This window comes from Acartia tonsa, chromosome 10 (genome assembly GCF_053477335.1).
Source record: "Acartia tonsa isolate MP-2025a chromosome 10, ASM5347733v1, whole genome shotgun sequence".
Classification (NCBI taxonomy): Eukaryota; Metazoa; Arthropoda; class Copepoda; order Calanoida; family Acartiidae; genus Acartia; species Acartia tonsa.
In genome coordinates, this window is record NC_137269.1 from 38,637,981 (window position 1) to 38,782,159 (window position 144,179).

Consider the following 144,179-nt stretch of genomic DNA (forward strand, 5'->3'; position numbering starts at 1 on the left):
CCTTACATCTCCTCCATTATTTTCCCTATCTGTCCGTCCTTTTGTCCATCCATCTGTCTGCCTGTCTGAAAAATGTCCTTGTTGTAAGAAGGCCCCAAAACACCGCTTTTCCATTACATATTGTTAATTTTTATGTAACATAATCGTCTGTTTCATAACTGGAGTTCCTTTAGACTTTATCCCTAAATTATGGGGGGGAGGAGGAGGGAATAGATGAACAATTTATATCAATTAACTACTTTTCTTTCATCTTCAGGAAATGTAACAAAAAAAAGTGTATAGCAATTTTTTTCTTTATCTTTTTTTATTTCTTTTAATTATATCATTTTTAAATCAGCTAAATATATTTATGCGCGACATTAACAATTATAGATAGGTGGAATACCTTGGCCCTGAACAGTCGCAACTTATTATCATACACAGTTAGGACTTTCAGACAAATGTCGTGCAATCCAAAACTTTGAGCGCGTTACACTGCATTTCACACGCAGAGTATGCTAAAAGTGGAGTGTAGAGGACCTTTAACCGAAGCGTCACCTTGCCCCTGAGAAATCAACTAATTCTTAAATCAAAAGCTTCAATTTACCTATTAATTTGTCGCTTTGTTACAACTATACTTGTTATCGCTATCATGTAATTTCGTGTTTTTGTTCGGAAGTCTTTTCCTAACTTTTCTTAACATTTTCTGTAGAAAAATATAAATATGCTTGCTTTTGATCAAGATACAAAAGTATTACAGTATGTAAAGACTAGCGGTAAGCCCCTAGCATCTAGGGGAGGGGGGGGGGGTTGGTAATAAAATAGACTTAAACCCATCCCAAGTATTAAATTTAGCAAAATTAAACGAGATCTTAATGGACAAACCAAATGGCAGACTGTGTCAATAGACAGACGGACAGACAAAATAATATATAGAGTAGATACTCATTGTATATTTCTAAAGAAATTTATATAACAGCAAAATTTAAGCTTTGCTGCTAAAAAGGCAAATATTTAATTACAGAGAAAGAAACAGACAGACAAACAGACACAACGCCTGTCTACTACATTTCCCCCCTTTGAAACATAGAAAACATGTATATGGAGGATAATTTGAATTTTGATCTTATATTCTTATCACATACTCAACATAAGGTAGAAAATGTCTGTATAAGATGAAATTTATTTGTAGGACAATTTCCAGTAAAAAATTATCCTCTCCAAGTCACAGTTTTTTAAAGCAACATTTATTTTCATTAAATAATGTAGATTTTATGGATTAAAAAAGATATTTAAAGAAAAGTTGTTTATTTTGGTTACTTCTAATAGGATTTTGTCCGATAAGGTTATTTTCTTGAAATTTTTGTAATTTTATGTATGGGATTTGTCCATGAGATTATTTGTATAAATATAATAGCATATTTCTACAAGCATCTTGTCCCTTAAGGTTTTTTTTTATATTTAAAATATTTTTTTTTCTGTAAGGAAACTGGCCATGAGATTATTTTAATAAATATAATGTGGGTTTTTAGTTTTGTCTAATAAATATTGTTTAGTTTTTCAGTTTTTCATCAAAATTTTCTGTATTTTTCTGTATGGGATTTTTCCATGAAACTATCTATATAAATATAATGTGGGTTTTGTCGGATTCGATTTTTTTTCTCACAAAATTATTTGTATTTTTCTATATGGGATTTTTCCACAAATCTATTTAAACTTATATAGTATGATTATTTTTGTAAAAGTGTTTTGTTTGATATTTTTATCAAGTTTTTTTTTGTATTTTTCTGTATGGGATTTGTCCATGAAACTATGTATATAAATATAATATGGATAACATGTATATATGCATAAAAACTTCTGGCCAAAATTTTATTTTCGGATATAATCCCCTTATCTTTCTGATTCCCCTGTACCTTTAAAGGTATTACTAAAGTAGCTTTTGCAGGGAGGAATAGTATAATTGCGCCGAATCTAAACTTTTCTTGGGACATCAGTATATCTGTAATGCTCTGGAGGATATTAAAAAGGATGATTTTGGTCTGAAGATTCTGCTTACCAGTGAACTCAGTAACCATTAAACCGATTGGACTCTACTCTTTAGGGAATATATCTACTGGTCCTGTGATTTTTTAAAGCCCTTCTCAATAAAAAATAACCCTCCCACAATTTTTTTACTTTTTTTGAAAATCTTAAATACAAAATATGTAATGTCAAAATCAACCAACCCTCCCCTCAAGTTCTCCTAGAGGCATCTAGGGGGGAGGGGGGTGTTATTAATATATTGTGTAAATTCTTATCGGGGTTTCCTTCTTATGGATGTTGTCATCCTTATTTTTTGTCCACCCTATCTAAAACAAATAGTGATTTAATACTCTGATATTGAAATACAAATGGTTATTTACCCCGAAGTGCCTGTCAAGCACTAATCTCCCCCTCCTTCCCTCTTATGTAGGGGGTGGTATATGGCCTATTCCTGTGGTTCCCTAATACAAAACCTAAAGTAATACAAACAACAGAAAAACTACCCCCCACCTCTTTTCAATTTCTTTCAAATTAATAGGGATGTGTTGGTCAGTGTTCGACTAGAAACCTTTTTTCATGGAAACCACCCTATATCTCTCCTTTACCCCCTTCCTCTACGGCAATGCTTCTAATAATTAATGTATAATAATAGATATTAATTATCTTATTTATTAGATTATTCTATTTCATATAGCACGAGAGGATATAATTACAAGAAATACATATAAGATACCACTATCGCAGGGATCTTAAAGGATAAGACAATGGACTTTAGGAAAATTACCCCTGCTGAAAGTTAAAATTATTGGTTGACTAACTAATCAAAATTTACCAAAATATAAACCCTTCTCTCATTCTCTCTCTCTCTCTCTCTCTCTCTCTCTCTCTCTCTCTCTCTCTCTCTCTCTCTCTCTCTCTCTCTCTCTCTCTCTCTATCACTCTCTTTCTATCTCTATTTCTCTCTCTTATATTTTGTTATCTTTTTATTGTACCAAAACATTAAGAAGGAATCAATCAATAAAGTTTTAAATGAATGTTTATTTCTTTACCAGTATGGATCAGAGTGGCTCTTCATTTCAAAATCATAATCTTACATTCAATAAGGAATTGTTTTGGGAATTAAATAGATAGATAGATGTTTAGATAGTTATAGATAGATAGATAGTTAGTTAGATGGATAGAAAGACAGCTAAAAGATAGATAGAAACTACAGATAGATAGAGAGAAAGACATGGACATGGATAGAAATACAAATAGATAAATAGAAAGCAAAATAGATAGATAAAAAGACAGATGGATAAATCGAAAGACAGACAGATGGATAGATAGATAGAAAGGCAGATATATAAAAAAGAAAGACAGATAGATAGATAGAAAGCCAGATAGATGGATAGAAAGACAGAGAGATGAATAGAAAGAGAGAAAGTTATATAGAAAGACGGATAGATAGATAGAAACTACAGATAGATAGATAGAAAGACAGATAGATAGATAGAAACTACAGATAGATTGATAGAAAGACAGATAGATTGATAGAACGAAAGATAGATAGATAGATAGAACGAAAGACAGATAGATAGATATATAGATAGTAAGTGCAATTTATGACAAATCCCCAGGTAGAAAGAGAGACAGATATATAGATAGAACGGAAGATAGATAGATAAAAAGACAGATAGATAGATAGAACGAAAGACAGATAGATAGATAGAATGAAAGATAGATAGATAGATAGATAGAACGAAAGATAGATAGATAGATAGAACGAAAGATAGATAGATAGATATTTAGAAAGCCAGATAGATGGATAGAAAGACAGATAGATGGATAGAAAGACAGAGAGATGAATAGAACGATAGATATTTAGATATAAAGACAGATAGATAGATAGATAGAAAGACAGAGATGTCGATAGAAATTCAGGTATATAAATAGAAAGACAGATAGATAGATAGAAAGCCAGAAAGATGGATATATAAACAGATATTTAGATAGATAAAAAGACAGAAAGATAGGTAGATAGAAACTACAGATAGATAGATAGAAATCCAGATAGATGGATAGAAAAACAGAGAGATGGATAGATAGATAGAAAGACAGATATATAAAAAAGAAAAACAGATAGATAGATAGAAACCCAGATAGATGAATAGAAAGAAAGAGAGAAAGTTATATTTAAAGACGGATAAATAGATAGAAACTACAGATAGATAGATAGAAACTACAGATAGATAGATAGAAAGACAGATAGATAGATAGAACGAAAGATAGATAGATAGAACGAAAGATAGATAGATAAAAAGACAGATAGATAGATAGAACGAAAGATAGATAGATGGATCGAACGTAAGATAGACAGATAGATAAAAAAGATAGTATGTGCAATTTATGACAAATCCCCAGGGAGATGGAGAGACAGATATATAGATAGAACGGAAGAGAGATAGATAGAAAGACAGATATATAGATAGAACGGAAGATAGATAGATAGATATAGAGACAGATAGATAGAACGGAGGATAGATAGATAGATAGAAAGACAGAGATGTCGATAGACATTCAGGTATATAAATAGAAAGACAGATAGATAGTGCAATTTATGACAAATTTCCAGGGATGAAAGGGATAGTCATTAAAAAAAACAATTAACACTTACTTTTTTTTTCAAATGACAGAAACCAATTCTACACACGAAATTGGATAGGGGCATTTCTTTTCTCGTACATTCTCTTATCCCTGTATCCGTGGATCCAATTGTGCACTATACTTTTGATTAGTTGGCAACAAAAACACACTATTCACGTTTTCTGCCATTTTTTTACCTTTTTTCTTTTTATATACTGTCTTTTCCTTATTAGTTTTTTTGTAATAATAAGAGGTGGGTAAAAAAATAAAAAATCAGCATGTTTTAGATGGACTTACGTACTTTCTGGTAACGATTATAGAGCTGCTACGCTTATAAATAGTACCTAACTGTTATACGAATCATCTTGCAAAGTTTGAAATCGATAGGACAATTCTGACATGTCTAAATTAAATAGAAGATCTAACCGTTCCGGACGGACCGACCCTATTTATAGTAAGGCTACGCTTTTAAAAATGTTTCCCAAGACTAAAAAAAAATAATAGTTGAACCCAAATCCTGCCTTCGTTATGACAGCAAACGCTGTTACCGGTTCACCACAGCAACAGAAAACAGCTGCCGCCTTTTTTGCCAAGAAAAAGAAGACAAGCGGCAGCCTACAGCTGCCACCAGCAGTTCAAACCGCCGCAGGAGCCAGCCTACAATCACCACAATCTGGTTTGGATATCGGCGGCTTGACTGCTGGCACCCAGCCGCCCACTGGCTATGGGAGTATTTTATCCCACTGCCCCCCTGTGCCCCCACCCCCAATACTGAAGAAGATGCTAGAAGGAATTTATTTATTCATTGTGTGTCTTCGTGTGTGTGTGTTGAGTCGCTCAACATTGTAGGAAATTTATTTCTCGTATTCATTCGAATCCGGTGGATAGGAACCGGTTCTCATCCATACGAAAAAACTATGTCTAGCATCGTATTATATCCAGCTTTCTACGAATATAGAAATGTACAATCATAAGATTGAAACCATTTTTTTAAGCCGGTGCCTCGGAGCTTAAAAACTAGTTTTAATCTCATAATTGTACATTCTAAATCCGCGGAAAGCCGTTTATAATACGATGCGAGAAATAACTATTCTCTTTCTTATTCCACAGTGGAAAACCTTTTTATAAGTAATTAACATCAATCCTAAGTATTTCCTAATTAAAAAAATTAAAATGAATTTTTATTTTAATAAATATTATGCATAACTTCAATAATAATAACAGCAAGACTAACTGTTAATATTTGCAATATTAAATGTCTTAATAGTTTTCTTCGGAAGAAAAATCCGTTAATATTTAAATTATGTGTTCCACATTCTCATGAGAGTTGCAGACCGACAAACATACTGACCAAAACGTGTGTATTGTGGAGTAGTGTTACAAAATAATGAATAATACTAATCGTACCAGGAGTTGGGACTAGTCAAATAACTGGAAACTCTATGGGGAAAGTCAGAGTGTATCTTAGAGTCATAACTAAAGGTAAGAACCTAATCAAAGCTTCCCTGGAAAGAAATATGCAGAAATTTACCAAACATATTTTATTTTCTTCAATATGAAGGGGGGGGGGGGTAGGTTGTGCTAAAATTCCGTAAATGTGTGAGTTTTAATACTTAAAAGTAGTAGAATGATAATATTCACTAAATATGTCTATTACTTATTGAAATAACAATAACTATAGACAATTTTTCAAAAAGTTAACATAAATTTTCTCGTATTCATTCGAATCCGGTGGATAGGAACCGGTTCTCATCCATACGAAAAAACTATGTCTAGCATCGTTTTATATCCAGCTTTCTACGAATATAGAAATGTACAATCATAAGATTAAAACCAGTTTTTTTAGCCGGTGCCTCCGGCACCTCGGGGCTAAAAAAGGTAGTTTTAATCTCATAATTGTACTTTCTATATCCGCGGAAAGCCGTTTATAATACGATGCGAGAAATAACTATTATCGTTCTACTACTCTGTTTTTAGCCTTAAAAATCTCACCTTTACGGAATTTAGCGTAACCTACCTTCCCCATTTGTAGAATTTTGAAATTTGTAAAATGGATGATAAGGTCAATAAAATAAATACCATATGTTCCAATGGCATTGCAACTATAAGCTGGACCCATGCATACATTCCTTAGGAATCCTATTCTTAGAATAGAATAACTAATCTGCAGGGTTATCCTTACCCCAGTATAATAAAATTTTAAAACCTACACTTACCTAACCTAGCAAAAACTAGATTTGGATTTATATGATAATAAGTACTAAAATTTAGCTCTAAAAGAAAAATTATTTTTATTTTATCGTATCAGAAATCATAATTTTATTTATTAGGTGAAAACATTGAAAGTATTACAAATCCCCAATTCCAAATGGACAAAAAGAAGAAACAGGTGACGCTGCTGGGACCTGGATCCGCCGCCAGCCAACAGGAAGTCAGCAATCCAGCTGATCTGCAGGCAGGCAAAGCAGGCAAGGAGCTGGATTCTGGTGCAGGTCCCCTGGATGTTTTGGCGCCCAGGATGTTTGCATTTGATGGAGTTTTTACAGGTATTTATTTATTTTGTTGGTATTAAAGATGGTTTGTCTGAAAAAATGAATAATTAATTTATGCTTTAAAAGCATTTTTTTCAATCCGTCTGATTTGCTTGCTACTTCAGTAGATAATTATTTTTGTTAGTTGTCTTTTAGCGCTTTGTATTTATGGACTGACTGATAGAATGGCAGACAAAATGACTTATAGAGCAGCTACGCTATTAAATATTTAAATTGAGATAGACTTTAAATCTATGTTTGTTTTTAAAGACTAAATCGAGCAGTTAGTCTTTAGCACTTTTTCTTTAAGAAGTAAATTAGCGTAAAAACAGTAATATTTTTACATTAAAACAAGGACAATCATGTCTATAAGAAGAGCAGCTAGAACAAACTCTTAGATAACTATTGTAATCGTTGTCTTTTCTGTTCTATTAATAAAACATTTACTTTTTTTCACAGAAAAAAATTAAACAATAAATTAAGTTTTTTTTTGACAGAAAATTATGTCGAAAATGTCCTAGATTAATTTGCAGAAAAAGGCGTTTTTGCAATATACCATAAAAAAGATTATGTATATATGTAGTGTAGAAATTGGCTAATCTATAATGTCTGTCTGTCTGTCTGCCTGTAACGCTAGTTTTTATTAAATATATCTATTTACTTCTCTCGCTTCCTTCCTTTTCTTCTTCTCCCCTTTCTTTTACCCTCCCCTTATTAATTTTCTCCAATCTTTTATTTCCTCTTCCCTTCTTCACTTTTTTTTTCTCTTCCTTACTCCCCTGTTCTTTTTTTCTTCTCTTCCCTTCTCCTTTTTCTTTTCTTCTTCTTGTCTCCACAATTCTTCTTCTCTTCTTTCTTTTTCTTGTCCTCTTCCCTTTTGCCCCGTTTTTCTTCTCTTACCTTCTCCCCTTTTTCTTCTATTCTTCTTCCTTTTTCGTTCCTTCTCTCCTTTTTTTCACCCTTTTCTACAACTTTTCTCTAATTTTCTTTTTCACTTAAATCAATTGCTACTTATGTATTTTCTTCGATGTTGTAAAAACGTCATTTTAACATGTTGAAGTACTCTATCTCACGTAATCACAATTACCCTAATTTTTTAGTAGCATGGCTACTTCTCAATTAATTCGTGTCTGTCCGTCCGTCAGCCTGTCTGTAATGAAAGAATGAATGTTTGAAATAAAAGACACATTTATTGAATAATTAACAATGATCAAAAATAATATATTTCTTGCAAACTTTATAAATTTTTATTTTGCTTAATTTAATCTTTTTAATTTTTTATGGAATTTTTATAACTTTTTGCGCTGATGCCTTTGCGCTACTTATTGTCCTTGTTTTGTCGTAAATTATGTGTTGACTAAATCTATTTGCATCCTAATTTTTTAAAATCGTAGTTTTTCTACAATTAGGGCGAGTCTGTCCGTCAATCCAAACATCTGTAACTTGGAGTTTAATATATATCCTAGAAATATCCTATACATTTTTTGCAAATTCATTATATGTTCATATTGAATTTATCAAACTTTCTGGGGATTAAAATTATTTGTTAAAATGTTGGGAATTGCTAGATTTAGAAACGAATCAACATTTAAATAAAGTACCCAAAGTGTTTCAGACAACAAATGATAGAATGTGTTTAAAACAAGAAAAATTTAGAGTACAATGTCCTGACGAAGCCCATTTTGTTCCGAATTTGTATCACTTTTGAAAAGTGCGACTCCAGTTACGTCATATTTTTCTTTCCCGAAAAAGGGAAGGGGGGAAGAAAATCTCTTCAAAAGAGATGGGGAAAACCCCCTTTTCTCTCATCTCTTTTTTCTTCCCCTCTTCCCTTTTTTTTCTTTCCCCCTTCCCCTTTTCGGAAAAGAAAAATATGACGCAACTGGAGTCGCACTTTTCAAAAGTGATACAAATTCGGAACAAAATGGGCTTCGTCCAATGTCCTCTCTCTCCATAATGTCTTATTCGTTTATTCTGAATTTTTAGATATATTCATTTAGAAACTTTTGGACTTACTCACTTTTTAGGGAAGATTTTATATCACTTTTTTAGCCTCTAGGGGAGGCCGGGGGAGGTAAAACAATTACCTTAACTACCATAAGACGTTTGTGTAGCTTGCCTGACCAATTAAGACCAGACTATTTTTAAGACTTTTAGCTACAGACAAAAACAAACCTTATTACCTAATAGTATAATGGCTTCGCCCCTAGCTTCAAATATGAATATGGAAGTTTGGGGTTTTGTTTAAAATTCTAATTTGTCCATCCCAACCTTCCCCAATCGTGTAAAAAAACAGCCATTTAGAATATCTGACATACATACAGTCATCTAGCTACTTTAGTATAAAAGATATCAATAGAATAAAATTGATGGATTTTTATTTCCCTCTTTCTATTTATTTATATTTTAGGAGGTCTAAAAGAAGATTTAAAGGATATTTTGAAATGTTTAGTATTAGTTTAGTTCAGGATTTTACATTAGGGAAGAATTTTAAAGTCCTGGTATACAAATAATATAACAACACACTATCAGTATGCTTTTACTCGTATTCTGGTGTAATTTTATTAAATTCAAATCCCTAGAAACGAATTTAGTTTAGATTTTCCCATGAAAAGTTTTACTTTTAATTTGATGGACGCTCAGACGGATGGATGTTTATGCAAAACACTAAAAATCAAGTTTTGGAGTAGCTACACTCGTGGGTTTTTACAGCAAGATCTCAAAAATGGCACATTCAAGGATAAGACTATGGACGAAAAATTAGTGTTTAGCTCTATAATGTTGACAGAATAATTGGTCACAGCAAATTTTAACCAACAATTCAAGATTTAGTCAACGAATGAGAGGCACAACTTTAAAAACTTTGGGTACCACTATAATTTTTCAGTCCAAAGTCCTATCCCTCTATTGAAAACTCTTAAAAACAAAAAAAATAAAAACAGAGAAATTAAATTTTATTACATGAACATATATTTGATAGAGTTAATTTAAAGAATAAATAGAAATTCAAATAAACTTAAAATTTAATTGCTGAATTTTTTTACCCAATGACTTTCAGACAACCAGCTCTGAATTAAACTAAATGACAAAGCTAAAATCAAATTATGGATTATACATCCGTCCATTAGTTTGTCACAATGTAAAAGCTTACATGGTTTTTTGATTTTTAAAAGTACTTATAAGTACTTATAAATAATTACTATTTTCTCTTCTTTAACAAAGAATTTATACAAGGTGTGGGGGTATTTACCCCCCTTAAATGCGTGTTTGTGTGTGCGAGGGGGGGGGGGGGATTTCCCCTCCTAAATGTTATAACTTAAAATAACAGGTGCCCTAGATGTTATTACTTAAAATAATAAAAGCTTCTCAACAAAGATATTTTCGGATGTAATTGTACACACACTGGAAAAACCCTTAACCACGTTGTTATCGTGTTATTGTTGCGATACTAATGGACATGATTATCCTTGGTGAACTAATTTACTAACCCCTATCATCCCAGGATATTGCTACTATGCCAAATCTGTTAAAGATTGATTTTACTCAGTTTTAAAATTTATTTTATTGAGAGGCAAAAATGTTAAATTCAATTTTAAATTATTATCTTTTAATAGAAATTTCATACTTATCAATCTATCAATATTTTCGTTTTTATTTTGAGAAATCAATATCCATCTATCAATCTATTCATCTATCCGTTAATTTATCTATCTATCTATCTCTATCTATCAATTCATAAATCTATTTATGTATCTATACATCTATTTATCCTATCAATACATCTAAATTAACAAATAAAGATAAATATGTTAATTTAATAATCTAACTATCAATTCATTCATCTATGCATGCATCTATCTATATATCTATCCAATAATTCATCTATTAGCCCTCTATTTTTTTCTTTATCTATTTATCTATCTATCTATCCATGTTTTTGATGATGAACATATTTAGATAATGTTTACATAAACAACTCTTTTATCTTTCACAATTAGGATAAAAGCAGATTTTCAAAATTCAAAATAATTTAATATCCAAAAACCTTTAAAACTATTTTACACAAAAATAGAATCTAGGTTACAAAAAATAGACTTATATATTTACTGAATCGCATTGAAATTAAAGTTTACAGTATTAGAAACAGTTTTGTAAGCCTCGAGGGGTCTAAGTCCAGGCTAAGAAAACTGGAATTAATTTTATGATTTTGATTTTTGTGAAAAATTGTGTATCTCATACGATGGTATACATGATTTTAAGTATGACGGAGAACCGGTTCTAATCCAGCGGATATTAATTGGTTTTGAAGCCATAATGAAATTTTTTTTATTAATTTCTGGCATGATCAACAACTAACTCTAAGAGTAATTTAGTCATTCTATTACTCTGGCATTTAATTTCACTGCTTACCGCTAGTAGTACTAAACTAAATCATATTCTATAGATAAACACCCAATATTAAGATTTTAATATGAACACAGTAATAGTGTCTGACTGATTATGACGTAACAAAAAAAATTAGCCAATGAGAGGCCACTATAAATTTTACCATTGGTCAATAACGGCCTCTCATTGGCTAATTTTTTTTTGTTAAGTCATAATCAGTCAGACACTATTACTGTGTTCTTTTAATATTGAATACTTTTTATTAAAATTACAGTTCAAAATTAATAAAAAGGATCATTTAATTATAACTTTAGCTCAGTTTCACATCATTTTGATTCAAAATTGTACCGCTAGGAGTCTCTAACTATATATTATATTTTCTAGATGAAGACCCTCAGTTAGAGATGTGCACAGCAAGTCTTCCTGAATGTATACAAGCCTTATTGTCGGGGACTGATTCTACACTGTTTAGGTATTAAAATCATTAATAGTTATTGTATAAACAGCTTTCCGCGGATATAAGAATATAGAGTTATAATCTTAAAATCAGTTATGTTATCCCTGTGATGCCGAAGAAACGACCTTATAAAACTGGTTTTAATATGATTGTACATTTTTATACTCGTAGAAAACTTGATATAAATTGGTGCTACACATTATTTTTTATTGTGGCTTAGAACCGGTTCTAATCCAGCAGATATTAATCAGTTTCGAAGCCATACTGCAAAAACTACTAAAATATGTCTTTCTGACCTTTCATTTTATAAATATCAGTCAGTCTAAAGTTTAAATTATTACTTAATATGGTACTAAAAGAAAAATAATTATTAATTTAGAAAAAATTAAAAATAAACATAATTTTTCTTCTGTAATTTTTTGGTTTTAATTATATGTTAATTCTAGTTTTGGTCACTGCAGCCTTGGAAAGAGATACACAATGATAGGAGAGGATGCATCAAATCTTTCTGTGGGAATTATTCCAACTGCTATTGGTTGGATTTTTAGGTAAATTGTAACCCTTTTTAAGGATCCAACTTCAAAAGTTTATTTTTATGTATCGAACCCATGTAAACTAATGTTTATATTGTGCTTGTGTATAAGGTAGATAAAGGATAAGCCTGCAACCCGACTCATAGTGAAAACATGATTTGGAAATCACTTTTTAAGGATACAACTTAAAATAGCTTATTTCAAGTATCGAACCCATGCAAACTAATGTTTATATTCTATAGGTGTATAAGGCAGATAAAGGATAAGCCTGCAACCCGACTCATAGTGAAAATGTCTGCCCTGGAAATCAGCGGACAGAGAGAGGAGCCTCGGGATTTACTCGTCAACCTCAGAGAGGAGAGTCAAGGTTACATTTTACAAGGTTATTTAGTGAGGATGGCAAATTAGAAACTTTTAGAGTATAGCTACTCTATGTTAGACATGTTCTCAAATTTCTAACTATCTTTTTATCAATCTATCTATCTATTCATTCATTCATTTATCAATCAATCTATCTATCTAATCATACAATCTTCTATTAATTCATTCATCAATCCATAAATCTATTAATTTAACCATCTATCCACCTATCCATCTTTCCATCTGTTAATCTATCTATCTATTCATTAATAATCTATCTATCCATCTATACATCTGTCAATCTACCTATCTATCTATCTATTTACTCATCTATCAAACCATCTATCTATCTATCCAGCTATCAGTATCCATCCATCCATCTATCCATCTATTTATCTATCTATATATATATATCTAACTATCCTATATATATCCATCTATCCCTATATTTAGAAGTAAAGTTAACAAGTGCCTCAACGTCAGTATGCCAGTCACTGACACAACTCCGAGCTGGAAGTGTGGAGAAGGCTGGTCAGATACTGGACTATATAATTGCCAACAGACAACCTGAAGACCAGGTAACATCTTTGCATAGGGATAGGACAATGGAAGTAAAGTAATATTTCCCATCTATTTTACATATTGAGTTTTTGAGGATTTTTAAAAATCAGGGCTCGACAGCCAATTTACCTTTTATAACTTTTTATAATCTGGCAATCCAACTGTAAAATTTTATTAAATTTGTCGGTTTGTGCTCGGCTGTTGGCCTCTTATGATAATTTTCAAACTGTACTTTTATATAGATTTCATTTATGTATCAACAACCCTCCCCACTTTCAATTTGAGTTTTAAAAAGAAAAGTATTTTTCTAAAAACCTTAAAGTTCTGTGTATACATTCAAACCAGCTATAAATATATTTGTCTATCCATATATCCATCTGACTATCTATCTATGAGTTTCTTCTATCTATCTGACTATCTACCTATCTATTGAACATTATTATATACAGATACGTATACTTATTCATTTCAAAATTTCTAAGGCTCAAGACCTTTTGCCCTTTAAATAATACATTTGTAAATTACTTAAAAAAACAAGGATAACAACATTCATTGCAAGATAGGGAGTGACTTTTTAAAATTTATGATATAAAAACACATTTAATACTTTTGTAGACTAGTCTACTATATCGATTATTTGATATTATGTGGTCTCAACTGACATATTATCAACCTGAAGTTTTTAAAGTTAGATATATTGAATTGATTGTATGATATTAAATAAAGTGTTAATAACTGATTTACTATCGACTTGACATTGGTAATTTAGACTTAAATGTGTTAAATAATTGTAATCTAAACACTGACATAATAACGATCAACTACATATTTATGATGATAACTCTAAAATATATTAAGAAACATACAGACCCTGATTATAGAAAGCTCTCGCATCTAATAATTGTTATCATTAAATGCCAAATAAATATGTTATTATATTTATATTATTGAGGCTAATGTCAAGTTTAAATAAAAATTTGATATTATAATAGCGTGGTCGCATTTTTTACTTTTAAAACAGATATACTTTTTCTAGTAAGAGGGAGAAAGAGTGATTGCAATTTAAACTGATACCCAATTGTTAAATCAAATACTTTGGATATTTTTATTCTATTTTTAATCTTTTATTGTCTTATCTCTATCTTTAGTTCTATGTGATATTTTATATAAATAAAGAACGTGTTACCTTGTCGTTAACTTACTTTACGTCTAAGCATGTTATTTAATAACATTTAATCGTTTTATTGACATTGATATTAATTCAATCATGAAGATTCCTCTAACAATTAGGTGTAATTTAGAAAAAGTTAAAAAAAATATACCAATTTATTCTATGAAATTATCCTATTATATTGATCTTTGAATTGGCGTTTGAAATGACGATAAGGCACGATAACTGTTCAAATGTTAGAAATCTGACGTTTATATGACATTTCTACTACTTTTTTTTATTTTTTGGCCAGGCTAAGCTGTATCAATGAATGGGTCTAATATTGATGTGTCTTCATTTCCGCTCAATTTTGGATAGTCTTATAAAATCTTGATTGGCCTGTTCAAACTATCTTTTTAACCAACTATTTTAATCAACAGGCGGGATTAGGGATGTACATCAAACTATATTTCATTGTCTAATCCCTCAAGATGCAAGTGTGTGTTTATTGCGTATGTTATACTATACGTTTGTGAATGCACATAGATCATTTCTCCATATGTAATCATATTCAAATCAGAGACGAACGGACGGATGGAAGGGCGAACGGAAGCGCAGCTCAGGGAGTAAGGGAGGGGACAATGGGCAATTAATCCAATTTAAGAGGGTTCGCTGAAAAGCAATGAAAACCAGATTTATCAAGAAGATTTTACCAAAATTGTAAAGGGATTATGGTAACCTAATTTAGAACAAAATTAGTTCTAAGAAAAAAATCATTTACTTGAAAACTAAATTATTAACACATCACAATGTAGTAAACATTCTGTAATTAATCACTAGAAAAATCTTGTTTAGAACTACCTCAACCCTATATATTTATAACTGACCCTTAAATTCAAGCGGTTCTTAGATTATTTAATACATAAATATCACAGTAGAGTTTCTATACATGAAAAGACATTTTCTTGGGAAAAAATATTTGTTAAAACCAGCGATAAATAACAATCTTTTCTGTCTGCATATTCAAAACTAGCTCAGCTAGTTAGCGGGGCATTGATGCGCAAGTCCCCAAAATCAGTAAGAATCCGCTGTATTCGTGCACATTCCCTTTAAGCCAGTCCCCAAAGTCTGAGACTCCTTAAAAAATGAATATTCGATCCATTGTCCCCTCCCTTACTCCCTGAGCGCAGCTACTCCATAATTATTGTCATTTATCTGTGTGTCTCTTTCTAAGGATAAGGTCTCTCTAATATTGTTGAAAATATGACAAAAAATATTTTCTTAATGTGCCCTATCCCAGCACCCATTATCAATGTATCTATTTATGCTAAAGATATAAAACAGACATCCATATGAGTACATCACGCCCCCTCCCCCAATGAATAATTACTCCGCCTCCCCTAGAATAAAAATTAAATAAGTCATCTGAAGTCAAAATATTTTATTGTTTATACATTGTTCATTAGAATTTCTTAAATGGCTAGGACTTTTTTGCTTTAATTATTAGCAGGGTTTTAACTATTTTAAATGAAGAGTAATCCCTTCCACTTGATAAGTTCCTGGTTCCACACCCCCTTTGACCTTTAACCCCCTAATGACAGGGCAAGGGTAGGAAAAGGGTGGGGTTTAATTTTAAGGGACCGGACGATAAAAGATCAAATGCTATATTCTACCCTTGATTTACCTCTTTCTTGTAGCGAAGCTACTCTATAACTTCAATTTCCGTCCGTCTGCTGAACTTTTATGAGGAATTTTGATTTTCTCAGCTACTATCAAAGATAGACGGCTGATTTTTTTTTGTAAACATCCCTAATAACAACATAATACATCCTGTATATAACTTACTTGGACCGTCAGTGTGTAGGTTCTATGAAATACATTAATCCCTCATAGAAAATACCTGTTACATGGCTTCTATTAGAGATAGAAAGCATAAGTTTAACCCTAACCAATTATCTTATCTTCTATAATGCATTTGATCTGTTTATTGACATTATCTGTTAACAATAATCAGTTTCGTTTGCTACAAATGTATATTTATCTAAAGGTATTATTTAAAAGATAGTTATTGTTGCGCTATTCTTACAAATTTTGTCATATTTTGATTTCTTCCATTTATCCCATTTTCCTAGCCCTATCAACCCCTAGTTATTATAATTTGACGGCTGATTGACATTCGTATATACACACAGACACAACCAATTATACAGAAAAACAAATTTCCTCTAATTTTGACTCCTTGGGACTATTCTAGACAACCAACCCTTTGATTGCACGAGCATTGTATAAAAGTCCAAAGTTTATGTTATAGGGATAAGACATTTGAGGATAAATAGATATACAGTACTCTCAATTATGTTGAACAAAATTGCCTTTTGCAAGATACAGTAATCAGTGGAAACGTTTACCAAGCCATAAGATTCACTGGTACCCAAACTTTTATAAGTGCGTTTTATTATTTGTTGTCCTTAAATCTTTGGGTACATTTATTGAATCTTGATTGGTTGATTCAAACTAAGTAACCAATATTTTAATCTACATAAGGTAAAGTTTATTTATCATATTTAGGGTTGGGCCGGATACTTTTTGGCCGGATATCGGATATCCGGCTAATTTCTAATGCCAGATATCCGGTTCCGGTCGGATATATTGCCAACGTTCGATATCCGGCAAATTACTAGATATCCGGCCGGATAACCGGATATTCGGGGTCAAAAATCAGCCGGATACCCTGTAACTGGATAGTTTTAATATCCTGTATCCGGCCGGATAACCGGCCATACCGGATATCCGGCTTAACCCTAATCATAATTTTGGGTATAACTATAATTCATTTTATCATCCATTGTCTTATCTCTTAAGATCACTGCAACTTATGAATGATTCGATCTATTGAAACTTTTTTTGAAGAATATATGTCCTTTAGTTTTGTATATGCTGCTACAATAAACTATATATCCACTAGTTAGGACTTTGAAAAACTTTTTGATCAGGAAAATTTTACTAAATTGAATCATTTTGTATTAGTGTTATCTTTAAACGAATCCTAATTTCCTATCAAAAAGAACTCATTTTTTTCCTATTATTCCCTATGCTTAGTGGGGCAAAATTGTTTTCGTGAAAAATCCACCAAAACCACATAAAATCTACAAAAATTAAACAAAATCATAGAAGGGTTATTTATATATGATTTTGTTTAATTTTTGTAGATTTTTAATGTGATTTTGGTGGATTTTTCACGAAAACAATTTTCCCAATTTTAAAAAAAGAATCCACCTCTGTACCTTCCCAACGTGTCTTCAAAAATCCTAACTTTAGTTTGATTGACTTGTCAAAATTTAAAGTTTGTATGAACTGAAATCTTCCTATAGTTTCTCCATTTAATATTGGGTACAAATATCAAGGCTAGCAGGCATATAAAGAGATAAGACAATGGCCGATAAATTGATGTTCATCCCTTATGAATACCCCTTCAGAAGATTATAATTAGTGGTTAAAACGTTTACACACTCAACTTAATAAACCAACTTATCTAAATTAAGTCTCCAAAGTTGTTAAGTCAACGAATAAGAAAACGTTATTATAAAACTTTGGGGACTAGTGTAATAAACAGATTATAGTCATCTCTCTCTCTGCAAGGCAAACCTATCTATCTATTTATTCTTATTTTTAAAAATGCATTCATATCAGGGAGAAATGTGACATTAAGCTGTTTATTACAATAGTCCACAAAGTTTTAATAATGACATTTTTTTATTAATTAACTGGACAACTTTGGGAATTTTTATTGGTTGGTTCATTTAGTTGAGTGTCCAAACGTTTCAACCACTAATTTTAATCATTGGGGATGTACATCAATTTATCGGCCATTGTCTTATACAGAAATACAGTGAAAGAACATTTCGACCATATTTTTGGATAAAAGTTTACAATATTATGACATTAATAAAACTTATTTGACTAAATAGAACTCTTCATTTGCTTAAAATTTTCCTTATTAAGGTGGACGGATAATAGCCTTAAAATTTTATATGGTTTTACCTTTGAACAAACTTTTCAATCATAATGAAGTCTAGAAGGTCAGGAAAATATCCTAAAACCATTCAAAGACATAGCTTCTGTGAAAAGTACTACAAATTCGTACCAGCATTTTAGAGATATTTAGCTTAAGACAGAAAAACTATACTACTTTATATTATTCACTAGCAGGGGGGGAGAAGGTGGACCCCACCCCCTATTTTCAATGTTAAAGAGAAAAAATTCCAATTTTCTAGGGGCGATTTATCCTTGGAAGGTGAGTGTAACTTCTCCAAAAATAGTTAAAAACCCTACCTTTACTGTAAAGGAGATCCATATATGTTTAGCTGTTAGCGAGATCCTTTGCTACAATAAAAAAATCTTAATACTTTATATAATACTAGCGGCTTCGCCCCTAGCCTCTAGGGGCTGTGCCCCAAGAGGTTTGATCAACCTAATTTTTCGTATTTTAGATTTAAAAAGAAAAAGTAAAAAATTTTTTTTTTTTTTTTGGGGGGGGTATTTTTCATTTTTTAGGGGGGTTGGGGGTGTCCCACCCCCCAAGAAAATAGCTTAAAACCACCACAGGACCAATAGGTAGATACCCTGAAGAGTAGAATCCGATCGGTTCAGTGGTTACCGAGACCTTAAGGGACAGACAGACAGACAGACGGACAGACAGACATCGTTCTACTTTGTATTATAGATATTTATTTATGCATGTGTGTGAGCCTATCAAGCAATTTAAATCAAAACCACGACGCATTTGCATAAAAATTTCTAGAACTCACTTTTTACTTTATAAAAACAGAGCTTTAAGGATGATTAAATTGTTTTAAAGTTGGAAATTTTACTGTATCCTCAAATGGACCAACAGCAAAAACAATTTTAGTTCAATGTTAATTCATATTAAAGTAGGGGCTACGCTCCTAACATCTAGGTAGTCTGTATTCGAATATTTTTTTAAAAATAGCCTGACACCATCCCATTACTAAAATCTTACAATTAAATAGCCTGAAGTCAATTATGGTCAAAAATGAATTAAACTAACACGGGATTTTAACGATTCCAATATTACCTAGCATTATTATACCCTTGGGCATTTCTCATTTTTATTTTCACACATCTGACAAAGCAGCGGTATGAGCCATTTTTTACGTTTATTTGTTTTTCCCCTGATTTCTAATATAATATTTGAATTGTCCTTCTGGCCCTTGGACCAAAAATCACGACTCAAAATAATTTTCTTTCGGATACTTTAATATTAAAATTTTCTTTGTATCTATTTATCTGTCTATCTATATATTGATCTATCTATATATTGATCTATCTATCTATTTATCTATGTATCTAACTATCTGTCTATTGATCTATCTATACATTGATCTATCTATCTATTTATCTATGTATCTAACTATCTGTCTATTTATCTATCTATCTATTTATCTATCTATCTATATTACTGCGCTGGCTCCAAAGTTCCTGTTTAATATTTGACATGGTAAATATTCAGACCACGTAATCTTATATATCGTCATAGAGTAAATAGTACATAGATAGAAAGGTAATCTTAAATATCTTCATAGAGTAAATAGAACATAGATAGTCAGGTAATCTTATATATCTACATGGAGTAAATAGTACATAGATAGAAAGGTAATCTTATATATCTTCATAGAGTAAATAGAACATAGATAGAGAGGTAATCTTATATATCTTCATAGAGTAAATAGTACATAGATAGACAGGTAATCTTAAATATCTTCATAGAGTAAATAGGACATAGATAGAGAGGTAATCTTAAATATCAACTTAGATTAAATAGAACATAGATAGAGAGGTAATCTTATATATCTTCATAGAGTAAATAGAACATAGATAGACAGGTAATCTTATATATCTTCATATAGTAAATAGAACATAGATAGAGAGGTAATCTTATATATCTTCATAGAGTAAATAGAACATAGATAGAGAGGTAATCTTATATATCTTCATAGAGTAAATAGAACATAGATAGACAGGTAATCTTAACTATCTTCATAGAGTAAATAATACATAGATAGAGAGGTAACCTTATATATCTTCATATAGTAAATAGTACATAGATAGACAGGTAATCTTAAATATCTTCATAGAGTAAATAGTACATAGATAGAAAGGTAATCTTATATATCTTCATAGAGTAAATAGTACATAGATAGAAGGGTAATCTTATATATCCTCATAGAGTAAATAGTACATAGATAGAGAGGTAATCTTATATATCTTCATAGAGTAAATAGAACATAGATAAACATGTAAGCTTATATATCTCCATTGAGTAAAGAGAACGTAGATAGAGGTGTAATTTTGTATAACATAGAGTAAAAATTACATATAGTATACAGTAATAATTTTTTATCCCTAATGACAGAAATCACAAGAATAAAGCATTTGATCTATCTGTGTTGATTAATAGTCAATGTAAAACAAAAATCAATTGATTATTTGCCTATTACAAAGCCCACAATTCTAAAGCGTAGTATGCATGGTCTATCTATGTTAATTATTTGTCCATTGATAACATATATCTATTTTATTCTTTGTCTATGACTAGTTTTCATTCCTTATGATAGAGCACACCTTATTATAGCATTAGCATAGTATGTATGGTCTATCTATGTTAGTTATTAGTCTATGAAAAACATAAATCTATGTTATTCTTTGTCTATGACTAGTTTTCATCCCTAATGACAGAGCACACAAGTACAGAGCTTTCATCTAGTGGTAGGAACTTAAAACTAATGTATAACAGCAGTCTTACAGTGTAATCTACCTAAATTTTGGTGTGATACAGCAATATTATACACTCTAAATCCCTTCCATTGGATTATCTGCATAAGGAGTGCGAAAAAATTTGCGAAAAAAATATTGGTTTTAGCAGATATATCCAATGTCCATCCATCTAAATGCTACTTAAAATATAAGCATGCATTTCTGGAATTATTTTCTATAACTCACCTTCTCTGTCAGTCTGTCAATAGCGCAATAACGCGATTATATTTCTCGACTATAATCAAAGGATTAAGTTATTTTTAAAGATTAACCGTTAACCATTTTCTTTTGGGTATACTTTAAACTAAAACGGAAATTTTTGAATTAATTAGCTGCTGTATATGAAAGGATTTCTATAACAAAATGCTTATATCTTTAATTGGCATTGTGGTTTTCTTTAAAATTGGCTTGATTTGAAAAGCATCAATGCATTCAATAAGAAATAGATTTTTAAAGTAATACCCTATAGACAACCAACTCAAGCGTTTATATACGACCTTGTCTGATTTTTTTAAAAATATGCAGGGTGGTGTTTTCCCACCATGTTCCTTAATAAAAGGGGGAGTAATATTTTTTTTCTCTCCTATGAGTCACCCCCTAAGGAGGTCCTAATCCTGCTGGGTCCATATTTGTAGTGCCCTAAACCCCAAGGGCTACCCAGGAAGTGGAATATAACCCAATCTAACCTAACCTGACACAAAAGAATCAACAAAGAAACATAACACTCATTCTCAACAAGGCACTTTGAGGAAAAAAGACTAATAAGTTTTAAAGTTTAAAGGGCCAAATTATAATATTAATGTCATTTTAAGAATATTCTACAAAGTTTTAAAAATTTTTTGAAGAAAGCTTTAATAACGTCAATATTATGACAGCCATGGGCAAGGGCATTTTTATATACAATAAATAATTTTTAAATAGTCAACATAGACTACTTAAATCTATTGTCATCTAGCAGTAGGTTTTTGTTTTTCAAAACACTTTTCCTGTTTATATGTTTGAATGTAATGAAAATGACTGCAATTTAAAATTGCATGTCTAGATGTCATTTGGTGTCTTTCCACACTTGTTTTCTATCTTTCTTGCTATCTTACTATCTATCTATATATTTATCTAGCTATATGTATAAATTAAGTAGCTATCTTCTTCATTTATTATTTGGTTATTAAGCTTTTTAAGTTATCTTTTAATCTAGCTATCTATCTAATATATATATCTTGCAATATAAACGTTGCATGTCTGTTTGTCACCTTAAATGTCCTTCTTATTTTTTTCTGTCTATCTATCTATCTATTTTACAAGATCTTTAACAAGCAGTGTTCTTAAGAGATAAGACAATAGACGATAAATTAATGTACTTCTCCAATTATAATAAACACAATTACCCTTTTTAAGACAAAACTGTTGGTCAAAAATTATAATTCAACCAATTAAACATCATTAAAAGTACCTAAAGTTTTGAGCCAACTAATGAAAGTGTTATATTACGTATGTGAACATATAATTTACAATCCGATTTCCCCTCTATTTGGTAATTATTGTTGAATTGGAGATACGTTAAGTATTTAAGTATTTTTTTAAATGTTTTTTTTATAGAAAATTGAATAAAACGTCGATGTTTCAAAATCAGTCAAATTTGGTGTTATTGCTTCGCAATTTTAGGGCACATTTATGACTAGATTATTTATCTTTTATTGCTATAGATAACGACTCATAAATGGCTGGTATTTATAAAGTCAGGAATATAAATGATCATTATTTTATCCAAATGTTGCATGCTTTAATTGTTATCAACAAAGAAAAAAAAATACAATTTAATATTACTAGTGGTTACGTCCCTGCATCTAGGGGCTCTGCATTCGAAAAGCCAAAGCTTTAAACCATCCCAAGACTCAAATCTGAAAATAAAAAGCCTTAGACCATTATAGAACCTACATGAAACTTATCCAAAATAGAGAACCCAATCGGTTCAGCAGTTATTGAGATCGTAAGCTTCAGACATGAAACCCTTACTACATTATATTAAAGAATGTATATTCTTCATTAGGTAACCATGAAATTAACCATGTGGGGCTCCCATTTTCTTAAAAGAAGTATTTTAAATACTATTTAAAAATTTCACAGACTGTTTTTATTATTTATTTATTTACACTGGAATTTTTATTATATACCATTAACCATGGCTCGGCAGCAGCACGTCAGCAAATTTTAAATAAACATTGAAAGTCCAGGTGAAAAAGAAAGTTATAAACAGTTAAAAATTTTGAATATTTTATATTAGTTAATGTTCGTTCGTTTGCCTAAATGTCTAATTCGTTGAGCTTTGCTTTTATGGGTGTTATAACACTTTTTTATTAGGGGGTACAATTTGGTTTCTTAAGCGCGGTTGCCGAGCCCTTCTGTTAACATTAGTATGTTATTAGTGCTTATAAAACAAAGAGGACGTTTTGTATATGCGTAGCGCAGCTACAATCAATCAATTTCTCTAAGTAGCGCAGCCATAGCGAGTTTAAAAATTCATAATCTATTAATATACCGGCCAAAAACTAAACCCTTGTTATTAATTTTTTTTTGGTTATTGCTCCTCTACATATGAACATAATTGTCCTAGTCTAAAGAAGGCCAGCTTCCTTTTTTTCTCAGATTATTTAAAATTTTTAAATTTATGTACATAGCCCATAGACTTCTAGATTTATTGGTTTCAAAAGAGAATTTCTCAGAAAGCTGAAAACTTGTGAATTTTGTTTTTACACTCTTTTAAAGGAATAATTAAACATTCAACAGCCCACCTCACAGTGAATTCCAAGGATAAGGGTAAAGGTGTTTACCCCCTCCCACACCCCAACAGATTAAAAGTTGCCGTAGCAACCCCCAAAATGTTTGTTTATACCTTAAGTAACATGAATCTTTAATCTTTATACAATATTTCAAACTAATAGGTCAATTCAATTTACACCTACATATATCCGTTAAGACCTATTAATCTTGAAATGTACAAAAGGTTGGCTTTCGCTTAAAATTTTGAATTAAAACATGTTTTTATTATTAAAGAAAAAGATCTCGCAGATTTAACCATTCTAATGTAAATCTATTTATTTATGGTTTAGAACATAAATTATAATTTGCCAAATTTACTGTTCATAAATACATGGACAAGAAATCATCTATCTATCTTTCTATCTATCTATCTATCTATCTATCTATCTATCTATCTATCTATCTATCTATCTATCTATCTATCTATCTATCTATCTATCTATCTATCTATCTATCTATCTATCTATCTATCTATCTATCTATCTATCTATCTATCTATCTATCTATCTATCTATCTATCTATCTATCTATCTATCTATCTATCTATCTATCTATCTATCTATCTATCTATCTATCTATCTATCTATCTATCTATCTATCTATCTATCTATCTATCTATCTATCTATCTATCTATCTATCTATCTATCTATCTATCTATCTATCTATCTATCTATCTATCTATCTATCTATCTATCTATCTATCTATCTATCTATCTATCTATCTATCTATCTATCTATCTATCTATCTATCTATCTATCTATCTATCTATCTATCTATCTATCTATCTATCTATCTATCTATCTATCTATCTATCTATCTATCTATCTATCTATCTATCTATCTATCTATCTATCTATCTATCTATCTATCTATCTATCTATCTATCTATCTATCTATCTATCTATCTATCTATCTATCTATCTATCTATCTATCTATCTATCTATCTATCTATCTATCTATCTATCTATCTATCTATCTATCTATCTATCTATCTATCTATCTATCTATCTATCTATCTATCTAACTATCTATCTATCTATCTATCTATCTATCTATCTATCTATCTATCTATCTATCTATCTATCTATCTATCTATCTATCTATCTATCTATCTATCTATCTATCTATCTATATATCTATCTATCTATCTATCTATCTATCTATCTATCTATCTATCTATCTATCTATCTATCTATCTATCTATCTATCTATCTATCTAGGGAGGCTCCCACCTGCTGGTAACTGTCCACATGTATCAACTACATCCAAGCACTGATCAGGTTTTAGGTAAGTCATTTTTTTCTAAACCAGTTAGTAGATACTCTATAACCATGGTATGTTGGTATGTTCGTCTATTCTTAAGCAATGACTTACTTTCTGCTTTAAATAATTGTATAATCTAAATGATGTAACCCGTCAACAGAACTAAGTAACTTTTTTTTCTCTTAATCGATTGTGAAATCATTGAATTAAATGTTAATAAAAAAATATAAACCTTTAATAAAGATTATTTTTTTCTTTACTCTTTTATATTCATTACTTTATTATATAACATATGTTTTTTGTCTAAATCTTTCTTTTGCTTATTTTTTAAAAGAAATAATTAGCTAATTATTAAGAAAAGAGTAAAGTTTTTAAATTAGTCATAATGTTCACTCTATGAACCAAAATTTAACAAAAAAATATTAGCATCACTATTATAAACTAGAATATGTCTAGGTCTTACTTGTAATTAGAATTCTAAAGAACCTATTTAAAAAAATATTCTGGCTCTTTTTTCAATTTGTTATTGATGCCCTTTTTATGGATATACTTATAAGATATTTATGTATATTTATTGTAAATAAGTTATTAGATTAAATTTTTAAATTTATTTTGCTAAATTTTATAATAAGGAACTTTGTCTAAATACTATTTAGCAACAATTTTGAATAAAAGGAATGTTATGAGCTTTTTCTTGAACAACTTTTATGTTAATTTTATCATTATCATTATTTTTTGGGGAGAGTGTGCCTTTTCTAGGGAATTTTTTATCCTGTGAGTGTGTAGACATACCCTTCCTTAAAATAGACAGCTTTTTCTTTGACGTATAAGTCTAGAGGTTTGCGATATCATTTGGTTCGCATAGAAAAACGCACATACGCCCTCACAAAATCCTCCTTTTTGGAACGAATTTAGAATTTACGTGGATATTATGACAGGGGAAAAATTGTCAATTTATGTTGCCATCATAGAATTCATTTATTGGGCAGTTCGTTCATACAGTGCAGTGATTGAGGGGATGGAGTGGAGGGTGTTGATTGGGTGTTTGGTTATTTTAGCACGCTACGAGTTTCAATTTCTTAGAGAACATGAAAATATGGTGTAACATCCAAGTAATAATAAATCCCTTTTTTTGACAAACTTATTTTTCTATTTTCCCTCAAAAAAATGTGCATTTCCTAATGAGTATTTATCAAAAAACTTTTCTCTGCATTTTAATTTGTTTCGTCTTTTCTTTGAAATTCCTTTACAAAAACAAATTGCTCTAGTTTTTTTTTAGTGCAAAGCATCTCTATAGAATTATTACATTGTCTGTCAGTCAATATTCAGTCAATCCCCTGTCAAAAATATTGTTAATATGCCTTTGATAAAATGCAGTCTTAACTTTCTTGATTTTACCATGTAATTTTTTGGATAAAATATTAAATTACTAGCGGCTACGCCCCTAGAGGCCTCTAGTGGCACTTTGAATAGTTTTTTTAAAAAATAATACGGCACCTTGCAATGTTACGTAGGAGTCTCTATTCGAGAAAACAAATTTCGATTTATTGTGATTTCTCTTGGAAGGGTGGTGGTACCCTCCCCCAAAATAGTTATAAACCTTCCCGGGACCTATGAGAAAATACCCTGTTAAGGAGAACCCGATCGGTTTAGAGGTTTGCAAGATACTTCGGTAAAAACACACAAACACACAGACATACAAATAGACAAACAGTCATCCTGGTACTTTAGTATAAGGATATTAAATGTTGAATGAAATAATAGTGGCTACGGCTGACATAATATCAATTTAACGCCATTGTGAAGATATTATGCCTTCATTCTTATGTTGAAACTAAACAAATTTTGATAGGGTCCTTATTTTAAATGGCAGTATGTTTGTCTGTCATTTTTGTACTGAGATATCTCGCTTACTACTAAAGACGCTTCTTAAAATCCAGGGGTAGTTTTTGTTGGAGGTTATTCAGCAAATAAAGAAAATTCGAACGTACCCTTGAGCATATCATTGAACCATAAAATCCCTCTGCCCTCCCCTGCAATAATATTCACATAAAAAAAAACTTTTTTTATTTGATATAGATGTTTTTTATTTATGTCTATATGTGTGTGTGTGTGTGTGTTCTATAAACTAATAAAGTTATTTCAGTCCAAACTGAGTTTATTTCAAAATAGCAAATTTTTAAAAGGTTTTCTTTAATCTTAGGGTTTTTTTTGTGTATCCTTCCAATTTTCTGATACTTGTAACAAAACTTTTTTTCACACATAAAACCGTTACATAACTTTTTTTCCCCATTCATTTAAAGTGATGTCAATTTGAGATAAAATAAAACAATTTGTTGAAAATTGAATAATTTTGTTGTTTTGTGGGGACACGAAAGTAAATCTAATGCCAATTTTGTTTTCAGGCAAGAGTCAGCTTAATCTAATAGACTTTGGCAGCTGCCAGCGAAATTTGACTAGGGGAGGATGTATAACTCAGGTAAATATTATCTACAGGGTGGGTCAGTCTAGAAATTTGACAAGGAGAGGATGTATAACCCATGTAAATATTATCTACAGGGTGGCTCAGTCTAGAAATTTGACTAGGGGAGGATGTATAACTCAGGTAAATATTATCTACAGGGTGGGTCAGTCTAGAAATTTGACTAGGGGAGGATGTATAACTCAGGTAAATATTATCTACAGGGTGGGTCAGTCTAGAAATTTGACTAGGAGAGGATGTATACCTCAGGTAAATATTATCTACAGGGTGGGTCAGTCTAGAAATTTGACTAGGGGAGGATGTATAACCCAGGTAAATATTATCTACAGGTTGGGTCATTTTTTAGACATACAGGGTGTTTCATAAAATTTCCATTATAAAAAGGATGAATTTTTAGGAAAATTTTAAAGAAAGCTCTATATTAATTACAGGGTGACTTGCATTATAAAACTTGCATAATACAGGGTGCTCTAAAAATCCTTTAAAAAGATCATTTAGGCACTGCACTGGATTGAATTAAGTAAGTAAATTTGACTACAAAAGGTAGTATAAAGGTATTTAGGAATAAGTACAAAACTATACAGGGTGACTCAATTTGATGGACGGACGAAATAATTATAGACATTGCTTCACTATTTGGATTAAAACATGATTCTTATGGATGCATTTTAGAATCTTAAGAAATAAGACAATGATAAATAAATTGAAGTACACTCCCCATTAGGATAAGTAAAATTACTGCAGTAGATTAAAATTATTAATAAAGAAGTTCCCAAAGTTTTTAATAAAACCTACCATTAAAACTTTGGGGACTAATATAATCTAAAGTCCAAAGTCTTTTCTGTATTTTAACACTACTGTTTCTATAATTTTAATAAAAACAGTAAAAGAAAATTTAAACAACCTTAATTTAGTAATAAACAGTGTTGTAAAGCAGAGTACTTGAAACACCAACTCAAATTTGCTAGAAAATGTCTAAAACTTGGAAAGCAAAATCATAGATAAACGGATAAATAATAATTAGAGCAAAATGTAACTTTGTTACTGTATGATGAACGGAAAATCTAAATGACTTTTAGAGGAGCTAAAAGCTTTAAACTCTACAGGTTAAAAAATTAATTTATTGACCCCTCAAAAATCAATTATGCTTTATTTGTCGCATCGTATTATAGATCGCTTTCAGCGCATAGAAAAGGATATATTATGATTTTTCATTTAACTATTCATAGAAAATTTACTGTAATACGATTAATGCTTTTTCAGTACGGCTGAAAACCTGTTCTAACCCAGCGGATATTAATCGGTTTAAAAATCATACTTGAGAATAATTAAATCCTGTTATTTTAAATTTTGTCCACAGTTTTTTTAAGCAATATTATTTAGTAGGATATTTACATAACCAGAAAATCTATATTTTGAAAAGTTATATCAAACTGAATAAAAAGCGATTCTAGAAAATTTATATTTTTCTATCTATATATAAATCTTAAAATTTCTGATTAAAATAAACCAAAACATTGCATTTACAACGAAGGTTTTATGTTTATACAAAAAAGCTAAACTTAGACGTCACATCCATTAGACAAAGCTACCCATGAAGAAGAGTGATTTTTTTCTATCCATCAACCAGAGGTGGATTCTCAAAAAAAATTTGCCCCACTAATCGCTTAGTGGGGCAAAATTTTTTCGTGAAAAATCCACCAAATCACATTAAAAATCTACAAAAATTAAACAAAATCATAGAAGGGTTATTAACATAAGATTTTATTCAATTTTTGTAGATTTTTTATGTGATTTTGGAGGATTTTTCACGAAAACAATTTTGCCCCACTAAGCGATTAGTGGGGCAAATGTTTTTTAAGAATCCACCTCAGGTCATTTATTTTAGAAATCACCAACAGACAACAAACATTTTGATTCCCTTGCCTTGAATCAATAACTGTGCATGATATCTATGTGCTTGTTTTTGGGCCAAGGCATTCTCCTAACTCTTAGAATATGAGTCATAGGTGGACATATAAAAGTACTAGAATGTATGTTTTCATTTTATGTTTTATTTCGTTAGTTGAAATGAAGACTTTAAGTTTAACAAATTTAGAATATTCCCTTATTTTGGTTAATTTCTTTTCCAGTCTGGCCTTAAAACCGATTATTATCTGTTGTGTTAGAACCGGTTCTGTCATGTATAGCATCGCATTACGGACAATTTTCCACGATTATTATAAGAAAAATCATAATTCTAATACGAGTGTTGTTACCCCTGGCCTTCGGCCCCTCGGGGGTAATAAAATAGGAATAGATCTTTTAATTTTTCTTTTTAATATCCGCGGAAATCTGTCTATAATACGATGCGATAAACAACTTTTCTGTTTCTCTTTACAAAACATAGCTTTATACTGATTTATACAAGTACAATACCTTCAAAAAAATAGTATCGTAGCTTCTCTATAACTAGGGTAGGTTTTTTTTACCTTTATGTCTGGGAAAATTAAGGAAAAGAAAAATTACTTTTTCTTTTTAGTTTATAACATCTTTTAAAAATAAATAAAATGCTTAATTTTGAAGGTACAAGTTACAATCAACAGACAATTAACTATTTACGCTCCTAACCAAAAGTATATCTAGCCTACTAGCCTAAATTCTATTCTTTTAAGGAGGGGGACATTCAATTGTAGATTTTAGTAGTATTTACATTAAAAATCGTTGCATATATCGATGGTTTGACTTTTAAAATCTATTTATGAAGTCTTGGTTGGTTTTAACCTGCAGTGTCTTCAGTTCCCTAATTTTTAATCAAATTTTTTTTGAGAAAACAATAAGAGTCACTTTGACCTAAAATAGGCATTTGATGTAATATTTATATAAAGTAAAAAATTTTTAAACCATCCCAGGACCTAAATAAAGCTTCCTTAAATTTGAGAAATCAATCAGTTCATTGGTTAGCAAGATCGGAAATACAAATGAAAAACCTAACCAACTATATGTCTATTATCTTCTATTTTATTTTTCTGTATATGATAACTAATGTTAAACGATTGGTCATTCTTTTTGGGGAAGGTTTAAGAGCAGGTTTAATGCTTTTTATAGCCAGGACGTATTTTCTTAAAACAGAATGCAATAAGTCGATATTGTTTGTTGTCGATTATATTTTATTTTATTTATAAATAAAGTTATTGTGTAGATATAATATCAACATAAAAATTATCTTTTTTGTTTATCACTAAATAATAAATTATGAGTCTATGACAATTTAGTTGGTCAAAAATTTTGTCAGATTTAAAAGGGAGATAAAAGTTAATGTTCTACAAGTAAAGTTTTATTTTATGTTTCTACAATAAGGTATTTTATTTATCAGCTATTTTTATTTTTTATATTATTACTGGAATGAGAGGGATTTATATCCACTATTTTTTTTTTTTTTTTGGGGGGGGGGAATTCTAATATTGGTAGTTGAAAAATACTTGTTTAGTTGAGATCCTAAGGATAAGATAAAAAAAACTAAATTACGCCTTTCTTAGAGTAATAATTTTGGAGGCGAGTGTAGAGACTGTTACTTTATGCAATCCAATCATAATAGTTTTTGTAGCAGACAAACAAGCCAACTTATAAATCTTTGGGGACCGGCATAATTTACAGTCAAATATCTCATCCCTCCCAGCATTAGTTAAGTGTAGTATTTGTCGGTATGAAGGAACACTTTCATCTAAGTCAGCAAATCAAAACTGAGATTTAAGGTATGCCAATGCATCCACAAAAATACTACTTCGAATATTTGAATTAGGGTATGGTTTTAAAGATTTATTGTTTTGTACATTTTAGTACATAAACCTTTTTTAAATCTTTTAAATTCTCGACAAAATCCCATATATACTAAATGTATACTGTACAAAATCAGATCCTTAATTAGCCACCCACCAAGCCTTGGTTAGGGTGCTTCATTTAATAATTTGCAGTTCAAATGTTTTATTACTTGATACATTTAGCGGTAGTGATAGGTAACTGAGATTGAAGTTAGCAAGCCAGTAATAAATTTTTCTTTAAAAAGGACAATTATGTCCATATATACCACATCAGAGAAGTTTTATAATAGCCCTTGCTTTCAATTTTTTGATCTATAATAAAATTATTACTACTTTGGATTTTAAAAATTTTGTTGTTACCCAAAGTTTTATAAACATATTTCCTTATTTGTTACCTGCGAACTTTGGTTACTTTCATAAAAATCTTTATTAGTTGGTCTTATCCATTAAGATCCGCGACTTTCACTTTTTTAAGGTTTTTGGGTGATATTTTGTCCAACATTGTGAATATTCTATTCTATAATTTATTTTTCAAAAAACTTATCCCTACCGGGTTTTTGATGAATTGAATTAGTGGGATTAGAAAAAATGTGACCCAAGCACTTTTTCCTTATTTTAACCCTCTTTTTTTTAGTATCGCAGCTACTCTAAAACAGGGGTAAGTTTGTAAAAAATCAGTCGGACAGACAAAGTGAGATGCTTAAAAGTCATGGAAAACTATACAAGAGATTTTAAAGATTGTTAATGTTTCTAAATAGTAACTTCGTACCTATCCTATTATATAAAGTTGTAAGTTTTTTTTGTCTTGAAATTAAGATTTTAATAACTACTGACTTAGAGGTGCCTCTAGAGCCTCAAGATGTTAGGGGCGCAACCACTAGTAGCCTATGAAACATTGAATATTAAACAACCTAATAACAAACATGTTGATTGTAAAACCTTTGTATGGAAGTCTTGACTGTGCATAATTAAAAGTTTTGGAAGCGCTGGAAAGTGTCTTGTGTGACGTCATAAAAATACGTCTAAATCCATCTCTATTTTAGGGATTTCTTCTCCCACTTTTCCTTTCATCTCACATTTTTTAAAGACTATTTTTATGATGTCACAAATGACACGTTCCAGAGCTTCAGAGTTTAGCCATTTATTTACATGTTACCTATTATCTTATTATTGATATCAAGCGCCTGACATAGAGACAGCACGCTTTTTAACTTCTTTATAGTATGTTTAAAATACTTTAATTATATATTTTTAGGCTGGTTTGGGACATGTGATACTTGGTATACTGAACGGACAAAAACATCTTCCATTTAGGGTAAGAATATTTTTATTACGCCTCTAAGAATTGTCCTATCGTTATTAAACTTTGAATGATGATTCCTGCAACAATTAGGTACGATTTGGAAAACTCTATAACCGATGCAGGAAAGTCTGTATGTCCAATTAAAACTTGATTATATCTTACTTTTTTGACAACAAATCTTTTTCATGTGAATTTTGGAACAATGATTCCTAGGAAAACAAGAGAAGCATCTCTATAATCAAGTTTAAGATATATGTATGTCCTGTATTTACTTAACTTTGCAACAAGGAAACAATTTGTCATCTTACAAGTGTTCTTGTTCGTTTGTTCTACCGTTTGATTTGTCATCCTTGTTTTCATATATGTTTCTATTTTTATAAGGTTCATGCGATTATGGAAAATTATAGAAAACAAATCTCCGACCCTTTTGTATATAATCCCAAAAATACAGTTTTTTTGAATCATTTATTTGTGTAAAGACCTCAAAATGTAGCAACTACGAAATTGGACTATAGCAGAATATATCTAATTATTTAGAGGCTTCTATAAGAAGATTTTGCGCATAATAATGGGGAAGGATTAATTTATAGTCCATCCTACTAAAAAACTGGAAGAATAATGTATACTTGACATTAAGTAAGGAAGCTAAGATATATATTTTCATCATTCTATCTCATTGTTTCTTAGATGGACAATCAATAATGTAGGACAATAGCCCACAAGTGAATTTCATACATGTTAAGCTAAATATATTAGTAGGTAAACCATTGTCTCTTAGATGGACAATCAATAATGTAGGACAATAGCCCACAAGTAACTATCATACATATCAAGCCATATTATAAATAGGTTCACCATTGTTTCTTGGATGGACAATCAATATTGTAGGAAAATAGCCTTCGAGTAAATTTCATACATATCAAGCTATATTAATTGGTGTACCATTGTCTCTTAGATGGACAATCAATATTGTAGGACAATAGCCAACAAGTTAATATCATACATATCAAGCTATATTAATTGGTATACCATTGTCTCTTAGATGGACAATCAATAATGTAGGTCAATAGCCCACAAGTTAATATCATATATATCAAGCCATATTAATAGGTTTACCATTGTTTCTTAGATGGACAATCAATAATGTAGGTCAATAGCCCACAAGTTAATATCTTATATATCAAGCCATATTAATAGGTTTACCATTGTTTCTTAGATGGACAATCAATATTGTAGGAAAATAGCCTACGAGTAAATTTCAGACATATGAAGCTATATTAATTGGTATACCATTATCTCTTAGATGGACAATCAATATTGTAGGACAATAGCCCACAAGTTAATATCATACAGATGCAGTGAGTATTGGTGCAAAAAATATGACGTAACAAAAAAATTAGCCAATGAGAGGCCACTATAAATTTTACCATTGGTCAATAACGACCTCTCATTGGCTAATTTTTTTTGTTACGTCATATTTTTTGCACCAATACTCACAGCATCTATCATACATATCAAGCTATATTAATGGGTATACCATTGTTTCTTAGATGGACAATCAATATTGTAGGACAATGGCCCTCAAGTGAATTTCATACATATCAAGGCATATTAGTATGTATACCATTGTTTCTTAGATGGACAATTAATAATGTATGACAAAAGCCCTCAAGTGAATTTCATGCATATTAAGTCATATTAATAGATTTACCATTGTCTCTTAGATAGAGAAGCAATAATGGAGGACAATTATCATCAAACAAATCATATATTTATAATTCTGTGAGATAAAAACTCACAAAACATTATTTCATAACTGTCTATTGTCTCAAAGAAATATGACACATTTATTATGACAAAATCCATAACAAACTATTCAGTTTTGGAGTGGTCATTTTCTTGTGGGTTTTATCCAAGAAGAGAATAACTTTGTCTAAATTGTATTAGTGATGTAATTAAATTATTGGGCGGAGAGGGAGAAAGGGAAGTGGGGAGATGTAAACATAATAATATGTAGTTAGAGTGTTTATGTAAAGTGGAAAAAGCTGTTCTCATATTGGTGGGTTTTTAAAAGTACCTCTAGAGGCTAGGGGTAAATATATATATATTTTTTTGGAGGGGGGATGGGATATATTTTTTTCAGAGGCCATTTTTCTTGGGAGCTTCACACAAAATAGGTTGCTTTACTGTAAAGGAGAACTATACCGGTCCTGAGGTTAGCTACAGACAAAAAATTATTAATGTTAAGCTACATATTTATATAATTGTTGTTTCTTTACTCAAACGTATATAATTACTGTATATATTTTTTGTTTTGTTTTAATGAAGAAACGTACAATAAGATACTGCATTATGGAAGATAAGATTTATCAATCAAATTTGTACAGTTGTACTGTGAACATTAAGGAAGAAGGGAGGGTACTTTTGATACCGACATATGTACAGTGTACTTTCTCATTACCAAATATTGTACAGTGTACTATAATAGTTTTGCTTTATCAATATCGAAATTTGTACAGTGTACTTAAATGAGGATTACTTAATCAATACCGGAATTTGTACAGTGTACTTTTTATTTAAAACAATTTAAAGTCGATGTCTGATTCTTGAAAGCATTAAGTGATACAATACTTACTTAGGATTACACATCCTTTGTCGAAAAGTACTTGTTGGGCCTGATTATGGGCCAAGGAATTCCTTTTCTTTATCACGTGCCAGACTTTGTAGCAGTTGCAAGGACAAAAGGCACAATTTCAAGAATGTATTTATCTTTTGTTGTCTCTGCCCTGATAAATTATACACAATCTTGTGTGCATTTTCTTTCGCATATTTTCACATCTGGAAAAGGTCATATTTGCGAGAAAAAAAAAGATATAATCATACGAAAGTTAGAGAGGTATGCAAAAAATACATACAAACATATTAAAAATTTCTCTAGATACAGGATACTGAATATGAATTAACTTACATTTATGAAGATGTCATGTTTAACATTGTACCAAATCGACCTGAGAATCAATGTTCCAAAAATCAGGGAAAAATACTATCGTATAATGAACTGATCATAAAGGTTGCAATGCTTTATAAATCGTACATAACTGTTCAGAGTTATCCTTTTAAGTTTGAAATCGCAAAGACGATTTTAACATGCCTAAGTATATACATATATGCCTAAAATAATAGATTAATTGACGTCTAATGATGAAAATAAGGCAGAACGCGAAAGGAATAGTTTGTGAGTTTATAATTTACTGAAGTGAATACGCACCTCTCTATAATCTAAATTAAGTATACCTGTGTATTACAGGGAGGCAGAGGATAGTAGACTGTTAATCTTTCTTTAGTACCCAAAGTTTAATAAACATGATCCTTCATTGGTTTCCTGAAAAACTTTGGGTACTTTTACAAAATCATTAAAGGACAGTTCAAACCTTCAATAAGAAGCGTATTGATAATAAGCTAAACGCATTTTCGATGATTCAGTCAGTTATCTGACAGTCTCGTTTGGACGGACGAACGGACCCTAGTTATAGAGTAGCTACGCTACTTATACCAATATATAATAAAAACAGCAGGTCAAGTATATTAATATTATATTATAATGTTATTTTTACATTTATACTTAAACAGTAGCAATAATCATGGACCTAAAGGGATAAGACAATGGCCAATGCTGATGCACACAATAACCCCTTCTGTAGCTTAAACTGTTTGGTTGAAACGTTTAAACACTCAGCTTAATGAATTAACCAATCAAAATTGTTAAGACAAGAAATAAGACAACGTTAATATAAAACTTCGAGGCTAGTGTAATAAACAGTCTATTGTCCCCTCTCTCTCTCTCTCTCTCTCTCTCTCAGCAATAATAATACTAGTGGCTGTGGCTTCCACCTTAGCTTCTAAGAGATTATGAAAATAGCTTCAAGCTATCTAAAACCTAACATTTTTTTAAAGCTTTTGACCGCTAACAATTCTAATTTAGAGGTCCTTTCAACTTGAAGGAACCGTAAAACGGTCATTAAGGCGGGTTAACCCTAATTATAGAATAGTAGCGTTTCTTTTAAAAGGGTCTATCTCCCTAGAGATAAAAAAAACTATATTGGCTAATTTATAAATTGAATAATTACGTAAAGAAGGAAAAAGCAAATTACTGTTTTTTAGTAGTGAAACTACTCTATAATCTTTTGTAATTGACCGTCCAAATTCGCTTATATATATTTTTTTTAAATTAAACCAAGAAAATCAAGTTTATAGTAGCTGATACATTAAAACTTAAGGGATAAGATAATGGCCGACAATCTATGCTATATCTAACAATGATTGTCAAAATTAGACTATTGGTGAAACGTTTGTAATAATAATGGCCGACAATCTATGCTATATCTAACAATGATTGTCAAAATTAGACTATTGGTGAAACGTTTGGACACTCAACCTAATAAACCAACCAATTCAGCCAACAAGTAAGAAAACATTTGGCAAAAACAAAATCCTGTTGCATTTCTACTAGTTGTAAATATCACAGTTCAACAAGTATCGACGGACACATTGAAACACTTTAGTTACAGAGTAGCTTTGCAGTTAAAATTCGCTGCTACTGGATGTACATGTTTGTGTTTTTTCTTAAAAGGAAAAGGATAAAAACAGCTTTTTGTGTGTTTTTATGCATAGAATACTTTGTTTTAGAATAGAAAGGGTTTTATTATTCAAATATTATTATTTTTACCCAAATTATATTCCTGCCTGTGGTACGATATGCATTGTCCCAAAGTCATTATTAGAAACAATAAAAATAAGGTTCCTCAAGAACCTTATATTAATCCCCATATTTTGAAATGCAAAGCTTTTAAAAATACTTTATACAGGATTAAAGTGAATGATCCCTCTGAAGATAATAAGGCGAGGTACAATGCATATCGTAACGAATATTTTAGATCTATAAGACGTGCTAAGAAAATCTACTATCAAAATCAAATTAAGGCGGCGGGAAAGGATGGGCGCAAATTATGGGAAGTTTTCAGGGAGGTATTGGGGGTTAAAAAGCACACCAAGGAAATGGACTATCTTGAAGTTGACAATAATGTTCGTATTACTGATAAGCAAGAAATTGCTAATCATTTTAATACTTTTTTTAGCAACCTTGGTGTCAATTTAACCCCTAATATCCCCACAACTAATAAAAGTTTTCGTGAATTCCTCCCCCCCCGCATAGAAGATAGCATTTTCATTGGTCCACTATCTTTACAAAAAACATTTGAACTTATTACAAGTATTAATCCAAAAAGCAGCAAAGATTATTATGATATTAGTATGAAATTACTTTGTAGAACAGTGGGGCCGATTACGGCCCCGCTGCGGCATATTTATAATTTAAGTATTAGCAGGGGCATCTTTCCTGATCTTATGAAGATCAGTAAAGTTGTCCTTGTTTATAAGAATGGCCCTATCTCACTGGCTGAAGCCTATAGAGGCGTCTCCATGATAGCGTCGTTCTCTAAACCATTGGAACGGTATATTTACAGTTCCATTTATGATTTTCTTGATGAAAGAAATTTTTTCAGCAGCCGCCAATTCGGCTTCCGTAGGAAGTTTAATACTAGTCATAATATCTTAAATTTAATGAATCTTGTTGCGAAGGCCTTCATTGATAATCAAGTGTGCAGTATTGTATTACTTGATATCAAGAAGGCCTTCGACTTAGTGGACCGTGACATCTTACTGGCTAAACTTTATCATTATGGGATAAGGGGAAATATATTAGATTGGTTTCGCAGCTACTTTAGTGGGCGTAAGCAGAAAGTTTTTTTTGGAGGGGTGTACTCCTCCAGCCTGGCTGAGATATTGATTGGCATCTTGCAGGGCAGCTGCCTCGGGGTGTTGATGTTCTTAGTGTTCATCAACGACCTCGAGAGCAGCTGCCGCGATGCCATCTTTAATCTCTTCTGCGACGATACCCTATTATTTTTGCAAAGCGATAATTTTACAAATTTAATACACAAAATAAATGAGGTGCTGCCCAAAGCTAATGACTGGTATGCTGCTAATAGATTAATCATTAATTCTTTAAAAACTAAAATTATTTTATTTAAAACTCCAAGGCAAAACATCTCTGAAAATGAGCTTAATTTAATAAATGAGTTTCCAGTATTCATAAATTCCAACAACTATGGTGAGGATGTGGCTGATAAGATCATTAAGCTAGATAGGGTTGATGAGGATAGTGAGAATGATAATGATAGGTGGGCAAAACACTTAGGCATAAGATTGGATCCTAAACTGAAATTTAATCACCACTGGGGGGAATTACACAAAAGATTACAGCGGGCTATCTTTTCTTTACGTGTCATGAAGCATATTTTAGACATGCAACATCTTAAGATGTTGTATTTTGCTTATATACATAGTTTGATAGAGTATAGTATTATAATTTTTACCGGTGTAACTGACAGTCAATGTAATATCATAAAAAGACTCCAAAAGAAGTGTGTTAGGATAATCACTAGTAGCTCCAGCACTGCTAGCAGTAGCCCTCTTTTTAAACAACTAAGAATTTTACCTTTTAAGGAGCTTAGGGATTATCAAATCATGCTTTTTATGCACAAATATCTGAATGGTCAACAACCAGATATTTTTAATGATACATGGCAGTACAGACACCAGTTACACCGGTACAATACCCGTAATCGGGATGAACTTAATGTAGACAGTACAACAAAAAATTATATTTTTAAGTTACCTTTAATTCAATTTCCCTTAATTTTCAACTCTTTACCTGAAAATCTCAAATCTATTCAAGATTTCAAATTATTTAAAAAAAGAATATTTAACTATCTGTTGAATAGAATTGAATAACTTTTTTTTGTTGTATTAATCTATGGTCTATTGATCTATTAGTATATTTTAATGATTGGCACGTACAGACTGGATTCTTGCTTATATTAATTGTGTTTACTGGCTAAGTTTTTGTGAGTTTTTGTGAGTTTTTGTAAGTTTTTATTAACTATTTTCTATTTTGTAGGATTGCTGGGACTGGATACTTAGCGGGCCGAGGATGAGATGAAGAATTGTTGGTAGGTGGTTCTGCCCCGTCTAGCCCATTGTATATGTTTTCCTTGGAAGGATAAAAAAATAACCTTTTCTGATGAAATTGCATCATTACCTTAATCTTAATCCATCCAGAGAGGATAGTTGCGGGGCACGACGGGGTGGAGCTGCTGCCAAAATTTTTCAACTCATTTATGTCGATATTTTTCTCTTATTAGTCTCAAAATGCTTACTATTCTTAAAGATTTTTACGTACCTAGGTACTTAAGTTATTTTTACTTTTATACTTCTACAAGTTTATTTTTACATACTTAGGTACTATTAAACTTAATTTAATTAGTTTGGCAAGCAATATTAATGCACTAATACGCATTTACGAGAAATTTTGAGAACTTTTGTTGGTTATATTAAGTTTTATTAACTATACCTTCTCCTCGCACGCAAGAATTCTCCTCGAAAATCTTTTTTTCTCCTCGAAAAACTTCTTTATCCTCGAGAATTTCTTCTCCTCGCAATTCTTAATACTCTTAATGTTTTAATATTCTTAATAAGACTTGCGCTAGTTTATTATTCTTATTGGGCTCCTCGGAAAATTGAAAATTGATTGTAAGTTTTCGGAATGAATTATTCTTATGTAGAAGTTTTATTCTTAGAATTTTTTATCCGGAACTACGCTTGTAATATCATAAAAAACGGTTTCGTTCGGCCTGGTGATCGTTCTTTCTCCTGATAACTTTTTTTATTGGTCTTAGGACCAATAAATTGTATTAACCTGTTTTTTTAGTATGCATCTGGTGACGTTTCACGGCGGTAGGGGGATATCCGAAGACGGCGGTTGACCGGGAAAGCTGGGGGTGTAGGGATCTTGCTAAAGGCACAACAGCGGATTTTTTTATTGATTGATAACAGCGAACAATCAAATCAAGTAATAGTTGAGATAATTGGCCAGCGATAGCGCCCTAGCACCATCAAGGGCGTGCACCAGCCTTAGGGCTAAGTTTCTGTACCTGGTTATCTTGACAGGGCATTATTCGCAAAATTGATTATTTAACAATGTTTTTAACAATTATAATGATATATGGATGGGTAATAAAAATAAACCATCATGTTTTTTAAACAATTGTAATTATAAATATATAATATATATGATATTTATTTATTTATGCCCTGATGGCGGAAAATTGTCCAAGATCAGTGGAATGTTGTGGATCTGCGGTTAATAATAAATTTGATTTGATTTGAACTAGTATGCATTGGAGTTTAAGTGGGAGTGAGAGGGGATAGTCGACACTCCATTTTAAATTTTAGTTTTTTTAAAGGACAAAGCAATTTTTCTTAAGTTGATGGAGGTACTCTCCTCCCATAATAAGGAGAAACATGTCGGTACAGCGGTAAACGAGATTCTTTGCCATACATAAACATTCTTTACTTTCATATATGTTGATTAATAAACCTGTAGTGGAATTTTAAAATAATGGTAGAAGAAGAAATATTTTATCAGATATGCATACGAATATTAACAAACTTATTTCAATATTTTATATGTAGAAGTCCCAACGAAAATTAATATATATTTATTCTAAAAAGAACTTAAATACAGGATGTTTCTAAATTGTTCTAATAATTTTCATGCAAAATTCTAACATGACTAAATTAACAATAAGAGCTAGTATGCTAATTCTACACTAGTCTATGTTTCTTCCCTCGTATTTTTTTCCTTTTTTGCTCTTTCTAAAATTGTTGTACAAATAAATAAATTTGTTTTTATTTGATATTGGCTCTACTATACTATTAGATGTATAAGAATAGATATAGAATATATGTAGAAAACAAAATAGATAAAACTGCAATGTCCTGTGACAAATTGGAATTGCATAAATGCTAAAACCTGTTTATGCAATTCCTAATTTCCTTCATTCTTTTATTTATTTTCTGTAGGTACTTAAAAACCGACGAACGACATTAAAGTTTTTTTAATTAGGACTATTTTAAATGTATTTTAATCAGAGATAATGGGTGTTTATTACACTAGTCCCCAAAGTTTTAAAATAACGTTTTCTTATTCGTTAGCTTAACAACTTTGGGGACTTTAACGAATTTTAAATGGTATGTTCATTTATATGGGTGTTAAAACGTTTTGATTACTAATTTTAATATACAGAAGGGGATATTTTGTGTATCATCCTTGGAGATCAATTTATAGGCCATTGTCTTAGCCCTTAAGATCCTATCCATACATTTTTCAAAAATCAAGATTTTCATTCTTAATCTTCCTGAAACTTTGCAATTGCAGGGTTGTTGTTATTTGGGATTATGCATACAGCTCATAGTGACTCTAGCATTAAACTTTATTTAGTAGCGACGATACTTTATGATTTTTGTTGTATGTATGTCGGTCCATCCGTCATTCAGTTTGCCCTTTGTACGTAATTTTCCTGGCCATAATTCATTAGAAAGATTAACTGGCTTTTTTAAAAAAATACTCCTTAATAAGATAATCCAGTATATATACAATTTACTTAATCCGTCCGTATGTCAGTAGTGCTATTAAAATATTTTGTGATTTTCTATTACTTCTCTCTCTTTCTTTTTACTTCTCATTTTTGATAATCACAGAACATCTGCTTTATAACTCACTTTGTCCATTTCCCAATCCAATATTTCTAAGCGCTTTTGTACTTATGGATGGAATCACCCTTGTTTATACTAGCAGAAGGGTTAATAAATCACATACTCGCAGTTTTCAGTTACACAGCTAAGTAAAGTTAGACATTTTTATTCTTTTGTTAGGCCATCTTTTAAACAAACACCAGTTCATCATAATGTTAGGAATAATTTGATCTTGTGCATTTTTAGGCATAACAGAATTGTCCAATCATTATGAAACTTGGTATATTTTCTGATACTTTGATTATCTACAACTTGCAATTTCTACATTTTTTATTTCTCTTCTTTACTTGATCTTTTTCTGCTTCTATCTTTCTTTCTCTGAAGAAACTTAATTTCTTTTTTCTTAGATAAACAAGAACCAACATATTTTCCTTTCTGTGTGTGTGTGTGTTTGAGGGTGTGTGTGAATGTGTTATGTGCACAAAAAATTTTTTATAAATTCACACAAAACTATCTGGTTTTACAAAAATATTTTGACAGGTGTTGTAAGTACCTAATTAAATGGGATATTTAACATGGAAATTTGCTGCCTTTTTGAGCAAATATTGTTTTTAAATCTTTTGAATCGATTAATTAATAATGGCGGTTTCCTATTGATCGTATCTGGACCACAAATATATTTTTGATTCCTACAATTAAAGGTTAGGCGAACCCTGCTGGGGTAGGGCCCAACGGGGGCTTTACTGATCAACCAACCATTATTCAACAGCAAAAACCTGTTAAGTAGCGAAACAACCAAAAATTTGGTGCAAATGTTTGAACAACTATGTGTTTTACCTCTAGTCACTATAAATCTGGATTTAGAAAATTTTTCGGAAACATCATAAATCCTAAAACAGCAAAAATATTCAAAAACAACAACTTATTCCCTCCCCGTCCCTCATATGTTAATCCCAATTAAATAGCGTATTACAAGCCCCTTACTTAGGGTTTGTCTAGCTTTATTTATAACCCAGTATGATGAAACATTTTTAAAGATTGCAATTTTTTTTTCTTTTGCTTAATTGTATAAACATACAGTATAATAAAACTTTCTGGAATTTAAAATTCAACATTTTTACACTATTCCCATTATTTCAAACAAGAATGGTAACATCCAGAAAAGTATTAAATATAGGGATGGAGAAAATTTTAAATATAAATTTACTTGTCCCAAGAGTTTTATAATCTTGCTTTTTCATTCGTTGACTTAAAATCTTTTAGTGCCTCTAAGAAAAATCATCAGTGTCCAAACTTTTTCATCAATAATTTTACCTACGCATGATCCTTTGTTGATATACAAATAAAACCCTCTCACTATTAAAGTTATGTGCCAGATATGTTATGTAGTAGGTACTATTTTTCGGTAATATTTTGGCTCTTTGTGAAAAAGTCTCAAACCCTGATTGCAAGATTTTATGATATTGTTAATACAGACGGACATACTGAATGTAGAAAAACTTCGCTATTAAAATTATAACCTTACACTAAAGTTCGCTTTTCAATTTTGTGAAGGTGAAAAGAATTATTGGGTGTCTTATGGATCAAAACATGTTGAAAGTAAGGACTTTTTCTTGCTCTTATAGGTTGCCCCCCCCCCCCTAGTCCTCTAGGGATACCTGAGGGAGAGGGGAGGGATAATTTTTTTTGGAGAGTTGAAGTAATCTTCCCCAAAATAGCTAAACAATTTTCCAGGACCTATGAAAAGCAACATAGTAAAGGATAACCATATCGGTTCAGTGGTAAGCGAGATCCTACTTTACAGAAACAAAGACAGACAGACATCCTGTTACTTTTATATAAGGATTTCTAAGCTACATAATTTGTCTAATAATATTCATAATGGACTTTATTTTACCAAAATGGATAACTTTATAGACAAATAAGTTTCGAAAATAAAAATAACTATATAATAATAACATAACTTTTTTTCCCAATCCAAAAAGGGAAAATGAAAAAATTACTTGATAAAGTGATATTAAAGATATATAGATAAAAATGGCATTTTTAGCTATAATATTGTTATGTTTTAAAGTATTTTTTATGTTTTGATAACTTAATTTGTGTAATAAGCAACCCAATAATCAATACAATAGTTTTTCCTTTCCAGTCGTTTAAAGATCCTAAATAACATACAACCTTATACTTTATAATATGTAAGTAACTAGATGTATGTAAGTTCATTAAGATCTTCTAAAACCCGCATGTAAATCCCAAAAAGAGCCTAATAAACTAGCTCAAAAATATTTTTTTCCTTTCATTTAACATTTGGTTAATGTTGGGTTCAATCTCTCCCAACCCCTTTAATCAAGCCCCATTCTAGTGTTGAAGCCCCTAGATGCTAGGGACACAGCCTTTAGCACTCATACTGAAGTAATAAAAACATTTAGGCTATAGAAAACTGAAAGTCATTTATTAGTTACTTATTTATTTTTTTCTCTTTTCCGTAAATCACAACTACTCTATATCTAAGATTTGTTCGTACGGCCGTACATCTTTATTTGATTCTTTATACAGAGTTGCTAGGGACCATAAAAATATGCCTATTCGTCAAGTGAATCGCAGTACCCTGTAGAGTAAGCAGCTTATAGGGTCTCAAAAAGTATACAAATTTTACAACGCTTGGCCGAAGTATTCCTATTGACGACATAGTAGTAGAGAATATGACGTCAATTGGCATAGTTTGACCAAATATGTATTGGATCCTTTGTCCACTTTTTTTTGGATCGAGACAGTATTAGCTGCTTCAATTAAATTTTCGCCATTATTTTTACTACGATTCTTTGAAACTTTTTGTTCTTATTTTTTGTTCCGTCTATACGACAACGGTGTGTCTTGAATACCGCATAACACATTAACAAATCATCAGAACTGCATTTTATTACAAAAGCAAAAACGGCTCTTACCCTTTTCTTTTTGCTTTCATTATTTTACACATCCATTTATTTTAATGGCTTTGGCCGTAGCATCTTAGCAGTAGCCGTAGCATCAAGGGGGTAGAAAAATAGCCTTATACCGTCACCTGACTTAAATGTAAAATTACAGTAGCCCAAAACCATCATTGAACATAATTAAAACTTCACTAACATGAAGAGGTTAGCGAGATCTTAATTGACACACTAACCAAGATCTGCTACTTTATATAAGGGCCAGTGGCTGCACTCCTAGCATCTAGAAGCTCTGTATTTGAACGAATAAGGAAAGTAGAAAAATTGCTTTAAAACAAACTTAGATATAAAAATTTAAAAGCCTAAAACGGCCCATGGACCTATAAGAAGCTTCAATAAAATAGAGAACTCAATCGGTACAATAGTTATCGAAATCTAAAGATACAGACAAAAAGACTTTACTATTTTATATTATAAGATGGTGAAACAATATACGTGAATGAAGGCCCACCCACATCCATAAATCCGGTGCTCTGCGACAGTTTTCCATTATTTTCTTAAGTGTCCATACGTTCTACCAATCAATTTTTTTCAAATGGGGGAGGGGGGAGGAGGGTTAATATCTTCATTTACATTATAATCCTATTATGGTTGGGGGGAAAAATTAAATCTTTTAAGTAAAAATTAGATACGTGTCATGTCTAAAGACGTTGAAATATTTACCCCTTGCTACTATGTCAGGTGCATGGTGTTTAGCGTAAAAGTTAGAGAAGAGGAATGCCCTGGACCATCAACAGGTGTAACGCATTACAATAAACTTTTAGCCATAAAATTGACTTAAATAAAAAATAAGACAAATTCTAGTTTTGGTAAGATTTTGCTAAATAATTTTTTGGCTGTACTATGATAAATCTTTTGATACTTTCATTTATAAGGTCTGAATGAAGTCTATACCCATGTATTTACAAGAATAAATATAAACTTTTTATTTATTAAACATCATTACCGCATTAAAAACGCAAAAAACATTTCATAAATTGTAATCATCATTGCAAAACTTTGCTAATGTAAATTAATGGAACGCCTGTTTTGAATGACATAACTCTAGGATATAAAGGGATAGGACAATGGACGATACATTAATGTACATCCCCAATAATGATACACAAAATTGTCTCTCTGTAGATTAAAATAGTGGATAAAAAGTTTGAAAACTCATCTTAATAAGCCTACCAATGAAAATTCAAGTCCCAACAGTTGTTAGCCAATGAATAAAATAACGTTATTATAACACTTTGGGGACTAGTGTAATAAACAGTCCAATGCCCCCGTCCTCCCTGGAAATAATTACATAATGATTAGCATAAAAAGCCTATAATAATGTATAACACATATGTAATGACAGTATTAAATATGGATTTTATAGTATTCCGCATTGTAAAGAGATAAACAAGATGACAATAACCCATTAGTTGAAAAAAAAGAGCACAGTCTCAATTAAGCCTTTTGTAGATTATAGTTTTCGTTTGGACTCTGAAAAGATAATTGGACATAAGATTATATAAAAAGTTTCCTAAGGTTACAAGTTAGCAAATGAGAGAATTTTGTTTAATTTAAAGCCATATGTCCCCCCAGGAATAAGGTATAACCAACAAGCGAAATAAATCTAAAATAATATTTGGGGGGCAAATGGAGAGGTCGTTAATTTTACGATGTGTTGCCCACCCAACGACAGCTGAAAAACACGCATAAGTTTCATGATTTTTTTCCGAATTAATTTCGTTATTGGTATAAGCTGATGTCCCCCCTCTCTAGGTTTAGGCTTATTAAAACCCTTTTGCAGAGGCCTTTTAAATCCTTCTCAAACTTTATAGATCATATCTTTTTTGTATTATTGTGTCTACTTCAATGTAATATTTCAGGAGTCCAAGGTGACGAGCCTATTGCGGGAATGCCTTGGCCCAGTGCGCAGCATAGTGTGTATGGTGGCCCACGTGACCCCCTCCCCAGCACACTACAGCGAGACACTGCATACTGTACAGCTGGCATCCAGGATTCATAGGATACGCAGGAAGAAAAAGGTGGGTGATTGATCGATTGAGAAATTGATTAATTGATACATTGATAAATTTAATGATTTATAAATTGATAGATTGTTTAATAGATAGATTGATATTTATGGAATGATTGATGTATTGATAAATTTAGAAATAGATTGATAGATTGTTAGATAGTTGATTTATTGGAGAGATTGATGGATATATTTTTGGACTAACGGGTAGTAACATTTATATATTTTTGAACAGTTAGATATATAGATTTATAACTGATAGATAGATGGATAGATATCTAAAAACCATACATAATGGCAAATTACAAAACCGCACGGAACAAAATAAAAAAATGACCAAATACACAAATTCATGTTTTATATATTTCAAGACAATTTAGAATAAAATAACATTGATAATTTTGTTTATACAGCGCGAAGCAATATTATTAGTAGCAGAATGTATGTGTGTGCGTGTGTGTCAAGTAAGATTTCATCAAATTCTAGTTGTGATTTTAGACATATTCATCACTTAGATATTTATACTGAGCTGGATCTTTAAATCACTCCAATGGTGCGCTAAATCACCCCGCGCAGAATTTCAGCCAATCACAGCGGCGAATTTTACGAAATGGGATGCTGTTATTGGCTGAAATTCTGCGCGGGGCGATTTAGCGCACCATTGAAATGATTTAAAGATCCAGCTCTGTTATATATCAAAGTAGTAAGGTTTTTGTTTACTTACTTACACTTGGGATGGGTTTGGGCTATTTTTCTGCCACCTCCTAAATCTCTGAATACAAAGCCACTAGATTTCAGCCGTGATCATCACTTTTATCGGATGACAAAATACTAATCCTTATCATTCTCCTTTGAGAAACTTGGTAAACACAGACATATACAACTGTATAATAGGCTCGCTACTGCTGGCTAAAACAGTAATGTGGTATCCTGTATTACAACAATCAAAACTGTCATACGATTACTCATACCCAGTAGACCGACACTGTACACAAATTTAACAAGTACAGGGGTAAATAACCAGTAAAATACTGCTTCTAAAATTTTAATTAATATTTCTTTTTATGAATCTCTTTGTTTTGTAATTTTTATTAAATAATTATTTTATAATTATAAGTAAATATCGAAAAAAATCATGTGTACACTGAAATAACCACTGAAATACTGCTTCTAAAAGTTGAATTAATATTTCTTTTTTATGAATCTCATACATTTTAGTAAATAATTGATTTAGAAATATATTTAAATTTCGAAAAAAATCATATGTACAAATTAAGTACTGTACAAAATTAGACCCTAAATATACCTCCCACCCTTTCATACATACGAACACAGTGGAAAAATATCATAGCAGCTTGATTCATGAATACATTATTGTGAATTAGGGTACCAAATTTGCTGTTAGATTTGTATTTTTTAGTAGCGAAGGTATTAATTTATTTGTTCGTCCACCCATCCGCCAGTACGTCTGTCAGTTTGTCTGTCTGTCTGTGCTGCCATACTCACGTCCGTCTGTCTATTTGGCCTAAATTTTCTTGTGAAGCTTAAAGTCGATTCCCTTTACATAATAAAGATCTACCAATTCTAATATATTCTATTAATGACTTTATGACTAAAGTCTTTAAGTAAAATACATAGTAAAATAACCCTCCCAATACATAATGATCCATTTATTTATCTATCTTTATTCTTTATATTGATGCGGTCAAATTTGAATTTTTAGGTGCGTAGCAACTATATAAGTTCTTATATCCCATTCTTTAACTAAATTCAAAGTAGCACAACTGGCTACAATATAATTAGGAAATGTTCGTACGTCTTTCAAGTTGCCTCATTGAGGGAATGTATGAATTTTAAAGTATGGCATGCTTGATATTTAACGAAAATTGTAATATCCATCCATTCAGTGGCGTACCCAGGGTTGTTGATGTAAAACTTTTAAAAGGGAAGGAAGGCCTTCCCTATTAAATTTTAAGAAGGGATGTTGACCCTTCTTCAACCAACCTTTTGCAGGCCCAAGTGACCATGGTATAATTTACAATAATAGCCAAACTATTAAAAAGTTAGCTTGTTATTTCTGCGAGGTAGTTATTGATATAATTGTCCTTGTTATTATCTAAATTTGTGGGAAAATGAACCATTTCATCCTTGTTGATATTTTACAAATTGGCATACACTCAAAATATTGTTCAATATTGATGTAAAAAGTAACTAGGACAATTCTTTCAACAAGTACCGCAGCAATCTCGTAAAGTATTTCATATAATTTTATTTTATAACGTCTTTACCAAGTGATTTTAAAAACTAGCACCTGGTACCTAAAAGTTATACATTTCAAGTGGGAGGGAGGGGGGCACCCTAAGATTTTTAATAGAATTTTTTTTGGGGTGGGGGAATTGAAACTTTAACTTCTCCAAGATAAATTGTCTTTTAGAAAACAATTCCTTCCAATAGAATTTACTTTTGATATGTAAAATAAAATTTAGTGTTTATGAACTGCTCTCCCCCACACTTTTGTTAGTAATCCTCAAGTGTTTTCTAGGGGCGTGACCGCTACTAATTTATAACTGAATAATTCTTAGATAACAGAAAAGTGGTTTTAAAAACAAGGATGACATCATCTTTTTTAAAAAGATAAATAATAATAGTCTTTACTTCCAAAATAAACATCTATAGTATAGCTACGCTTTCTTTCTTATATCGATTCAAATTGCAATAAAAACACAGATTAACAAGAATAATTATCGGTTATGGACAAACGGACAGACCATAAATGTATAAAATTATGAACTTACATTGACAATACAACTAAAAATGTCAAACTATAACTTCCTGATTTATACCATAAGTTAAACATTTCAAATAATTTTTGCCATAATAGGTATAGCAAGACTAGATAATCAATCTCTTAAATGGACCAATAGGAGCACAGTGTAGAGACAGTTAGTCTATTATTGGTTGGAAAAGGCACACGTTTTAGTACAACAGGGCGGATAAATTTATATAAAAAATAATGGTATAATTATAAGTAATCTTTTTTAGGGTAAAGTTTTTTTTGTAGGACTTATGTTGCAATATTTGTTGATTCAATATTACAAGAGCTTTTAAGGAAGTTGCCATCCTTGTTTTATTCAAAGTTACTTTATTGTATTTTTGAAGGGGTGAACAGCAGTTGACTCTATTATATAAGCGTGCGGTAGGGGTTTTTCCACCCCCTAACAATTTAGTTTTTCAGGAAAGCTTTAAATTTTTCTATCTCCTGAATGTTCACATCCTATTTGCAAAAGGCTGTGCATACCCCTGTTTAAATAATTTTTATTTTTTTCGATACTCATTTACTTACTTTGTCCGTCAGTCTGTCTGTCCATACATATCGGCACAAGATCTTTTGGCTGCCATATCTGATAGATGTCTCAATTTGTTGACTTTTTTTTGTCCATTTCATCCTAAACATTAACAACTAGAAAATGGAATGAAATAAAATTGTCATAGACGACATTTCGTTATTTTATCGATATGATTTTTGCCGGACAATCAATATTAAATAAAATGTACAGAAAATAGGATCTATTATTGGTCATATCTAAATATATTCAATGTTAACACAATAAAAGAGGTACTAGAGTTTAAAAATACTAGTGGATAGGTTGTAGTTTCTATGGCTTGTGACCCCCCCCCCCCCCCCTAGATATACCACACTTTTCTGGGATCTTGCTGCGTCAAGTATCAACTGTTGGGAATATCAAAGGATGACTCCATGCAAAATTTGAGCCGGATCCGGCCAAAACCGGCCGTGAATTTTATAAAAAACCGGTTTTTTCCGGTTTTTAGGGGGTATCTGTAAATCGATTTAGCTGGAGCAAAACCGGTTAGAGGTACAAAAAATTTTACTTCACATGAAATTTAGCCAATGCAATTGCCTACAAAAATGTACTTCATCATCAACTTGATTGGACAACTCTTTCCCCTCCTAAATGTCCATTAAAACCTCGGAAACGGCAAAAATCGCCAAAAATCACGCCTTCGGCGGCGAATAACGGCTAAACGGTCAGCCGGAGGCGAATAAAACATAAATAAAGAAATGTGCGGCTCAAAAAGTTGTTCAACATCAAAGAGATGCTTGAAGTCTCTAAAACGACTCCTTCCCCTCCTTTAAGGGGAAAAACTGAAAAAACGTGATTTTCAAAAGTATGCCCACTTCGTGGGTGTGGGGGGCACTGAACCCGTCACCCCAGGGTCACCAAATATAAAGTCTAGGCGGCCCACAATGCTGAATTTTCACCAAGTGAAAGTCTTGTGTCATTATCTCTTATGAGAAAAAAGTTATTAATTAATTAAAATTTCAAATTGTGATTTTTTGATGGATTTCTTTGATGAAATGACAGGCTGGTCAATTTTTAGGCCATTTTTTGCGGTTTTTGGGCCATCACGCCCAAACGGTTTGAGATAATCTCACAGGACCTTTTGCCCAACCTAAGTCTGGTTATTTGTGAGGTCTAGGAAAAAAATCAGACTTACGCAAAAGATTATAATTATAATCTTTACACAGAAAAATGGCACGAGGTGAGGGTTTGAGGGGGCAAAATGAGCCGACCAGTGATTTTTGACGACGCGCAGCGACGTCGTGCTTCATCCAATCCAGGATTTTTTTTTCTTAGAGCTCACAAATAACCAGACTTAGGTCGGGCAAAAGGTCCCTTGAGATTATCTCAAACCGTTTGGGCGTGACAGCCCAAAAACCGCAAAAAATGGCCTAAAAATTGACCAGCCTGTCATTTCATCAAAGAAATCCATCAAAAAATCACAATTTGAAATTTTAATTAATTAATAACTTTTTTCTCATAAGAGATAATGACACAAGACTTTCACTTGGTGAAAATTCAGCATTGTGGGCCGCCTTGACTTTATATTTGGTGACCCTGGGGTGACAGGTTCAGTGACCCCACACCCACGAAGTGGGCATACTTTTGAAAATCACGTTTTTTCAGTTTTTCCTCTTAAAGGAGGGGAAGGAGTCGTTTTAGAGACTTCAAGCATCTCTTTGATGTTGAACAACTTTTTGAGGCGCACATTTCTTTATTTATGTTTTATTCGCCTCCGGCTGACCGTTTAGCCGTTATTCGCCGCCGAAGGCGTGATTTTTGGCGATTTTTGCCGTTTCCGAGGTTTTAATGGACATTTAGGAGGGGAAAGAGTTGTCGGTATATTCCTCTTAGTATTATTTTTAGCGATTTCGAAAATTTGAGTACCCCCCCCCCCCCCCCCCAACAAAATAATAATTTAAGTAAACTATTATTAGGTTGGACAGGAGGAAGGGAGGGAGGGTATATAAGGCGAGACACGAGCCTTGCCTTGCCTCCTTAGTCAACCATGCCAACCAGTTTAGGATCTCAGTCCCTCGCTACAAGGCAATCTATAGTCGACTAACAAACAGCTTCAAGCTTTCAGTCTATTTATATACAGAATTCTTACTGTATTGTTTACCCCTTTCCCCTCCCATCTGACCAACAACCCCCTTATCCCCGCCCCCTTTATGTTCTCCCTCTCGTCCGCTCCGTGTCCGCGTTTTTTAACTGTATTGTTTACCCCTTTCGCTTCGCTTCGCTCGGCTTCCCCACACAGCACGGACACGTTATTGAATTAAATTGAAGCTTGCCTTTTTCCCGTGTCCAAATCTTTTCCTCCTCCCGCAGACTATCCAGACTGTCGGGGGGGGGGGGGGGGGGGGTACTCAAATTTTCAAATTGATAAAAAATTTTGTAACAGGATAACGCCGAGTTGTCCAATCAAGTTGATGATGAAGTACATTTTTGTAGGCAATTGCATTAGCTAAATTTCATGTGAAGTAAAATTTTTTGTACCTCTAACCGGTTTTGCTCCAGCTAAATCGATTTACAGATACCCCCTAAAAACCGGAAAAAAACGGTTTTTTATAAAATTCACGGCCGGTTTTGGCCGGATCCGGCTCAAATTTTGCATGGAGTCATCCTTTGATATTCCCAACAGTTGATACTTGACGCAGCAAGATCCCAGAAAAGTGTGGTATATCTACCCCCCCCCCCCTACCAAAAAAAGTACAAGAGGGAATTTTGGAGAGTCAGGTATGTATTATCTTATGGCCAAAAACCTTGAGTCAAAATAAATATAACCCATGAAAAATATTGTAAAACTTAACTATAACCAATGTGAAGATTTCCTTAAAATTGTAGACTTATCGTTTGCGAGATATTTCTGGACATGAGAAAAAAAATTTTAAATCAACCCTCTATTTTTGACACCCTTATTTTACTACCCCTTTAACAAAGAAGTAAAATTTAACAAAGACGACAACATCCATTTTTTGTAAGTAAATTGTTTCTTCAATTATTTATATGGTATTAATCTTTTGAGGGCAAAAGGTTGTTTTGGTTTACCTGAAACTTGGTAATCTCAAGAGGACAGGTACTCAACAAGTCTATATAAGGGTTGGGGTAAGGGTGGTTTACCTCCTACAAATCTTCAAAACCCTCATTTTACCTCCATAAAAAATCTTGGACGTACCGTATTCGGCCTTATTACTACCCAATTGATCCACTGGTTAGAGAGATTTGCCAAACAGACAAACAGACAGATAGACATATTGTACCATGTATTGTGGAAATGAAGTTCTACAAGTTGAATTATGGAGTAGCTACGCTCATAAAAATGTAAAAAGCATATTGTATAAGATTGCAGAGATAAAGGTATTTTTAAAAAAGCGACTAATATTTGTGTTGAGTAGATACTTGATCATTTTTGCACATAAAAAAAAGTTGTGGGTCTCCCGTTTTTTAATAAAAAGAAATATGGGAGGGGCATACAAATTTATATTGTCCATTTATTTTAGATTGGGTTAATCTACCATTCATCAATATAGACAAAAAAAAAAACCTTCAATTATTCACTCAAAAAAAGAACCTGTTCGGTCCAGTGGTTAGCAAGATCTTGTTGGTACAGACACACTCTCATCCATTCTCTTTTATATAGATACTAGCCTACAGCTCACGTTGTTCATTGTTCTGTAATGTTCTTGAGAATATTAAATATCCGTACTGGAAAGATAGAAGGCTGATGCAAATATTAAGCTATAAAATCCGTTGTATTGAGAATTTGTAGGGGGCCCGATCTTTCAGGGTTAAGACAGAAGGCTTATTTTATGTTTGCTGACCAATGCAAGTATACTCTAAGAATGATATTGTCTGTTGGTCTATCGGTATATCAAATACCACTAAGTAACATTACTCAGTATGTCTGTCTTTTGTGCACCCTTTTTGCTTTCATTTGCTTTGCCTTTTATTTTTTTAATTCAAGAGCTTATATAGTTATGGATTTTGTCATCCTTATTTATCTGGTAAATGTTAGTAGCGAAGTTTTACTTTCTGTCTTAAGTGCTCTGAAATAAATAAAATTACTGTAGAAGAAATGTTTATTGTCCATCCGAATATCCCTAACAGATAGTTCTGATTGTTAAGTTAGGCATATTAGAATTGTCCTATTGAATTCAAACTCGACGATAAGATTTTTGAAACTGTTATGTCCTTCAATGAAGTCAAAGTCAAAATCTTTATTTTTTACCATTGCTTTACATAGCTGCTCTATCACGTTAGTATGTCCAAATAAAATATCTTGTATTTAAGCTATTTAATGATATATTTACACAAATTTTATTTTATACAAAAAATCAATATGTACTCCCCCCCCTTTCTCTCTCTCTATCCCCCCATTCTCTCTCTCTCTCTCTCTTTCACACTCACACATACTCTCTATCCCCTAATTCGTTCTCTCTCTTTCTTTCTCTCTCTATCCCCCCGTTCTCTCTCTCTCTCTATGTCTACCCCCCTGTTCTCTCTCTATATATATATCCCCCGTTCTCTCTCTCTTTTTTTTTCTCTATCCCCTTGTTCTCTCTCTCTCTCTCCCTTTCTCTCTATCGACCCGTTCTCTCTCTTTCTTTTAAAAATATTAAGTTGCACATAAAGATTACGACTTTAACGTCTTATTTTATAATATCTGTTTAACTGATTTATTCAGTAATTTTTTGTTTTATCTATATCTAATGTAACAATACACGATATAACGTTTTGCTTCATTTTTTAAAACATTTTTAAAGAATATACACCTAATATTTTTCATTTCAAATTTTCGGCCTGAAAGGGTTAAAATGTTTAGTTTAATATCAGACCACATTACGGGAGTGTCGCACGAATCAATTTATATTAAAACTAAGTTTTCTTAGATTTACTATATTATAAATTTAAATTTTCTGTGTTATGAATAGAAATCAAATACTTCAATGTTATTCAAATAGCAACATAATTCAAAAAAACTGAATTAATGATGCTAAAAGTAGAATAATAGGTCTTATTGTTCTGGTCAATGAGAATTTAATAGGGATTATTGGAGCACTATGAGTTTTTAACATTCTTTCTTTGGAGAATTCGAGCTCGATTATAGACGTTTATTTCCTATATAGATCTGTCATGGATCTTGATGCATTATAGCAGGCCGTTGTGTACATGTTAAAAATTAGAAGATTTCATTAAATAAAAGTAATCGCAAATATACTTAGTAAATGATGTAATTTATTTGGTACTTTGTTAATATAGTCAATACTATGATTTTAAAAAGCATGTCGATATTATAACAGGTATGAACTTTTACATGTACGTTTTTCCCATCGAAATCATAGACACGAAGGTCATTTTCATTTGGCCAAATTTTAGGGGCATAGTTAGATAGATAGATAAAATAATTAATGCATAGATAGATACAAGTTTTAAAAATAGATATATTATTATTTTTCTAAAATTTTAGGCGATATGTAGTTAGATAAATAGCTAAAAAAAATGATATTTAGATAGATAGAATTTGATAGATTAGATAGAAAATTAGATTTGTTCTATTTAGAAAAATTCTAGTGGCATAAATAGAGCGTTAGAAAGATAGGCTATTCGATTGTTATACACATAGATAGTTAACGAGAAGGATTAAAATACATAGATAGATAGATAGATTTGATTAATTCTTTTTGCCAAATTTTAGGGGAATAGAGGTAGATAGATAGAAAGAATACATAAAAACATGGAATCAAATTTTGACCAAATTGTAGTCCTTTGTTTTATTTACATTTTTAATTTCAACATTTATTATATAAACAAGTCTGTATGGTTGTCTGTTTGTCCGCTGTTTTCCAGGAAATATACCAATAAATAATACAATGGTTTCAGTCTATTTCTTTGCCCAAAAGTATTTTAGTAAAAGGATAATTTCGTTAATCAGAGCTTGATCTTTAAATCGTTTTTATGCCGCGCTGAATCGGGGCGATTCAGAGGTGAAATGTAGGCGCGCTGGTGGTAAGCCACAGCGCACCTGATTTTTAAAAGATTTTCGGTGCGGTGTTGTTAAATCGCTTGCGCACTCACTAAAATATCGATCCGCGCCAGTACAACTTTATTACTTAAGCAGTGTCAGTAAGGTATTTTATATAAAATACCGTGTCAGTATAGTATTTTATATAAAACATTAATATATAATTTATTTTAAAAATAACTATAAAAATGTTTTCACGATAGTTTTGCAATAAAATATTAAAGTAATTAAAAAAAATATTTATTTATTAAATAAATCACCCCGATTTAAACCGCCAATGCCACTCGGTGAGTGGCATTGGCGCGCCGGGCCCGCGCCACTGCCCGATTCAAATCACCCATGCAAATTCGATTTAAAGATTGATATTAATAATTTGATGGTGCGCCAAATGAATCGCCCCGGTTTAAATCACCTATAAACGATTTAAAGATCGAGCTCAGGATGCTGTACGTATTGCTGCAAAAAATGGGGATAAATTTCAAATTGTTTTGGCGTGTGACGTCATACCCCCATCTCTTTTCTAGGGGGTTTCTTTCCTCCTTCCCTTTTCTTTCCCCTCACTTGTGACGTAAATAAACAGCCCCGTCAAATCAATTTAAAAATTGTCCCCATTTTTTGCACCAATACGTACAGCATCGTTAATCAGCATTGGGGATGAACATCATTTATTGTCCATTGTCTTATCCCTCAAGATACCTGGTCTTATTTACAGTTCCTTGCAAACACCACTATCTATTAAAAGTTAAACTATATCATTGCCTAAAAATTGAAAACAGTAAAAAGTGGTGCATGATATAGAATCAGTTTATCTGCTTTTTAATAACTAGTGGCTTTGTTACTAAATACCTCTAAATTGAGAGAGGTGACAGAAAAAAAGCTTGGGGCAAATTTTCTCTGAAGATGGTTAAAGTACACAACCCCAAAATGAATAAATCCTTCCCAGAACTTATAAGAAGCTTCACTGAAAAGAAGAACTATATCGGTTGGAGAGACATTTCCTCACAGACAGACAGAGAGGTAGAGAAAAAATAATGATTCCAATTACAGACAGTATGAACATCCAACAAAAGTATCATTGCTGCAATTGAAAAATAACTGTTAAACTATCTATCTACTCATACTACATAATAATTATTTTATTATTATGTGGTTTTTCGGTTATTTAGTGCAGTTCCAAGTTTACAGTTTTTGGGTTTCCTTGTTTTCAAAAGCGCAGCAACTAAATAACTCAATAGTGTGTGCTCTAATTTACATAGACAGTTTCTTATATATTTACTGGTGGCTGTTTCCCTAGCATAAGAAGGCTCTAGGTTCAAAAGGGGATTATTTTTCAATTGTTATCTCGTCAATTGAATGGCCCTAATGCTCGCTACAACAATGTTTTCATAAATGTTCGTCTAATTTAGCATATTCGACAATTTTCTTAAGTTAAAAATGAGTTTTAAAGAGGTTTTTGTTTCAGACTGGTGGTAGTTCTGGCGGTTCTGGGTCTGGCAGTTCTGAGGAGAACAGGAAGCTCAGCAGGCTGGCGAGATTACCTGGTATAACTATCTATCTATCGATATTTCTCTCTCTCCATCTGGCAGTTCTTAGAAGAACAGCTCAGCAGGCTTGCTACACCTTCATAAGTTTTAATTGAGACGGCCCACATTTTTAAAAGCGAAGCTTTTCTATAATTAGGGTCGGTCCGTCCGTCCGTCCGTTATCTCTATATAGAGGGGATAATGCATTGCTCATAAACAGGCCCATACTTATAGACAAAGATTGTGTAACCAAATGTTTCTGTCTATTGGGTACAGTAAAGCGTTTAATAAAAGTCCTAAGTTACTTTACATGACGGACAAATGAACATACATACATCCGCTGACAAAGGAGAAGTTGTGCAGCTAATGAGCGAGCAAGCAGTTACGCTTATTTTTTAAAAGCGAAGCTTTTCTATAATTAGGGTCGGTCCGTCCGTCCGTACGTCCGTCCGTCCGTCCGTCCGAGATAGATAGCTTTTATTCGTTAATTTAGGCATGTTAGAATTGTCCTATCGATTTCAAACTTTGCATGATGATTCCAGTAGTAGTTGGGTACGATTTAGAAAGCGTAGCAACTCTATAATCATTACCAGAATGTCCGTACGTCCATTTTAAACATGTTGATTTTTCTACTTTTTTAACAACAAATTTTCAAGTGTTTTAATTATCCGTTTGATCTGATTTTTGGTATATTGATTCCTGGGACAACAAAGAACAATATTATAAGCAAAGCAACTCTATAATCAAGTCCAAAAATTTAAGTATGTCCATAAACATTATCCTGTTTTTAAGCAGTTTTTCAACAAATTTACCTACAATTTTGATTCGACATTTATACATTTATGTTCCGATTTTTCAGTTCAGATACTATACAAGTGTTAATGTCCGTTTGTCCTACCGTTTCAGTGCTTCGCTTTAATGGATGTTGTCATCCTTGTTTTGGTAAATTTTAGGTTGATATCTACACACTAGAATTGAAATTTTGTAAAAATCTTTAAAATTGAGATTGCACAAAAGCTTTAAAACAGATCTTTTACAGATTTTAAAAACTTTGAAGTTTCAAAGAAAAAGGGATGGACAGTAAATAGCCTATAAACACTCAAATAAATGGAGCTTATCTAAAATGGCGAACTTATCAGTAGTTATTGAAATCTTAAGCTACATACAAAAAATCTTATAACCATTACAATAGGAAATTTATAACTCTCTGTCTTACTCTAACTATTATCTCTTATCTAACTATCTGTCTATCTCTTTACATATCTATCATCTATCTATCTATCTAGGATACACAAGTTCTGACCTGACCACCTCCACTGACCCCTCCAGCAGTGAACAGTCAACGGATACAGTTATCTACCTGGGACCTCGGGACGACGATGGAACGGATATGGAATCACCGCCCGTCTATCTGCCCACACTCAATTCTGGCGATCATAGAGGTATTTAGAAATTGGTGTAATACTACTTGGATCTTACGCCAGATTTTCATGTTTCTAATAAAGTAAAACATTCAGCGGGCTAAACTAACGATTCCACTAAGAAATTTTATAGGATCGATCTATCAATATCCAATGCCCAAGTACAGATCTTTGTACAGAAAATATTCACATATTCTATCTATCTAGGCTTGATGTCTTGTGTGTTGAGGGGAAGTAGCGCAGAGCTACCCCTGTCCAAGTACAGATCTTTCTATAGAAAATATTCACATATTCTATCTATCTATCTATCTAGGTTTGATGTCCTGTGTATTGAGGGGGAGTAGCGCAGAGCTACCCCTGTCCAAGTACAGATCTTTGGATAGAAAATCTTCGCCCCGCTATTCTAGTCTAGGCTCGTCTCAGTCTCCAGGTTAATATAAATTTTATATTCTTCTAGATACTTAACAATTTACCTCAAAGTTCCTTGTCGAGCATTAAACAGCCTTCTTTATTTTCGGTAAAAATATTATGATAAGGGGAGGGGGGAGGTGGTTCGTTTAGTTGTTTGCTACTTTTGGTCAGTTTAGTAAATTTAGGTTATATAGGGTAATGGGTAGCCCCAAAGAGTTAGGGCCTCGAAGGTATAGATCCCACCGTGGTTAGGTAAAAACTTCGTCAGGCAATTTGTGGAAAAGCAACATTAAGAAATCCTCCCCCAAAACAAAAGATAAAAAAATTTTGTGACCTATGATAAGCTTGACAGTAAGTCAGAACAATACCGTTAGCAAGACACATAGACAAACATTCTGTTACTGTATTATATGGTGTTATGTATTATATTATTATGTTGAAAATAAGAGTTATAATATTTAATTTTATTAGGATCAAGCCAGGCGCATACACCCGTCCCACCGCCTTTGACCGCCAACGGCGGCGGCAACAGTCAATTATCCACGCCAGTCCGCCGACCGCCGTCAAGTGGCTCCGGCGGACGGCGGTGCGGGTCTCTTCCACGGAATACAACCGGCAAAATGCCGCTGTACGGCAAAGTGGCGGGATATAAGCAACCGTCGACCAACTCGTCTGGGAAATCTGACAATTCAGGTTGGGCTTTTGTCATTAATACAGTAGCGTCGCTACTCGATAATGTATTTTTACGTAAATAACAATTGACAATAATTTGATATAATATCCCGAGATACGGAAAGTGTATTATGTAACCTCATAAAAATACGTCTAAATCCATCTACTACTTAGGAATTTTCTTTCCCACTTCTCTCATTCTTTCTTTTTAGTAGCGAAGCTACTCTATAATTCACTATGTCCGTCCGTCCGTCCGTCAGTCCGTAACGCTATGGGGGAAATGGGATTTACTCAGCTCCTATAAAAGATAGAATGCTGAAATTTTTTGACAACATTCCCATCATTAAGGAGCACAATTGACTATAAAACATCATTGGCGGTCGGACCTGTTTTTAGCAGGTTTTAGGCTATTTTTAAATTTTTCACTTTTTTCTCTATATCTTCAGTGTTTATGGTCCGATTTTCAAAAATTTTTTAGTTATAGATATCAAAATTAAATTTCCCGTCTTTTAAAGAAAACAACGATGAAGGCCAGACTGTCTTTTTAGCAGGTTTTAGGCTATTTTTATATTTTTCACATTTTTCTCCATATTTTCAGTGTTTATGGTCCGATTTTCAAAATTTTTTCAATTATTGATATCAAAATTAATATTCCCGCCTTTTAAAGAAAACAACCATGACGGCCAGACTGCCTTTTTAGCAGGTTTTAGGCTATTTTTATATTTTTCACATTTTTCTCCATATCTTCAGTGTATATGGTCCGATTTTCCAAATTTTTAAAGTTAAGGATATAAAAATTTAATTTTCTGTCGTTTTAAGAAAACAACTATAGCAGCCAGATTGCCTTTTATCAGGTTTTTGGCTATTTTTATATGTTTTACATATTTCCTCATATCTTTGTTTTTTTTTATCCAACTTTTTTGGGATATCAGGATCAAAATAATTTTTCTTATTGTTATTTGCATCTTTAATGTAATTTACTTTGACCATCGTCATCATATAAAATAAAGCAAGGTTTCGTGTTTATTTTATCCAATAAATCTATTCTTGATTTTAATAAATACCCTTTAAATCTACTTGTACGTATTCCCATCTTTGATTTTTGTGCTTCGCTACTTATGGATGTTGTCATCCTTGTTTGTATTGACGTTTTTCAATGACGTCACGCATGACTTTTTCCGTATCTCCATAATATCCATTGAGGATAAACAAAATTTCTGACAATGCTTTTTTTGAAAGTTTGCTGTGTGTAGTTATGTAAGAACTTGGTACTTGTTACTAATTTGTTTTCACTCCTCTTCTAAATATATGTTTCTACAATAATTTGATAGAACTCTATAATATTAAGTAGGGGGATGTCTGTGCATCTTATTTGTGTTCAAGGTTTTATTCCCACTGAAATTTAAAATATCCATATAAGTTTAAGGCTATTTTTCACGGGGTTAAATTTCGTTTAATTGACTAATAATGCCCCACTCCCTCCCCCCAAAAAAGTGTTGGTCATAGAGGGAAGGGTAGGCACAATTTTTTTTACATATTATGTTTGGAGAATAATAAACAAAATCGTTAAATATTAATAACAGACAAACATTCAGTAAAACTAAACTTGCAGAATGCTATTGTACAATAATTAGTTGGTTTATATGACCTTTTTGTCCTGGTCCTCCCCCCTCCCCCCCCCTCCCTCGTCTTTTGTTTCTGGTAAAAGTTTTAAATAGGTAATTAGTCAGTTCCAAGTATTCCCAACAAACTATGTCATACCTTACTCAATTAGATATCTATCTATCTGTTTATCTATCTAACCATTTATCTATCTATCTGTCTATCTATTTATCTATCTATCTATCTATCTATCTATCTATCTATCTATCTATCTATATATCTATCTATCTATCTATCTATCTATCTATCTATCTATCTATCTATCTATCTATCTATCTATCTATCTATCTATCTATCTATCTATTTTTCTTTCGTTATCTCAAGAATAACAAGAATGACCTTTATGTAAAGTAAATATAAGGATAATCATAATTTTCAAGATTTATGTTCTTTTGTCTGTAAAAAAAAAAACTGCTTGCTTGCTCATTAGCTGCACAACTTTTCTTTTATCAGCGGATGTATGTTTGTTCATTTGTCCGTCTTGTTAAGTTACTTAGGACTTTTATTAAATGCTCTACTGTATTTTTAAAAGCGTAGCTTTTCTATAATTAGGGTCGGTCCGTACGTCCGTCCGTCCGTACGTCCGTCCGAGATAGATAGCTTTTATTCGTTAATTTAGGCATGTTAGAATTGTCCTATCGATTTCAAACTTTGCATGAAGATTCCTGTTGTAGTTGGGTACGATTTAGAAAGCGTAGCAACTCTATAATCATAACCAGAATGTCCGTATGTCCATTTTAAACATGTTGATTTTTCTACTTTTTTAACAACAAATTTTCAAGTGTTTTAATTATCCGTTTGATCTGATTTTTGTTATATTGATTCCTGGGACAACAAAGAATAATATTATAAGCGAAGCAACTCTATAATCAAGTCCAAAAATGTAAGTATGTCCATAAACATTATCCTGTTTTTAAGCAGTTTTTCAACAAATTTACCTACAATTTTGATTCGACATTTATACATTTATGTTCCGATTTTTCAGTTCAGATACTATACAAGTGTTAATGTCCGTTTGTCCTACCGTTTCAGTGCTTCGCTTTTATGGATGTTGTCATCCTTGTTTACTTATCAAATGAAGGCACTATACCATGTTATTTTGCTTTTATATATGTGTATCTATCTATCTCTGAATTAAGTGCTCTAGTTAAAATACATTTTTGTCATAAGCCTTTAATTTTGACTTCATACTGGTTTTCAGCACAATTGATTATTAACCGAAAGTAAGGACAAAAATTTTAAAAATTTTCATATTCTTATATTAAAGAATCATAATGTCTGTATGGTTATCTATCCAAATAAGGTTTATAACTCCTTAAAAAGAAAAAAAAATGTTTTTTTCTTTTTAAACTAGAGGTAAAAGTGTAGGGTGCTATTCCACCCCCCCCCCCCCCCATTTACTTTGGAAAGTAAGCTATACTATTATAACCACGTTATCTTATTCGTTGGCTCAAAAATGATGGGTACTTTTATTTAAATTTAATTGGTTGGTTCCAAACAAGTAGTATAAATACTTTTCACCCTATACTTTTATTCTACAAAATGTGTAATTTTGGTTTACCATTATTCGGGATGTACATCAATTTATAGTCCATAATCCTTTAAAAAATTCAAATTCAAAATTTTAAATCCACCAATAAACAAGTATCTTGCACACTCATTATATGTATAGGGAATTCTTTTGATAAATAATTTTTGCACAAAAAATGTTGCACCATCCCATTGTGTTTGATGTGTCACTATTTTTTTTCTCTTTTTTCATGATTTCATTGTCAAGTTCTAAATTATGTCCTTATTACAATTGTCTTACAACTATAAGGTGTTCCTTTGGTTATGCAAAAACCAAAAAACAAGTCTAAAACTCCTATTTGATATGTCATAAAAGAATCTTTACATAATTCCCAAAGGGGTTCTGAGCTTTTTTATTATAAGACTTAAGTAATGTGATGATTTTACGCTGTTTTTTCAATCTTCGAATAAAGAGCCTCTAGGTGCAGCCTCTATTAATTCGCAAAAGGAGTCCTTGATCACAGCACAAAATATATTTATCGTTTTACTTTTGCCAAAATCATGCATTACAAGTATGTGTAAATTAAATACTTGCGACTCACTGAAATGCGGGTGTAAAATTTTCTGCAGTTTTGCTAAAGCACCTACAACTTCATACTGACTAGGTAATTTAGTGTTCCTATTTTGCTGCAAGAATTTGTAGTCAATTCTTATTAGTACAAGGACGATTAAATTCATTAGGAGTGTAACAATAACAGTCGGTTTAAAGGATTTGTCCCTACAAGGTTATAGAGGTATATATAACACCCACCCTCGATAGTAATTTAATTTAGTTATAAGAAAAGAAAAAAAATATTGGAGGGGTAAAGGTTTCTTTTCTCGGGGTCATATTTCTAGAAACTACTAAATCCAGCCGTTTACAAGTTCTTACTGTACATACAAGAAGAGTTTTTTGGCTAAAATAATCTTTAAAAATTGCTAGAAATTAAGAACAACTAATTTTCTAAAGTCATTTTATACACAGTGATTTAAAAAGAAGTTTGTAGGACAAAATTGTTCTTATTTGTTGGGTAAGTAATACCAAAAATCGGAATATATCAACAACTAAATGCTTTATGTATACTTATTTAATTAGATAAGAGTGGTCATCGCTGACATATTAATAACTTTAAGATAATTTAACTCAAAACATGTCGACAATATGACATTAAATAAAAGTGATAATAACTGACAAATTATCAATCTAAATTATTAATTCAATTTTCCATACAATCGTTTTTTGTTTAACTACAACCTTTTTATTTTTTAATTTTATTGTGGAAATGTATAGAGAAAAAGGACTTCTATTTCATTTGCTTAAAAATGAATAAAAATTGACTGTAACCGCAAAAAATAACCATACTGTAGATTTATGTGTTTCGTAACAATTTTTATTCTTTGTAAATTATGCACATAAAAGCTCACTGTGCTATGCGGCTTTTGCAAGAACTTACCAAGAGCCATTACATATTTTTTTATACTTAAGACATAAGGATAATAAATACAGTAGAGACTTTGAAGATGTTGAGGTTTAATAGAGCGGAGGGGGAGGTGCGCTTTCACATAAAGAACCTTGTTGAGCACTGAAACCTATCTCCTTATTTTAGAAAAATTAGGGGGGGGGGGAATTATCAGTGCTTTACTATATCTAATTATAATAAGGTTTTATATCTAAGAGAGGTGATTTAACTGAATATAAGTTAGGACAGTTTTGCTTGATTTCATACCCTCTTTTAGAGAAGCTGTGCTATAAAAGTCGGGTTGATCAAACTTTAATCAAATGAAAGTCCTAACTGGGATACAATAGCTAATTTAGGGTGATGTATGTCTAGCTTTATGTCAGGGGGTTTGAAAAATATTATTTTTTTTCTAAAATGTATGGAAAAAAAGGTAAATGAGTTGTACCTATAATGAAAGGTTGAGGTGTTTAATTAACCCCCAAATGGCCTAAAACCTGCCCAGGACAAAGGCTAATCTTAATAGAATCATAAAACGATCGAATTAACTGTTTAGGAGATATTAGAGAACAAAAATACATACAACTTGATACTTTAGTAAATGCGATTGAAATGGAGAAAAAAATTTCCCATAAAATTTTATCTTTTTGAACGAACATAATGTAAAATTTTGCTCATTAAGGAAACGTAAAAAAAATGTTCGTGCGTATTTTTCAACATTCAACGAATATAATATAAAGTTTAGGTTTCCATACTCTATTTTTAAAATACATTTCCCATTAGGAATTTTTAATTTTTTTGACATTCTTATTATTTTGTAGCTGCGCCATTTATGGTTAATCATTCTGAAAATGTTTTATGAAATTGTCTACAAAATGAAAAAAAAAGGATACGATTAATTAGTTTTTTGTTGGACCCTAAGGGCTTTTAATTCTTAATTTTTAACTTTTCTTTGATTTAATACAATAAACAAATTCTTTGGTTTTTATTCACTTTGAACATATTTTTTCTTGTTTTTTAGTATAATTATGATTATGTAATAAGAACAAGGACAATTTGAAAAACGTGAAAAAAAACTTTTTTTGAATAGAACATAAAAAGAAACTATCCATTTTATCATTTTTAAGTTAGAATATTAATAGATATTATATTATCTGTTTGTTGTCAATTTAGATCTCTAAAAATGCTTGAAAAGCTTCCTAATGATTTATTTAAAATAGACGGTAAAAGAAGTCTGTTAATTAAGTCCTTATTAATTTTATATCATCTCATAAAAGTGGCCTTAGCTTACAATAATCGACTTGATGTTATGTAAATTGAATTAGTAATGTCGTTTATATGTCATCAAAAAAGTTATTACTGACATAATATTGACTAAGCATTATTTTGTATTTAAATTAATAAAACAAAAACTCGAAGTGTCCTTTGCCTATAATAACAAGTCTACCTAGAACAACTAGGCGTTTTTCTTTTGTTTTTTTTAAGCATGTTCATTGAATGAGTTACTGTTAGTTTAATGGCAAAGCTACTCTATGATGTATGTCCGTCCGTTCTTTCTGCTGTACGTCATAGCATCCAAATAAGTTCTTTTTCACTTTGATGACTTTTGGCAGAATTAAAATGGAAAATTTAGCCGTGAATATTATTGTTTACATCTTTAACTTGACACAATCCAATCGAATGTCGCCTTCTTACCAATTTGATTGATTGATGATATGTTTTTTTGATAAATTGATTGGTATTATATTGATTGATTGATTTATTGATTTATTTTCAGGTGGAACAGCCAAACAGGAGATCTGGATAGATTCTGTACCTGACGGTCAACAGGATGTCATACAAGTTCAGTATAATGATACTCAGGTAAAAAGATAGATAGAGGATCTTGGACAAAGTAGCTTCGGACAAAGTAGCTTCAGACAAAGTAGCTTCAGGACAAAGTAGCTTCCTAAAGAAGTAGCCTTCACTGTTATTAAGGTCATGGCCGCAGCGCTCGGCCCACTGGCCTGCCTAGCCGCGGGCGCTCGGCACCTTAGCCTATAACCTAACCTAACCAAAAATTGTAAAAACATTATTAAAACTTGTAAAAACAATATTAGAAATTGTAAAAACCTATCAACCCCTTTTTGCAAAATCCACGAAATTCTAAACCACCTATGTATTATCATTTGATGATATTTTTCCTAAATAAATGTTCCGAGGATAACATAGGTTAGGTTAGGTTAGGTTATAGGCTAGGGGGCCGAGCGCCCGTGGCTAGGCAGACAAGGGGGCCGAGCGCAGCGGCCATATTGGAGACTATTTTTCTTAGGAAGCTACTTTGTCCTGAAGCTACTTTGTCCTGAAGCTACTTTGTCCGAAGCTACTTTGTCCGAAGCTACTTTGTCTGAATCTACTTTGTCCAAGATCCATAGATAGATACACATATATCCAGACAGACAAACAAACAAATGACATATAGATAGACTTATAATTAAAAAAACAGATAAACAAACAGATAAACAGACATATAGACTGTTAGACATACATACTGATACAGACTGACAAACAGACATACAGACAAGCAGCCAGACAGACAAACAACACGGGCAGTTAAACTGACTAACAAACAGAGCGTATGATAGTGATAATTTTACAGACAGAGAGACAGAAAATTAGATAAATGAACTATAATATTAATATTTTAGGGTATCTATGGTTATGGATACATGGATGAACATAAGAAACGAATGATTCAACAATGGGTAGAGGGACAAACACATACACTAGAAATGGGTAAGTCTGTGGTCTTTTTAATTGTCATTTTAAACGTCGATCAAATAATCTTATAGTTAAGAGAGTCATATTTGTTAATTGAAATAGCTCGCATGAATGTCTGTCTTTCTGTCGCATTAAATATCTTGGTAGGATAGGACATTGAACTATAATTTGTATTGGTCCCCAAAGTTCTTTTAAATGGGATCCAACATTGGAACTAGCAGTGTGCAAACTTTTTCTCCTATGAATTAATTTAATTGAATTTTCACTTTTACTGTTTCATATATAAGGATAAAAGTACTCAGTATCCAGAGGCGTCCAAGCTTTTTTTATTTTTTTGGGGGGGGAGGTAATCTTTATTTCATAGAGGCATTTTTTTTATTTGGGGGGGGGGGGGTAAAAATTGAAAATCCAAAGTTATGGGGGTTCCTACGGCACCCCCAAATTCTTTTGGGGGGATAATTACCCCTTTACCCCTCCCTTGGACGTCTATGTCAGTATCTGTATGTAGATTGCGAGATAGATAAAAAGAAAGATGATGAATCACGTTCCAATATTGACAGAGAGATAGAAAGATAGATAATTAGATAGCTGGATAACTAAAGATAAAAGGATGGATATTAATCAATCATTTCTTATGGATAAGTATGGGTATTGATGAGTTTTAGCAGGAAATAGGTTTAAACCAGTCATTAAAGGAAAAGTAATAATACACATGTAGTCCTTATATTTTATTACTTTCATTATTCATAATATTTTAGCATGCTACTATTTATAATAATCAACTGCTGTTTAAAACAAAATATGAGTAGATTTTGTTTACCTTATTTTAACATTCATGATTCAGCATTTCATTTAATAGCAAGTTTTTATTTGATATTATAAATTTATAATTATTTTTCCATCTTGATTTTTGGAATATTGATTCTTAGGACATTTAGGCCCAATGTTTTAATCGAAGAATTTCTATAATCAAGTCTTTAATGTATTGTCTCTTACCTATAAAGCGGCCTTTATTTAATTGTTTGATAGATTCATGCAGAATTTATGTTTTATATAATAAATATTGTTAAATATCATATTTATATTGTTACTTCCATAATTGTCAACTAGTTGCTTCGCCCCTAGCCTTCATGAAAGGCCGGGAGAAGATGTCAAGAAAATTGCCAAAAACCGCCCCAAGACATTTTCAAAGATATCCTGAAAAGAAAAACTTATTAAGACCAGTATTTTTAGAGATCTTAAACTTCAGACAAAACATTACTGTTTTATATCATAGGATGATTGTTAGTCTGACCGTTTTATATGTTAAGCTTGGATGTTACTAATGTTGTCATCCTTGTTGTTCAACCCTGTTAGCACAAGGCGTCTCTAAATGACTTTATATCCTCATCACCATAATCGCTGGAGGGTTATATTCAGGGATCTCAGGGGATAAGACAATGCATATTAAAATTGGTTAAAAAGTTAGAACACTATCAGTTTGGAACAAACCAATCCACCGAATTAGATACGTTGTTATGCAATTTTTGGGTATCAGTGTAATTTACAGTCTACTGTCCCCCTCCTCCCTGGTTATATTAATGAACTTTTTGGCTCACAACTTAAAACCACTAAAAATCTGTGGTTGGGGGGTGTTTCATTTAGAAAACCAGGACAATTATCTACATAAGTAGCGCAGTAACATTATGCTGAAAACATTTCAATGGAATAAAACAGTAAAGTTTAATACAGCATACCTTAAACTTAATTAGTAATTAGATTCTTAATTGTATTTACATATATGCGTGCTAAAGTCTCTTAACGGTTAGTAGGAAGGAGAATTGTAACGCCCTCCCTAAGAAATATACTCCCACCCCCCAAAAGAAAATTAAATTTCATGACGAAATAAAGGAAGGTTGGGGGGGGGGGGGGTGCAATCAACCACCTCTTGGGGCGAATCCACTAGTAAAATAAAAAGGAAGGTTTAATGATAGTAAAAAAGGATGTAAGATAGTCGATGATTTGAAAATAATGGGGTTACTCCAACAGATTTCCTTAGAATTATGAAACCCAGGAAGGGAGGGGATATTGGACAGTACACTGTTATGTTACCCAAAGTTTTTAAACGTTCTCTGTTATTCGCTGGTATAAAACTTGATAGGTTAGTTCAAAGTGGCAGTGTCCAAACTTTTCTGCCAATATTTTAATCTACAGCAGGGGTAATTTATTTATAGTTTTGATAGACTAGCGGCTTGGGGGTATAAAAATGTAGAACTTCCCTAAAATATAGAACGCAATGGGGTCGGTGGTTATTAATATCTTAAAGAACAAATATATATACAATCCTTACTACTTTATATAAGAGGATAAATATATAAATACAACATTGATGGATAGAAAAGGAAGTTGATTTAAATCTAGATGGATAGATAAAGGAAGTAATACATATAAGTAGGTTAAGACCTAATAATGATTACAAAAACCATCCAGAAAATAAGTTAAGAAAAGATGTATGTAGAAAGATAGATAGATAATAAAATATTCAGTTTTTGTGAAAGCTGAGCGCGGTTACTCTATTCGCTTAGCATGTTTGGCTGGTATTAACTATAGAAGTTAGAATTTAAAGAGGAGATTTTTTTCCAATAAGAAAATGTAATTTTTATGACTGATGTATGCAAAATTAACCCTCCTGTACACCTGAATATGATGAATATTGGTTTAAAAGTTTAAAGTCTACTTCTACAAAAAGAAAAAATTACAGTCCAATGTTCTCTCCATCTCGCTGTATAAAAAAGCTTTAAAATGATGGATTAGACCCTTTGAAGGGTTTTATGTGGAAACAATGTTACATTTCTATTTGCAGACAAAATTTGCAGATTATCAGTTAATCACTTTGTATGACTTTTTCATTTTGTTATTTAATTTTAAGTAATGTTATTTGTAACTTTTAAAAATTCGTCTTTAAGTTGCTCAAGGCCTTTTAGTTTTACCAATGGGCTGTCGGAATAGCTAGATATAGAGTAGCTGCGCTTTTAATGATATGCTAAATATTGAACTTGAGATTTGTTGCAATTATGGCTTTTATTATGCTTTGCTAAATTAGGATCTTTTTGGTTTTACAAAAACATCATAAATTGGCCATTTATAAACCAATAATAATACTTATAGATAAAGTAATCATTATTTACAATAGTTGTTATATAGCTATTAGCGTTATAATTTCGTACTACGTGTTCTTACAATTAAAAAGCCTATACATTCGTTTTGGCATTTGTTAGCTTTAAACTTTTAAGGGGGTTATGATGAATAATGATTGAAGCGTACAAAATAACAGTGTTGAAACTTTTCATCAAATAAGAGTTAGTACTTTTTAAAATTGCGTACATTCTCGGACAACAAGGTATCTAGAAAAGTTATAATAAAAATACAAATTTGCAAAACTAAGAAGCCTTATAATTGTATTATAAAGTCTTGTTGTTATTTCACAGTAGGACCAATCTGGATATTTTTTTATATTATAAAGTCTAGCAGATATTTCAAAGTTGGACCCCATTGAATATTTCTATTACTCTACAAATTCTTGTAGATATTAAAATTAGTGTTAAAAGCCATGTAGTTTTAAACCAGGGAGGAAGGGAGGGGACAATGGGCAATTAATTCAATTTTATAGTTGTGACACTTTAAGGTTGAAAAACCAGATAATTCCAGATAAAACGAGTATTTCTGATAGTGCAACTTTTATTGGAAATTTATTCATTTTTTAATTAATTTTAATTCAAAATGCACCATCCCCCAAATTCTACTTTACTATTAGCCTCTGATTATCAAGATAAAGAACTTGGTAGCAATTCATTTACTAAAGAATATTAGTTTTAGAATTTAGCGTAGAAAAATAGCATAAAACCATCTTAAGATTTTAATGATAAAAACAGTCTAAAAGGATTTCAGGACCTTTATGCATCTTCCCTAAAATGTAGAACTTAATCGGATCGGTAACCAAATTCTTAAGCTATAAATAAACAAAACTTACTACTTTTTATTGGATATTAGCGCAGCTAACTATATGTGTATGAGCATGTTATAAATGGACGTACGGATTTTCTAGTAACAATTGAGTTTTTATGGTTTCTAAATCGTAATAAATAATAAACAAGAATCAGTTAAAACAATTGTATTAAAAATTATTAAAATAACAACAAAATCTACTTAAATAATACATATATGTATATATCATATCACAATAGAATTGTTAGGTAAATATAAAACAATTGAATCAAAAATGATTTATGGGTATAGTCCATTTCGTGGCAACACCCCTTAACCCTTTACAGTCGGGCCCCTTGCCGCACCTTAATCGGTCGGGGGGGGGAGGGGGGCGTTCAACGCCCCCCCTAATTATCTCAGTTCCTATTAAAGCTAGAGGGCTAAATTTTTTTGTGCAAGTCCCCTGTTTGATAATGAATTTCCGACCTTTTATAAGTCTAAGTCAATTTTCGCTTCCTTTACCCTTTTATTTAACAACCTTTGTTTTTAGGTCTTTTTTTGTTTAAAAAATTCAAACAGCTGTAATTTTCTTATTTTTGAAGCTAGAAGAAAAATTTTTTCCCAGAAAATGTTTATTTTTATGTAAATTTTACATTAGAAATATCAAAATATAAATTTCAGCGGCCGCAGCTGTACTTGGCAGCTGCCAGCCGCCGCAGTCGGCGGTCGGCGGGAAAACGGCGGCGGATCTTCATGAAATTTAAATACGTTATGTAGACATGTAAGAAAAGCTTAAGTTTAAAATTTGAAGTCTCTAAGTCAAAAATTGCGGCCACAGGAGCCTTTTAAAGATTTCTGGAGACCTGGAGGATCAGGACCTGCAGGATCATACCTGGAACCTGAAAGTGACTTGAACACCTGTATTTCATATAAGGATGTACTACTAGAGGATTTTTTAGTATTTTGGTATGATAAAATGCTTTGTTTTAGTCAAAAAAATATTTTTGCTCTTTACCTGGATGACCCTGCCAGGTTTGCTGGCATCCTGTGCCCGCCAGGATGGAGATATTCAAAAAATTCCAACTCTCAGTTGTGTGTCATACCCATACTTAAAAAGTCAAGCAGTTTGGGCTCTTTATCTTTCACACACAGAAAATGAGATAGAAAAAACCGGATGGGGGGGCGTTCAACGCCCCCCCCCCCCCGACCGTTAAGGGTTAAGGGGCGATTCGTCGTATTTTCAAAATTGCTTGGGGCTGGAAATAGGAGAAAAGCTACTGTGAAAATACAAAGAAACTCCCCTTAAGGGGTGTTGTCACGAAAGGGGCTACCCTGATTTAATTACAACAAAATAATAAATAAAAATAAAATAAATTAGATTAACTTTTTAAAATCTAAAAAAATTGTCAGTTTAAGACGTACCTACACAGTTACACACACTAGGTATAAACAAAATAACTTGATTAAAAATGTTTATGAATAAAAAAGGTTGCAGAATAGAATGTCTCAAGGATATTTTTAGTTTTGTATTTAGATTTATGGTTCTAATTCTTAATTATATTTGGTCTAGTTACAAAAAATTTACTTTTTATTGATAAAGTATTAATAAAACATATTTTGGAAAGTATCAGATAAAACAAATTGATAAAAGTAAAATAAACTTCTAAATGACCCCCTTTTAAATAAAATTAAACAAGGATGACAACATCCATAAAAGCAAAGCTCTGAAATGGAAGGACAAACGAATATTAACACTTGTAGATTGTCAGAACTGAATTAGCAGAATATTAATGCTTCAGTACAAACAATATTGTAAGTAAATTTGTTGCAAAACTGCATAAATAGATAATACTGTTTAAGGACATACTTAAATTTTTAGGACTTGTTTATAGAGATGCTTTGCTTATAACATTGTATAATAGGAATCAGTTTTCAAAAAATCTGAAGAATCGGATAATTTGTTATCAAAAAAGTTAAAAATCAACATGTTTCAAATGGATGTACGGACATTCTGGTATTGATTGTAGGGTTGCTACGCTTTCTAAATTGTACCTAACTATTACAGGAATCATCATGCAAAGTTTGGAATCGATAGGACAATTCTAACCTGTTTGAAATAACAAAAAGAGCTAACTCTCTGTGACTGAGGTACGGACGGACGTACGGACGGACCGACCGTAATCATAGAAAAGCTTCGCTTTAAAAAAAAATAAAATTATGTAAATGTCAAACTACGGACCACCCCTACACGCTGCAGATACCCTCCGTGATGTAACTTAAATTCTTTCTCGCATGTTCGCACCATATCAATAACATCTTCTTTCAGGAAAGTTAATTTTCTCTTTGTTAGTCATCTGAAATAAATATTTTTTTTAGTATTTATAGGCTTAACTGAAAGGCAAAAATATTAATTCATAACTAATATAAATACCAATGAAATTATTACCTACTGCTACCTAGTTAAACAAGGATGACAACATCCATAAAAGCGAAGCACTGAAACGGTAGGACAAACGGACATTAACACTTGTATAGTGTCTGAACTGAATAATCAGAATATAGAAGTATAAGATTCGAAGCAAAATTGTAAGTAAATTTGTTGATAAACTGCTTGATACAGCATAATGTTTATGGACATACTTACACTTTTAGGACTTGATTATAGAGTTGCTTTGCTTATAATATTGTTCTTTGTTGTTCCAGGAATCAATATACCAAAAATCAGATCAAACGGATAATTAGATCACATAAAAATTTGTGGTTAAAAAAGTAGAAAAATCAACATGTTTAAAATGGACGTACGGACATTCTGGTAATGATTATAGAGTTGCTACGCTTTCTAAATCGTACCTTACATCATGCAAAGTTTGAAATCGATAGGACAATTCTAACATGCCTAAATTAACGAATAAAAGCTATCTATCTCGGACGGACGGACGGACGTACGGACCGACCCTAATTATAGAAAGCTTCGCTTTTAAAAACCATAACTGGACATTACTTTTGGATATAGTCCCTTTCGTGACATCGCATTATATGGGGCGATTCTTCGTATTTTTCACAGTAGCTTTTTTCCTATCTATAGCCCCTGCGGGAGGCTCTAACCCAACGGGCCATTACCTAACCCTGTGGGGCAATCATCTAACCCAATATAACCTAACCTAACCTAAAATAACCTATAAAAAGCCATTTTAAAATATGAAGAATAGCCCCATATGGGGCGATGTTACGTAAGGGACTATTCACTATTCCCTTACTTTTCTCAAAATTAGGTACCTAATAAGAATGAAATGATAACCGAAAAGCAATCTTCTAACTGTTAATAATTAGTTGCAAAGGTACAGTATGATTAAAAATGTCAATCTGTATGTCTTTCCCTTCCTAACATTCTATTAATTACAACATATTTTCTTAATATTTAAATTTCTATGCTTTGGTAGTTGTCAACTTTGTTTTGATAAAAAATGTATATATACCGTAACCATTTTGTTGTTCTCCTGGAAACCTAGGCAGTATCACATTTTCTGCTTGTTAGCATTTTATACAAGATTTCATCTGAAAAATATTAAAGATTCTTTTAGAGTTGCTTCGTTTTCCAAGTCATACCTAATTGTTATAGAAATCATCATGTAAAGTTTGAAATTGATAGGACAATTCTAATCTGTTTAATTTAACAAAATGAGCTAACCGTAATGGACAGACGTACGGACAGACCGACCCTTAAATTATAAAAAGCTTCGCTTTTAAAATTTTTATAAAATCATCACTAGACTAAATTTTATCTTGCAATGTAATGCCCACTAAAATGGAGAACTATATCAACATACATAAAAGCGAAGCACTGAAACGGTAGGACAAACGGACATTAACACTTGTATAGTATCTGAACTAGAAAATCGGAACACAAATGTATAAATGTCGAATCAAAATTGTAAGTAAATTTGTTGAAAAACTGCTTAAAAACAGGATAATGCTTATGGACATACTTACATTTTAAACTTGATTATAGAGTTGCTTCGCTTATAATATTGTTCTTTGTTGTCCTAGGAATCAATATACCAAAAATCAGATCAAACGGATAAATAGAACACTTGAAAATTTGTTGTTAAAAAAGTAAAAAAATCAACATGTTTAAAATGGACGTACGGACATTCTGGTAATGATTATAGAGTTGCTACGCTTTCTAAATCGTACCCAACTACTACAGGAATCATCATGCAAAGTTTGAAATCGATAGGACAATTCTAACATGCCTAAATTAACGAATAAAAGCTATCTATCTCGGACGGACGGACGTACGGACGGACCGACCCTAATTATAGAAAAGCTTCGCTTTTAAAAAGGAATTACTATATATAAAAGGATACAAATATTATATTATATCTTGTCAATAAAACATTTGAAAAAGGAAACCAAAAATCGCCACGTGTCACTAAATTTTTATTCAAAAATGTGTGTGTATATTGAGACGCTTGTTTGTGTATGTAAATTTGATTAATGAAAGATATCTAAAAGCAATTTAATTATTAATTTTAAAAAAATAAATACAATAATTTCTATAATCATAACTGCAAACAAATATTCCATAATTATTTTTTCATTAAAGTAAAAATTTTCTGTCTGTTTGTTTATTGTTTACATTTTTATTATTGCGCTAGTTAGCATAAGAATGCCCCGTCATGTTGCATGATTTCTCGTGACGTCATTCATATTTTAGTCCCCAAAGTCAGTCAGAAACTGCTAAATTCATGCACATTCCCTTTAAGCCAGTCCCCAAAGTCTGAGACTCCTAAAATATGAATATTCGATCCATTGTCCCCTCCCTTCCTCCCTGGTTTTAAACAGTGTTACTGCTATTGTTATTCTTATAAAAATTTACAATTTTTTGTACACTTGACTGACACCAGACTTAATGTTTCTTTATATTTAATTCTAAGTTTATTACCCTCATTGACCGACTCTGTAAAAACAAGTGGAAGACCGTCCTAAGAACTTAAGTTGTAAAATTAAATTTTTTTGTTCTGTATTCCAATCTTGACCCATTGTGGATGGAACTCGTATAAAAGATAATATTTTTGTTTGATTATGTTCTAAAAACAAATACACAAGAAAGAAAAGATGCAAACGAAAATATTGTTTTGAATGAAATTATAAAACAAAAGTAAAATTTGCTTAGGCAATATATCTAACTATCTATATTTCTATCTAGGCACACTATCTATCTATTTATCTATACCTGTGTAAGACCACCCTCACATCTGACTAGCAAGGACTCTCTAGCCTGGCTGGAGGCACACTATCTATCTATCTATCTATCTATTTATACCTGTATAGGACCACCCTCCCACCTTACTGGCAAGGACTCTCTGGCCTGGCTGAAGGCACACTATCTATCTATCTATCTATACCTGTATAGGACCACCCTCCCACCTGACTGGCAAAGACTTTTTGGCCTGGCTGGAGGCACACTATCTATTTATACCTGTATAGGACCACCCTCCCACCTGACTGGCAAGGACTCTCTGGCCTGGCTGGAAGCACACTATCTAACTATCTATCTATCTTTACCTGTATAGGACCACCCTCCCATCTTACTGTCAAGGACTCTCTAGCCTGGCTGGAGGCACACTATCTATCTATCTATCTATCTATCTATACCTGTATAGGACCACCCTCCCACCTTACTGTCAAGGACTCTCTAGCCTGGCTGGAGGCACACTATCTATCTATACCTGTATAGGACCACCCTCCCACCTGACTGGCAAGGACTCTCTGGCCTGGCTGGAGGCACACTATCTAACTATCTATGTATCTTTACCTGTATAGGACCACCCTCCCATCTTACTGTCAAGGACTCTCTAGCCTGGCTGGAGGCACACTATCTATCTATCTTTACCTGTATATGACCACCCTCCCACCTGACTGGCAAGGACTCTCTGGCCTGGCTGGAGGCACACTATCTATCTATTTATACCTGCATAGGACCACCCTTCCACCTGACTGGCAAAGACTCTCTGGCCTAGCTGGAGACACACTATATATCTATACCTGTATAGGACCAACCTCCCACCTGACTGGCAAGGACTCTCTTGCCTGACTGGAGGCACACTATCTATCTATTTATACCTGTATAGGACCACCCTCCCACCTGACTGGCAAAGACTTTATGGCCTGGCTGGAGGCACACTATCTATCTATACCTGTATAGGACCACCATCCCACCAGACTAGCAAGGACTCTCTGGCCTGGCTGGAAGCACACTATCTATCTATGTATCTATACCTGTATAGGACCACCCTCCCACCTGACTGGCAAGGACTCTCTGGCCTGGATGGAAGCACACTATCTATCTATACCTGTATAGGACCACCCTTCCACCTGACTGACAAGGACTCTCTGGCCTGGCTGGAAGCACACTATCTATCTATTTATACCTGTATAGGACCACCCTCCCACCTGACTGGCAAAGACTTTCTGGCCTGGCTGGAGGCACACTATCTATCTATACCTGTATAGAACCACCATCCCACCTGACTAGCAAGGACTCTCTGGCCTGGCTGGAAGCACACTATCTATCTATGTATCTATACCTGTATAGGACCACCCTCCCACCTTACTGGCAAAGACTCTCTAGTCTGGCTGGAGGCACACTGTCTATCTATTTATCTATACGATACCTGTATAGGACCACCCTCCCACCTGACCGGCAAGGACTCTCTGGCCTGGCTGGGACACTATCTATCTATACCTGTATAGGACCACCCTCTCATCTTACTGGCAAGGACTCTCTAGTCTGGCTGGAGGCACACTATCTATCTATCTATACCTGTATAGGACCACCCTCCCACCTGACTGGCAAGGACTCTCTGGCCTGGCTGGAAGCACACTCCAAAGAACAGAAGGCGCTCAGAGAACAAAATGAATATAAGGTAAACTATACAAATTGTGTTTATGTTGGTCGTTTCTAATCAAATTTACATTTTTGGAATCATTTTAAATTAATTTATAACATTTTATGGGGTTGTAAGTAATCTTTGATAGTATTTTTTTCTTGAAAGGGCATACGTTTTTATGAAAACTAATCTTGTTTTTATTTAGATTTTGACACAGTTTAAAGTGGCAGAATCTTCCACCTCCTCTACACCCTCAATTTCACAGGTATTGTCAACAAATCACACTAAAAAATGGTAGAATGTATTTGTGTCTGTCATTTTTAAATTTTACTTTTATAAGCATTAAATAGAAATAAAGTAATAAATCAAAATGAAAGCAAAGAGAATAAATTAGTTATAAATTTTTTTCTTTATGTTATATAATTTAAATCATTAAACATAGTGTAAATTTTATGTTATTCGCAAATATTATGTTTTTTTCTGGTTCCATTATCAGCTCAACCGTTTAGTAGAGTTTCTACTGTTGCTATGTCAGAATCTTGGTTTTAAAGTATAGGTGCCAAGACAACCTGATTCTAGTGGTGGGGACCTTTTTCGTCAGCTAGAAAGTTACATTCTGCTCTTTGTAGTAACTTTGTTGTGTTAATATTTTTGACGATATAGGCTGATAATCAAAGACACAATTTAAAGTCGGCACAGGGTCCCCACCCCATAAACAAACAGTTATTTAGCCCATACTCCCTCTATTATTTTACTTTACTATTGATTTATTATCCATTGTTCTTTCCCCATATCCCTGATTAAACCCTTTGTTGATGGGTATAAACCAAATTGTGGTCGCATTAGCTCATAATAGATTCATAATTATTTAGAATGTCGACAAACTAGCTAGCAGAATGTCATAGTTACCACGAATATTCATTCGTTGGCGTAAAAATTTGAATACTTTATTAAACCCTGATTGGTTGGTGTAAAATACCTGTGTCCAAACTTTTTAACCATTATTTCTAAATTACAGGAATATTGACTTACATTTTGAGATCCTTGACTTTTAACAGTGTTAATAGTTACATATACTTTATAACCCCTTAGCTTTTATGTCAGCATTCTATGTTTTTTTTTAAATTTCCTTATAAAACAATTTATAAATTATGTAACAGCTAATATATGAAGCCTGGTGCAAAATATTTTAGAAATGGCTGCAGTTCAATTCGTTTTAGAATAGCTTCATTTATGTATTGTATTGGTTTAATCCTATTTTCTCCTTCCTTTTAGGTTCAAAGAAAAAAATTTTTTATTCATTACTAATAACTCTTTTCTCTTTTTTTCTTAATTTGATAATTTCTAACACACACTTCATACACACATACATAAATAAGCTACATTTAAAATCAACTTACTTTTCCTAACATACTTAATCGCATAGACGGACGTTCTGACATCTAAACATTCTAGAGAAGCTCCGTTACTCAAATTAAGAACTGTGGCTGTATAACATCATTAAACAACCCTAGTCGTGATATAATGTCAAAATTTAACTATTTTAATTTTAGAATTTGGGTTTTTGAAAAATTACTATCCTTTTTTTCTTATCTTAATGAAGAGCAGGTGATTTTAAAAGCGAAGCTTTTTCTATGATAAGGGTCGGTCCGTCCGTCCGTAACGGTTAGCTCTTTTCATTAGACATTTTACAATTGGCCTATCTATTTCAAACTTGATGATTAGAAAAGTAACGTACGATCTAGGAAGCGTAGCAACTCTATATGCTATAATTATCTTTTCATGACTGTGAATCTTTATAATTGAGTTGGAAAGCTTATAATTTTGTACCTTGATGATTGAGGGGGTAATGTTATCTTGTCTTTTCTTATCTTTTGTCTTATCCATTATATACCTTTACAATTAACCCTTAACGGTTTTTCTATCTCATTTTCTTTGTGTGAAAGATAAAGAGCCCAAACTGCGTGACTTTTTAATTATGAGTATGGCACATAACTGCGAGTTGTAATTTTTTGAATATCTCCATCCTGACGGGCACAGGATGCCAGCAAACCTGGCAGGGTCATCCAGGTAAAGAGCAAAAATATTTTTTTGACTTAAACAAAGCATTTTATCTTACCAAAATACTAAAATATCCTCTAATAGTACATCCCTATATAAAATACAAGTGTTCAAGTCAATTTCAGGTTCCAGGTATGATCCTGCAGGTCCTGATCCTTCAGGTCTCTAGAAATCTTAACCGATTAAGGGTTAAAAGGGAAAATAGTCTACTTTCCTTTGCATTGTCCTATTCCTTGGTCCCTGTATTTTACCACGTAATCTATCAGCCCAAAGCATTCACGAATATGAAATAGTTGTGCATACATTCACGTTTAACATTTTAAAATAGCTAAAGGAGATTTTTATAGAAAGTGATTATATCTCTCTCTCGTTTTCTCTCTCATTCTCTCTCTCTCTTTCTCTCTCTCTCTCTCTCTCTCTCTCATTCTCCCTCTTCAAATAAATTCATTAGCTATAAAATACTATTTTTTTCTGCCTTAAGTTAAAAACACCTACCTATAAGACTTTAAATCATTTTTCTACTTAATTCATTTTTGATTATTTAATTTCATTTAATAGATTTTTTTACTGGTAAAGCTTTTCTATGATTAGGGTATTTATTTAATTCTTGCCCATAATTAAAAGATATTAATGATTATATTCTTAAAAATAAGCATTAAAAGTTATAAATGACTTTAATTAAAGAAGAATAATAAAGTGTTATGCAATAATTCGGTGCTTTAACTCACCTATTCATTGACCATTGAACCCTTTATTTTCATTATTTAAGACAAAAAATTATTTATATACCCTGCGGGGACTTAACCCTACGGGGATTTAGTCATAAGGGGCTCTTCTAACATTAACAAACTAACTTAACCTAAAATAAGCATTTAAAAAAAAGATCGTTTATGGTTCAGATGCAATATGAATTGAGGAACTCTCAAAATTTCTAAAAGTTAATAAATAAAGGGGTAAGACAATGGAAGATTATTTGATGTAAATTTTTTTGTAGATTGAAATTATTGGTTGAAAAGTTTTGACGTTTCTAGTTTCCATGAACTCATCAAGATTCAATAAAAAAATTTAAGGCAAAGAATATAAATGTTTTAGTGTTATTTCCAGTGTAATGTACCCTCCCTTCTCCCTGGCTTTATCTGATTAATAATAAAAAGAACAATTAAGAAAGATGTTAAGAAAAAATGATGCATGTTTTTATTTTTAAGCAAATAAATTCAAATAAAAAATTCGCTAACAAAGGCTTTACTAATGTACTCCTTTCTTGCTCAACAGGATTTTTAGGCCGTCCGTTTTAAGTCTTTACATTAATTGCCTTTATTTGATTAAGGCCTTAAAGTTTTCCTTTTTTTAGTGAAATGTTAAATTCAAGTGTATGCATGTACACGGATTTTGACACCCCTCCTAAAACAAAATCGGGGGTAGTCACTCTAGGCGAGTGAGAGCTTTAAGGGTTTGTAATACAGCCAATAAATGAGGAGTTATTTTATTCCTGTAGGTTTTAAACGCCCCCTAAAGGACCAACCTAATCAACATACTCAATAGTCAAAAATCGTCAATAGACGGGTATTTTTTTCTCGCCCATTTTGAATTTCAGAGGTTTGGCTTTTTTAATATGCCGCTCTTTTTTATTTTGAGGGGTGTATTTGATGTTCTCTGTAATTTTTGATGAATTTTCTTTTGACCAATAGGTATCTACTTTACAATTTAATTTGTCAGTTTGTTCATCAGTTCCAGTTTATTCCAAAAAAAAAAAAAAAATTGATGATCATCTACTCAAGCAGAGAAGAGCTAGAAATATTGCATAAACCATTCCAAGACTTAAATCTAAAAAAACATAAATAGCCTTAAACCATCACAGGACCTATGTAAAACTTCCTTGAATAAAGAGCCTAATCAATTCAGTAGTTATTGAGATATTATGCTTACAAAAATACAAAAAAAAACCTTACTACTTTATATAATACGATTTTAAACGACCGCCCGATTTGATACGAAACCTCTAGGTGCCATTATTAGCCTTAAAACTGTTTGAAGATTGTTGTTATAATTTTAGCAACATTGCTGGAACATAGTAATTAACATGGCCAAATTTATACAGAATAATTTCCGTTTTTGGTGTTTTTACGTTCTGTATAAATACTATTGTAGCCATATAATTATAGTAAAATACTAGAGGGGGAAGGGGTTAAATAACTGTATTTCCCCATCCCAATGGCCCAAACAATTTGCTAGCATACTAAAAATGTTCTTGGAAAAGGGGGGAGGTAGTTATCTGTATAAACATCTATACCATAGATCAGTTGCCTTACAATTTATGTCTTATTTAATTTTAATTAAATGCTTTCCGTCATATTTTGTAAATAAACTGCATCAATTTAGACCAAAATTCTAGCCAATACTGAAAAGTGTTCTTTCTTTATTTAGCTAATTTAGCTATTTAATTTCATTGCTGAACAGTGGAAACATTTATTTCGTGACATTCAAGGCTTAAACGAAGGTTATAAAACAAAAGTTTTTACAGAGCCAGAGTATTTTTTGGAACAAATAGACCAATTGTGGATCTATATCAACACACTTATGTTATAAGGAAACCTAAAAGGGCAAATATAGTGCATATCTTAAACTAATATATAAGTAATTTAAATTTTGAAATTAATTTATTTTAAAACAACCTACGAACATGCACTTTATTTTAACGTTTTTTTTTTTGCAATTGGGGCTTTTTTGGTCTCTTCTTATTTATTCTCTATTTTGAATAAACTGTTTTTATGGTCTAAACTTATTAAACCATTTAATAATAAAAGATAACCATCGTTTTTAACACACAAAATTTTCAGAGATCTTAAGGGATAAGACAATGGACAATAGATAGACATAAACTGAATACTAAGATAAATAGATTTACTACTTTTTGTTTAAAAATTTTAAGTGGAAAGGTTTAACGAAAAAGTTTTGTTCAGCCCAATTAGGACATAAAATAAGATATCTTACCGAGATAAAACTTAAACACCAGTATCTTAGGTTAAAAAACGGAATATGACAAACCAAACCACTTTATTTTTATTGTATTTGCATTTTTAATATTCATATGTTCAACTGTTTAACGCTTATGAAGAATTCCTTTTTCCCCTTTTCTTAAACTCTTTCTCAATGGTTGGGCATAACTTTTGCTACTACTTTCAAACAGTTTCACTAAAACTAAATGTCATTGTTCTTGTTTAAAATTTAGACTTTTTAACATTTGAGTGATGTGCCACTTTAGATAAAACTGAACTAGCAAATAATCTTTTTTCTTTTATTAAGGCTGATGAAGAAATGGGAAATGAAGTAGAAAATTCGCCTGACAGAGTAGCAGGAATAAAACTTTCTCCAAATCATAGGTATATATGTATATAGATAGATAATAAGGATATAGATAGATAGATAAATAAGGATATAATAGATATTTGAAGGAAAACGAAGTAGTGGGTTTCGACGTATTTTTTCAGTAGCTTTTTAAAAGCGAAGCTTTTCTATAATTAGGGTCGGTCCGTCCGTCCGTACGTCCGTCCGTCCGAGATATATATCTTTTATTCGTTAATTTAGGCATGTTAGAATTGTCCTATCGATTTCAAACTTTGCATGATGATTCCTGTAGTAGTTGGGTACGATTTAGAAAGCGTAGCAACTCTATAATCATTACCAGAATGTCCGTACGTCCATTTTAAACATGTTGATTTTTCTACTTTTTTAACAACAAATTTTCAAGTGTTTTAATTATCCGTTTGATCTGATTTTTGGTATATTGATTCTTGGGACAACAAAGAACAATATTATAAGCGAAGCAACTCTATAATCAAGTCCAAAAATGTAAGTATGTCCATAAACATTATCCTGTTTTTAAGCAGTTTTTCAACAAATTTACCTACAATTTTGATTCGACATTTATACATTTATGTTCCGATTTTTCAGTTCAGATATTCAGATACTATACAAGTGTTAATGTCCGTTTGTCCTACCGTTTCAGTGTTTCACTTTTATGGATGTTGTCATCCTTGTTATGTGTTATTTTTGGTTAGTCAGACGAATAAGAAAACGTTATAATAAAACTTTGGAGACCAGTGTGATAAACAGCCCATTATCCCCTCTCTATCTGAAGTAAACCCCTATGGAAAACTAGCATTGATATTTAAAGATTTTGAACCATTTTATTTTATTTTTTTCTGAACTTTCTGTTCTATCTTACATTATTACAGATAATGGTGCTATCACAACCGCATATTATCTCATTCACATAAGGTTTCAAATTAGCTAATATAAAATAATAGGAAATAAGTTGTTATTACCCGCGGCATTATAGTGGAATTGGTCAGCATACCGGAGATATTAAAAATTAAACTGCTGCTATGACAGGCACGTAACATAGACTATTAGGGGGAATGCATGGATCCTTAAATAGTCGCAACTCTAATGAACACAGTAATAGTGTCTGACTGATTATGACGTAACAAAAAAAATTAGGCAATGAGAGGCCGTTATTGACCAATGGTAAAATTTATAGTGGCCTCTCATTGGCTAATTTTTTTTTGTTACGTCATAATCAGTCAGACACTATTACTGTTTTCCAATTCTAATTACCATGCACAGTAAGGCCTTATAGAAAAGGTCGTACAATCTAAGGGTTGGCAGTCTTACAGAATACCAATTCTATAAACATTTACATTGTTCCCCTTAGTATGGCTTGGTTATTGGACCTCACGTTACACTGACATGGACAGCAGGCTCCCCCCCCCCCCCCCCTCGTAGTAAAATGCAGTTCTGATTATTGTATATTGTCATGCAAGAGCAGAACTGAATACACACATACAATTTCTTTCTTATATATTCTTAAATTATGTTCTTGTGACACAACAAATTTTCTACAAACCTTCGTGTTCCTCACTCTGCAAGAATGTATGTATGTATAAACCTACAGAATATTTAAGGTTTGTACCTGGATGAACCAGCAAGGTTTGCTGGCGATCTGTGCTCCCAGGGTGTTATATTTTTAAAACAATATTTCAACTTAAATCTGATTGTTTCATTTAAAAAGTCAATTAAATTTGGCATTCTATCTTGAAAAAAAGGGGGAATTTTTTCCCTCTCAATACCCCAATTTTTTTTGTTTTATACTTTTAGCTATTTAACTTTGGGCTTTAAATCACATCTAATGTTACATTATGATAACATATTTTATCTGAAGCAAAAAGTTATAAAAGTTTGATGTAATATCTGAAAATGTTCCCCCTCTGTTTTTAGTAGCGAAGCTCTTTTATGGTTTTATGTTTATAACCGTCTGTCAGACGAAAAACAGAAATTCACTAACGAAAAAAATAAAGTATTTTTTGAGCACTGATTTTTTTTATAATAAATTGAAAATAAGGGGGTTGTAGGTTATCGATTTTAGACCTTTTTAGAATAGTCTAAGTCATATTTAGTACTGGGTAGCCTAGCAGTTATAGGCCTCCCAGGGTTAGGCCTCACGCAGGGGTTAGGTATAGAGAGAAAAAAAATCCACCCTAACTTATTATAAATTGATCCAAAATTTAGGTGGCGGGGGGTTCTAATTTAAAATATTTAAAGTTTTTTTTATTGCTGAACTACTTCTTATGGACAAAATAGTTCTTGTTTGTTTTTTGGTCCAAAGAAAAGTTGTAAAACATTTTTTCATCCTAATAAACATATTAGACATATGTATATAGTTTATTTATCTATTTTTTATTATTTCTTTTCAAGAAAAAAATCTGTACACTGTAAGGTAATTTGAATTCCTGCCCTAAGCTTATAAACTGAAATGATTGATTCCGTGTACACTAAAAAAAGCTAAGTAAAAAATTTAACAAATTAACAGTTATGGATCTTTAAATCATTTTAGTGGTGAGCCAGATCGGGGTAAGCCAACTTTCCACTAATGAGACCACAGCATTTTCTGAAAATGCCGCGCTGTGATTGGCTGAAATTCGTCTCACCCCGATCTGGCTCACCACTAAAATGATTTAAAGATCCAGCTCAGATAAAACTTCAGATGGTCATACACCCAAAAAATGAAAAAAATAAATATGATAAAAAATTATATTAATTTTAGATGGACGAGAATTGGAGAGTCGTCCGCAGATTACCCCTCCCCCTCCCATTCAAACTCCTCCACCTTCAAGCCACGCCTCAGCATGGTACAAACAGCAGATTTCCCCCCAAATTCACCAGTTTACCATTCACAGGAACGTATTTCGCTTTCCAATTCGAATACAGGCCACATCAGGTCTCCCCTATCCCTCCATCAGGCCCAGGTGCACGTCCCTGCTGACCCAAAATCCGGAAGAAAAGAATCACCTCAGGAAAAGCCCGCGAAACCTATTGCGAGAAAATCAGCTGATGAGTCAGCTGTTAGCTGTGATGACGTCATAAGTGCGGGAGGAAGTAGCAAGGAGAGCAGGACAAGTGCAGATAGGGGCACTTCTACTTCTGAAAATCCAGGTTTAATAATTTTACCTAATAATTATTTTTTTTTAAATGTAAAACAAAATTAATATTTAGACGTCTTAAGGAATATTTAGTAAAGATAAAAATTTTTCAGAAAATGGGGAAGGAAAAACGCTTTACCCCAGAAGTCCACGAAGAAATTTTGAACAAGACCCGTATAGGGCTCAGAGAAAACTACCTCTTAGAAGGTAAAGTAAATTATTAAATAGAATGATAAATGAATAGATGGGTAGATAGATGGATGGATAGATGTATAGATAATTAGACATAAAACAAAGGTTAGTTTGTTTGAAGAGTTAGAAAGAGAGACTTTCTTGTTGTTGATGTACACAGACAGACATACAGACATACTTATCCTATTATATAAAGTAGTAAACGTTTTTTGTCTGTCCCAAAGGATCTCGCTAACCGCTGAACCGATATTGTTCTCCTTTACAGTGAAGCTTCTTATAGGTTTTGGGAAGGTTTTTAACTATTTTTGGGAGGGTTCTACACATTTAAAATGGAATAAGGTCAACTTTTCCCCCTCCTACCAGTGCCCCTAGAGGCTTCTAGAGGCGTAGCTACTTGTATATATATAAATGAAGACAGACTGCGGAAAAATTGACAGACAGATATATAGATTAACAGATAGATAGACAGTCAGACAGGCAGACAAACATGAGACAAACAAGCAGACAGAATTACAGTTAGATTGACAGACCGACATATTTACAGATAGACAGAAACATAGACAGATATACAGGATAGGTAGATACATAGATAGACAGACAAACAGGTTAGATAGATAAAAAAAAGACAGACATATGAACATCTCCTTATTTAGGGAGAGTATAAATGGCGAGGGAATGAAAACATTGGATGAACTTTTCTCCCATTGCGAGCAATTAGTAGAAACACTTTCACAGGTAAATTATTTAATCCGGGTGGGGCTCTAACAGCTCAAACAAAGACAAAGGTGTCAAAAGATTCAGTCATGATGTACAAAAATACTATATTCATTTACTAGAGGCAATTGAAAAAAATTGGGTAGTGTGATATGTCAACCCTTCACTTTCAAGTTAATTTTTAATAAAAACTAAAAAACACTGTTTTTGAGGGGCTAGTTTGGTTCAGGGACTATTTCTCTTGGTAGGGTGGAGATACCCTCCCCCAGTATAGTCATAAACATTTTCTGGGCCTTTAAGAAGCTTCATTGTAAAGGAGATACGCTCAAACGGTTAGCCAGTTCATTATCTACAGATAGACCTACAGTATATATTTTTATCTATTTATCTATATGTTTATCCACCTATTCTAAATTTCTCTAGTTCTAGACAAAAAAAAGTATTCTAGTATTCTCAATTTCTCTCTTTCTTTATTTCTCTTTAACTAATTGTCTCTCTTTCTTTCTCTCTTCCCTCCCCCCATCTCTCTTCCTCTCTCTAACAATCTATCTCTCTCTCTCTCTCACTCTCTCTGTCTTTGTTTTTCTGGCGCTATCTAAAATTACTTTCTACTATTTCGCAATAAAATAAAGAAAATTGGAGTAAGAATCCTTTTTAGTTCATTTTATCTAAGATTATCCCTCCCCCCCCCCCCCTCTTTAATTAGGAATTCGACCCCACACCCTAGATGTTCCTTTTAATACCGAAATGAATATAAAGCATTTCTTCCTTGGGTCTATAAAATATTAAAAAGCATCAATGAAAGGAGAGCCATGTTACTATACCTGTTATTGCTGCGCTACTAATGAACATAATTTGCCATTATTGCCAGGAGGGATGGGACATTTAGCTGTTTATTAATCAAGTCCCCGAAATTTTATATAACGTTTTCTTATTTGTTGGCTTAACAACTTTAGGGACTTGATTAATTGAGTTTTGATTGGTTGGTTCATTATGTTGAGTGTCCAAATGTTTTAATTACTAATTATAATCTACAGAGGTTTGATTTTGTGTATCATTATTGAGGATTGATTAATCAGTCAAGTCCCTTTAGATCCTATTAAACATGTAAAAAAAATTAGAAGAGGATGTGGGGAGGGGAGTGGAGGGCTCATTGAAAGCCAAAAATGGAAATTGTTTGGAATTGTCTAAAATTGTTGTATAGAATGGCAGAAGTTAGGTTAATTCAATTTTACTTTTTCTTTCTACAAATGTAATACTATAACAAACAATGCTATAGTTACTGGAAGCTTTTCTACTGTAGGCATCTGTTTGTCCGTCTGGACGTTTAGTTCTTTATGTATGAGTCATGAAGGTTGTATAAAGATTCCAGTAACTATTGGGTATAACCTAGGAAGGGTTAACACCGAATTTTTTACTTTTGAAGTTATTATTACTTCGGCAATTAGATATTAACATTTTTTAAATATTTTTTTTGGCATTTTTAACTAGAAATGAACAACATTTACACAATTGTCCGATTTGTTAAGCTATGGATGGTATGAACCTTGTTATGTTACAATTTGTTACCAGTGGTAGGGGTTTAACAACGGAAGACAAAATAACTTTAAAATATTCAAGAAATTTTCAAACTTTTTAAAATAGATTAAATTAAAGGAGGAAGGGTATTTTTTCAATTGTTTTTGATTTTCTTTATTAAATTTGATATAATCATCCTGGGACCAAAAGAAAGTTTGATTATGTGAATTGATTGATCTACTTATCCTTTCATCCATCTATCTATCCATCTATCTATCCATCTATCTATCCATCTATCTATCTATCTATCTATCTATCTATCTATCTATCTATCTATCTATCTATCTATCTATCTATCCATCTATCCATCTATCTATCCATCTATCTATCCATCTATCTATCCATCTATCTATCCAACTATCTATCCATCTATCTATCCATCTAACTATCCATCTATCTATCCATCTATCTATCCATCTATCTATCCATCTATCTATCCATCTATCTATCCATCTATCTATCCATCTATCTATCCATCTATCTATCCATCTATCTATCCATCTATCTATCCATCTATCTATCCATCTATCTATCCATCTATCTATCCATCTATCTATCCATCTATCTATCCATCTATCTATTTATCTATCTATTTATCTATCTATTTATCTATCTATCCATCTATCTATCCATCTATCTATCCATTTATCTATCCATCTATCTATCCATCTATCTATCAATCTATCTATCCATCTATCTATCTATCTATCTATCTATCTATCTATCCATCTATCTATACATCTATCTATCCATTTATCTATCCATCTATCTATCCATCTATCTATCAATCTATCTATCCATCTATCTATCCATATATCTATTTAGCTATCTATCCATCTATCTATACATCTATCTATCCATCTATCTATCCATCTATCTATCCATGTATCTATCCATCTATCTATCCATCTATCTATCCATCTATCTATCCATCTATCTATCCATCTATCTATCCATCTATCTATCCATCTATCTATCCATCTATCTATCCATCTATTTATCCATCTATCTGTTCATCTATCCATTGATCTACTTATTCTTTTATCCATTTATCTATTTATCCATCTATCTATATATCTATCCATCTATCTATCTTCAATGATATGCTAAATCAGGCAAGTGAAGAACTCCGCCAGCAATGCCCTATGAGCCCCTGCTCCCTCTCAAACCCGGGATCGCCCCTAAAAACCTCCGCCGACCTCCAGATGCTGACCGTCTATGACCTCGAGGACGAGCACGTGACCTTTGCCCCCTCGAGTCACGTGAGGAGCTATGCAGAGGGGGAGTTGTACCCCCTCTCGGAGGGGAGTGAGGCTTCTATTGAGGTGAGTTCACTTTAGGCTATTCTTTCTGGGAATAATTATGGAAAATCATCTAAATTAACAAATATAAAGTACTGGCGCTTATAATATACCAAAATATAAACATGCTACTTTTTTAAGAATGTATCCTAATTGGCCAAGAAATTACCATTCAAAACTAATTGTAATGCTTTAATTTTATGCCGAAACTACAAGCTTGGTTTGAATTTGATAATATAATTGCATGCATAATTTTACTATACTATTTTTCAATTTGTCAATGACGTACAGACGCACCCTAAATATAGAAAAGGCTTGCTTCTAATAGAGATATGGTCACTGAACTTTAACTTATTGATCACAAATAATAAAACTATTTCCTCCTTTATAGCATGTAGAAAAACAAGAACGATTACAGTCTAAACTAGGGAAGCTTTTTGCATGTCGCAGCTAATTCACACGAAGGGAATGTCCGTAGTCTCGTCCATCAAGTTTTCTTGTTATTGTTATGATAATAAGACCTTGTTCAAAATTAAATTATTGGTTGAAAGTTTTAACACTATTACTTTTAAAAGACCAATCATAAGTCAACCTATTTTCCCCAACTAACAAATGGAGGAATGTGTAAACTTTCGTAGTCAGTATAATTTTCAGTCCTGCGCTACTTTTATCCTATTACATGAAGTGTTAAGTTTTTTTGTCTATCCTGTAAGATCTCACTAACCACTGACCCAATTTACAAAGTTTCCTATGTTTCTCATGGTTTTAGGCTATTTCGTATTCAAATCTTAGGATGGTTTTAGGCTATTTCCTGCCCCACCCTCCACTTCCAATCCAAGAAATAGATTCTAGGGGCGAGTCCACTATCTATAGATAAAAGAAATAGAACAGACAAAATTTAATATTCCTACTTTTAATATAGGAAAAATTATGGGCAGTAAAGTAAAACTTATGCTTCATAAGATATTCTTTTTCCTACATTCAAAAATATTATCAAACAAAAAAAGACCTTTTGTTAGAGGGTTTCAAAATCTATTAATGTCAAAGTACTTATTCCCTTCCTAATCCTTCTCTTAAGTGAACCTAGATACCTATAGCTGGGTATCCGTTAATTATTATTATAATAGTTATTTCTTTCATCGTATTATAAACGGCTTTCCGCGGATATAAAATGTACAATTATAAGATTAAAACCAGTTTTTTAGCCCCGATGTGCCGAAGGTACGGGCTAAAAAAACTGGTTTTAATCTTATGATTGTACATTTTTATATTCGTAGAAAGCTGGATATAATAGATGCTAGACATAGTTTTTTTTGTATGGATGAGAACCGGTTCCTATCCACCGGATTCGAATGAATACGAGAAAAAAATATTCTAATGTGTCTAATTAAAGAATATTTAAAGTAAGCCTTATTTTGATATAGTTCAGTTAAAAAAGGTTGAAAAAGTAGAAATCTATCTATCAAATAAAGATAAAGTGATTTATTTTTTTGTTAGTTAAATATTTGAAAAGTAAAGTAAATTATAGAATAGCTTTGTTTCTCATAAGGTCGACTATTTTACAATTTTTGCTTGATGACCAATCAACAGCAACAAAAAAGACTGAATTTAAAAATGCAAATTGAGTTCTTACTTTTCTATGAACAGGGATAAATATAAAATTAGTATAAAGTAGTTGCTCTATATAGAACAAGTTTCTGAATTCCTAGATTTGCCGTTAAAATTTCTTTAATAAGCATGAATAGTTTTGGAAATTTAATCAATTTTAATCTTAAAAGAATTCTAATAAACAAGTAAATGACAAGGTGTACTGTAAAAAATATTCAATAATTAATTGTTATGTGTTGTTCACCACTCTGGTTTGACCTATAAAAATCCACCAAATATTGTGGGAGTAGGAATAAATGGATGGGAAGAGATAAAAATCATCATTATCCACATGGGGTTCAAATCCCCCCCCCCCCTATCTTCTTCAATTTTTGCCTTTTTGATAATATAAACTCAAGTATAAGATGTTAACATACACTTAAGACTTTTGTCAGCCAAGTTAAAGTAGGTAATAGTGTTCTAAAAGAAGTGAATATAATGTCAAACAGGATAGTTCGGCTAAACATTTTAAAATTTGTCCACTTCTGTTTTAGAGACACTATGTGCTTGTGGGGTTAAATTCAGGATAATCTTGATTTAACTTGGAAAATGACCAAAAAATCTCTTGTCGTTTTTCCCCTCGTGACTCTCTCAGTGGGGCAATAAATATGAAAGAAAATTGGTCCCATCATTTTTATCAGAATTCAATGTTTAAGCACAGGTTACCAACTTAATTTGTTAGATACAAGGATTTTTTTGACAAAAATTGCTCAATTTTTGTGTTGGAACCATGACTAGGGCTCAAAGTTTAAAAACATCTGCATGTTGTTTTGGAAAATGATGTGTTTGAAGAAGATACTGAAAGTGTCACGTGTGACATCATAAAAATACATCTAAATCCATCTCTTTTTTAGGGGTTTCCGTTCCCACTTCTCCTCTCATCTTTCCTTTATAGATATTTTTTGATGATGTCACTCATGACACTTTTTGTCTCTCTGTATTTGAATCTTAACTTAGATACTAAGGAGTTATCTTAAATATTTCCTATACCCATTTTTCAAAACCTTAATATTCAAGTAATTATTTTTAACAAAGATTGTGCAATTCAAGGGCTTGTTTTATAAAAGTTGTAGGCTATATGATCATTTATTCAATCAATCCAAATATACTGTGTCATTTCCTTAAGTGTAATGAAAGTGCTTAGTTTTAGGGTGAGTTTTGTTGAAATTTATATAACTAAGTACTAAGCTGGCAACTGAATTTAATTTATTCTAAATTGGCAATGTTAATTTCATGTTGGTAACCCAGTTTTTGAGATTATTTGGTGATAGTTGGTATAACTGGTATTAGGTTGGCAACTAAATTTCTATTTGTTGAGCACAATCTGGTCAAAAGCTATGAAAAGTGGGGTGTCAACTTCATCCAACAAAAATTTATAAAAATATAATATCACACTATAGTGATGTTATTTTATCAACATAAGTCATATATATTGTGTCATAATTGTGTCAGATTTTGTAAAGATCATATTTAGTTCAAATGGATTTTATACTATTTTTTTCAATTAAGTAATTAAGAAGTTTATTTACTAAAATTCACAAAATTTAAATATTGTTCAAACCAATCAATTCAAGCATTGGAGCCAATATCTTAATGATTACTTCTCCGTGTACACTCTCTGAGTACTTGGTATCTGTAATAAACTATTTGTGTTACACAAAAGCAAAGCAGTTGGCTTTTCTACACTTTTAGATGAACACCCGTGCAGACACATAAGGATTACAATCCCATAAGTTATTTTATTGAAAACGATTAATAAAAAGTCTTCCGCACCCTCCCCTTCCTCCTTTATAGTAATAAAAATGGCCCAATCCCCCCCCAACGTCCCCCCTATCAATTTTTTCGATCTTTTCTTTACTTATTTTTACACTTATATACAATAGAATAAATACTATTAGATGGACTAGACAATTATGTCCATAAAAGGTTCAGCATTAACAATCTTGTTTTTTAGTAAATGCATATAAGGACTATACGTTCATTATTAACAAAATATACAGAGTATATGGAGTCAACAGTTCTTACGCAGTCTTTATTAGCATCTATCTACCTGAAATCTGTTGGTCCCCCTCTTCCTTTCTTTTTATCTATAATTCTGTTTTTTTTTACTATACTAAAACTTTCTGTCCTGTCCCCAAATCTAATATAAATTTTACTACCATAATATTAGAAGCACTTATGTATGATTTACAGTCTACTAAAGCACAGAGGTAGGGTACCCAAAGAAGGAAAAAATGCTGTACACTTGTATTTTTATTATACTAATTAAATATTTTCTAAATTGCTTTTTCAAATGCCAATCTTTTTTTTTCAGGTTGCTGATCGCAGCTGTCAAGTTTCAGAATCCCAGATACTGACCGCTCTGGCTGAGGTAAGCCAGCCTCCACCAGCCTCCTGGCAACAGCCACAGCCGCCACTGGCAGGCTTGAGTCCAAAGAAACAACAGCAATCAAATTCATGCAGCCAAAATAAGTCTGGTAGCTCACTGCAATCTTCCACCGTGAAGACTGCAGTTGCAGCTGCTTCTACACAAAATGATGACGTCACAACAAAGAATGGCGCCAAAATTGTAGAAGACGACATTGAATGCGCCAAAAGTAGCGACGCCGTAGTTCATGATGACGTCAGCACAAAAGCAATGGTTGAGAGTGGTCTTGACATGCTCAAAGAAGATGATCATGAGAGACGAAGGAGAAAAGATTTGGATATTTTAGATTTACAAGGTATTGGTTTCGCCTTTAAAGTGAAGTAATAGGATGTTTGTTTGTTTGTCTGTATTAAAACGATATCCTGATTTTCAATGAAGGATGCAAAAAAATGTTTTTTTTGTTAACTATAGTCGTTGTGAAACCGAAAGCGATTTTAAGGAATAAGACAATAGACGATGTATTATTGTACATCTTCAATTATGATGAACGCAATTGTCTCTTCTATAGATTAAAATTTTTACAATGCTGTTTGGACCAAACAAACAAGAATCAATAAAATATGTACCCATAGTTTTTGAGCTGAAGAAATATAGGGACAAGTATGATCTACAGTCAGTTAATTGCCTTCTTTATTCCTGATAACTAATTTTATCTGCTTTGATGAATGTAATGCCTCTGTTCTTAAGGTGTACCTGAGGAAGTTTTGTCTGTTGGAGAGGATGTAATGACTGCCAGGTTTGATCAGCTTGGAGAGGACGTGGTGACTGCCAGGTTTGATCAGCTTGGAGAGGACGTTGTTACTGCCAGATTTGATCAGCTTGCCAAGCTTCACCAACTATACCAGAGTGTATCATCCATCAATGCAAAGTGCCAAACTAGGTAACTTTTAGATGCATAGATAGATAGATAGACAGACAGACAAACAAACCCAACAGAAACAGAAATATATAAAAACAGATAGTTAGACATACAGACAAACAGACAGCAGACAAGCAGACAGAAGGCAATGCATGCAAATAGACAGAGATACATACAGAAAGATAGACATAGCAGGAAGACAAAAGGAGATACAGACAGACAAGTAATACAGTAATACAGAAAAAAAGACAGATAGATAGATAGACTGACAAGAAGACATATTAATAAAATGACATAGAGACATACATTGAAACCAGGGTTCGTAAGCCGCGCCTCAGCCGCGCATAAGCCTCAGTTTTAAACCTGCTTGTGAGCAGAAAAAGAAATTTTTGAAAGAAGGATTGTCTACTAAAGAGACAGTTTTATACATCCAGCTAAATTTTATAGTGATAAAATGACGATTTCACTGAGGCTTACACGCGGCTTACGCGCGGCTTCCGATCCCTGATTGAAACATACAGACAAACCTACAAACAGAAGGCCTCACAGAAAGACAAACAAGCATATTGATAGAAAGAAAGATAGATAGACCGCCATAGATTATAGATAGATAGATAAGTAAATAGATAGGGGGAGAGATATATACATAGATATAATAGATAAACTTTCTTCCTATTCATTTTATGTAAGTATGTCAACTTTGATTTGGTTGGAAGTATTATTTCTACAAATATATGCATAAGTATCCTTCTTAAATTTGCAAGGGTTGATTTTAAATAATTCTAGTTTAGTTTTGAGCAAAGGAGAGGTTAAGACTTATATTCGATGGTTAAAAAGCATTAATTTGTGTATATTAGACTTAATCAAAGCGTTTGACTTTTGAACAAGTGGCCTTCCTTCGTAGGAGGTTGTAGGAGGTGTCAACACCCCCTTTAAGATCATAAATTGTTTTTTGCCCCTAATTGCTTCACCCCCCCGCCCCCCCCCCCCCCATAAAGAAATGCGGCAGTGCACGCCAATTTTCCTTGTGGTTAGATTCTAAGAAATAAAAGAAAGACAGACAAAAACGCATTCTCACATAAACGACCCCTTAAATAGTGAATGTAAATATTCTTTTTTTCTCCCCGAGTTAGTCATTTTTTTCCCCGGTATCATTTTTTCCCTGGTATCATTTTTTTCCCTGAGCATGGGAAAAAACTTGAGAAAAATATGTTTTAGTATAAATAAATGTTCTATCGGTTTCAAACCTTTTCCATTCGATAGATCATACTGACTTTGGAAAAACTGTCAGACCGATTTTTGAAATTCAATCTGTGAAAAAAGATATTCCAGTTTAAATTTTTTGTTTTGAAAATAATAATTTACATGTTTTGACGCCATCTTGGATTATGATAATTTTTTTTGTTAGAAGATTTTTTTTACAAAATTTTTTTAACAATTAAATTTTTACAATGAAAAAAAATCTTTGAACTTAAATTGAACAATGATTCAAAGATTTTTTCTATTTAATTTGGAAGATTTTTTTTGTTTTAAATTTTAAAGTATACCTCGGGGAAAAAATGAAAACTAAAAACCAAAATTAAACCAATAATTCCCTCGGACAAAAAATATTCATTCCTAAACAAAAAACTGGATAGGAATACCCCATTCTACCTCTTATTTATGAAGATATTAGTATACATTTATATAAATGAAATAAAGATTTATCTCTATATATTTCGGCATCAAAGTATTATCTTTTCAATCCTTTACTTTAAATTCAATTTTCATATACTTAGATACATAGATGGATAGAAAGTAAAATGGCTTAAAGCTATCCCAAGCCTTTAATTGAAATATAGAAAGTATAGCATAAATAACGCAATAGGTTATTTGTCTTGCGAGATATTAGCAGACAAATAAAAAAAACTAAGGGAAGCGTTATAAAGGTCCTGAGATGGTTTCAGGCTATTTTATTTTTAGATTCAAGTATTAGTAGATTTTATGCCTTATGGCTATTTTCGGCCGATATCTTTCCCTTATAAATTGAGCCCCTAGACGCTAGAGACACTAGTAAATAGTTAAAGAAATAGATAAATAGATAGATACAAGGATAAAAAAAGATAAATATAGATATAGATGAGCTTTATCCTATACTTCCAATTCAATTTTGATGCAATTTTGTTTCTTTACGTTAATACAATACAATTGAAAGATTAAAATGAACGCACCAGACCTTTTAAGAAATAGAAAAATAATTAGAAAATAAACATTTATTTAAACAAGGACGAATTAACACAGTAAAACAAACGGCAAAAACAATTTGCAGGCAATCTTATAAATGAAAATAATATGATGTCTATCTGTCTCTTTGTCAGTGTGTTTGTACCAAAGAATCTATATAATCGCTTGACGATATGGTTTTCTTTACAGTAAAGCTTCTTATAGATTGAATAAAGGCTTTTACAACTGTTTTTAACGTAGGGACCCACAACCCTATAAAAAATCGTCCCTAGAAAAAAATATTTAAATTCAAAATATTTTGCTACTATATTATTTATTTACATTTAAAGATCATTTTTTACTGGTTTGTATGTCTACTATTGGTAAAGATTTGGTTGAGATTTTATTAAGGGTAAAAGAATCAGAAATTATGTAAAAAAAGAGAGATATCAAAGTTTTTTTCTGTGCTTTTGAGACATATTATGAAACTTATTTTAGTCTTATGATTATACACAATTGTAATTTACTATCCTGTTGGCCCCAGGACGTCAGCTTGGGTAATCCAGGTAAAGAGCAAACATTGTGATTTGACTTTACCAAAATTTACCATGATAATAATTAATTAGATATTATAGGTTTCAAAGCTAATTTTAATTGGATGTCTATATAATTAGCTGCATTTTATAAGCAAAATACATAATAGTATATACTCCAATGTTCTTATTTCAATACCTTTTTCTTTTTCCCTGACGTTTAAAAATGTCAAATTTAAAATTTGATTTTTGAACTTTCTTAGTTCATTTATTTTAGATTTATTTGGATTTGGGGTTTATTGGCATTTTGGCATTTTACATTTAAATATCTTTCATAAGTAAATATATTTTTTTCTTTATTATTTGGACTGTAAATCTGGTAACCAATGTTTTATAAACACTTTATCTAATTGGCTGTATTAAAACCTTGGACACTTAAATGGTTATTGGTACAAAGTGTCCAAACTGTTCCACCTATCATTTTAATCTATAGAAGTGATACTTTTGTTTGTGCTTCAATTTATCGTCCATTGCCTTGGTCATCAAGTTCCCTAGCAGAGCTTGACCCCCCTGAAATAGATTTAATTTTGATTCAAAATAAAAATAGAAGACTTTAGTCTGACCTGTAGCTCGTGTATCTCTATCTAGTGGTGTACACAGGCTTTTGCCAGGGAGTGTAAACGTGAATATGGCAGACCTTTAAAATCAAAATATGATTTGTGACATTCCACTACACCCCCTTCCTTACCCTCATGTATATCTCTTTTTATCTATCTATCTATTTATTTCAGGTTGACCCATGAGCGCCAGAAAGTCGGAGGGTCCTGTATCACTGGATCTCTGTCTGTCCTGCCAGTTTATTCTACAGATGGATCTATATGCAGCTCATTGTCAGGAAAGATTTATTAAAACCTATTTTCTCAATCCATATAGGGGTGGGACAATGGATCTCAAATGCATTCTTTTGATTGTGCATGACTTAGGGTACTTTCTTGGTACTTGGGTACTTGGATACTTTCTTTGCTAATTTTTAAGACCTTATATAGTTGTAATTTTTTTTTGGCTGCTTCAAAAATTATTTTTTCTACCTATGTCCTAAATAAAGGCTTAAATATTGTGTGAAATGAAAAATAATAAAATTTTACCCCTCAGAAGACCTAAACTCTTTATGTTCTGAGCCTGCCTGGTTAAACTCCGCTCTGTTGCAGCACCAAAACATGAAGAACTCTAACCACGGGAGCCCGGCCGATGACACAAAAAACTCCACCCTCTCCCTCAATTTTCTTGATTTTAACACTTTCACGAAGGGGATTAATACTGTGTCACTTTCCTCTTTATGCTCGCAGAACCCCTCGCCCCCACCCCCGCCTATTTCAGCGGACACCCAAGGAGAGAGTTCCAATAAATCAGGCACGATACTTAAAAACGCCAACTTTTTAACTTTTTAATCAAGTTATATTAAGATGTTTACAGTAACTTTGGACTAACCCTTTATTTATGATAAAGTTCTCTCATTCGTTGACTAAAAATATCGGGTATTTATACGAAATTGATTGGTTGGTTCAAAATAGCGGTTTCAAAGCTCTTTGATCAACATAAGTGGTATCTTTGTTTATTATAGATGAACAGAAGGACATAATTTACGATAAGACTACCACCAACTCTAAAAAAAAAAAAAAATCTTTAACAGATATATAAGATCTTTTTTTAAGTATCGAACTTACTCTCAGGTCTAATGGAGCTGAGTGTTGCCTCCATGTCTCTGGACACACGATGTGACTCTCCAATACTGGAGGGCATAGACTCGGAGCTAGCCAAGTACGCCAAGCTACGTGACCTACACCAAGCATATAACCCTAGGAAATCTAAAGTGTAAGTTTACTTTTTTAAAGTAGCGAAGCTAATCTATAACTCACTTTGTCTGTACGTCAGTTTTTATTTACTCGACTGATGTTGAAGATATAATCTTGATTATTTTTGTATAGATTTTCTCATCAATGATTGTGATGCATTATATAACTCACTAGGCCCTGTCGGTCATACTCAGGAAGGTATTCGAATTCTACAGATGAATTGTGAATTTCTAGACTGTTATTAGAGGATTTTATTCCAAAGTCTTTTTGAGAGTTTTGCTAACCAATAAACGTTTTCTCAGTAATTTACTTGGCCCGCCGGTCTGTACGTTAAGTTCTGAAAGATGTCTAATTTGTTATGTGAAAATAAGTTTTTCTTAGCTACTATTATAGATAGAATACTGAATTTTGGTATAAATATATTTTTTATTCGGATCTTGGACAAAGTAGCTTCGGACAAAGTAGCTTCAGACAAAGTAGCTTCGGACAAAGTAGCTTCAGGACAAAGTAGCTTCCGGACAAAGTAGCTTCCGGACATTTACTTAAGAAAAGTAGCTTCTAATAGTAATAAAGGTTATGGCCGCAGCGCTCGGCCCCCTGGCCTGCCTAGCCGCGGGCGCTCGGCCCCCTTGCCTATAACCTAACCTAACCTAACCTATGTAAGAATGTTTAATGTACATTAACTTCTAATTTTATTGAAAGACAAAACTTTAATTATTTTAACAAAAAGTGGATCGTGGATTTTACTATAAAGGGTTCGGCGATTTTTTTTATAATTTTCAATTCGTTTTAACATTTTTTTTAATTTTTACAATTTCTGTCCGCCTTTCTGTCTGTCTGTCTGTCATTTTGTCTGTCTATTTGTCTGTCTTTATGTCTGTCTTTATGCCTTTTTCTATGTCTCTCTTTCTGTGTAGACATTTCTTAAGTAAAACGTCCTAAAATTTTTCAAAAGTTATTAAATAAAAAAATCTTCCAAATTTAAGGATAAAATCCACCACTGCTGTTAAAAAAGTTGAACAATAAAATCCAATATGGCGATAAAACACACAGGGACGAAATTCAAAACCGAAATTTCTTTCTTGAATAACTTTGTCTACAGGGTGAAATTTAAAAATCCGTCCGACAGTTGTCCCAAAGTCTGTGTTGGCTACCCAACGGCATGGTTTCGAACCCGATACAACCTTGCATTAAAAATATCGACCCTTACCTCACACCTAATAAATGTGATATCACTTGAAAAGTTTTTAGGGGGTTTCACTTAAAAGATGTCGCATTAGGAGGTTTGTCGTTTAGGAGGTTTTTTCTATTTTTCTAAGGAAGCTACTTTTCTTAAGTAAATGTCCGGAAGCTACTTTGTCCGGAAGCTACTTTGTCCTGAAGCTACTTTGTCCGAAGCTACTTTGTCCGAAGCTACTTTGTCCAAGATCCTTTTTATTCATGATCATATACTCTATAACTTCCTTAGTGGTCCGTTATTCTTTCTGTAATATTTAGATTGACTATTTAATAACTCACTCTGTCCGTTTGTCCATTAATTATTCCTAGAAATTCTAGGAATCTGAAAACGAATAAAAGATAACAAAGGACAAAAGTTGGGTTAGTTTACAGGAAAATAACAATTTACCTCCCTAGCTGCAGATTTGTAATAGGATATAACAAATAAGAAATAATAAGAACAAGCATTTTTTTTAGTAGCAAAGCTATAACTATGGTCTATTCGTTTGTCTGTCCATTAGGCTTTTAAAGAAATTTAAAAACTTGTTAAAATAAAAGTTTTTTTTGTCTGTGAAAAGCATAAGATCTATATGGCATAAGTGATTTTTTTTGAGTTTAGCTTCGCCTATTAATTTATGGATTTTAATTATGAAGCTATTTTTTTACATCTTTCTCAATTCAAGTTCTAGAGGATTGTGCAACCTTAACCTTGTTTATTGCTGCGCTTCTTAGGATTATAATTATTATTTTATTTATTTGTATGTGCAAAAAAGTATATGGAAATAGTAAGATATTTTTTTAAATTATTTACATATATATTCTTTAGGATAAAACCCTTTACAAGCTGTGATATTGCTGACCCCATGACACGATTACGTCACCCAGATGGTATTGCTGAGCCCTTCAACAGTTCCCGCCATTTTGGCGAGGGAACTGCGGAGCCCATAACCAGTTCCCGCGCTTTTCGGGAAGGTATTGCGGAGCCCTTGGCTAAGCTACGCCATCCAGATGGGTCCAGCAATCCGGATCTAAACCTCAACCTGCGGCTGGATCCTGACCTAAGAATTCGGTCAAATTTACCGCAGGAGACCAGCCTTAGTCTGCCGCGCGGTCAACGTTCATCATCTAGTCATGCAGTCAAACACCCGCAAACTTCAGAAATGTCGGGCAACAAAACCGCTGCCGAGGTGGCGGTCACAGGACTTGGCACCGGCCTGGATCCTGCAAACAGGTCGCCAGGAACAGGACGCTCCAGCTCAGGTTCTGATGGAGAAGAGGCCACGGCCTCCAGGTACATCGATAGGTCGAAGATAGTTAGATAGATCGAAAATAGCAAGATAGATCAAAGATAGATAGATAGATCAGATGAAAGATGAATAGATAGATTGATCGAAGAGAGATAGATAGTTTGAAGATAGATAGATCAAATTCAGCTATACACATCGGAACATTATCCTAAAAGCTGAAATAAGAATGCAATTTTCTATTTGTTTACAAAAATAATAAAAACTTGGAATATTAAGTTTTTCCATAGAACAGTTAAAAAAATATAACAGTTTAAAATGAAACACAGCTATAAGTAATAAGTTAACTTTTTGTTAGTATTGTCAATAAATCACTGGTTATGACACTGTTCTGTTTAATTTAAGAAGATCATGATTTCATAAATTTCCAATGAATATACATTCAGTGAATAAAATTATGTGTGGCTATATATTACTAAAATTTTAGTTGTTTTAAGTAAGCATACGAATATTGTTACTATTTCCTATGCGATGCTTTATAGAGTTTTTGTTATTTAGCAATATTTTACAAATTAGCAAAATTAGTAAACAAATCGCAGTTTAGAAGATCTTAATGGACTCATAGACAAAAACACATACAATGTTTTGGCGAAGTTAGGGATCTTAAGAGATAACAGACAATAAACTGATGTACACACCCGATTACGTTAAATTTTCCCTAGAGGTTTGTAAAACCCAATCAAGATAAAATATCAATATGGACGTTTAATAGTATTTATAAAACTTTGGGTACCAGCATGATTTACAGCCCTTTTTTAACCCTAAATAAAAACACATTTTCTAAAGTAGATGAGATTGTTTCTTTTGTCCACAATAAAAAAAACTTGGTAGAATTGTATGAATATATTTGCAGTTATCATAAAACAAAATATAGTGCATAAAAAACAAGTACGACAACTTTACAAAAATGAAAATTATATTGACATTCACTTATTCGCTTTTTTTTGCAAAATCCCTTATAATGACAAATCTACCTTAAAACTTTGAATTCTTATTTATTTTGAAACATATCACTGGCTCTTTTAAACCATATTATTTTATTTGATAGCTGAATATATAATGGTACTTTATTGAATTTTCATTGGTTGGTTAAAAACTTTCCAATCAATAGTTTTTTATCTACATGAGTGGCAATTTTGTTGTATCATCATTGTTTGAAGTGTTCATCAATTTATCTTGCATTGTCTTTTCCCTCAAAATCCCTAGTTAAATTAAAAGTGCTTTTCTGAAAAATATAGACAAGTAATTACCGAGATATTTCTGGACATACAGACATATGAGATAAAGATATAATCTAAAGATAGATAGATAAACATGTAACTAAGCAATGAAAACACACACTGTAAAAATAAACACACATTTCTTTTTATGTTATTTAAAAGTAATAAACAAAGAAAAAACAACCTCCCATATTTTCAATTTAAAAAAAATGCAGGTGGGGGGGTAAATATTATTTAAAAGCGTCCATTTTTGTTTAATCCCTTAACTCTGCTAAATTAAACATTGGTTTAAGCACTGAACCCCCCACTTCCGTCCCACCTTTCCTCAAATCTAAATTTAATAAATTGTTGAAAATGAACCCAATTTTTTTACAGTGTATATTTTTGCATAAGCATATTTGAATAAAAATGGTTTAAAAAGCAGACAGTGTTCGCTTTTATACAGACATATATATATACATATGTACATTTTAAAATACAGGACGTGCGTTTTAGAGGAGTAGGAAGGGGGTTTTGAAATCACTCTATAAGCAAAAATAATTCATATCATCCATTCAGATTAGGTGATACAAAAAATAGTGTCCAAACTTTTGAGCCAATAACTTTAATATACATACGTGGTAATGTGTAAAATAGATAAATTTAAAGTTCAATGTCTTATCCCCAATTATCCCTAATGCGAATACATGTATACAGTCTTTTGGTTATTCATAAACCTTTTATTTTTTGCACATATACGAAGAAGTAAACAAGTTTTTTTTTAAGAAGCGCAGCTACTTTATAAATAGAGTACGTCCGTCCACCTGTTTAACCTTCTCTAAAAGATCACCCAGAAAATAAATTGTATCTTCGTTATTTACGTTCTTTGTAGGTTTAAGGCTATTCTCTGTGGTAAAAAAATCAGGAATTTTTTCAACTTGTCAAAAAATGAAAATTTTCTTTTTAGGTTGAACGGAGGAACCAAATTGGCTGGTTTAGACTCCACCCACTCTTCCAATATCTACATTAGAGACAGAAGTATTTCCCGTAGTTCAGAGACTCCGCCCCATAGGACTGGGGACAAGGAATCTCCGCTTCCCAGGTTAGGAGACAAGGAGTTAAACGCATCGCCCTGGCAAGAACTCAGGTTTATTTTCATTTTATCTCTCAAACTACGCCCATTGTCCCATCCCTGAATTATTTTATTTTTCATTATGAAACTACTCTACAACTTCGTCAATTTGTCGGTTGGTAACAATATTTGAATACACAGCATGTTTATTTGTCATTGCATGACTCAGCATAAACACACACACTGATTAGATTTTCAATTATTCATTTTAATTTTAGGCGAAATCATACTGAAAGTCCAAGCCGCCAAAGCCACCACAATCAGCAGCAGCAGCAGTCGCCGCCACAGCTGCAACCAGACAAATCATCTGAAAGTACAAAAACAAAAACCTCAAAAACGCCGCGGTTCAGCCGCCTCTTTGGTGGGGGCGGCAAAAAAAGCGGCGAAGAAAAGCGTTGCAAATCCGGCCGCCACAGCAAACACAAGCAAGAGCAGCGGCTGTGTAAAGAGTCAAGATTTAAATTTCCCGCCCATAAGTCCTGCGAGGCGCTGTTGAATGACGGCCCAAATGGCGGGAAACTGTCGCAAAATGGCGGGAAATTGGCGTCGCCAAGCAAGGCGAGCAAGATTCAAAGTGAGGAGTCAAAAAACGCCAAAGGCACCCTTTCCTCAGAGCATTGTTTTGAAAATGGAGGATATAGTAAGAGAAAGTCAAGAAACATTTTCAAAGGTCTTCGCAAATCATCAGGTTGGTATTTATCCTATTTTTCAGTAGCGCATCTACTTTATAGCTATTAAGTAATCGAACATGCGTTCTGTTTAAAATTTCTCAATGCAACCATACCATACCCATCAAAAAAGAATATTATTTTTTTTTGTAGAAGATTCTCTTTTTATCATGATTGTTAAACTTAAAATGAAATTTCTATGACTGTGTTGTTTTGGGTCAATATTTAATAATTAGCGTTCTAGATTTATTCATTTATTAATTATAATAATTTTAAAGAGTCTAAAACTAATAAATGTATGTATCTAACTCATGTAGGTGTGCACAAAAGCACAAGTGCCCCTAGACCACAAAATGGATGTCAGCACGATGCTGTATCTGCGCATGCGCACAGTGCCACAGTATCTGCGCACACTAACAACAAGAATTGCGAAGATGGTAACAACAGCGGTTATGATTCTGGGGTAGAGGTAAGCAACTTAGATAGATAGATTTAAAGCTTTTTTGATAGATTGATTAATATGTATTTTATTGATATATTTATTGATAGATAGATTGATATGTAAATTGATTGATAATTGTATTGATTGGCACATGTATTGATAGATAGATTGATATATAAATTGATATTATTATTAACTTGCTTGATTAATAGCTTGGTAAAAAGATTGATTGATAGATTGATTGATAGATTGGCTAGTAGATTGATTGATAGATTGATTGATAGATTGATTGATAGATTGATTGATAGATTGATTGATAGATTGATTGATAGATTGATTGATAGATTGATTGATAGATTGATTGATTGATAAATTGATTGATTGATAAATTGATTGATAGATTGATTAATAGATTGATGGATAGATTGATTGATATATTGATTGATAGATTGATTGATAGATTGATTGATAGATTGATTGATAGATTGATTGATAGATTGATTGATAGATTGATTGATAGATTGTTTGATAGATTGATTGATAGATTGATTGATAGATTGATTGATAGATTGATTGATAGATTGATTGATAGATTGATTGATAGATTGATTGATAGATTGATTGATAGATTGATTGATAGATTGATTGATAGATTGATTGATATATTGATTGATGTATTGGTTGATAGATTAATTAACCGATTGGTTTATAAATTGATTAATGGAATGATTGATAGATTGGGTAGGTTGATTTGATTGATGGGTAGGTTAATTGATGGATTGATTAATAGATTGATCAATAGATTTATTCATAGATTCCATTTACTTATAATATAAACTATTTAAAGGACATATATTAAATAGATAGATATACAAACAGTTGAATATGAATATATTTAATGAAATTAGAAAGAAAGAGCAAGATTATTTGGGGAGATATGATAAAACTAATTTAAATCTGGAAAGTTTTTAGACTCCTGCTAGAAATATATAAAAGTATAAATTCTATAGATAACTTTGTCTGTACCAAACTGCAGATTGTACTACATTATTTTGTCAAAATATTTACTTTTTTATCAACTAAAGGCTACGACCCTAGAGGCCATTGTAGTGGGTGGGGGGAGTCAATAGGATACTTAAACCAATATATATTAATTATTTGGGAATGAGTATATACAGGGTTTTGGCTATTTTTTTTAACGACTAACAATATCTAGAAGAAATGGATCTATATTAAATTTTCATTCCTCCCTATTTTTGAAAGACTTTAATCATCACTCTGAGAAAAATCTACGAAAAAGGGTATCGTAATAATTTTATGATTAATCATCTTTTGCTTCCGTCTATTGTTTGAAATCAAAAGAATTGAGAAATATTGAAATTTTGCAGGCAACTTCATAATTAAGTTTTTAAATATATTTTATTCATCTTTCCACATTTTTTAAAGGCTCCGACTTATAGACTATAAATTCTTTATTATTTGTATGTCTAAAGTAAAGAAGTTCATGTACATTTTCCCTGTAAGTTCCTATGATGCAAAAACATGTAGCTTAGAATTACAAACTGACGGACAAGAAGATGGACAGACGGACAAACGAACTGACAAACAAACAGCGAACCAGAAGACTGTAAAACTAGTCAAAAAGACAAACGGATAGAAAGACAGACAAATGGACAAACAGAAAAACAAACACCCAAAAACAGAAAGGCAGTCAACAACTAGCTGACAGACAGACAGACAGACAAACTGACAGACTTACACCATATTAGACAGACAAACAACCATACATGAAAAATAAAAAAGACAAAAACACAAAAAGACATTCAGACAAAATTCTGACAGACAGACAGACAAACATTCAAGATTTTCAAATTTTTCATATTGGTATGATAAAACTTAAAAACTGAGCTTCAGGTCGTCTAGACTTGAAAGGCATAGAATAGAATTATATCATCATATATAGATTTTACTTATGTGTACGTAAATCAGTCTTCCCCTGAAATTAGGTGCAAGATTATTTTTAATAGTTAAAAGAATTAAAAGGATTTAGACAATAGACGATAAAATGATGTACATCCCCAACAATGATTACCCATTACGTAAATTTAAATTATTAGTTGGAAAGTTTAGAAACTTTAAGCTTGAACCAACCAACCAAATGATCAACTTGCTAACGAATGAGAGGTCGTGTTTGTAAAACCTTGTATAACGGTATTATTTACAGTCTAATGTCCCCGCCCTTCCAGATTTCTTAATTGTATACTAGATGCGTTTAATTTTTTTTCTCAAGATGCTTAGGTGATAAAATACTTCTTGTATTTGTCATATGTCTGACATTTTTCGTCAATTTAGGTTGCAAATATGAAACTTGCTTATTGGTCAGTTCGTTCATCCAGTAGGAGGGTAGGGAATGGGGTAAAGGGGTGGATAAGGGTATTGTTATTATGGCCCGCTACAAGTTTCGTTTCACTTTATTAGAAACATGAAATCTGGTGTATGATCCAAGTAATTCTAAATCTATTGCCTGTTTAAACATAAAAATGGCTATAAACTTAGTAAATGTAGGATGGGACAATTTTGATATTCTTGTTCGATATTTACATAGATAGATATTTATATACATGGATATTTATATGCAGCTTTGTTCTACATTTAACTTTATTAAAATATATAGTAATAGATAGATAGACATAGTTGGAGAGATAGATGGATCATTAGATAAATTGATAGAAAATAGACATATAGTAGTCTAAAAAAAATCCGCGTAAATTTATTCAAAGTTACTTGAATGAATACCTAGTAATATATAGAGATGGTACGCTTATAAAATTGTCGTCCTAGGAATAATATTATATCAAAAATTATTTTCAAGAAAAATTTTTAAATCTGAAAAATAGAAACTATAACCAGTTGCTAATGAAAAGAAAGGGGGAAATAGTGCTACTATTAATATAATTTATGTTTAGGTAAAGCCCCGAGGGGGAAAGGGTGCTGCTTGTAATAGTGACTTGAATCTGAGAATTTATAAACCAGACAGAAAACACTGCAAAAGTTCAGGTGACAACCATTGAACCAACTCTTTATTTGCATACCTTTGGCTGCAAGTCCTAATTGCAAATTTTTAAAAAATATAGAAATCCTAAAGATAATCTATAAAGTATAACGCTTCGAAATTGAATTTCTTATCAGACTAGCGGCTAAGCATCTAAAAGCTTTTAGGAACACTTAAACGAAGAAGGGGGGGGGGGGCGAACCACTTTCTGAATAGGTTTCTTACCAATACCTAAAGAGGGCTACGTTGAAAAAAAGCTTACTATTTTATTTAATAAGACAAACTTTAGGTGTAAATTGATAAATAAATGTATTTTTTTAAATCTGTTTCTATGAATGATGTCATCCTTGTTTTAATAGAGATTTATTTTGATTTAGGTTATGAGAGTATTGGGTTGGACAGTGAGAGGGATAGTTTAGACTCATGCCAGGGGACTCTGAATTATTCTTCATATAACAGGTAGATAGATAGGTACATAGATGGATAGATAACCCGATAGATAGATAGAAAGACAAGCATAGAGAATGATAGACAGACAGATAGTTTTGACTCATGCCAGGCGACTTCAAATTCATAAACAGAAAGACAGATAGATAAATAGAGAGATTTACAGACAGGCAAAATAACATTAAAGACAGGAAGACAGGCACAGACACGAGGACAGAAGGACAGATAGCTAAATACATTAAAAATTGATAGACAGACAGACATAATGACATATAGATAGATAGTTTATTTAATGAAGTTAACGAAAATTAAAATTTTAGATCAAATTCTACAAGTAGCAGATTGGAATCTGTCCTGAAAACCGGAGGATCCCTTTGCCGAACTCCGGGATCCGGCCGGAAGCCTGGAGCCGGCAGGACGACTGGAAACAGGATGTCACCTGTTTCCATTCTGGAATATGACCAGGAGAAAATTGCTAAGCTAGATTCCCATTGGAGAATACAGGTATAGGAAAATAATACACATTATTGTCAGATTATTGTGTTGCTACTTTTTAACGTGTCTATTTGTGAGACAAAAAGACACACATATTCATGTACCTTTTCTTAGCCCTAGCCACATTAAACATATAATCTTAAATAAACAATAAAGTATCAGAAACATGAAAACAGTAAACGTGTCGAACTATGACGTCAGAAAAAAATTAACAATTAACCAATGAGAGGCCGCTATATATTTTACCACAGTGAATACTGGCTTCTTATTGGTTAATTGTTAACTTTTTCTGACGTCATAGTTCGACACTTGTACTGTTTTCCAGAAACATTTGTGTTTCTGTACAAAAAAGGACTGTAACCTTTTTTCTGTTTTTATAAAAATAAAAAAAAAATATTTTATGAAAACGATGCGGGACAAAGTGTCTCAAAAATCAGCCATGTGACGTCTTAGAAATGAGGGAGATGAGAGAAGAAGAAGAAAAGAAAACTCCTAAAAAGGAGAGGAATAATCCTTCATTTTATGACGTCACGTGGCTGATTTTTGAGACACTTTGTCCCGCTACCATGAAAACCAATCTTATTTCTGCTCTCCTTTGCTGTACTACCAGTACAAATAATATCGTCCTTGTTTTGTCTAGGAATACCAAAGATTGAGGAAGGAGCAAGACAAGTTGAAAATAGAGTTAGAAGAGGCAAAGAAAAGAATTAATGTCGACACAAATAGATGGAGCTTTGATCTTTATACAGCTCAGTCATTTACAGGTTAGATGGATACCTAGATATTAGTTCAAAAGTTAGAAGATTCTTCTACAGAACTTACTAATTTATATTATACCACTGGATGCGCCCCTAGAATCTAAGGAGGCTAAGTATTTGAAAAGGAGGGATCATACAAAGACAAAGATCATAAAAATAGGCTTAAAACATCCTAGGATCTATGTGAAGCTTCCCTAAAATTAAGGACTCTATCGGTTAAGTTGTCATCTAAATCTTCCCCGAACATATTAGTTCAGAAGTTAACAAGATCCTGCTTTAGACAAAAAAAAACCTTATTAATTTATATTTTAATATATATCTAAAATCAAAATTCTATCTACCCAGGTGACATTGATGAGCTGGATGTTGATTACCTGGAGGCATTGCAACAGGAGACATCCATCCTGGCCAAGAGAGTGACTGCCTGCCAGGCCAGAGCTACCATAACTACATGTTTCCAGGTAAATTCATATATACATGGATAAAGCTCCCATTACATCTTAGTTTTATAAATAAAGACTATTTTTGGGGGGGAGGGATGGGGTGATTATTTTCTAAGAGAGATTTTTTTATTGAAGGTTGGTAGCACCCTCCCAAAAATAGTTATAATCTTTCCCAGGGCTTATGAGAAGCTACAATGTAAAGGATGACCATATCGATTCAGTGGTTAGCGAGAGCCTCCCGTATAGGCAGACACACACTTCACTTTATTCAAGGATATACATATTATTAACATATTTTCAGGGAGGCCCGCCAACTTCTAGCGGTCAGGACAAGCAGACACAAATATTTACTGGCTGCACCACTGACTGCGACATAATAACAAACACTAAAGAATCTGCCCTCTTTTAACATTTATGAACGTCCTTGTTTTGAGCATAATAAACCAGTGAAATATACATTTGCTCTGCCTTAGAATCATCGGAATTTTTTGGAACAGTGAGATTTTGACATTTTTATGCCTTATTAAAATAATTCTTAGTGAAATGCCTTTTTTACAAAAAAGTTATGTTAAAAAGGATCAAGAGTTATAATAGAATGAAATAAATAAAAACAATTTGACTTCATAAAAGCATTTGATAATATATATAAGCTTGAAAGCCCCAATTTGTAAAATTAAAATTGTTATTTGTTTTTAATTTTATCAGTAAAATGTGAGCTAAATAATAGTTTTAAATCATAATTTTATACACAAAAAGTGACTTGAAAAAAAGAAGAAATAAAAATACCCTAAAAGTGTTCAAAAATCAGCCTAAACAATCCTTTTTTAATAAATTTTAATTTTATAGAAATTTCCATATGTGCCAATTTTTAAACAATGTTGTTGTATACCAATTTCTACCATTTTTTCAATATTTTTATATACAATTGTAATTGTAGCTTAGTAAGTATAAAAAAAAACACTATAGATTTAGAAAAAAGAACAATTATGACCATATTTAGCGAAGCAATAATATGAAAAACACATTAACTCCTTATCTTGTTGGTTGGCTCTTAAACTTTTGGTACTTTCATTGAATAGTTATTGGTAATGTTAGTGTCTAAACTTCTGAACCAATAAACATACAGAAAGGGAATATAAATTCATTAGCCATTGTCTTATCTCTTTAGATCCCTGCATTTATGATTTAAAAAAGAGTAAATAAACAGAAATTTTAAAAATTAAATGTAAACCAAATGCGTTACTAAACACATTACTAATCTTTTATTTTAATAAGAAATAGCATAAAAACTCCGATTAAAAAAGATATTAAAAACTAGTCCTGTATCCTATGAAATGTATTACATTTTTATATTTTTTTTCTGGACATTGGGCTTTTTTTTATACATTATTGAAAAGATTTCTTAAAATTGATGTTTGATTTTTAGAATAAGACGAATAATATAACTAAAAGTGCTAATATCATACTTCAAAAAAAAAATTTTGGTAGAACCCCCTTACCAACTCTTAGCCCTCTAACCTCATTTTTATTTCTTGCAAATATATATTTCTAGCTGCTGTAGGGGGGATGGGGCTGGGTTGGAGGGTTTTATCCCTTGCGGGTCTCCTCTAATCCTTAGTTTACCAAATTAACCTAAGAATAAAAATAGTTTCTTTTTTAATTAATGAAAACAATGAGGGGGGAAAGGTGTTGTTAATGATTTTTAGGGAATGATGCCTTTATTTTATTTCCCTTTACTGTTTAAGCTGAATTTTTAAACAAATAATAATAATATCTTTCAAAACAGTTATTTTCAATGGCTTAAACAACGAATAGTTGTATCAGTTTCACCCCCCCCCCTTGTGGATTCCTGTTCACGCCACTTGTTAGGACATACTTAAAGCTTTACAAGTAGCTTCTAAGAATTGCACAAAACCAGTTCAATAAAATACAATGAACTTCTGATACTACACTTTTTAGTAGCTTTAAGGGGACACTAAAAAATATTTTGTTTTATTTTGTAAAGTAGTGTTTTTCTTTTCTTTGATGGTCAGACAAAAAAGCTAAATATATCTTTTAAAAAGTTGTAAAGTAGGCTACTTATAAAAAAAATTGTTGTTTTTTATCAAGTTTTGTAAATTAAAGTGAATACAGGCATTCCGAAAATATGTCAACAAAGGCTATTTTTTAAAAGTCATCTAGTCTACATGAATTACGGGATTTTCAGATTTGAAATGGTAAGCTAACTTTAATATGAACAGCTTATTAAAAAGCTTTATTAAAAAATATAAAAAAATTTTGTTGTTTTGATAAAACATCTCCTTTTACTGCATCTGATGTCAATATTCTTTCCAATAAAAGGTTTGTTGTTCATAGTTAAATAGATAGATAGATGGATGGATTGATAGACAGACAAACAAACAGATTATCACTAAAATAGATACAAGTCTAGTAAAGCATACCATTTTTAAAAGCGAAGCTTTTCTATAATTAGGGTCGGTCCGTCCGTCCGTCCGTCCGTACGTCCGTCCGAGATAGATAGCTTTTATTCGTTAATTTAGGCATGTTAGAATTGTCCTATCGATTTCAAACTTTGCATGATGATTCCTGTAGTAGTTGGGTACGATTTAGAAAGCGTAGCAACTCTATAATCATTACCAGAATGTCCGTACGTCCATTTTAAACATGTTGATTTTTCTACTTTTTTAACAACAAATTTTCAAGTGTTCTAATTATCCGTTTGATCTGATTTTTGGTATATTGATTCCTGGGACAACAAAGAACAATATTATAAGCGAAGCAACTCTATAATCAAGTCCAAAATTGTAAGTATGTCCATAAATATTATCCTGCTTCAAGCAGTTTTTCAACATATTTACTTACAATTTTGCTTCGACTCTTATACTTTTAAATTCTGATTATTCAGTTCAGATACTATACAAGTCTTAATGTCCGTTTGGCCTACCGTTTCAGTGCTTCGCTTTTATGGATGTTGTCATCCTTGTTTATAGATGTATACCAATGTGAGGAAAAGCATACTTAATTTTCAGTTATTGTTTGTCTTATTCTAAAACTATTTTAATAAAATTGTTTAATTTATTTGTTAATTATTTAATTTATTTTTTGAAAAATGATATAAATGTATTTTGATTGTACTTTATTATATTTATATATAATTATTATTGTCCATTTGTTCCCTTATAAATTTTATAATAAAATATTTATAGATTAGACTTCAGATTTTTAGACTAGTAGCGCAGCTACTCTATTACTGTAAGATTGTGTCTGTTGAGAACTCTTGGGGGCTAGGTAACACCTCGGTTTTAAGTTGTCTCCACGCCACCACATAAAACCACCCTGCGTGTGAACTGACTAGGATATTAAGTATGGTAACCATAGACGTCAAAGGGGGGGGGTAAAGTAGGGATTACCCCTCCCAAAAAAAAAGCTTGGACGCCCCTGATAGTAACACTTAACAGACAACTAACGACTTTTGTCTGGGAATCCTTTATAACGTCTTTAGTTATTACTATGTCCATTAGCAGTTCAGCAATTTTTTGTTTGAAATAAAAAGAAATAGAATTAACACAAAAACAATTAAAGACCAACCTACCCAGTCGGATTAATTATAGAGTAGCTTCGCTACAAAAAACAATCTGAACAGGAAATAACATTTAGAAATATTCCTTGAGCAATTTGGCATAAGCTCTAGGTTTTGCCTCACTCAAACCTAGAAGTTAAGGATATATGATTTGCGCGAGAAAGAAAAAACCCTTTTGATAATTTTTTTGTTAAAAAGAAACCTAATTTCTATGCAGCTCTACTTTACAGTGAAACTTCATATATAGGTCCTGGAAAGGATTTTAGAGAAGGGTTTAACCAAGAAGAAAATTAAACTAATAGATAGATTACGACAACTCTCCTAGGATAATATTAAAAGAACAGAAATTTTAACCATTTTTTCAAAATTGCAAGATCCCCTCAAGTCTGATAAAAATGTAAAAAAAATAAATTTCCTTAAAAGTTATCTTGTTCTTTAAAATAACCCCCACAAAAATTTTTATTTTATTTCACCCAATTTCCTCAGGGAGGGAGGGAACATTGGGCTGTTTATCACAATAGTCCCCAAAGTTTAATAACGTTTTTTATTCGTTGGCACAACAACTTTTATTAAATTTAGATTGGTTGGTTCATTAAGTTGAATGTCCAATCGTTTCAACAACTAATTACAATCTACAGAAGGGTTAATTTTGTGAATGTAATGTTGTTTATTGTGAATATGCATCAATTTACCGGCAAATTTCTTATCCCTTAAGATCCTTGCAATTTTATCTCGAAGTTCACTTAGATTTTGGAAGGACGCACTACAAAGGGGGTGAATACAGAGGTACAAACAAAATTAAAAGGATTGATTAAAAATTTTTAGATGTTATCTCAATACATTCTGAAACATTTTTATCATAGTGCACATGCTTACTGCGCAGCTTCTCAAATAATAAATCAGATGAAGCCCAATGTGTCCCACTTTTAAGCAAGGCGATTCCTATATGACGTCATATAAAGGAAAAATAAAAAGGGAAGGGGGGGGGGATCTCTTCAAAAGAGATGGGAGAAAAGAGAATCGTCTTGCTCAAAAGTGGGACTGATTGGGCTTCGTCAATAAATCATATTTATGTATAATTTAATTTTTATAAGTGAGAGAGGGGACATTGAACTGTAAATTATACTGGTTATACTAGTACCCAAAGTTATATAAACCCGTTCTCTTATTTGTTAGCTTTAATTGTTTTGCCTAACGTTTCCACCAGTATTTTTAATATTCCTCAAGATCACTGTTTGCTATTCCTGACTGTTTGCTACTAAAAATAATTTCATTTTCTGAACGTCTGTTTTTAATCATTTTAGTATCGTAGCAACTCTAAAAGTATGATTTGTTAACTAATATTATAATAATATTATATTCGAAAGACGATAAAAAAGGTTTCTACAAAAGCTGAGTAGACGCGTAATGGCAATAGTGGGAAGGGCCATGACCTATACACAGGTATAATTTATATCATATATCTCAGTTAGACCCTCGGATTATGGTCGTTCGATCAAAGAGTTGGTTGTCTGTTAGGCAATTCTTGACCTAATTGACGAGAGAGCAAGATATGCCGTTATTTCCGATATCTCAAGTAACCAACAAACAGACAGATAAACATCCTTGCACCTATATATTTGGCTTTCATTTAACAAACGCACCGCTTACCCTAAAAACTTGAAATAATTTTGATGTTTCAACTCAAAGTATGTAATTTTTATCTCACGATTTTTATCAAACATATATTTTTTGTTTTAATAGAAGTCAATATACAAAAATATCATAGACAGCTTTCCGCAGATAATAACCTAAGGCCTTTTCCAACAAAACAGGAATTCATCCATTACTTACAATTAGTTCACTATATTGACCAAAAAAATTTGGAAACCTATTCCCGTATGTGCAAGATTTCGAAAATGCGATACATGATTTTGTCGTATTTTTAACGAAAATTAAACACAGTTCATTTTTCATACTGGTATTGATAAATTTAGATTTTCTCTCTTATGTATTAAGATTAAAAGCTATCTTTTCAACAAATAAAAATAGTGCTATCAACTAGTTTCATTATTCAGACATTTTGAATTTACCTCAAAATTGTTCTTTAGCGAAACAAATCAATTTGCAAATCTAACACTCCAAAGAGTGAGGTTTTTTATTTGTCCTGTCTGTTAAAATAAAGACAAAGCCTATAGAGTTGTCCTTTTAAGGTAAGCTTCATGCAGGTCCCGTGATAATTTTTAGTAATTTCAATTTTAATTGAAGTCTTAGGATGGTTATAGTTTTAATTCTCTTTTTTCCCACTCTTCTCGCCTTAGAATAGCCTCTTTTTACTAAAAGTAATAAGGATTTATGTTTGTCTAATAAGATCATGATAATCACTAAACTGATAGAGTACACTTTACACAGGTCCTGACTTGTTTTTAGGCTGTTTTATTTTTTGATTAAAGTCTTGAATTATTTTTTCACCTTTTTATACACTTTAAAACTCCTAAAAGCAAACTAACATTGCCAAACTTTTTCACAAATAAAAATTTAAAGTTTATTTTAAAACATAATACAAAGAGTTGCTTTGCTACTCTATATATTATTTGTCAAAATGTCCCCACCCTTTGAAAAATAGATATATTATCCTAGATGTTCTAGCAGAAAAATTTAGCAGACTAAGTTTTCTTATATACAACTTCAAATTTGATTCAAACCCATATTTGGATAATATAATTACTCTTTACAAAGCATCACACTAAAGATGCAATCTATAATACAAAGTAGAACGATGTCTGTCCGTCTGTCCGTCTGTCCGTCTGTCCGTCTGACCGTCTGTCCGTCTGTCTGTCCGTCCGTCCCTTAAGATCTCGGTAACCACTGAACCGATCGGATTCTACTCTTCAGGGTATATACCTATTGGTCCTGTGGTGGTTTTAAGCTATTTTCTTGGGGGGGTGGGACACCCCCAACCCCCCCAAAAACAAAAAAATCCCCCCCCCATTTTTTTTTTTTTTTTTTTTTTTTTTTTTGCAGAAGATTTCCTTGGTCCTTTGTTCAAAAATATTTTTTATTCCAGCATTTATTTTGAATGAAAGAATAGCAACATTCTCTCACTAAAAACAATAAATATTAATTTTTTACGAATTTCGCCTTAATTTTTTTTATCACCTCTTGGGGCAAAGCCCCTAGAGGCTAGGGGCGAAGCCGCTAGTTGTATATAAATGATTTAATATATGGATAAAATAAAAAATAAAACTGACATTTGTTATTGTTGTTCCTTTACTGTGTTACTACTGGTCTAATTAATGGAATGTGCTCTAGATGTCTTTATTTATTCTTTGAAACATAATGTGCATTCAAATCCGCGGCAAATATATTTTCCAGGGATAAGGGATGGGAAACGTAGGAAAATATTATTTCAGGCCTATTTCAAGCCTAGGCCTATTTCTAGCCTAATAAACCAGTTTTGGGATAGCGCAGTGGTTCGTATAAAATGCTAATGAAAAAGCTGTGTGTGTGTGTGTAGATAAAGTATAGAATCAAATTCAGGTAGCTAGTTTAAAGTAAAAAACATAACTTTTTATAAACCTATATATTAATGGCTTTTGTTAAAATGAAGTTTTTTCTCTCCCAAAATTTTTTATCTTTTACTTTGGTAATTTGAACTGTCAGAAAGCTATCGTTGGGTTTCCCCCAGACAGATTTTAGTTTGTATTATTTGCATTTTTATTAATGAGTAAAAATTTTATTTGAAAATTTCATTGCTAATTAAAATTCAAATAAATAAATAAATATGCACTTGGGTAACATTCTATCAAGTTCTTTGGATACTATACTGGATATAATGTAATGATATATCTGTACTGTGTTGTATTGTACAAAAATTAGGGTGAATGTGTTGTATCAACTCCGTACTAAATTTTTAAAATTCAAAATACAACATCTAATTTATAAACTACCAAATGAAAATTCGTAGCTACCTTCTTTCCAAAAAAATAATCCCGTTATTTTTGTTTTTTCTATGTGGCCCTTTTTTAATGTTTAACTCTAAGCAGATTTAATAATTAAACTAATGTGATCTAACACCATTTATATTTATTTTTTCGTAGCAGACGAAATCATTATTTTTTCTAGAATTGTCTGCTTGTAAAATTTCCGCCATCTGTGATTTGGGCTTGTTTTGTATCAACCAATCACCAATTGGCTCCGCCAATTGGTGATTGGTTGATACAAAACAAGCCCAAATCACAGAACACTATTGGTTTAGAGCGGTAGCCAATATGAGCCGTCCGCCAGTAAGGTCATTAAATTAGGCAAATGGTAAAAGTTGCATGATCCCTTTCAAAACCAGGCCGAGACCTAATTTATGGCCAGGTTTCCTATCCCTTATCCCTGATATTTTCAAATAATGAAACATATTAAATCGGCATTTTTTTGCCAAGATACATGTAAACCCTTAATATCTTTTTATTGGGATTTTTGCAGGAATCTGAAGGGATAAGTCAAAGGCCGATAAATTAATGTACATCTCTAATGATGATACACAAAATTACCCCTAGAACTAGAACACTTTTGTGGAATTGATAATACAGATATTAAATATATTTTTTGTGTGAAAACATCAATTCCCCGTATCAGTTAACAAGGATAATAACAACCAAAAATAATATTGGAAATAAATTTTAGAAAGGGGACATTAGAGTGTGAATAACAATTGGGCCCAAATTTTTTTTTTCATTCTTTTAATTAAATGCTTTAAGTACGTTTATTAAATTTTGATTGGCTTGTACAAACTAGCAGTTTTTAAATCTTTCCACCCAAAATATCAATCTACATAATTATTAAAATAACAAGGATGACATAATCCATAAAAGCGAAGCACTGAAACGGTAGGACAAACGGACATTAACAATTGTATAGTGTCAGAAATGAATAATCATAATATAATGTTTATGGACATACTTACATTTTTAGGAATTGATTATAGAGTTGCTTCGCTTATTACATTATTCTTTGTTGTCCCAGGAATCAATATACCAAAAATCAGATCAATCGGATGATTAGATCACATAAAAATTTGTTGTTAAAAAAGTAAAAAAATATACATGTTTAAAATAAACGTACGGACATTTTGGTGATGATTATAGAGTTGCTACGCTTTCTAAATCGTACCTAACTATTAAAGGAATCACCATACAAAATTTGAAATCGATAGGACAATTCTAACATGCCTAAATTAACAAAAAAAAAGCTATCCGTTACGGACGTACGGACGGACCGACCCTAATTATAGAAAAGCTTCGCTTTTAAAAATCATTTTATAGTCCATTGTTAATCCATTAAGATCCCTAGGAATAAATACACAACATTTCGGTGACTGTTTCTTCATATTGCCTACCTAACTGCATCATAACAAAGACTTTGAAAGGCTATATTCTGCTGTCATGTCAGGCGAGTAATATATTATGAATAAAACCCATAAACACAAAACTACTCAAAAGAAAGTTGATTGTCTATCTGCATAATCAGAAATTTAATAAAATTCCAACTGACTAGCCATAAGATTCTACGAACTGACTAAAATTATAAAAGATTCTCGCAAAAAATATAAAATACATTTATTTTAAAATTTATTATCCAAAAAGTTCACAAAATTTACTTTTCATTATAATTAGAACCCTCCCCCCCCCCCCTCTAAATAATTTCATCGATAAATACTTGTAGAAAATCTTCTTGTCTGTTTATTCTGTAAGAACTCTCAAACTGAAGGACCGATTAGGTTCTTTGGATAGATAAGATAAAGATAAAAAAAACACTAGTATATGCATTAGATCTTTTCATGAAAATACCCTTTCTCGAATTTCATTCTTCTGCTAACCTAAAAAGTTACTTTAGGGGCCTAGAAATACATGTACAAAATTTCAGCTCTCTATCTCTACTGGCGACCTAGCGCCAGGCATGTAAAATATCAACAGATAACGGCAGCACGGCGGTTTTAATAATATCTCAGTAATGTGCAGGTTTTAAGCTCTTCTGCATATTTCAATTTAAACACATAAGGCCAAAGATATTATATCCAAAAAATCTCTTGTCAAAGTCTACTCTACACCTAGCGCCAGTCAGTTTTCTAAAATCATGCATTTTATACCTGTGAAAATGAAATCGCCAGCGCTAGGTGTAGAGTAGACTTGGACAAAAGATTTTTGGGATATCATATCTTAGGCCTTATGTGTTTAAGTTGAAATATGCAGAACACCTAAATTCACCTTCCAAGCCATTCTCTAAGCATTTTAAATTTTTTTATGAAATAACGGGATTTTAAAACTGCCTTTTGAAAAGGCCTAAAAAATATCTTTTTTTGTTCCTTTTTTCACTGTTTATAGTTACAACTTATCAAGATATTATTCTCAGTTAAAAAAAAATTGGCGCTTCCAGCACCAAAACCGGCAAAAACAGGCAGTTAAACTTCTGTACCCCTACTTAACCCCCTAACAGACCCCCCCTCTATCTCGGCTCCTGTTACAGATAGAGACATAAAACTTTTTTCTGGTGGTTCATATAATTAGAGAAAATTACTTTTTCTAGTCATAGCAGTCAGACCGCTCCTTATCCGCTTTTTTCGGCCAGCCGCTAAATATTAAAACTGCTGTAGAGCAGCCAATTTTAAAGATAAGAAAACCAAATTTTATGATGAACTATTATTTTTTATAACAAAAAAATACCTTTTTTGACCATCGCCGAAAAACGAAAAATAACGGAAACCGCCAATTTTGGCGGTAAATCGGCGGTTGGCGGCGCTTAATAATATTTTTATCTGTTTATAGTTACAACTTATTAAGATATTATTCTCAGTTAAAAAAAAATTGGCGCTTCCAGCACCAAACCCAGCAAAAACAGGCAGTTAAACTTCTGTACCCCTACTTAACCCCCTAACAGACCCTCCCTCTATCTCGGCTCCTGTTATAGATAGAGACATAAAACTTATTCATGTGTATTTTTAAAGAAAATTACTTTTTCTAGTCATAGAGGTCAGACCACTACTTATCCGCTTTTTAGCGGCCAGCCGCTAAATATTAAAACTGCTGTAGAGCAGCCAATTTCAAAGCTAAGAAAACCAAATTTTACGATGAACTATTTTTTTTATAACAAAAAAAATACCTTTTCTGACCATTGCTGAAAAAATGACAAATAATGGAATCCGCCAATTTTGGCGGAAAAACTGCGGTTGGCGGCGCTAATTAATATTTTTATCTGTTTATAATCACAATAAAAGACTTCATGCAAAAATTGGCTGATTAAGGTCTGGAAAGGGGCAACACAGTTAATTGTTGAAACTAATGTAACAGATTTTTATTTTAGTCAGATGCCAGACGCAGACAATTAAAAAAATTAACATTTAGAAATATTATCAATTTGTCTACAAAGGGTTAAAAACAAAATCAAAATATACAAATCTAATTATTAAAAACATCAAGATGATCTTTTCCATCCTATTACATATTATCTTTCTTATTTTCGTTTTCAAATGCAAGATGTATTTTAAAAATTTAGCTGTTGATAGAAAGATTCTGGATCATGGAAAGAAAACGAAGTTGCCCATGATTCTTATGTGCTAGTATGCATAAAATGACTTTAGAAATGTCTTCTGATTTTTGTTGAAAGGTGGATACAATAAGTGAAGGACCTATTTTTATAGTATCTAACAAAAAAAAGTTTCTAATCAGTGATAGTGAGAAAAATTGTGTCTATGGTTGTCTTTATATAAACTTTTGTAAAATATTTAATATTGATATAGTGTAAAAAATAATTGTAGTAATATTACCATTTTCCCCATTCAAGGGCGTCTAATGTGTTTATTAGGCGGGGGGGGGGGGAGGATATTTTCATTTAGGGGGGATAACAGGATGTCTGTTTTTATGTCTCTCTGTTTGTACTGAAGGATCTCACTAACTGCTGAACTGATATGGTTCCCCATAACAGGGTAGCTTCTCTTAGCGCCGCCAACCATTTTACTGCCGAAATTGGCGGTTTCTGTTATTTGTCGTTTTTTGGCGATGGTCAGAAAAAGTATTTTTTTTGTTATGAAAAATAATAGCTCGTCATAAAATTAAAAGCAGTCTGACCAGCTATGACTAGAAAAAGTAATTTTCTCTAAAAATACACATGAACCAACAGAAAAAAGTTTTACGTCTCTATCTGTAACAGGAGCTGAGATAGAGGGAGGTCTGTTAGGGGTACAGAAGTTTAACTGCCTGTTTTTGCCGGTTTCGGTGCTGGAGGCGCAAATTTTTTTTTAACTGAGAATAATATCTTAAAAAGTTGTAACTTTAAACAGATAAAAATATTATTTAGTGCCGCCAACCACCGTTTTACCGCAAATTTTGGCGGTTTCCGTTATTTGTCGTTTTTTGGCGATGGTCAGAAAAGGTATTTTTTGTTATAAAAAATAATAGTTCCTCATAAAATTTGGTTTTCTTAGCTTTAAGATTGGCCGCTCTACAGCTGTTTAAATATTTAGCGGCTGGCTGCTAAAAAGTGGATAAGGAGCGGTCTGACTTCTATGGCTAGAAAAAGTAATTTTCTCTAAAAATACACATGAACCACCAGAAATAAGTTTTACGTCTCTATCTGTAACAGGAGCCGAGTTAGAGGGGGGGTCTGTTAGGGGTAAAGTAGGGGTACAGAAGTTTAACTGCCTGTTTTTGCCGGTTTTGGTGCTTGAAGCGCCAATTTTTTTTTAACTGAGAATAATATCTTAATAAGTTGTAACTATAAACAGATGAAAATATTATTTAGTGCCGCCAACCGCCGTTTTACCACCAAAATTGGTGGTTTCCGTTATTTTTCGTTTTTCGGCGATGGTCAGAAAAGGTATTTTTTTGTTATAAAAAATAATAGTTCGTCATAAAATTTGGTTTTCTTATCTTTAAAATTGGCTGTTCTACAGCAGTTTTAATATTTAGCGGCTGGCCGAAAAAAAGCGGATAAGGAGCGGTCTGACTGCTATGACTAGAAAAAGTAATTTTCTCTAATTATATGAACCACCAGAAAAAAGTTTTACGTCTCTATCTGTAACAGGAGCCGAGATAGAGGGGGGGTCTGTTAGGGGGTTAAGTAGGGGTACAGAAGTTTAACTGCCTGTTTTTGCCGGTTTTGGTGCTGGAAGTGCCAATTTTTTTTTAACTGAGAATAATATCTTAATAAGTTGTAACTATAAACAGTGAAAAAAGGAACAAAAAAAGATATTTTTTAGGCCTTTTCAAAAGGCAGTTTTGAAATCCCGTTATTTCATAAAAAAATTTAAAATGCTTAGAGAATGGCTTGGAAGGTGAATTTAGGTGTTCTGCATATTTCAACTTAAACACATAAGGCCTAAGATATGATATCCCAAAAATCTTTTGTCCAAGTCTACTCTACACCTAGCGCTGGGGATTTCATTTTTCACAGGTATAAAATGCATGATTTTAGAAAACTGACTGGCGCTAGGTGTAGAGTAGACTTTGACAAAAGATTTTTTGGATATAATATCTTTGGCCTTATGTGTTTAAATTGAAATATGCAGAAGAGCTTAAAACCTGCACATTACTGAGATATTATTAAAACCGCCGTTCTGCCGTTATCTGTTGATATTTTACATGCCTGGCGCTAGGTCGCCAGTAGAGATAGAGAGCTGAAATTTTGTACATGTATTTCTAGGCCCCTAAAGTAACTTTTTAGGTTAGCAGAAGAATGAAATTCGAGAAAGGGTATTTTCATGAAAAGATCTAATATGCATATTCATATTAGTAGGATTTATAATGTATATGCATATTTCTTTGTTTGTAGTTTAATATCTCAGAAAAGTCTAAATCTTTAAGCTGTTTCTTTTTTATGTAAAGTAAATACAGGGGGGGGGGGATGTAGGGGGTTGAAAAAAAAATAAAAGGAAATTTTAAAGTGTCTAATAATATGAGACAAAGTATTGAAAATTTAAAAGAAAATAGGGAAAACACTTTGCCAGGGGCAAAGCTACTCTTCAATGTTTTTCTGTCACTCCGTTTGCATAACCACATTGATTTCCTTTTCTTTTTCCAAACAGTCTTCCTCCCTCTTTTTTTTAAACATATCCAAATTTTTTCGTCTCTTATTTCTTCCCTACTAAAGTATTACCCACTACACAAATAAATTTTAAAATAAACTAAAATCTTCGTCATTAGAGGAAAATTTTGAACTCAATTTAGCAAAAATTCTATAAAAGTAAACAATCTTGTCTATTTGTATCTCTTTTTCTCCACACTTTTTTTTATCATTCTCATGTATATATAACAAAAATTATAGAGTTGCTACGCTTATCATAATTTGAGAAAAAGTAACTTACAGATATTTTACTTCTAGAAAAATGTTAAAAATAATTATTCTACAAGTATACAATGTGCCAAACCCTATTAAATTTGTATACAGTTATTATATCAACATCTTATTATATACAGTAAGTTTTTTGTCTGAAGCTTAGAAACTCAATAAATCCATTTAGAAAAAACTTTAAAATGTGCTCCGTGATGGTTTTAGGCTATTTAATCTTTAATTCTCAGTCTTGAAATGGTTTTGAGCTTTTTTATATCCTTTTTCTGCCCCTTGAAATACAGAGCCCCTGGATGCTAGGAGCAATGCCACTAGTAGTAATATAAAGTCTCATAAATTAAACAAACAGCCTAAAAGGCATAATGTTTTTAATTAGTGAGGATTTTAATAGATAGAACTCAGCTACTATTTAAGATACACGGATACATTTTTTTGTATGAAAAACTATCCGATATCTGTGAATACTTTATAACTTTAGTTTTTCTTTGGTAAATCTTATTTCTGGGCTGTTATATGAGATAGAATTCATATACTCTGTTACCTAATATGTATCTATATATTATTTCGCAGCCGGCTGTGAAAAACACTTTCAAAGCCGAAAAAAGATAGAAATATATGTTGACAGTTCTGAATCCCTTTTTACTAAAAATAAACTCCTATAAAAAAATTGAGGATACTAAAACCCTTTTTTCCTTCTAAAATTAACCCCTTGATAAAAACTGAAAATATATGTAATTCGGCTGCAGGATATCTATCGATTAACAATTAATTTTTTTTTCTGAAAGGAATATTTTTTAAGGGAAAAAATCACCAAACTTTCCAAATTGAAAATCAACTTTTCTACAATTAGGGTCGGTCCGTCTGTCCTTATATTATTTTTGCTAACATAGCCCTCAACAGTCGGGCCCCTTGCCGCTCCCTAATCGGTTTGTGGGAGAGGAGGGGGCGTTCAATTCCCCCCCCCCCCTATTTTCTCATATACTGTTAGAGCAAGAGGGATAAGATTACAAAAATCAGATGAATAGGGTAATTATACCACATAAAAAAATAGTTTTAAAAAGTAAAAAATCAGCATGTTTTAAAGGGACTTACGGACTTTCTGGTAACGATTATAGAGTTACTTTGTAAATTGTACCAAACTGTTATAAGAATCATGCAAAGTTTGAAATAAATAGACCATTTCTAACATGTCTAAATTAACAAATGAGCTCACTTTTACAGACGGTCAGACGTACGGAACGACCTTAAATATAGATAAGCTTCGCTGTTAAAAATGCCATAAAAATGTACTAGAGATAATAACAAGGCCACGTTAAGAAAAGTGATAACTTTTTTAAGTCAATAAACTTTATAATTAATTGTATTATAGACAGCTTTCCGCGGATATTAAAACAAAAAATACAAGATTAAAAGCCCGGTGGGGCCTAATGCCCATTCTAACAAAACTGGTATTAATACTATGATTTTTATTTTAATGTTCATAGATAACTGGCTCTAATACGATACGATACTGGTTCTAATCCAGCGGATATTAATCGGTTTCGACGCCATACTGGAAAATTTATGAAAGATATAAATGGTTGACGTCAATAAAGCTAAGACACGTTAAATAATGTCAAAGTTTATCTTAATCATGAAAAACAAGCGTGATTTTTATATGGCAAACATTTTCAGGATCGTAGCTGCTATTCTCTATAATTAACTTTGTCTGTCAGTCTGACAGATTTTTCCGTAGAGATAAATAAAGCTTTACAAAGTGTCTAAAAAAAGCAGCCATGTCATAAAAATGAGGGATTATCCATCTCTTTTTTTGGGGATTTTCTTTCTCACTTCTCCTCTCATTCCTTTTTGAGACACTTAGCTTTGTAAAGCTTGGATAAGACAATGGCTGATAAATTGATGTACATCCCCAATGATGAAACACAAGATTAATAATAGAGGTGGAAACGACTGGACACCCAACCAACCAATCAATAATCAAAAAAAGTTCCAAATTTTATTAAAAGACTTTGGGTACTAGTGTAATAAACAGCCGAATGTCCCCTCTCTCTGTGAGGGTATCTTCAAAAAAAATGAACAGTCTGTCTTAAATAGCAGCTTAGAAAAACACATTGTCAGGATCGTGGCTATTCTCTATAACTAGGTATTGCCTGACAGTCTGTTGAGCGAGCAATCTTAAGGGATCCTAACCCTTTACAGTCGGGCCCCTTGCCGCACCTTAATCAGTCGGGGGGGGGGGGGCGTTCAACGCCCCCCCTAATTATCTCAGTTCCTATTAGAGCTAGATGGCTAAATTTTTTTGTGCAAGTCCCCTGTTTGATAATGAATTTCCGACCTTTTATAAGTCTAAGTCAATTTTCGCTTCCTTCACCCTTTTATTTAACAACCTTTGTTTTTAGGTCTTTTTTATTTAAAAATTTCAAACGGCTGTAATTTTCTTATTTTTGAAGCTAGAAGAAAAATTTTTTCCCAGAAAATGTTTATTTTTATGTAAATTTTACATTAGAAATATCAAAATATAAATTTCAGCGGCCGCAGCTGTACTTGGCAGCTGCCAGCCGCCGCAGTCGGCGGTCGGCAGGAAAACGGCGGCGGATCTTCATGAAATTTTAATACGTTATGTAGACATGTAAGAAAAGCTTAAGTTTAAAATTTGAAGTCTCTAAGTCAAAAATTGCGGCCACAGGAGCCTTTTAAAGATTTCTGGAGACCTGGAGGATCAGGACCTGCAGGATCATACCTGGAACCTGAAAGTTACTTGAACACCTATATTTCATATAAGGATGTACTACTAGAGGATTTTTTAGTATTTTGGTATGATAAAATGCTTTGTTTTAGTCAAAAAAATATTTTTGCTCTTTACCTGCATGACCCTGCCAGGTTTGCTGGCATCCTGTGCCCGCCAGGATGGAGATATTCAAAAAATTCCAACTCTCAGTTGTGTGTCATACCCATACATAAAAAGTCAAGCAGTTTGGGCTCTTTATCTTTCACACACAGAAAATGAGATAGAAAAAACCGGATGGGGGGGCGTTCAACGCCCCCCCCCCCCCGACCGTTAAGGGTTAAGGAATAAGACACTGGACGATAAATTTTATATACCTCACGGATGATGATACACAAGATTGCCCCTTCTGTGGATTATAATAAGTGGTTGCAATGTTTGGACACTTAACTAAATGAACCAACCAATTAATTTTCATTAAAAGTCCCCAATGTTGTTAAGCCAACGAATAAGAAAACGTTATTCTAAAACTTTGGGGACTTATGAAATTTTTCTGGGTTCTACCCATTTTCGTATCCATGAACAATATTGAATTTGTTGTTTTCTAATTTTCAAAATTTCCAAGAAAAACAAACATTATGAAATAATGATATAATTTCTATATATTACGATTTATTAGAATTATGTCTGCTAAATCTGGCTAAATCAGGGTTTGCCGATAAATTGATGTACATCCCCAATGATGATACACAAAATGACCCCTTCTGTAGATTACGATTAGTGGTTGAATATTTAGACATTCATTTTAAAGAACCAACCAATCAAACGTCCCCAAAGTTGTTAAGCCAAGGATTAAGAAAATGTTATTGTAAAACTTTGGGGACTATATTATGTTATCGTAGGTGTATAATATACAGGGAGGGAGGGGACATTAGGCTGTTTATTACACTAGTCCCCAAAGTCCTAATAAAAACGTTTTTTATTCATGGCTTAACACCATTGGGGACTTTTATCGAATTTTGATTGGTTGGTTCATTTAGTTTAGTGTAGGTACAAACATTTCAACTACGAATCTTAATTTACAAAAGGGGTAATATTGGGGATGTACATTAATTTATCGGCCATTGTCTTATCCCTTTAGATCCATGTATAATACGACTTTTTAAAACTGTCTTTTAAATAAGATCACTAAAACGCCTAAATGCCTGAAAAAAATGTAGTCGTTATTAAGTCATCGTAGGTAGATAGTCGATATTGTGTCGGGCCACTTTTTAATTATTGTAAACAATGTGTTTAAAAAATTGCTTTTTAGTCAGAAACGATTACATTTTATAAAAGTTGTCAAAGTGATTCATAAGACGATATACCTCATATGTCTACACATATGTCTACTTGAAATAAATCCAATATATCTTTGACGATGGAAATTTGAAACCCACGGGTCAATATTTCTCAGATATTCCCCCTATCTACGAACGGTCCAAAGTCGTTGATAATAATTAGGGAAAGGGTTGAAAATGGACATGAAACAGAAATATTAAAATCTTTTCTAAATTTTTACGATCCTGAAAGTTAATATTTACTGATATTTTCCAATAAATTTTTTCGTTCCGTCAAAATTTGGAAAAATAGCCAATATAGCTGTCTAGAAAGAACACGAAACCTCTACACCTAATATTTTCTCAGTGTTTTTTTTTACTTTTTATACAAATTTTTTTTAAAAATTAAATATTGATGAGTTTTTTATTTTTATAGAATGAATTATAAAAAAAATAATATTGGTTGATTGGTTTTTGCGATATCAGAACTCAGAACCATATCAGTTTTACTTTTAAACAATTCAATAAATATGAAAACTTTAAAAATTAAATATTGATGAGTTTTTTTTATTTTTTTAGAATGAATTATAAAAAAATAATATTGGTTGATTGGTTTTTGCGATATCAGAACCATATCAGTTTTACTTGTAAACAATTCAATAAATATGAAAACTTAGATATAAAATTTGTATAATAGATAAGACTTTTAAATAATTTATTCTCCCCTTTCTTTATTCCAAAAATCTCGATTTTTCTTTCATTGTCATATCCTAGTATTTATTATGTGTATTTGTATTGTCGTGTGAGTATGTGAGAGGGTTGTAAAGTACACCTTAGGAGATAAGACAATGGATGATAATCTTGTTATCCTTGTTTAGATTACATTTAATAGATGCCTATTGATTATAGGACATGTCAAAACATAAATACAAGGATATTTTAATTGGTTGGTTAAATTATTAACTTTTTATCTAACATTGGCTCAAATAAAAGTAAAATTTATTTTTTTAAAGCGAAGCTTTTCTATAATTAGGGTCGGTCGGTCCGTCCCTCCGTACGTCCGTTTAAGATAGATAGCTTTTATTTATTCATTAATTTAGAATTAACCGAACGCTAAGCAAGATAGATAAATTACCATCCCCCCCCTCTCCCTCACATAGCTGTTAAGACTTAAGATTTTTTGTTTCAGGCTTTCAGCGTATCTACTCTATAATAATCCACCTTCCAAAGTTCCAACACCCTACATTCTCCAACCCTCCACCCTGCTTACTGTCTTCTACATTTTAACTCAACCATATATCAAACTTGCTAATATCATAAAGTGAAAGAAAAGTTAAAAAATAAACCACCAATAACCATTAAATAATGTATTAATCATTCTAACTCAAGTAATATGTACTAATTTAACCTAACATACTAACAAAACAATAATCATAACTTTTTTTACTTTAATGAAATAAATATTCTAAATAAATAAATAAACTATGTTGACTTAAATAAAATGAAAATAAATATTTTTATTTTATTTGGATTGGAGTTAGTTTTGTAAATTGTAATGTTTTGTCCTTGTTCTCTAAGGTCTCATATTTCTTGTATGATGAGTTGACCCTTAGCTTTATGAGGTCATAAATGTTTCCCCCCCCCCCAAAAAAAAAAAACGCTGAATCGATAATAATTTATTACACTAGTGTAGTCTCACCCCTCCCCTATTTAAGAAATGTTGTCGATATATATATGCTAATGATATTGATTCACCCCTACCTCGCCCCCCCTAGTTTGAAGGTTGACCGTTACGATACAAATATTGACCCCTCCCCTCCCCCCCCCCCACCCAAGAAATAACAATTCAAAACATATGGAAAATAGGAATTAGCGAAGCTTTTCTATAATTTGTGTTGGTTATAGACGTCAGTCTGTTCATCATTAATATGTTAGTATTACTATTTTATATAATTTATAGACAGAATACTTACTTATAATTTTGATTATACTTATGCATTTATGTTAATGTTCCCCCCCCCCCCCCCCAAGAAATAACAAAACAAAACATATGGAAAATTCAAAATACTAGGAATTAGCGAAGCTTTTCTATAATTTGTGTTGGTTATAGACGTCAGTCTGTTCATCATTAATATGTTAGTATTTATATAATTTATAGACAGAATACTTACTTATAATTTTGATTATACTTATGCATTTATGTTAATGTTTTGCTTTAATGGATATTGTCATCCTTGTTAAAAATTTTTCACACATCCCAACACTTGATATTGACCCCTCCCCTCCCCCCCCCCACCCAAGAAATAACAAAACAAAACTTATGGAAAATACTAGGAAAACGAAAGGTTTCGGACCCAACATGTAAAATCCTCAGAATGAAAAACTCAAGGCATCAAACTTTTTTTAAAATTAAATTTATTCAACGTTTCGAGGGCAGGCACTAAACAAAAAAATAGCAATTAAAATTTATAAACGAATCAACTCAAGGCATCAAACTTTTAAATTTATTCAACGTTTCGAGGGCAAAACTAAACAAAAAAATAGCAATTAAAATTTATAAAAATATGCATTTTAAGTCAATTTTAGTTAATATATGTTTTAAAGGGATTTTTACATATAGAAAAATAATATGAAATAAGATATATGTTTATACAAGGTTAATTAAATGCAAAGTAGGGCAGATTACGTAACAAAATCTTTAAGGAAAAGTGTTTTGTGGAGTTTTTCAAAAGGGGTAAAAACCATGTGCTTGTTAAAAATTTTCCACTGGAGGGGGAAGAAAGTCAAAGGTTTATATATATGACACGTTTATAACCCCTGCCCCCCCCCCCCAAAAAAAAATACAAAGAATAATCCCTTTATTTATTTAAATTTTCCTTTATAAAAATTTTCCATATATATATATATATAAGGAATTAAATGCCTGGAGGGGGAAGAAAGTCAAAGGTTTATATATATGACACGTTTATAACCCCTGCCCCCCCCCCCCAAAAAAAAATACAAAGAATAATCCCTTTATTTATTTAAATTTTCCTATATATAAGGAATTAAATGCCTAAATTACCAAAAAAGCTATTCGTTTTTTTACGGAAGGACAAACTGACCCTAATTATAGAAAATTATTGTATTATTATTATTGTATGACTATGAAGATCTCATGTTATTTAGTTGACCCTTTTTAAAAAAATTTCAATTTCCCTTCCTTGCGAAAGAATGTTTTTAAAACTTAAAAGATATGAAATGATATTATCAGATATTATCATCAATCTATAATATAATTGGCCAAAAAGCCTTCATAAAGTGTTATAAAGAGAATATAGTATCACTGAAAATTCCTATATTCCAACTTTCAATATGTAACTTTGAAGCAATTTTGTTTGTTTTCTACATTAGCGAATACTTTGTGAAATCAATTCGTCTCAAATGTCTCATTATCGTTATATACTTTTTTTACGTAATGCAAAATTATACTTTTTTAATATTAGGAAGAATTTTTATTTTACCCTGTAAAAAAAGCAATGAAAAAAGTAAGACGTCTAAAATGTCGTATTCTTAACAGGTAGACTTTTTGGAGTAAGGAAATTATGTCATCACATTAATTTCATAGAAAGAACCTAAAAGTCTAATATATTTAGTAAATTTTATTTCGGAATTGTTTAACGAACATACTTCATTTAAGATTGCGTGATTTATTTCAGAAATAGAAATATACAACGTAAAAATTTATTATTTTTCAAAATCTAGTATTTATTTACGAAGCACTTCGTAAATAAATATTAAGAAATTTGAATATTTAGAAAAATATAAATAGGGAGCTATTTGTGAACGAACGGAGAGGGGAATATATATCATATTCTTGAAATAGAATTCTTGGCGACGTTAATTAATATTCCCCAATTTCAATATTATCATGTCTCTAAATTCCCTTTTGATTTTTCTTGAAATACGATACGTTTAGGGTTTGGAATACTTAATATTTTAAATATGTAGTAGACACATCATTGGGATTAGGTATGATGATAATATTTGCATAGCTTCTCTATGACTAGGCGAGGGGGGGAGTAGACCCTCCACTTTAGTTTTAAAGCAGGGGCAAGGTGCAAGCAGGCGCACAATCATGTCTCTTAGGTAAGTTGGTCACTAAGTTGCTATTTAAGATTTGTGTCAATTTTTAAAGCGAAGCTTTTCTATAATTAGGGCAAGTCTGTCCGTAGATTCCTCTAGGGACACTTGAGGAGGGATGAGTTGAACCCATTTAAAATTCAAAAAGAAAAATATTTCATAATTAGGTAGGTACCTTTTTACATTATTAAATCACCCCTGCCAACAGATTTCAGGGGGGGGGGGTTAATTACCCCCCCCCCCCAAGCAAATTTTACCCCCGGGGTAATATTTTTTTTTTTTTTTTGGGGGGGGGTTAAACAAAATTTGCATTTGCATTTTCCCCCCCCAAAACCAAATTCCAAATTCCAAATTAAAAAATGTTTAACCCCCCCAAAAAAAAACCTAGGACGCCCCTGGTACCCTCCCCCAAAATAGTTATAAACCTTCTCTGGAACCTTGAAAAGCTACCTTGCAAGGGAGAACCATACCGATTCAATGGTTAGCGAGATCCTTTGGTACAGACAAACATCCTGTTACTTTATTATAAGGATTTAGATATATTAGAATAGAGTATAGACCTCTTGATTTAAAACTTTGCATGTTGATTCCCATAATAGTAAAGAACCTTTGATTAAGTGAAAAAATATTTTATAATAAAATCTAAATCATAAAAATCTCTTGGGGCCAACAAAACTGGAATTATTCTTTTAAAAAACCTTATTATTAGCATAACTGTCGATAATACGATGTGATAAATTACTATATTACCCAATAATGTAAAGTTAAAACTTTTTGTGTTCTTGTATGAAGAGCATTTTAAGAATGTTCTACCTGCACTAGATATGGAATAGATCGATCATGTTAGAACTGTTCTATCAATTTCGAAATTGTATGGTGATACCTGTAGTAGTTAGGTACGATTTAGAAAGCGTAGCAACTCTATAATCGTAACCAAAATGTCCGTACGTCCATTTCAAACATGTTGATTTTTAAAACTGTTTTAACAACAAATTTTTATATAATATAATTATCTAATTGATCTGTTGTTTTGGAATACTGATTCCTAGTACAACAAAGTACAAAATTAAAAGTGAAGCATCTCTATAATCAAGTCCTAAAAATGTAAGTAATAAGTATGTCCTTAAACATTATCCAGTATTTTGCAGTATTTACTTACAATTTTGTGTTGACTTTTATACATTTCTATTCTGATAATTCAGTTCTTACACCTACAAGTGTTTATGTTCGTTTGTTCTACCGCTGGAACGATTGTTACAAAATTTTCAGGGTGGTTTTAAAGGTAAATCATAGGTTTTATGCTATTTTAGGTAGTTGCGACACTAGCTTTTTAAAATAAAATATTTTTTTTCTATTCACACAACGTGTCTTATTTATCAATTTATTGTTATGCATGTATATGTGTATGTATGTCAACTAAGATCTTATTAACGGCTGGACCGATTATAACAAAATTTTCAGGGAAGATAGATAGATAGATAGATAGATAGATAGATAGATAGATAGATAGATAGATAGATAGATAGATAGATAGATAGATAGATAGATAGATAGATAGATAGATAGATAGATAGATAGATAGATAGATAGATAGATAGATAGATAGATAGATAGATAGATAGATAGATAGATAGATAGATAGATAGATAGATAGATAGATAGATAGATATATAGATAGATAGATAGATAGATAGATAGATAGATAGATAGATAGATAGATAGATAGATAGATAGATAGATAGATAGATAGATAGATAGATAGATAGATAGATAGATAGATAGATAGATAGATAGATATATAGATAGATAGATAGATAGATAGATAGATAGATAGATAGATAGATAGATAGATAGATAGATAGATAGATAGATAGATAGATAGATAGATAGATAGATAGATAGATAGATAGATAGATAGATAGATAGATAGATAGATAGATAGATAGATAGATAGATAGATAGATAGATAGATAGATAGATAGATAGATAGATAGATAGATAGATAGATAGATAGATAGATAGATAGATAGATAGATAGATAGATATATAGATAGATAGATAGATAGATAGATAGATAGATAGATAGATAGATAGATAGATAGATATATAGATAGATAGATAGATAGATAGATAGATAGATAGATAGATAGATAGATAGATAGATGGATAAATACATAGATGGATTATTTATAGCCCTTACATGGAGGGGTTAACTTTACAGGGCGTGGTAAATCTTATCTTAACCTAACCTAATCATTCAAATCAGTCCATAAAAAAGGAAATGGGGTTAAGTGGTTCAGAGAGTCATTTTAAGTAAACTATGATATCAGATTTGGAATCTTCAATGATTTTCTTGGTGAAAAAATTTTTTTTTGTTGAAATCAGTCCAAAAACAAGGAAGTTAAGTTTAGTGGTTTAGAGAGTCATTCTAGGTAAACTACGATATCAGATTTGTAATCTCCAATTAATATCCAGGTGAAAGGCAAAAAATTGGTTAAAATTGGTTAATAAACAAGAAAGTTGGATTTAATGGTTCAAATAGTCAATTTAGGTAAACTACGATATCAGATTTTGAATCTCCAATGAATATCCAGGTGAAAGAAAAAAAAAATATTGAAATTGGTCAATAAACAAGCAAGTTAGGTTTAATGGTTCAAAGATTGAAAAATTATCTTTATTGATTTTCCCTTATTTAAAAAAAAATTCATTTTCCTCGAAATCTGAGAATGGTAATTAATCAAAGGATTTTATTGAAAAATATATGTGATTTTTCACTAAAATTTCAAAAAATCTTGCAGCCGGTTTCAGTTTTATGTATAGAGTTTTACTATATAAATACTAAGAAATTTTACTTAATAGCATATATTCTCTCTTTTTCGAAGCCACTTTTTTTCCACAGCCGGCTTCAAAGTATTATATGTATTTTATAATTTTCATCTTTTCTTCGCATTAACACGATTTTTCTATTACTGTGCTTCGTAACTTATGGATAATGTCTAACTAGTTTTTAATACTATTGTCGATAATACTATTTTTTAAAAAGTCAACACAAGCTACTAGTTTTAACAGGGAAAAACTGTATTTATATTTAAGGTAAAAATATGGAGGGGAGAGGGGAAAAACAATTTGTCTTAGAGAATCAGCTCCTAAAAGGAAAGTATTGATAGTAAATAACATTACCCCTTCTGTATACCCAGTTAATAACCATTGATGGAAAAGTTTGGACATTCCACACTTTTTCTTGATAATGATTATCAAAATTCCTCAATTTTTAAGAAAAAAAATGAGATAACGTGTTTATACATTTTTTCTGACCAGTTATTTCTATAGCCCTTCTCTAAAACTACATAATATAACAACAGCACAAACTACATAGAAAAAATAATAAAAGAGATGAATCGAGGTATTTGAAGGACTAAAATAGGCAGTGGGCCTAGAGGCCTATATTGAGCAATTGCCGCGCTGAATTTTTATTGTTATTCCACCACTTTTCAAAATGGGAATATTTTAAAATTAAATGAAATTTCAAGACAATTATAGTTACTGTTTGAAGCATACATCTGATTTTTATAGAAATATTTTGAATTATTATCCATTCTGATGAATCTTATTGAAAGGATATAAAATTATCATTATTAATTTCTCATAACTTTGCTACTGACTTTAATCATTACACACATTATTAGTTTATAAGATTTATATTGCAATCTATTTAACTTTTATTTCTTAATAAATAAACATTTTTACAAATTAATATAAACATTTGACTGTAAATCATAATAATCAATTTTTCAGTGCCATCTAGCTTTGGATATAGAACTAGAATATCAAAGAGTTCATCAATTTTTATTTTGTCTGTATTTTTCTTGTTTTGGATTTTTGTCACAAAAGGGCCAAACCCTGAGGGGTAAATAACATCACTTGAAAATGTTAAAAATATTGTAAAAACGAGTATTGTCTTAGAAAGAACATAGATAGCATTACAGGTTATTCACTTATTTAGATTATTCAGTTTTGAAATATTTTATTTAATATTTAGCCTTAGTTTTTATGTATGTCTTTGAAGTAGAAAACTAGCGAACCTGGTGGCTGAGAGTATTAATTTTTTATTAGTAAACATTTTAAAGTTTTATCATGTTAATTAGATTTAAACATTACATTTAGGCTAATTAAAAAAAAAAAAAATTTGATCATAAAAGGTAGATCCTCCTATTTTTAAACTAGATGAAACATACTTTTCTGCCGAACCAAGAACACAACTACCTTTTTTTTTTTAAGATTCTAAATCAAATTGTATTTTAAATATTTTCCTTCAATTTTTTAAAACCTAATAAATTATAGAATAATAATAATAAAAATTAAATTTTTAAAAAATTTTCATACATATAAGATAGGTCATTGTTATTTATGATTGACATACAAAAAGCCATTTGTGGTTTGAGCTTTTCGTCTGCTAAATTTTCTTTAAAAATTTATGTATGGGGAAGTAGTATTTTACCATGAAAAGGGGGTGAGTATTCATGCTCTTATCCTTTTTCCTTATGACAAACTAACTCTCTCCAATTTGCTTAACAAGTCATATCATCTATAGGTATGTATTATGTTTTTAGCGATTATGAAACAATATGCGATTATGATAATACGCGGACGTGGAGGCGAACCAGAATATTTATATTGTGTAGGAAGAAAAGTTTTATTTCTGAATATTGGAAAAAATGAACAAGTTACACCAGGGAAAAAGGGATAGTATTTTTATGTATTAATAGTAATTATATATTTACACCCCTAGAGGTTCAGGGGCACTTGATGTAGGGGTTGGTTGGTTGTGGGGGAGGAGTAGTAGGTGTAAAAATGCCCCCCCCCCCCACCTATTATAAATTTAGTTTTGAAAAGAAAAGGTAAAACATTTTTTGGGGGAAGGTCAATTTTTCTTGGGTGGGTGGTGGTAATAGTCATTATCCTTTCCAGAACCTCTGAAAAGCTGCATTGCAAAGATGTAGAAGGGGGGGGGGGGGGTTAAAGTTGCCAATCCCACTCATTTTCGATTTTAGCTTCGAAAAGAATATTTTTTGCAGAATATTTATCTAGATTCGATTTCTTCTGGGAGGGTTATCAAACCCTCACCCAAAATATTTATAAACCTTTTTCTCGTATTCTTTGGAATCCGGTGGATAGGAACCGGTTCTCATCCATACGAAAAAACTATGTCTAGCATCGTATTATATCCAGCTTTCTACGAATATAAAATTGTACAATCAAAAGATTAAAACTAGTTTTTTTAGCCGGTGCCTTCGGCACCTTGTGGCTAAAAAACTAGTTTTAATCTTTTAATCGTACATTCTATATCCGCGGGAAAGCCGTTTATAATACGATGCGAGAAATAACTATTACGACATCTGAAAATTTACATTATAAAGGAGGATTACATCGGATCAGAGGTTAGCGAGATCCTTCGGTACAGACAGAAACACACACTCATCCTGTTACTTTTCTGTGAGGATTAACAAAAGAACCGCAAAAGTCAAATATTATAATCCTTTTTTTTGTTGACTATCTGTTTATCCGTGGTCGGCCATCAATTTGCCTCAACTGTTTATCCATGAGGTTAACATACAAGTTTTACATTCTCTAATTTATTATTTCAAAATAAGCATATCAATTAAGATCATTTCTAATATTTTTAAGTAACAAATCTTTTTGGCGTGTCCGTCAGTCAGCTGTTTTACTTTTTTCTAATAGTTTTCTCTCTTCTTTTTTCCTAATTAACATGGATCTTCAGAAATAAGCCAACGAATGATATAACCTGTTTATGACCATTTTGTACCATTATCTATAATACAAAGTAGAACGATGTCTGTCCGTCTGTCTGTCCGTCTGAAGCTTAAGATCTCGGTAACCACTGAACCGAATGGGCTCTACTCTTCAGGGTATATACCTATTGGTCCTGCGGTGGTTTTAAGCTATTTTCTTGGGGGGTGGGACACCCCCAACCCCCCCAAAAACAAAAAATCCCCCCCCCCATTTTTTTTTTTTTTTTTTTGAATTTTATGAATTTAACGAATTTTACGAAATTTACGAATTTTACGAATTTTGCGAATTTAATAGCAAAATGTTTTCCTGCTGGGTAGGTGCGAAAATTTGTGATCCGTTCTGCTGGGTAAGTAATAGAAGATGAAATTATACCTCTTGGGGCAAAACCCCTAGAGGCTAGGGGCGAAGCCACTAGTAATGTATAAGTTACATCCCCTGCTAATATTTAGAAATGATAAACCAGTTAGGGAGTTGAATCCATTTTTATAGAAGCAGAAATATAATCTATGATTATGGTTTGGACCCTCTAAAACTGTAATCTACCCTTCCACTTTCCCCTCTCTTGGTGAAGATATCTTCACCAAGAGAGGGGAAAGTGGAATCTTACATTTCAAAAATCGTATCGGCGTTGAAGATATCTTCACCAAGAGAAGGGAAAGTAGAATCTTACATTTCAAAAATCGTATCGGCGTTGAAGATATCTTCACCAAGAGAGGGGAAAGTGGAAAGGTAGATTACAGTTTTAGAGGGTCCAAACCATAATCATAGATTATATTTCTGCTTCTATAAAAATGGATTCAACTCCCTAACTGTAAACTGTTTCAGTAATATGATATACCAAGTTACTCTATATTTATTAACTAACGGTTTCGCCCCTAGAGGCCTCTAGTAGCACTTTAAATGTTTGTATTTTCACAGAAGCTTTTGAAAGGTAATTTTAGGTTAGGTTAGGTTAAGTAAATGTTAATGATTGTCCTGCAGTGTTATAAAATATGCTCCGCATGGATAGAGCCCCACGCAGGGGCTAGAAATAGGAGAAAAGCTTCTATGAAAATACGACAAAACCCGCAACTTCGTTTTCTTTCCATGATCCCAAATATCTAATTTGAAAAATAATTGTCTATGTTGCGTTCAAGTCTCTACGCCAAAAATGAATTTAGATTTTTTTGTGATTTCTCCTGGGAGGGTGGTGGTACCCAACCTCAAAATAGTTATAAACCTTCCCGGGACTTATGAAAATTTACCCTGATAAGGAGAACCCGATCGGTTAGACGGTTAGCGAGATCCTTTGGTACAAATATACAAACACACAGACAAATAGACATCATGTTATTTAATATATGGATATTTGTCTCATTTGCTGAGCTTAGTTATGGATGTTGTCCAACGGACTGAATATAAACCAAATTAAATAAACTATATAAACAATATCTTTATTAGCCAGGCTTAACTCTAACCAATGAAAATTAAAGTTTCTAACTCTAAATATCAAAATAAGATTTATAATATGCCGAATGTAAATGATATATTTGCAATTATGTCAAAATATTATGATAAAATATTGATTAAATAAAAATAAAATTTCTATAATTTTTTTTGATAAATGGATACAGTTTAACTTGTGGCTGATGCAAGGTGCAGTTGAAATTTCAGCGGCAGCCGTGACAGTCAGTTGTTGGCGGTTGGAAATGAATTAGCAGCGAATTTTTACGAATTTTTGATAAGCACTGTGATATCTAAAATTTTGTAAAGATCCCTCTGACAATCCAGCTGTTAATGGTGAAAAATTTGAGATTCACCAGTCACTTCATCGGTAGTTTTAAACATCTCTGTCTGTACCTCAGAATCTCCACACAATCCTCTGGCTTGCTCAATTTTGAATATTCTGCCAGCTGGGATTTCAGTTTCTATGGTGTATGTTGTTACTTCACTCTTGGCCTCAGAGCTGGTTTTTTGCCAGTTATAACCAGTATGGAATGTTGAACTGACCTCAGCTTCAAAAATTTTAAAGAATGAAGCTTTTATTGTTCTGGTAACTGAAATATCAACTTCGAACCCTTGTGATATTTCTGAAGACCACTCAGTTCCGATTTGGTATTCGTAAGTGAACTTGGTTGGAATTGAAGAATCAGCGTTGTCAAGATAAGCCACAGTAGTCCATTCATCTGATGGTACACAGTTTGCCATGGACATGGAACATTCCACTATGTATGAATGAGCACAAGGCAAGTAAACATTATCTGCCCAGTGACAGTTATGAAACATATCTGTTCCATCATAAAGAGAGAGATCTCCTCTCAAGGTCTTATAGTTTCCTTGATAATTGTAGGTTTCAAACACATATAATGTACACCCATGATGCACAAAAAGAGTACCCATTGGCATACCTTTGCCTTCAGGTGCACTATAGCTATATCCATCTTTTCTGTCATAAGGTTGTCCATTGCAGGCTAGGGTGGGAATTGAACTTCCTTTATGATCGTAAATTCTTACACCATAGAAGTAGTTCAAACCAGCATCAGCTACTGGCAAGTCTTCAAAATTTGGGCAATTGTTCCTGATAAATAATTGATATCTAATAGCTTCCTCAACTATCAAACCCCATATGAATTAGTTATCCGAACAGTCAATTTTCATTTCAGAATTAAACTGCGTTTAATTCAGAAAATATATACACAAGCCTTACAATAAAATAATATGATGTTTTTCTATAGATTTAGACCATGCTAATAGCTGAACTGATTTTGTTTTCCTTTACAATGAAGATTCTTACAGGTCTAGAGAAGTTTTAGTGGGTCTCTACACTCTCCTAAGATTTATGACCACTGTAAAAAGATTGTATGGTGAATTTAGTTCAACCCCATCCATGGTAAATAAAAAAAAAATTGGTAACCATAAAATTGATATAAACAAATTAGATAACATGAGAATCGTGTCTAACTTAAAAACTAAACAAAGCAACACAATTTGAAATTTGATGAGAAAATCTAATTTATAAATTTTTGCCAAATTTTGAGGAGTTGTTTGATATCATCCCTAAGTGTTCCATTGTTGTCATGCTTGTAAACATTTTCAATCTCAGTCCCAGCTGACCAATCAATCTAAATGTAATCCCTATATAAATGTAATAGGATCAATGTCTCTTTGTCTGTCTGTATGTGTATCATATGTGTTGCTAATAGTTGAATCGACATGGTTCTCATTTACAGTTTAGCTTCATATAGGTCCTAGGAAGGTTTTCAGCTATTTTGAATTGGGGGAGGGTTTATTTTTCTTTTCAAAACTAGAATTGAAAGTTGGGGGGTGGAAAACTTTCTACCCATATTACCTCTAGATTAAAGTAATATATATAGAGTGATAAATAGCTATGAAACCATTTTCTTTTTTCAAAGACCTATGATGTTGCAGAAAGTTGTTTATCAGAAGAAATTTTGCTTTCTCACTTAGCTGCTAGAAAGCTCATAAGCTGTCACTGGAATAAGGTTTGAAGGAAACTTACTAATTAATCAAAATAACCAAACTTTTTGGTATAAGGATTTGGGGGACCTTTATTATAAATTAAAGTCACGTGACCTAATGTACAAGAGTTAAAACAATTAAATCAAAAGATTTTAGTGTAAAACTATTTTTAAATAAGACTATAAAAATAAGATATTGTTATCAACGACAAAAAATAAATGTTTTGCCTAGTTTTTGTAAAAAATTAGAGCATATTTATCATTTAAAATCAATGCTATCTTTTCAAATGTGTTTCCATTGATTTGTTTGTGTTTTGTAAGGAAAGCCTTTTTTATTATTATTTGTACTGTGTTATAAATACTATAGTACATTCTAACAAGGATGATTAT

At 32.1% G+C, this 144,179-nt stretch overlaps 2 protein-coding genes across 3 annotated transcripts in view; one reads left to right on the forward strand and one right to left on the reverse strand.

Moving 5' to 3' along the window:
- The first annotated feature begins 6,043 nt into the window (after positions 1-6,043).
- LOC145330026 (uncharacterized) lies at positions 6,044-113,092 on the forward strand. 2 transcript variants are annotated; one of them, XM_080174561.1, is made up of 38 exons: positions 6,044-6,111; positions 6,960-7,175; positions 11,931-12,018; positions 12,450-12,551; positions 12,779-12,903; positions 13,350-13,474; positions 25,482-25,548; positions 27,930-28,003; positions 33,062-33,121; positions 47,613-47,771; positions 58,611-58,689; positions 59,958-60,113; positions 60,406-60,522; positions 60,975-61,196; positions 67,620-67,705; positions 68,530-68,617; positions 79,400-79,494; positions 79,664-79,723; positions 84,823-84,899; positions 87,623-88,011; positions 88,112-88,205; positions 88,844-88,925; positions 91,598-91,807; positions 95,745-96,153; positions 96,546-96,738; positions 100,244-100,343; positions 100,601-100,862; positions 101,183-101,324; positions 103,350-103,814; positions 105,994-106,173; positions 106,377-106,846; positions 107,144-107,295; positions 110,235-110,325; positions 110,698-110,779; positions 111,088-111,271; positions 111,903-112,026; positions 112,366-112,481; positions 112,765-113,092. In XM_080174561.1, the coding sequence occupies exons 1-38, from the start codon at positions 6,072-6,074 to the stop codon at positions 112,870-112,872; spliced, it is 5,889 nt and encodes a 1,962-aa protein (XP_080030687.1). In that variant the 5' UTR covers positions 6,044-6,071; the 3' UTR covers positions 112,873-113,092. The 2 variants fall into 2 exon arrangements, with proteins under 2 accessions (XP_080030687.1, XP_080030688.1); XM_080174562.1 differs by having other exon boundaries at positions 105,994-106,128.
- A 28,747-nt stretch (positions 113,093-141,839) lies between these two features.
- Positions 141,840-144,179, reverse strand: part of LOC145330027 (uncharacterized) — a 4,003-nt gene continuing 1,663 nt past the window's right edge. Inside the window, exons 2-3 of the mRNA XM_080174563.1 lie at positions 143,367-143,432; positions 141,840-142,887 (exon numbers count right to left, since the gene is read on the reverse strand). Of these exons, the coding sequence (XP_080030689.1) occupies positions 142,105-142,887; positions 143,367-143,432 (849 nt within the window). The 3' untranslated portion in view covers positions 141,840-142,104. The remainder of the gene's footprint in view (positions 142,888-143,366; positions 143,433-144,179) is intronic.

Bases quoted from the DNA above. Each gene is read 5' to 3' on its own strand.
- LOC145330026 (XM_080174561.1), top strand. From the start codon at position 6,072: ATGGGGAAAGTCAGAGTGTATCTTAGAGTCATAACTAAAG. The intron at 68,618-79,399 runs GTAAGTCTGTGG...ATACCTGTATAG, and splicing joins AACACATACACTAGAAATGG to GACCACCCTCCCACCTGACT. The intron at 106,174-106,376 runs GTTTATTTTCAT...TTTTAATTTTAG, and splicing joins TCGCCCTGGCAAGAACTCAG to GCGAAATCATACTGAAAGTC.